General features: G+C 38.7%; 1 protein-coding gene and 1 pseudogene across 1 annotated transcript; both read left to right on the top strand.

Moving 5' to 3' along the window:
• The first annotated feature begins 14,131 nt into the window (after positions 1-14,131).
• On the top strand, positions 14,132-17,371 carry LOC149230946 (uncharacterized). The gene is made up of 2 exons (XM_089376169.1): positions 14,132-16,569; positions 16,686-17,371. Exons 1-2 carry the CDS (start codon positions 14,500-14,502, stop codon positions 17,133-17,135), a joined length of 2,520 nt encoding a protein of 839 aa, XP_089232295.1. The 5' UTR covers positions 14,132-14,499; the 3' UTR covers positions 17,136-17,371.
• Positions 17,372-50,389: 33,018 nt separating this feature from the next.
• On the top strand, positions 50,390-108,328 carry LOC149230945 (aconitate hydratase, cytoplasmic pseudogene; annotated as a pseudogene).
• Positions 108,329-144,179: the final 35,851 nt, after the last annotated feature.

Raw genomic sequence — 144,179 nt, 5'->3', positions numbered from 1 at the left:
TATGATAAAGAGATGTATTCCATTATGCAGGCCTACCGACAATGGAAGCATTACATTTTGAGGAAGGAAACGGTCATCCACACATACCAACGGCCCCTGTAGTTCATACAGACCCAAGGGAAATTGCAGAATGATTACCATTAGAAGTGGTCCACATAACTGCAACAGTTCCATATGAATATCAAGTATAAGAAGGGCAGCACCAATAATGTTGCAGATTGCCTCAGTCGACCACTGATCATGGCGTTAACCACCATGCTCTACTCTTGTCGGCACGAGACTTCTGATTGGCCACTGCTCTACAAAAGCGACCCGAAATTCGGCCAGACATACTAGACCCTCTTGAAGGGTCAGCATGTTCCAGATTTTCAACTCCAGGATGGCCTGTTATGCCACCTAGGTCACCTTTGTGTTCCTTCAAGCGAGCATGCCAAGATGATTTGGAAAGCACACTACAGTCAGGTTGTTGGGCATTTTGGGGTCGAAAAAATAGTGGCAGTATTGCAGAAGTATTTCTATTGGCCGAATCTTTGACAGGATATCGGGAAATACATCAGACCATGCACTGCCGGCCCCATTGCCAAACTGACCATCAAGAAGCAAGGCCTCTATACCCCGCTGCCTACCCCTAGTCGACCTTGGGAATCCATCTCCATGGATTACATGTCAGGCCTTCCTTCCACTAAGCATGGAAATGACTGTGTTTTTGTGGTCACCGACAGGTTCTCAAAGATGGCTATTATGGCAGCATGCAAGAAGAATATCACAGCAGAAGCCACTACTAAACTCTTCTTTGAACGAGTGTGGGTACACTTTGGAATCCCATAGTCTATCTTCTCAGATCAGGACAACAGGTTCCTGAGTACATTTTGGTCCAGTCTCTGGTCGATGCTGGACACCAAACTCACTAAGTCCACAGCCTTCCATCCTCAAACTGATGGCCAGACAGAGGTTGTCAACATGATGATCGTACACATTCTACACATGTACAACTCAAAGCATCCATGCACATGGGACGAGAGCCTCCCCTATGTTCAGCACAACTACAACCGGGCTCTCCACAGCTCGACTGGCCACAGCACTTTTCAGGTGGGCTTGGGATTCCAGCCACTATGTCCCATCGATGTGGCCATGCAATTTGCAACTACTCACATAGATTCTGCTCATGTCCAATCCAAAACAGATAAGGCAAACAACTTCATTGAGCACACCCAACGTATTCGCCAGCAGGTCCATGACATTCTGGAGAAATCAAATGCTAAGTACAAGCAGCGACATGCTCAACATTGGGTGCCACACAAGTTTCAGGTGGGTGACAAAGTCTTTTTGCATTTGCAAAAGGAACACCTTACCAGAGCCTGTCAGAAACTCAAACCACTCTGATATGGTTCTTACACCATTACCAAGGTTGTGGGAGACAATGCATTTGAGCTCAACATTCCCCCATTCCTTGGCTTGCACCCAGTGTTCAATGTGGACTGCCTTCGGCCATACTTTCCACCATTAGTAGACACGTCTGACATTGCAGAACAACTCACACCCACAGAGTTAAATCCAGATTGCATGGAACAAGATGAAACTGATCGGATCATGGACACACAGATCAAGCACACTCGCCAGCTGAATATCCAACTGTATCGAGTTGTCAAAGTAGGCCAACTCCTTCACCAGGGTAAGTGGCTCACCAGGGACCAAGTTCAGCAGAAGTTCCCTCATCTCACGGAGGAACTCAACGCAATGGGGACCATTGCTTCCTAAGGGGGGAGGAATGATCCAGGTGGATATTGGTGGCCACCTGCTAATTCCACTTGGAGCCCTACCAGTGCTTCTTTCAGTTTTTCAGTTTCCTTAATTATAGCATAGTTTACTATTTTTAGCAGTTTTTCAGGTCCTAAACTTCCGGAGCCGTTTTGAGGCCCTAAACGATGTTTTTTGAGAAATCTACCATCAGCTATTTTTCTATCAAAAAATCGTATTTTTTGTCGTAGTCCTCGGAGAGATATTTCCAATGGGCTCTCATGCACGTCAAATGAAGATAATATGACCAATTCGCGACCCCGGGAAGTTGGTTGTCCAACTCACCTCAACAGGGCCCACAAACTCTTGGTGTTACATCTCCTCAGATTAGGGTTTTGGTTGTTTAGGGTTTTCTCTTATTTTTCAATAATAAAAAGGCCCTTGAGCCTCATTGTAAGACAGTTTAGAGGCATGTAGCCACCACATCTCTGCTCAGAGATAAGCTGCCATCGCCGTAGCTGGTTTATTTCCATTACTGTTTGTAAGCATATTTCAGTATTTTACATTAATGAAATGAAGTATTGTTTCCACTACATATCTGTGTTTATGGTTATCTCTGTAATTTGTTGCGTTCCTATTTAATTTTCGATTAGTGGTATCAGAGCGGTCTGCGTTTTCATTGTTTTTCTTTGCATGTCCCCAACAAGGTCGGGATATAAGGAGTTAGGGCTTGAACTGGTCGAACCTTTGCAAGACCAGCCTCGCAAATCGCAACGGCCTCCCATCGCAGATGAGAAGAAAGACGGGGGGGCAGGAGATCCTATCAAAATCTTGCTCGAAGAAGCCCTCGAGTGACAATGGAATGCGATGATGGACAACTTTGCCCAAATCCTTCAGCGGCTACCCAGAAGCGAAGCATCGGCTTCCAGTAGCTACTATGGAAACACCACGCCCTTTAAGGTACAAGTTAATTTTGAAATCCCCATATTCGAGGGTCAAATAGACACAGATGCCGTAGATAAATGGTTAAATATACTAGAGGGTTATTTTTCTATTCATGAATTTTCGAGTCGGGAAAAGATTGTGTTCGCTCTTCTCAAAGTAGCCCCCCACGTCAAGGACTGGTAGGAAACCTACTGCGAGCAGAAGGATGAAAATACTAGGTCACTATCTTCAGCCGCACCCACCTGGAATTCATTCCAAGATGCCATTAAGGAGCAGTTTTACCCTGTTGCAAGCTATGAGGATGAATACATAAAGTGGACCACGCTGAGGCAGGGAAGGGACCAAGATGTGCAGGAATTCACCAATATTTTCCATACCCTTCGCATGAAGTTGGGTATCAAGGATTCGGAGTAACATTTGATACTCAAATACCATGGCTGCCTACACAAGTACGTCCAGGAAGAAATAGAATTCCTGAACATCTCCTCGCTCGGCATAGCATACCGATATGCCATCAAGGTCGAGCAGAAGTTTAAACAAAAGAAGTGAGACTTTGGATTTGCGAATCCGACGCAAGGGAAAGGTGTCCCTAAACCACAAAAAAAAGGACAAAGCCAAGGTGGGGTAGCCCAAGATAACCCGCCAAAGCTGCAAGCAAAAAACAATCTCGCGAAGCTGAAAAAGGACATAGGAAAATGGAGTGAGTTCCATAAGAGCTCCACTCACAACACAAGTGAGTGTCAGGCCAAGAAGTCATTGTTGCCTGAGCTAAATGTTTCAGAATCAGATGCATGTTCCGACTCTGAGTCAGAACCCGACAAGGGGAATGACAAAGGGAAGTAGATCATTGATGTGGATCCCAATGCCACTGTTGCTACTGCCAAGATCCAAAAAAATGAACCCGAAGATCCAGAGGAGGAGGAGCATCTCTTCGAATCCCAGATGTGGGTAAAGGGCTCCCCCCTACAGTTCATTGTCAATCGCAAGAGCCAAAATAACCTCATTTTGGCAAAGGTCGTGAAGTGGTTGGGCTTACCAACCACAGCACATCCACAACCGTACACCATCGGGTGGCTACACCAAGGATGGGATCTTCGCGTGAGCCAGCAGTGTCGCCTTCCATAAAAAATCAAGCCCTTCACGGATGAGGTATTGTGTGACATTGCTCCCCTTGAAGTTTGTGATGTATTATTAGGACAACCATACTTGTGGAAGCGACATGCTGTGTATGAATCAAGTCCCCGTGCTGTTATTATTACATTGGGAAATAAGTTGTACAGGATACCAGAGGTAGCACCACCTACCGCCATCTCTTTGATTACTGCAAAACAATGAAGTAAGCTCATTTCCAAAACTGGGAAATTTGTTTTCCTGATGATACGCCCTCAAGGAAAGAAGAAGACGATGGCCACAGTCTCCAGACAGGGCCCCTCCGCACAACAACTACAGATGGACAAGGTTGTGGAGGAGTACGAGGACATCTCCACCTCCCCCACAGGGGTTCCTCTGCACTGTCAGGTCAAGCACTCCATCAATATGACCCCAGGTGTGCCGCTACCCAATTTACCAATTTATTGGCACTCTGTTTTGGAGAACGATGAAATCAAGAGGCAGATTCAGGTGCTGCTGCAGAAAGGTCACATCCGTCCAAGTTCATCGCCTTGTGGGAGCCCAATTGTGTTGGTACAGAAGAAGGATGGGACTTGGAGACTCTGTATTGACTAACGGGCGCTGAACAAGATCACTGTCCATAATAGGTACCTGATCTCGCGGATCGATGATCTCCTGGACCAACTAAAGGGGGAAAAATATTTCAGCAAGATCGATCTAAAGTGAGGATATAACCAGGTACCAATCAAACCCTCTGATGTGTGGAAGACTGCCTACAAAGCCAAGGAGGGCCTTTTCGAATGGTTGGTTATGCCTTTTGGATTGATGAATTCTCCTGCAACCTTCATGACGCTAATGGATGACATCTTGTGGCCATTCACCAACTCATTTGTAGTGGTATACTTGGATGACATTCTGATCTTCAGCCAGAGTTGGGAAGAGCACCTCCACCACATTCGATAGGTTCTCCAAACACTGCAGCAACACAAGCTATGTGCCAATTTGGAGAAATGCACCTTTGGCATGACCCAGGTTCAGTATCTAGGATACATTATTGATGAACAGGGGGTGCATGTGGATCCAGCCAAGATCCAAGTCATTCAGGATTGGCCATCTCCAACCACTCTGACAGAGCTCCGCAGCTTTCTAGGTCTTGCCAATTTCTACTGCACGTTCGTGTTGGGGTTTTCTCATATCACTTGGCCTTTGAGTCAAGTCACCAAGGGAGGAGTGAAAGCGAAATTTTTTTGGTCTGAATCTCAATAGAATGCATTCATAGAGTTGAAAGATCGCCTCTGCACAGCACCAGTGCTCGCGTTACCAGTTTTACAACAACCGTTTGAGGTCGAGGCAGATGCCTCTGACTATGCTATTGGGGCAATCCTTACTCAACACGGGCATCCAGTGGCATATCACAGGGAAACCCTTTCAGACACAGTCTGAAAGTATCCGACTTATGATAAAGAGATGTATTCCATTTTGCAGGCCTGCCGACAATGGAAGCATTACATTTTAGGGAAGGAAACAGTCATCCACACAGACCACCAGCCCTTGCAGTTCATACAGACCCAAGGGAAATTGCAGAATGAACGCAATTAGAAGTGGTCCACATACCTGCAACAGTTCCATTTGAATATCAAGTATAAGAAGGGCAGCACCAATAATGTTGCAGGTTTCCTCAGTCAACCACCGATCATGGCGTTAACCACCGTGCTCAACTCTTGTGGGCACGAGACTTCTGATTGGCCATTGCTCTACAAAAGCGACCCGGAATTTGGCTACACATACCAGACCCTCTTAAAGGGTCAGCATGTTCTAGATTTTCACCTCCAGGATGGCCTGTTATGTCACCTGGGTCACCTATGTGTTCCTTCAAGCGAGCGTGCCAAGATGATTTTGGAAGCGCACTATAGTCGGGTTGTTGGGCATTTTGTGGTCGAAAAAATGGTGGCAGTACTGCAGAAGTATTTCTATTGGCCGAATCTTCGACAGGATGTCGGGAAATACATTAGATCATGCACTGCCTACGCCATTGCCAAACCAACCATCAAGAAGCAAGGCCTCTATACCCCGCTGCCTACCCCTAGTCGACCTTGGGAATCCATCTCCATGGATTACATGTCAGGCCTTCCTTCCACTAAGCATGGAAATGACTGTGTTTTTGTGGTCATCGACAGGTTCTCAAAGATGGCTATAATGGCAGCCTGCAAGAAGAATGTCACAGCAGAAGCCACTGCTAAACTCTTCTTTGAACAATTGTGGGTACACTTTGGGATCCCATAGTCTATCATCTCAGATCAGGACAGCAGGTTCCTCAGTACATTTTGGTCCAGTCTCTGGTCGATGCTGGACATCAAACTCACTAAGTCCATAGCCTTCCATCCTCAAACTGGTGGCCAGATAGAGGTTGTCAACAGGATGATCGTACATATTCTGCGCATGTACAACTCAAAGCATCCACACACATGGGACGAGAGCCTCCCCTATGTTCAACACAGCTACAACCGGGCTCTCCATAGCTTGACTTGCCACAACCCTTTTCAGGTGGGCTTGGGATTCCAGCCACTATGTCCCATCGATGTGGCCATGCCATTTGCAGCTACTCACACAGATTCTGCTCGTGTCCAGTCCAAAACAGATAAGGCAAACAGCTTCATTGAGCACATCCAACATATTTGCCAGCAGGTCCATGACATTATGGAGAAATCAAATGCTAAGTACAAGCAGCGACATGATCAACATCGGGTGCCACACAAGTTTCAGGTGGGCGACAAAGTCTGGTTGCATTTGCAAAAGGAACGCCTTACCGGAGCCTATCAAAAACTCAGACCACTCCGATATGGTCCTTACACCATTACCAAGGATGTGGGAGACAATGCATTTGAGCTCAGCATTCCCCCATTCCTTGGCCTGCACCCAGTGTTCAATGTGGACCGCCTTTGGCCATACTTTCCACCATTACTAGACACGTCTGACATTACAGAACAACTCACACCCACAGAGTTAAATCCAGATTGCATGGAACAAGCTACAACTGATCAGATCATGGACACACAGATCAAGCACACTCACCAGCAGAATATCCAACTGTATTGAGTTGTCAAAGTAGGCCAACTCCTTCACCAGGGCAAGTGGCTCACCAAGGACCAAGTTTAGCTGAAGTTCCCTCATCTCACGGAGGAACTCAATGCAGTGGGGACCATTGCTTCCTAAGAGGGGAGGAATGATCCAGGTGGATATTGGTGGCCACCCACTAATTCGACTTGGAGCCCTATGAGTTATTCTTTCATTTTTTTAGTTTCCTTAATTATACAATAGTTTACTATTTTTAGCAGTTTTTCGGGTCCTAAACTTCCAGAGCGGTTTTGAGGCCCTAAACGATGTTTTTTGGGAAATCTACCGCTAGCAATTTTTTTTGTTAAGAAATCGTCTTTTCCATCGTAGTCCTTGGAGAGATCTTTCTAATGGGCTATCATGTGTGTCAAACAGAGATAATATGACCAATTCGCGGCCCCGGGAAGTTGGCTGTCCAACTCACCCCAACGGGGCCCACAAACTCTTGGTGTTAAATCTCCTTGGGTTAGGGTTTTCTCTTATTGTTCAATAATAAAAAGGCCCTTGAGCCTCATTGTAAGACAATTCAGAGGCATGTAGCCACCACATCTCTGCTTAGAGATAAGCTGCCATCGCCCTAGCTGGTTTATTTCCATTACTGTTTGTAAGCATATTTCAGTATTTTACATTAATGAAATGAAATATTATTTCCACTTCATATCTGTGTTTATGGTTATCTCTGTAATTTTTTGCGTTCCGATTTAATTTTGGATTAGTGGTATTAGAGTGGTCTGCTTTTTTTTTGTTTTTCTTTGCATGTCCCCAACAAGGTCGAGATATAAGGAGTTAGGGCTTGAACTGGTCGAACCTTTGCAAGACCAGCCTCACAAATCGTGACGGCCTCCCATGCCAGATGAGAAGAAAGACGAGGGGGCAGGAGATCCTATCAAAATCTTTCTCGAAGAAGCCCTCGAGCGACAACGGAACGCGATGATGGACAGCTTTGCCCAAATCCTTCAGCGGCTACCCAGAAGTGAAGCATCGGCTTCCAGTAGCTACTCTGGAAACACCATGCCCTTTAAGGTACAAGTTAATTTTGAAATCCCCATATTCGAGGGTCAAATAGACACAGATGCCATAGATAAATGGTTAAATATACTAGAGGGTTAATTTTCTATTCATGAATTTTCGAGTCGGGAAAAGATTGTTTTCGCTCTTCTTAATGTAGCCCCCCACGTCAAGGACTGGTGGCAAACCTACTGCGAGCATAAGGATGAAAATACTAGGTCACTATTTTCAGCCGCACCCACCTGGAATTCATTCGAGGATGCCATTAAGGAGCAGTACTACCTTGTTGCAAGCTGTGAGGATGAATACATAAAGTGGACCACGCTGAGGTAGGGAAGGGACCAAGATGTGCAGGAATTCACCAATATTTTCCATACCCTTCGCACGAAGTTGGGTATCAAGGATTCGGAGCAGCATTTGATACTCAAATACCATGGCCGCCTGCACAAGTACGTCCAGGAAGAAATAGAATTCCTGAACATCTCCTCGCTCGACACAGCATATCGATATGCCATCAAGGTCGAGCAGAAGTTTAAACAAAAGAAGCAAGACTTTGGATTTGCGAATCTGAAGCAAGGGAAAGGTGTCCCTAAACCACAAAAAAAGGACAAAGCCAAGGCGGGGTAGCCCAAGACAACCCGCCAAAGCTGCAAGCAAAGAACAATGTCGCGAAGCCAAAAAAGGACACAGGAAAATGGAGTGAGTTCCATAAGAGCTCCACTCACAACACAAGTGAGTGTCGGGCCAAGAAGTCACTGGTGGCTGAGCTAAAGGTTTCAGAATCAGATGCATGTTCCGACTCTGAGTCAGAACCCGACAAGGGGAATGACAAAGGGAAGCAGATCATTGATGTGGATCCCAATGCGACTGTTGCTACTGCCAAGATCCAGAAAAATGAACCCGAAGATCTAGAGGAGGAGGAGCGTCTCTTCCAATCCCAGATGTGGGTAAAGGGCTCCCCACTACAGTTCATTGTCAATAGCGGGAGGCAAAAGAACCTCATTTTGGTAGAGGTCGTGAAGTGGTTGGGCTTACCAACCACAATACATCCACAACCGTACACCATCAGGTGGCTTCACCAAGGACGGGATCTTCGCGTGAGCCTCAAGCCCTTCACGGATGAGGTATTGTGTGACATTTCTCCCCTTGAAGTTTGTGTTGTATTATTAGGACAACCATACTTGTGGAAGCGACATGCTGTGTATGAATCAAGGCCCTATGCTGTTATTATTACATTGGGAAATAAGTTGTACAGGATACCAGAGGTAGCACCACCTACCGCCATCTCTTTGATTACTGCAAAACAATGTAGTAAGCTCATTTCCAAAACTGGGAAATTTGTTTTCCTGATGATACGCCCTCAAGGAAAGAAGAAGACGGTGGCCACAGTCTCTAGACAGGGCCCCTCCGCACAACAACTATAGATGGACAAGGTCATGGAGGAGTACGAGGACATCTTCACCTCCCCCGTAGGGGTTCCTTTGCACTGTCAGGTCAAGCAATCCATTGATCTAACCCCAGGTGCACCACTACCCAATGGACCAATTTATTGGCACTCCGTTTTGGAGAATAATGAAATCAAGAGGAAAATTCAGGAGCTACTGCAAAAACATCACATTCGTCCAAGTTCATCGCCTTGTGGGAGCCCAACTGTGTTGGTACAGAAGAAGGATGAGACTTGGAGACTCTGTATTAACTATCGGGCGCTGAAAAAGATCACTATCCGTAATAGGTACCCGATCCCGCGGATTGATGACCTCCTGGACCAACTAAAGGGGGCAAAATATTTCAGCAAGTTCGATCTGAAGTCAGGATATCACTAGGTACTAATCGAACCCTCTGATGTGTGGAAGACTACCTTCAAAGCCAAGGAGGGCCTTTTCGAATGGTTGGTTATGCCTTTCGGATTGACAAATTCTCCTGCAACCTTCATGACGCTAATGGATGACATCTTGTGGCCATTCACCAACTCATTTGTAGTGGTATACTTGGATGACATTCTGATATTCAGCCAGAGTTGGGAAGAGCACCTCCACCACATCCGATAGGTTCTCTAAACACTGCAGCAACACAAGCTATGTGCCAATTTGGAGAAATGCACTTTTGGCATGACCCAGGTTTAGTATCTAGGATACATTATTGATGAACAGGGGGTGCATGTGGATCCAACCAAGATCCAAGTCATTCAGGATTGGCCATCTCCAACCACTCTGATAGAGCTCCACAGCTTTCTAGGTCTTGCCAATTTCTACCGCACGTTCGTGTTGGGGTTTTCTCATATCACTTGGCCTTTGAGTCAAGTCACCAAGGGAGGAGCGAAAGTGAAATTGTTTTGGTCTGAATCTCAATAGAAGGCATTCATAGAGTTGAAAGATCGCCTCTGCACAACACCGGTGCTTGCGTTACCAGTTTTACAACAACCATTTTGAGGTCGAGACAGATGCCTCTGACTATGCTATTGGGGCAATCCTTATTCAACACGGGCATCCAGTGGCATATCACAGTGAAACAATTTCAGACACAGTTCGAAAGTATCCCACTTATGATAAAGAGATGTATTCCATTGTGGAGGCCTGTCGACAATGGAAGCATTACATTTTGGGGAAGGAAACAGTCATCCACACATACCACCGGCCCCTTTAGTTCATACAGACCCAAGGGAAATTGCAGAATGATCGCCATTAGAAGTGGTCCACATACCTGCAACAGTTCCATTTGAATATCAATTATAAGAAGGGCAGCACCAATAATGTTGCAAATTGCCTCAGTCGACCACCGATCATGGCGTTAACCACCTTGCTCAACTCTTGTGGGCACGAGACTTCTGATTGGCCACTGCTCTACAAAAGCAACCCAGAATTCGGCCACACATACCAGACCCTCTTGAAGGGTCAGCATGTTCCAAATTTTCACCTCCAGGATGGCCTTTTATGCCACCTGGGTCACCTTTGTGTTCCTTCAAGCGAGCATGCCAAGATGATTTGGGAAGCGCACTATAGTCGGGCTGTTGGGCATTTTGGGGTCGAAAAAATGGTAGCAGTACTGAAGAAGTATTTCTATTGGTCGAATCTTCGACAGGATGTTGGGAAATACATCAGATCATGCACTGCCGGCCCCATTGCCAAACCAACCATCAAGAAGCAAGGCCTCTATACCCCGTTGCCTACCCCTAGTGGACATTGGGAATCCATCTCCATGGATTACATGTCAGGCCTTCCTTCCACTAAGCATTGAAATGATTGTGTTTTTGTGGTCGTCGACAGGTTCTCAAAGATGGCTATTATGGCATCCTGCAAGAAGAATGTCACAACAGAAGCCACTGCTAAACTCTTCTTTGAACGAGTGTGGGTACACTTTCGGATCCCATAGTCTATCTTCTCAGATCAGGACAGCAGGTTCCTCAGTACATTTTGGTCCAGTCTCTGGTCGATGCTGGACACCAAACTCACTAAGTCCACAGCCTTCCATCCTCAAACTGATGGCCAGACAGAGGTTGTTAACAGGATGATCGTACACATTTTGCGCATGTACAACTCAAAGCATCCACGCACATGGGACGAGAGCCTCCCCTATGTTCAGCACAGCTACAACCGGGTTCTCCACAACTCGACTGACCACAACCCTTTTCAGGTGGGCTTGGGATTCCAGCCACTATGTCCCATTGATGTGGCCATGCCATTTGCAGCTACTCACACAGATTCGACTCGTGTCCAGTCCGAAACAGATAAGGCAAACAGCTTCATTGAGCACATCCAACATATTCGCCAGCAGGTCCATGACATTATGGAGAAATCAAATGCTAAGTACAAGCAGCGACATGATCAACATCGGGTGCCACACAAGTTTCAGGTGGGCGACAAAGTCTAGTTGCGCAAATGAGTTCTACAAGATCTAGAATTTATGTTTGCCCAAGTCCCATGTGACCACACTACTCATAATTTCTCATGCCAATGTTTCAAAAAATCCACCCCCTTTTGCAGAATTCGCATTAATATTTACTAAACAAAACCGTAGCTCTGACAATCCTCAAATAAACCAATTTTTAATGTATGGAGTCCTAGGAATGGGGTGTTCATATTTTTCACTTGGTGCCAAGAGTTCAATATCAATGGTTTTCTTATCTAAGCCCTAGTTTGAATTTTATGGTCAGTTGCAACTCACTTCCAAGACCCATTCAAAGACACATTTTGAATTTGGTCTAGGGGTATGAAAATCAAATTGAGGAGTAGAAACAAATTTCGTAAACTCTAGCATTTTTTCTTGGCCAAGGTTCATGCAAGCATGTTACCCGCAATCACTCATGATAATTCTTTTGAAAATGCACCCCCTATGTAAAATTTTCATTGATATTTATTAAACAAAATCCTAGCTCCGAGTATCCTTATATAAACCATTTTTTGTCCTATGGGGGGGGTTACTTTACCTCTAACCAAGTGGTTGGAGTCCAATGAAATAAACTTTTTTCCCATTTGATACTCAGTTTTAATTTTATGGTGAGTTCAACTTGCTTCTTGGATCCATTTAGGGACATATTGTGAATTTGGTTGAAGAGTATCAAAACAAAAAACAAAAAACAATAAAGAGAGAATTAATCAAAATTAAAGGACATAATTTTAGATTCTACAAGGACATTAATTTAGATGTTAAATGACTAGTGAAGACACTAATAAATCAAAGATCCATCAGCTAAAATGGTACATAAGAAATCTAAAGAATGACTACTAATCGAAACCAAGATACATCATTTCTCTTCAAGCCTCTCTTGTTTATTTGTTTTCTAACCAATTGTTTGTATTATTTATTTGGATTCTAACATCCATTTCTTGATTCCAAAAGAGATAAAAGAGAAACTAAAATAGTAAGAGAAAAACTGTGTATGTATATATAACGTTCAATCAACATTTTTGTACTTATATTTTTGAATTCTACATTGCAAGGGGCTAGTTTTGAGAATCGAAATTAAAATAAATGTGGGAATTTTCCACAGAAGTAGATAAATTCATTTGTGTAGGACTTGTATAATGCATATGGATGGAATGGTTGTTTAGACAACTTTTTCATAGTTAATTCAAATTTGAGCACACAATTATAAAATGTAAGTAAACATACTATAATGACCTTGCATCACAAGTTGGAAATGTTTGTTGATGTATATATCAGTGGAATTTGCAGAAACATAGCTCTATGCAATTTGAAAACCCTAGTTTTATGGAATGTGAAAACCTTAGCGATATGGAATTTGATAACCCTATCTTTGTGGAATTTACAAATCCAAGTGTCTGGCTAAGGCTTCTTATTTTGTTGGATTCCCTATTAAGCATTCAAAGAGTCTCACTTGTTCCATCTTGTACAATAGTATGATGGTTAAGGCTAAGTGTGAAAAACCTTGTCAATGACTAAAGAGAAGTGTGGATAATGTCATTTTGTTCTAAGAGGCCAACACAAGTTTTCTCTTTATGAACTTTTCTTAGGATGTTATCTTTGTTCATTAAATTTATGAATTTTATGAGCTAATAAAACATTATATAGATGGAATTGTTGTTTGGACCCTTGTGACTAATTTATACCCAACACACCATAAAAGACTCCCTTAAATGACAAACTTAAGCATCACAATTAAGTAACATAATTAAGTGACGCCCATAAGCAATATACATACGTGTTACACTTAAAAGTGAGACAAAGGGTCAACTTTCCATTAGGTAACTAAAGAAATACATACTCTCCCTGATACATAAATCCAAAGTCACATATTTATATTCAATTTCGTCCAACTAAATATTTTCATACAACTTGAAATCTAGTTCCACGTTACCTAATGGGAGCTCGTGCCCAACCATGAGAGAATGATAACTAATGCCCTAGGTACAAAATGACATATCATTTTGCAACTGCCACGTCATGGCTAATGTACACGATGGCTCTCTCAATCACCGTCTCAGTGTCGTTTAGGGCTGAATGAAATGCATGAGAAGATTCAATTCTCAGTACCCAATCAGATAAATACAAAAGCAGATAAATATAAGATTAAATACGGTGATCAGGCTTCCACGTTGCTTCAGTATCTGTCCAAGTCTGCGCCATACCGCCGTAGCACGCAATGGACCAGCAGGAACGAGCGACTCTTACCGCGGCCCCCTTCTCAGAGTTTACATTCCGCCTTTGAAGAAGGAGATAGGATGAGTTTAAACGTGCAACAATCAGGGATTTTTGGATAATTTTATTGGAACTGAGTTATTAAAAAATTTGGAATTGCAATGTTCTGTATTTGGAAAATAGGTTTAACACATTTAAAAATTCAATATCGGCGTATTTACAGTTCCACGCATTCAAAGTTATAATTTGTCAAAAAAATATTAGAAAAATAAATCACCGGAGTCGAAATCGTTGAATATTTAGAATACTCTGGAGGCGATAGAGTGCCGTGTCACGCAAGAACACACCGGAAATATTTTATATGGATGATTCATTATATATCAATTGTAACAGAGGGATAGAATAGATTAGCATAATTTCAGTTTGCTCAAACAAGATTTTGCAGACGTTTACGATTGCTCAATAAAAGTCCGACCGCTAGCTTGCCCAATGAAATCACCGGTTAGAGATCCTGGTCTTGTTACAGACAGGAATGACGAAGCAGAATCACCGAGCGTCCGACTAGATATATCGGCTACATCACTGCGCGGGCGTAGAGGTCGCAAACTGGTCTCTCCATTCGAACCACACAGTGAGATAATTGAAGCTCGAGAGTCCCGGCGTCGCAGTGATAAGGTCACAGCTCCCGAGAAGAAAATTACTCTTTTTGCCCTCAGGCTTGCAATTCTGGAGAAGGCCGCCAGCGGGCTTGGAACCTTGGCCTTCATCTGGGCCACCGTCGTCCTCCTGGGAGGGTTCGCAGTAACCTTAAAAAAGGTAGACTTCTGGTTCGTGAGCATAATATTGTTGACAGAAGGCGCTCGCATCTTCAGCCGAAGCCACGAGCTGGAATGGCAACATGAGACAACAATAATATCTTTGGCCACGCTCAGAAACGACGCCAAACGGCTGAGTCGCAGGTTCTCTATTAATGGGAACAACTTTATCTTAAGACGAATCTGCGGGTGCTTTAAACACAAGAAAAACCAGAACCGGAAGATCAACATCCGGGAAGTAAATTCTGCTGTCGAGAATCATGATTTATTGAAGAGAACTTGGTCCTGGTCTAAGATTCAATTGGTGCCTTATACCGGGTGGTTCTCCATATCCAGAAATGCCAGTCAGATGCTTTTCTGGCTTCAATTGGTGTCGGCTTTGACATGTGTTGCCTTGTCCCTCTCTCGGCTAGCCATGCAAGACTTCGGAGTAGATTCAGGTATCGACACCACGAATCGGAAAGCGTCTCTCATTATTTTCTATGGCCTGTCCGTAGCCGAAGCGCTTCTGTTCCTGCTAGAGAAGGCCTACTGGCAATGGACGATCATTGTACGAAAGTTGCTGTTACAGGTGAACACAGAATATGGCTTCAGTGATTCAGAGCTCCCCACCGTTCGACGATTTTTCTATGACACATATTCGCAGTGCGTCAATGGAAGCGTTTTCGATGGTTTGAAGATGGAATTTGTGTCATACAGCATGGAGCTGCTGCAGTCCTGCGGTATAAGTGATCGACAGCTGACAGGGGCTCGAGTTCTGTCGGCGCTTGTGAATAAAGATGAGTTTGCCGATGACACTTTGAGGGCGATCATAAGCATGCGAGATGTGGTGGAGAGGCTAATCGAGATGCTGAATTGGAAGAACCATCAGGAGCAGGGGATTCGAAGAGCGGCTGCAGAGATCATCTCCAAATTGGTTAAGAAAGACAGGAATCGCGTTCGGGTCACGGCCATCGCTGGGTCCATGGAATCTATAGCGTCTTTGCTTTACGATAGCAAACAGATTGAAATCCATTCGAGGCAGTACGGAGATGCATACAATTACACGGTTTTCAGTATGCTGGGACTGCGGATACTGAAAAGCTTGGCCATCGAGCACGAAAACTGTTCTAAAATCGGAAGCAGCAGAGGGCTGCTTCCCAAAATCATAGGACTCACAGAACTAAATTCCAAAGCGCCCGAATCCCAAATCAAGACCGCAGAGCTCGCTCTGGAGCTCATGAGAATGCTGGCAAGCAGTACAGGCTTGACAGGAACGGCCTTAAGGAGAGGCATGTCGGAAATAGTCTTCGCCATAAGTAATCTAAGAGAAGTTCTTCATTACAGAGAAGTAACGACGCATGGTTTGCAAATCCTGGCCATCGACACATTGACGAGTCTGGCTCTCGAAGAAGAGGGCCGAGAGAGCATCGGCGGCACTGGCGGTGTTTTGCGTTGTCTCTTCTCTGCGTTTCAGATGGAGATGATTAATATTACAAGAGGACCGGACGACGATGAAACGAGGGAGCTGGTGAGGAAGGCAGGAGAAGCCCTGGCTCTGCTTTCACTGGAGAATAAACAAAACTGCAGAAGAATGATGAGCCTTAAGCTGCGGAAAAATCGCCCGAATTTGATCCCGAGCCTCATCTCTGTGCTGGACGACCCAATCCGGGGTTTTCATGCTGCGAGAATTCTTCGGAATCTGTGCTCATATTCAGAGGCAGATTACGTTGAATTGAGGAAAATCACTGCAACGGCAGCGAAGGTAGCAGAATGTATTCAATTAATAGCATTTCTTTTTTAAATTACAACTCTGCACTGGGGTTCGATCTCACAACAGTTTCATCCGATGGATTAATTTATTGTGATGTCTTTTTTCAGGTCTTGAAGTTTGTGATGGAGAAACGAGGTGAGCATCAGGAAGTAGCAATAGCACTTGCTGCTCAGATCTTCAAGTTCATAACCAAATCGGATTTCGATCGTCTGTTCGAAGAATCCGGCGGTATAACAAGAAGATCGCTGATGTTGGAACTTGTAAGGGTTCTCGGGAGGCACCCGCGTCCGTCAAAGGAGTTTCCGAGTATTAGAAGATTTAGTATCGAGCTTCTGATCGCTGTTATGGAGATGGACAGGGTTGCAATATTAAGCAGTTTGAGCATGGAAATGAGATCGGAATTGGAGGCGGCGATGGAGGCGGCGATGGAGGCGGCGATGGAGACGACGTCGGAGTTGGAGAGTTACAGTACATTTTCCGGCAGTGTGGGATTGAGTAGGCATCGTCTACCGATTTCATCCCTGGTAGAGTCTGCCATGGACTTGCTTCGTGATTAATCGCTCTGTCAGGATTCGATGGAAAAAGCAGATGTGACCGACAGCACAATCAGATATTTGTAAAAGATAAAATATTGAGGAGAAAATATCTGGGAAAAGACAAAATATTTGGGAGAAAATATCTGTAAAAAACAAAACATTTACTGAGATATACTTCCGAACGCTGGCCATGGCTACATGTACTCGGGAGATGAGTCATTGAAATTTTGTAAGCGGGTAACCGTAACTTTAGATCAACTCAAAACATGTTTTATTTCATTTCATTTTAATATTTTTATACAATAATAATTTTGAATCAACTTAGGTATGTTTATATGATCCGTATATATCTATTCTAATTTTTATTTATATCAAAGTTTATACAAGGTATGTTTATATGATCCGTATATATTTGTTTTAATTTTTGATTTATCTAAAGTTTATAGAAATTAAATTTTTTAATATGTAATTTTTTATCATAATATTTGGAACAAATATTTGTATGATTAAAAATTTGAATTTTATTAACTTTTAATAGATTTTAAGTTAAAAGAATTAGGATGGTTTTGAGCAATACATTAATAAAATATTTTAAATATGATATATTTTTTATTTTCACTTAATTTATATAATATATACATAATTAACATATATATTAATGTATTTTAAAAAGTTAAATGTGGAGACCATATTAAAAGAATGCAAATTTATATTATATCTTTAATTAGAAAACAACTCACTTATAAATGAAAAAACACTGTCTAACTCTCTCTCTATATATATATTGGTTAAATTCATTTACTGGTTAAATTCATTTACTCAATCTGTATATTGAAATATTTAATTTAGAACTCTCATTAAACTTTTTTTTGGGGCAATAATATTTTTGAAATGTCATATATCAATTTCATATTAAAAATGGAATACATTATACATTTCATTGGAAATGGAAGATCAACATATAAGGAAAACTTTAATTGTAATTATTTTAATTTTCTCTACACAAAATTTATATAAAATTATCTTATTTAATATGAATATCTAAATATTTTATTTATGATTATTATTATTTGATTGATATATATTTTTAAAAATATTACATGTCAATTGAACATGGAATGAGTGTACATCATGTACAATCAATAATTTTATTTTCACATGCCATCTCCAAATATATATTAAGTAGTGAAGGAATTAAATATCTTTCTTATACTAAAATGTAATTTTTTATTTTTTTACTTTGAGACTCTTTATATCTCTATATAAATTGATGTAAAATTAAAGTGGAAGTTAAAGTATTTTATTTGTAGACAATATTGATTTTTTTTTTATCATTGCTATATTATAATTCATTAATGTAAGTATTATTCTAGTATTTTAAAATGTAATTTTATGCGACAATATCTCTCTCATACAAGTTTGTAAAGCAGCTATTTTATTTTAAAAATTTATTGCTCATTTTCTTAATTTAATTTGAGAGAGTATATATTTATTATTTCCACAATTATTCATATCGAGAGAAATTTTAGAATGAAACTATGTGAAGGATGTTTTATCTTGTCCAACATTTCAAGTGAAAATTTCATCTATCATTCTCTGAAACTTATAAATAATTTAATTTATTATTATTATTTAAAAAATATGTAATTTAAAATAATATTTAAATTTATATAAAAAAATTATGGGATAAAAATATATGAGTTGGTTGAAAATGACTTTTAGTGATTATATATATATATATATATATATATATATAATGATTTGGATAAGAAGTCATTTTTATGGGACATAAAGAAACAAGTTAGTTGTAAGTTAAGGTTTAGAAATAGTTTTATGAATAGAATTTATTTTTTCAAGAATTGTTAATGAGTTATTTCAAGTATGGTTTTTTAGAAATAATATTGATGAATTTACTATTGTTTTTTATCTTTGAGAGAGAGATAACGATTTCCTCCTAGTAAAAGTACTTTGACTTTGGATTTTTTTTTTAATTTTAAGTTGGTGATTAAGTTTTAATAGATTTTGTCTCTTTTAAAAAAATCAAAAAATAAATAAATAAACAAGAATTTTTTTTTCTTACAATTTGTCAACTTATATATTGTAATCAATTAAAAATAAAAAACTTCATAATCATATTATTTAAAATAAAATTGTTTAACTTGGTATTAATTATTGTTGGCCGATGGTAGTATCATTGGCCAAAAGCCTAAATCTTTGTGTATCAAGTGATTGGATATTCAATCCCAACATATCTCACTAACCTAATTAAAAAAAAAGTGGTATTAATTATTAATCATTGTTGATTTAATTTCATTTCCAATTGTAGTAAGTTAATACTTCTTAATTTTTTAAATAATAGTATTTGTTTAGTATAATATGAAATTATATAACATTAATAACATGTTATAAAAATAAAAATAAAAGTATCAAAAAATATTATTAAAATAAAATTAATTATTTTTTTCGTATCCATATTAAAATCTTAATTATTATAATATTAATATATATTTATTGTATTAAAATTTTAATATATTTCAATTAAAATTTATAAAAAGGGATGGCAAGTGTGGGTGGGGAAGAGGGTAATATTTAGTTTTGATGGATATATTGAAATGACTTATCCCTAGAGTCTAGATACAATTTTGAATAACCAAATAAAGTTATATACATTACTATAGGGAATCAATCTTACTAAAAAGATCTCTAATTCACAAGTTAATTATTATGAGTAATCTCAATAATATCAAAAAGAAAACCTTGGACACTACTTTTTTAAATCTAAAACTCAAATCCATCATTAAGAAGATTGTATCAATCTTGTGCTCAATCCCAGGAAAACCTTGGACACTACTTCTTTAGATCTAAAACTCAAATCCATCATTAAAAAGATTTACAATCAATCCTGTTTTCCATCCCAAAGTATCAATTCATCCATGTACTATAAGATCAAAATACACAGGAAAAGTCATGTTCCAACAAAATAATTTTTTGTCCTTTTGGAACATTGTGTGAATGGTTCCACCCAAATCCATTTGATTCCTTAACTCATATTCCATTACTAATGAAGTGAAATGTAATAGCTATGTGATTGAATGACGGGTCATGTTAGGGAAATTGATGACACGTGGCCCAAGACCGTGGCATTCTGAAACTATTATGAATAATGCAAGGAAGATTTCCTCCACTTGATAAGACATCCATTGGGAAATGCGCTAGTGAGATCACATAGGTTTGGACTCAATTTAGGTTTGCGAGATGAGGGATAGAGCACTCAACATGTGGAGAGGCTTAAATTCATGATTATGAGATTAGTTGGGTCACCTATTTGCACCTGTATAAACTCCATGGTCAATCTATCTAGTTCAGTTGGCTTGATGTGGAATGTAACAAATGTGACGAGTCAGAACTCTTTTACGCGGAGTCCTCTTGTTTTATGGCCATCATTTGTTTCAATTTTGACTATTGGATAGTAGTTGAAGTATTTCAATATATTTCAATAGATTTTATTATAGAGAGTTGGATCAAGCTTGCAACAAGAGGAAGTATGCATAGTGTAACCTGAAACATCCTTAGTGAACTCTTTGTTTTCCCTCTATGGTCATGCCCGATTTGAATTTTGGTTATCTCTTAATACCACATAGCTACACTTGATGTATTTAATTAAATTCATATAATGTAAATCCTAATACACTAATAAAATGTCATAAATACTTTGGATGTTTATTATAAAGAGGATGCTTATAAATCTCTCTATTATTTTGGATAATTTTTTTACCAAATACAATACCTTTATAAAAATTGCAGAAATGATTATAAATTGAAGATGTATTTGTAATAGGTTGTTATAAACACTTTGTTTATATATATATATATTCAAAATTCTAAGATATTTGTTGATGTTTCAGAATGTAAGTCTTGCTTAAGCACTGCACCCATTTCAATGTCTCAGCCACTTCAGTGGCTATCGAGTAGTAATGAGAACATTTTGAAATAATGAATCCATATAGTTTGATTATATTTGAAAGAGATTTGGAAAAACCAGTAAAAAGTATTTTTTTTAAACCCAACATTTAAAACTTCAAAGTGAGTCCAACTTCAGGGGATCACAATTCACAATGAGATGTTTTTTATGTGATGTAGAGCTAAGTCACTCGAGTAAGAATTGAGTCCACACTAATAATAACACAACTCAACCTACTTGGTTGTCAAGGAAAAGAAGAATTAAAAAACTAACACAATAACCCTAAACACGAAACTATTTACAAAATTAGCGAACCAATCAGTTCTCTAAGGTTGGGACCTTAGAACACTATAGGGCCTAAGCTACTTGTAGCTTATAAAATGAAGAAAATAAATTGACTACAAATACTTTATGCATGAACAATTAAATAGACAATAACCCTCTTAATAATGTCAAACATTGAACATATAAGTGAAAAAATAATAATTGAAGGCATATTGTGAACTTAATGTTCCACATTACTAATGTTTTGGTTGTTCTTTGATATATTTATATTTTAATACGAAAACTTTAATTAATATGTGTTGTTAATTCATAATGAATAAAATTACTAGATGTCATGAAAGAGCATTAATTAACCCCATTATTATAAAGTTTATTTAAACAAAAAGACTTTGTTTGGGATTTGAACTCATAATCTCTTGTTTGGGATTTGAACTCATAATCTCCAATTTGTATAGTGAGTGACTTTACCATCAAATCATACACACGACTTCTATAATAATGCTCTTTTATTATATACTTCAATTATTGTATATATACTCACTTTAGGAAAAATTAACCTTACTTCATTATGTAAGAGTGTGATTAAAATTATTAAAGAACAAGATTAATTTACAACAACAACAACTAATGTTAAAAAAATCATAGCAAATGAAAAATTTAGTGAAATTAAAGAAAATTATAGTATTTACGAAAACAAAACAAATTTAAAAAGATGCCTAACTAAAACAAATACTAAATAAATTAAAGGCCAAGATATTAGCGAACACATTATATACATAAATTAAGGTTAATGTGATATACAATAAAACATGGTAGAAAGAGGAAAATTTATAGAATATGAAAGAAAGCAGATAAATTCTATAACTTTAGAATTTTACCACTATAAGAACATAAATTAAAACATTTATATAAAGGACAAATTGTAAAGTTTGAAAATTAATGTGAAAATGTAAGTCTAGATGCCAAAGACCATCATTTTATTGCATTCTCGGCAAGTACACTTTTAGGGGTAGAATAAGTGGGGAAATAGAAAGTGTTATATAGTCAATTTAACCCAATTGACAACGAATAATAAGATTTTTCTTGTATAATAGTCACAGAGTTAGTACCAATTTAGCTAATAAAACAATGAAACAGATGCAATAACAATTCTTACCTTTACTCAATTGTAAACAAGTAGAGCTATGCAGTCACTTCTCATAAGGCAATCAAAAGAGCCATACTTGCAGACCTAGCAATGACATCACACAAATAGAATGTAGATGCACAAGGAGGGAAACCAAGGAATAAAACAAAGAAAACCTTACTATTGGTCTCCCTCACTCACACATGGGAAACATCCTAGTGTGCAAAAAGGGAATCCCTTGTTTGATGTCACTGTTTGCTCATTTAATTATGATCATTGTTTTCATTCATAAGTTTAATATTATCCTTTAATACATATTCAAGATTTGTATTTATTTCATTTCTCTTTTCTTTTTCTTTTTTATCAATAACATAAAATAAAATAAAATATTGATTTTACTGTTAGAACTAAAATAACATTCACATATAATTCCCAAGTTGTACTGCATGCAAAAATACAATCCCTCTCACCAAGCTTCTAGAAGCTCATATGTTTACTAGAGGAGGTTACAGAACCTACACACTTCATGTGGAATGCCTATGGCCTTTTCACTATCATAATGTAATGAATAAACATTTCCTACATAAATGATTACTATTCTAGGTCGAAATATTCTAGTAGCTCATCTTTAGTTACCCAAAAATAATCATTACAATTGTTGAGTTTATAACCCTGAACTGCAACCACTTTTGATCTGAGAAACAATTTTTTGAAGTATGGAGGATATTTATCCCCTGATTGCTTAGATTGCACAATAATACAAGTACAAGGAGCGTTGTCGACAAAGTAACAATTGAAAAACCTAGAATTACATATTTGTATTAGAAATCTAAAGAGAACGAGAGAGATTGAACACACAACACAAATCACACTATGATGTTTTTTATTGATCACAATTGTTACATGTATATAGGACATAAATCTCTAACTTCAACACATCTAGATTATGACTCCAACTCATAACATAGGAATCAACAACTTCTAAATTGACTCCTCGTAACTCATAATTACAACTATACATGACATGGAAGAATTACTTCCAAGACCCTCCCTTAATGCTTACATGAAAAACATTGGAAGTACATATTGTAACATAAATAAATATTTGTTAGATTTGTCTGATATGGTCATCACTAGCACTCATATCCACTCTGAAATCTCATGGTTTCTTCTCTTTTCTTCACCACACTTTCAAGCTTCCCACTTGATCCATTTAAGACATAATTGCTTCAGACCATCATTGACATGCTTTGCAGAATTGTCACTTCTCAACCTCCCGAAGCACAACGGGTCAGTCTCAATTCTGAACCATCCTATGGAAATGCCACCATATGTTTTATATATGGCCTTCTGCTATATTCACCGGTTATCTATAATAACATTATGGGTACAAAATGTCTTCAACAAACAATTCTACGACTTGATATTGTATAAAATAACATGTATTGACGCTCCTGCAGCACGACGGGTCACACCGGCTTGACCTTATTAAAAACTACCAGTAACTAATGCTCCCTAAGCATGACGTATCACATTACTCTGTTAAATAGTTGGTCTATTCTTTATGATTCTGTATCATTTGATTTTTGCAAAATATAATAACCTATTAAAACTTCACCATTCATATTTCTACCAACAGCTTCCTTTTTTTTTAAACACACAACTTTAACTCACACTACAAACATCAACACGATTTTACACACTATTTTCTCAACAAACTTTGTTGTTGAAACAATTAAAGATCTACCATGCAACCTATAAAGTAGTCCTACCAAGCCCTATGTATGTCGTGGTGTGAATATTAAAACATGTGATAAGAATTCATGTCCAATTAAATGAATAAATTCAACCTTTTCAATCAAAGGCTTGACTTTACAAAATGAAGACTTTCTTCACGTGACCTTTCAAAAGAAAAAAATAACTTTTAAATTAATTGTGAGTGAAATAGTGAGTAGCTCATGACGCATATTTGGAGGTGGGCTCTTCTCTCTATTCAATAAGCCATGCATTACCACGATCAACCATTTCATGATCTTTAAAGCGCTGCCACTCTCGGTCACAAAGCTAATGGAATTCAATCACAGCAACACACAACTGCATATATTTTTAGACTAGGGTTCCAAGTGAACCGTGATGTCCTATTGCATGTTGGCATTGCGGATGGCCTAGTTTCGATTATCCTCAGCGATCATGGTGGCCCCAATTTCTGCGTTGAGGTGCTACAGGTTGTGGCCCCAATTTCTACGTTGAGTTTCTACGGTCATGGTGGCCCCAATTTCACGGGAAAAATGACCTCCTACAGGCCTAACATGCCCCATGTGAGACATATTTCAACTTGACTTCTGCATGTCCAAAAATGACTTCTAAGATTCAATGGAAACATCTTATTCTTGGTTTTTTCAACCTTTGATATCGGTGTTCTATTGGGAGGTTTGTCATATATATAACATGTGTTCCCTTGAAATATTACATCATAACCATGTTCCATTAGTTTTCCTACACTAATGAGGTTATGCTTCATATGTGGAACATTATAAACATCACGAATGTATTTATGTTGATTCTTATTAGTAAGAATAGGGAGAATACCTTTACCTTCAACTTTAAAGCAAGAACAATCTCGAAGAGTAATTTATAATGTTATGGAAGCATCAATAGAAGAAAGCATATTTTTGTTACCTGTCATATGATTGTTGCAACCACTGTCTAGCAACCAAAGATCCTTGTTGTGAATGTCTTCAAAAAGATGGCATGAAAGAAACATTGTTTTAGAGGATTATCCTTCATTGTTGGAGAGATGGACATTGCCTCTTTGCTGATCTGACTGTTTCTTTCTGCATTCATGTTCATACTGGCCAAATTTCTTGGAATAATAACATTAGACATTAGATTTTCTCCATGGTTTGCTTCTCTGAGATTGGTTTTGTGGAGGTATACATTGCTATTGCATGATGCTGTTCTGATCTTTCTCTACTTCGACCTCTACCTAGCTTGCAGCCGCCTCTATATCCTCTGCCTCTATGTCTGTCAAAAGAAAGTTTTGCTTTGAGTTTGTTCCATAGAATATTCTACCAGGTTGAGTCTTGTTTCATGTGCGAGAAGTGATCCAGTCAACCGTTCTACTAAGAAAGTTGTAAAATCTTTGGATTCCAGAATGGCTATTACAATCATATCACATTTTTTGGGCAGACTTCAAAGGACTTTTTGAACATTTTTATGATCTGAAATGGTTTCACCAATGAGTTTGATCTGGTTAATTATTCGCATGACTCTAGTCATGAACTGATCCACATTTTATATGTCAATCATCTTTAGGGTTTCAAATTGTGATCTCAATGTCTATAATTTAACAGCCTTAATTGTATCATTACCTTGATACACAACTTTCAGGATTTCCCAAGCTTCATGTGTTGTAGATGCGCTAGTTATCTTGTCAAAAATAGAGTCATCAGCTGAGTTTTGTATCCGACATTTGGCTCTGTGTTCTTTCTTTCTAAGTACAGTAGTTTCATTCCTCTTATTATTGGACATGGCCTCCCATGCTTTTTGGGTCAGCTCTATATAGGCAGTCTGAAGTGTATCCTAACACTCTTGGGCTTGCAGGAATGTCTTCATTCTCAAAGTGCAAAACTTGCCAAGCAAAATCAGAATCTGTGGCAAGGCACTAGAGAAAGTCATTTCTCCAAATACAAATATACACGACTTTTTTTAAATCTTATTTCCAAGATTAAAAAAAATATCTTTAAAAAAAAATGCCTCTTCATTTTTGAATCAAACAATACCCTTTTATTTTAAAATTCCTTTTTATTTGTAACCCATTTAAGTTTTTATTAAAAAAATAAAAATAAAACTCAAATAAACACCCTTTAATAATGGCACCATATTATATAATATTTTTTTTTTTTGAATTACTCCTTTGAAAGAAGGAAAATTTCAAATCGGATCTTTAAATGTTATCATGTACTTTTTAAATGGGATAAAATGATATCTCACGTGCACCTTTGACTCAGCTTGGCTCTTCTCCTCGACCTTGGACAAATGAAACCTCCGCTCCTTCGAATTGGTTTGACCGTCGAAAACAAAATGAACATCTGAAACGTCTATGGAGCCTTCTCGTTTGCACAACCTGTCGACTTCGTGGAGCTCTCTTATCGTTTGCGCAACGATATTTTTTTATGGAGAATACGTGCCAAGAGCCTTTAACAATCAACGTTTGACTTACGAATCCGACGCTCTTATCGTCACTTTACTTATGCGGTGAGCCACTTTTTTTGGATTTTCGAAAGTGTGTATAAACGCATGTGTTCAAAGGAGCATGGATGCATTGGGCACAAAAAAGTAAAAACTTTAATGACCAACTTTGAACCAGTTTCAAAACCACCAAGTTTCTTCGTCTTCTTCGCCTAATAACCATATTCGTTCTCTGTGCTTTTTCAAATATTGGGTATTTGTTATTTTTTTGAGTTTTATGCGATCGGTAGCTCATGATAAAGAATGAAAATCAAAATGTGGAATAGATATTGTTTTTTTTAACATTCAAAATGTCTAAATAAATTATATTGTAAATATCAATAATAAATGATTGAAATAAAACTAGACATCTATAAAGCAGAACTGAAATAAACTACACTGACACTTAATAAACAACAAAATAAACAACAAAATGTGATGTGATGATATCTTACTGATAATAAAATTAATATCTCTCAACAAAATAATGTGTGGTGTCATCTTCCAATCTTCAAAGTAGTTGGTGAAGAGCTATTTTTCTTTCAAAGCGAGTCCTCTTATGTATGTTGTCATCTTCCAATCTTCAAAGTAGTTGGTGAAGAGCTATTTTTCTTTCAAAGCGAGTCCTCTTGACGCAACATCTTCAAATCATTCAAACAATTCTTCACTTTCCATGTAAGCGCTCTTTGATGAGGTGCGTTTGATGCAATTCATCATATAATATTTTTTTATTATATAAAAACAAGATGATATATCCCACAAATAAGGTGGGGAGGAGAGTTATGTTATATATACAATACTCCTTGTAAGTATACCTTGACAGTGATTGAGGCTCGGAGATGCAAATTCAGGAACTGGAAATTGAATTGTACATATGGGTGCATCACATCGATGGTGGGAGCATATTATGCCATATGTATATATTGTGTTCGTTGGCATCAAAGTTCGATGAAATGGAGTCCTCCGGTGGGGGCGGGCTGCAAAATGATGTTTGTATATCATGTGACTCATGTTGTAACACTAATAGTGTCATTAGGCACGTGCTCCTGGTGTATTCATTTTCTTGACAGAATATTCGATGTAATAAGAAAGTTACATATTCATGTTAAGAAAATTCTAAAGTTACATAGGAACATGGTCCCCCAACTTTCCATTTCTGCTTTCTTTTCTCCTTATTCTTTCTTGCAGTGGGTTGGGATGATCCCCCAACTTATGGACTTCCATTCTTTCCTCTAGCTTCTAGATGAGTAGCATGTACATATACCTCATCTATACGAGTGGGATTAAACATGAGGATGGTGTGCCTCATGTAGCTGTGTAGACCACCAATGTACTTCAATAGAGTCTTAGGTGAGTCTAATGATATTCCTAGAATCAATGCTCTCTTTCTAAATTCTTGAGTGTACCCTTGCACACTTTTCCCTTTCAACTATCGAAGATTTTTCCAACTCAACATGGCTTGCTACATGTAGGCCAATCGATAGAAATGTTTTTTGATTGCAGAAACAAATTCACTCCAGACAAAGATAGTCTTACCATGTCTTTTCATGTCAGCTTGCGTCCTACCTTCCCACCAAACCAAGGCAATGCCTCCAAGCCGTAGGCTTGCCAGCTGAATCTTACTCTTGTCTCAATCGATATTCTGCACTCTGCAATAAACATCAATTTGTCTAATCCAATTGTCCAGCTTTTCTACATTCAACTCTCCATCATATATAGGTAGATCAAATTTGACATCTAGTTTGATCAAAGATGATTTCTTTTTGTGTTCAAGGTTGTTAGGAGGTGTGAGAAAGCTTTCCTCTTTCCCTTTTCCTTTTGAGTGGTCATGGGATTGAGACTCATCTTCTCCTTTGTCTTGTTTAGAGCCTGATGAATCTTCATCCTTGTGTTTTCTAAAGTCCCTATACATTTCTTCTACCATGGACTTTATGGCTAAGCAACTATCTATGAATTGAGGTTCTGGCCCCATAGAACCTTCCTCTGACATTTTCTTTCGAGGATAGACTCTCCCAATTTTAGGATTAGTTTCGACCAACTCTCCTTCTCCTAATTTGAGCTTTGATCTAGTTAGCATTCAACAGCTAAACCAACACAAGCTTGCCTAACCTTACAGCCTAAAGCTCTGATACAACTTGATCTAAAAATCACTCATGAGTGACCTTAGTTAATTAATTAATGAATGAAGTTATTATAGACTCATGTGCTGGTGTGTGTCTATGTTACTTTAGGCAACAGATCGATCAGATTGCAAAATACACAGATGCTGGAAAATGGAAAACAGTAAGAGAAACACAGTGAGAAAATACAAGAACACAACAATTAATAAGGAGTTCACCCTATCCTCCAGGGCTATGTCTCTAGTCCAGCTTTCAGTGGTGGCCTTCTTTTATTGTTTCTTTAAAGCAGAGATTTATAGTGAGGATCTCAATCTGAGTCTCCTGAAACAGATAATGGTTGGTAGGGTGGTTCTTGTATTCCCCAAGCCACTAGAGTGCACAGAATTTTTCCTTACCAAATCTTGATCTCTTTGATCTTTAATGGGAGGAGCCCAATGTGGTGCTCAATTCCCGACAGATCCTCTCAGGGATTGCTTGAACCTCTCAAGCTTTCTGTCTGCATGATGCTGCCTTAGGTTAGCTTGGCTCTCTGTCTTCTGATTCTTGCTTCACTATCTTTACTTTGCTCTCGCTCTCTCTGTCCTCGTCTCTAGTTCTTTCTTCCATTTTGTTCTCTGCCTGTTCATGGCTTAAAGCCAATATATCCCTAAATATTCACTTCCTCTTCCACCCCTTCGAATCGCCTACTATTGTTCGCTTGGAGTTCCCTGCTTCTGCGTCATCGCCAACGTCTCACAGGGAGTGGTCACATGTCCTCTCACGAACTGCGCCAACTCTTCCTCGATGGTTCGATTTTTCAGTTACATTGTGGAATGACTCATCCGCCAACTCAGCGGTCAAATCAGACTTCAAACTCTTATGTGTCGCGGCTTAATCCCCTGTCAAATCCGGTTCCTTCGTCGAGGGCAATCTCCGCCGTCAGATCTGGAGCCTCCAGATCCTACAGTGTTCACTCATTTCATGTGTTGACTTGCTCGACTGTTAGCGCGTGATGAGAGGCGGTTTTCACTCTCATCCGTCGGACACGCGTCGTGCAATGAATGGAATCGCTCATTTTCTGCCAAATCCGCTTACCGCCCAAGCATGCCCCTGATACATCGCTAGTTTTGAAGCGTAGGGCCCGTCTTTCGCCTTAGAACTTTCCCTACGGTTTCCCGGCTTCCATGCGACTGAGCGCTTCGGGGCTTTTCCTTCTCAAGGGGTTTTGCCCAGCAATGCGCGAAGCACTAATCATGCATCAGAAATGGCCTCTGTTTCCCGATCCAGGCTTCCCAACTGCCAGTTTTTCCTCCTGCGTGGTCTCAATGGGCCTCAGTCAGCACGCTTTGACCGAGGTCCTCGTCGTTCCTTGCTAGATGCAAACTGCCACTGTCCATTGGTCTTCCTGATCGCTTTGTGTTCATAAATTCAAAGTCTGTCATATTTTGATACAGTCATGGCACTTTGATTATTTTTCATGGATCCAATTTGGACCACAAATCGTAAGCGCATTCGTCCACTGCCAGTTTCCACTATTCTTCGGGTGTGTATTCCACCATAGTGCGGGTGCCACACGCACCGCCCATTCCACCGCACCATACCACTATTGTTCCAGTACGGTGCTTTCCAATTTCTCTAAGAATTCATCCATGCCTATTACACCATCATATGTTGGAAGTTCCCTTGCTTCGTTCATCACTCACCATAATGATTTAATCATCATGTTGAAATTCATCATTGTTACTTCATGCAACCAGTTCTGCCAGGGTTCTATCTCTTCATCTGAATTCGAAGTACAATAACTATCACACTCCCATGAGATTCTCCCATTTGCAGTCGGGTTTACCCAATCCTGGTCTTGTGCTGTTATCTGGTAAATGCAATCTAGCTCATCGTCGTTGTCCTCATCGCACACTGGTTCAATGTAGCACGCACCTTCGGTTGAATATAGCGGAACGACTACACGAAGGGACTTTTTCTCAAATATCATCTTCTGCTTCCTCAGGTTGATGAATCCATTCATCTCAGTGGCCCGGTCTATTCCTAGCAACACGGGGTAAGGGTTGTTGTCATCAACAATCTCTATCACCTCAAAGTCCGTCTGCGTGCTCATGCCTTCGATATCAATTGTTACCCCTTGCAACCTCCCCATGGGAAAGATCTTTTGTTGGTTCGCCATCTGTAATTGAATAGGGGAACACTGCAATGCGGGCCTGCCCATGCATTCCCATATCTGCTTTGGTAACACATTTGCGTCTAAACCCAGGTCTGGAATTACCTGATCCATTTCATATTCACCAATCTGCGTCGTTAATCTCATCTCCCTCCTGGTGCGCAATGCATGCTATCCTATTTTCTGGACTATGCACGGTTCCCCTGACCCTGTGCACCTAGTTATCAATTCCTATAGTCAATTAACTGCCTTGTTGTCGTGCAGCAATCTCATGCATGTCTCTAGAAGCGTAGTTAGCATAGAAGGATCCATCCCTATCTCTGGTTGATACTTACTACCTGAAGTAGAGGCCTCCACGAAGCTCTTCTTAGATTCCATAAACGTCTCCTTTTCGCGTTCCAAGTCAAACTCAGGTTACTTCATAGGAGCCTTGCGAACCCATGTATCTTCCTCGGGTTGCTTCCCCTGTGGTCGCGCCGCTTCTAAGAACCATGTTTACGTTGGGGTCTTCTTCGCGCGGTTCAGACCTCATCATTTGCATATTCTGCGTCAGATTATGCTGAAGTACCCCTTTCTCACGCATCTTCTTGATCAACGTAGGACAATCTACTGCTTCATGATCGAATTGAGCACAGTATGAACAAGATAGTCTCGTCAGGGTGGTACAGTCACGGGCGTAGTGCCCTGGTCCTCCACAATTGTAACATATTAATTGTCTGCGGCCCCTTCCTGGTCCCATTCCTCCTCATCCTCGACCTCGCCCTTGGAATCCAACGCGTGCCATCCCCACGGCTGGGTCAAGGCCTCGCATTTCCATCTGCATTCTATATGCTGGGGTCCGCTCCATCATTAACTTGTAGCTGCGAAAAGTATACTCGTCGTGGCCCACCGATCTACAAAAATTTCAAAACAGTTTCTAGGGAGTCTGTGTATACTTCTGCAGCAAATGACAGTTGACCATCGTGTCCTTTCCTCCCACCTGACAGATTGTGCACTAGAGCACGGGTGTCGTACTTGGCCCTACCTGTGCCTCTGGTCTCAATAGCATCGGCCCCCCTCCTGCCAAGTAGTTCGCGAATACTGGACAGTGATCCTTATCGTGGCCCTGGCCTTTACATTTTATGCACCACACTTCTTCATGTGCCTCTGGCCGAGGAGCCCTATCCTGCTTCAAGATCTGCAATTCCAGGCAGAGATTCTGAAGCTACACCTGGATCCGTTGAACTCCCAATCCTGGATCTTGTATCAGTGTTTCATGCAACCTTATTTCCATTTCCAATGCTTTTGCGTGGGTTGAAAACTTCTACTGTGACAACGTCATCCTTAGGTGTGGTGTCAAAGACGCCACAAACCACACGCGGTGTTGCGCATCCGTTAGCATCATATTAGCCTCGCGGATCATAGTATTCAGTGTCTGATCCAGATCCCAGGGGGTCTCGCCTGGAAGCATTGCAATCTTTTTAAATCCGATGATTGATTGTGTCTCTGATTTCATCCGGCTAAATTCTTTGTTCAACGCATCCTGGATCTCCGCTATTCCTACATTCGGGTGATCATTCGAGTGCTTGATATACCATGTTAGCACGCGATCCTGTAGTGCACTTACCAATGTGGCCTTCTTAATGTTGCCATCTATGACCCCTTGTGCTTCCCATACTGTCTTTACCACGAACCAGAACTGGTTCGGATCCTCACTCCCTACTCCTCTAAATACGAGTAGCTTGATCATGCTCGCCATGCTGAACCATGGGGTTGGTGGAGGTGGGGTGGGTGAAGATGGAGGTGAAGTAGGTGAAGCGGGTGATGACATGAGTGGAGGTGATAACTGTGGAATGCGCTGCCTTATCAAACTGACCGCACTTCTTGGAGAAACCCGAGCGCACTCTTCCTGGCTCTCTCACGAAGGTGAGATTAAGAGACTATTTCCTAATCCTTCAGTACCTTTGTAGATCTTCATGCTCCGCTTTGTTCCAATCATTGATGTATTCGCATAACTTGCTTTTCACATAACAACATCTTAATCCAGGTATTCAGGGATTTAATGTACCTACCTCACCGTCCATTGAGAAAACATCGTTCTGCTTCACTATAGCTCACGGTTGTGTCTATCACGAACTCAGTGATAAATCCCCCTATTATCTGGTCGAGCCAGTGGTCCACTACCCACGCGATCTCATCTTTTGATGCCTCTAGTTTGCGCACTAAGTCTAGAGTCCACACTATCGGTTGACCAAACTTATACCTTCCCTGGTTGTCGACTAACCTCGAGATCCAATGATACAGCTCTGAAGAGAAGGACATGAAGAAGATCTCATGGATTTCCGTATATACGTAGCGATCCAGCCACCTCTTCTCAGATATCTGTGGAGTTCTATTTTCCTGTGTCACGAACTCGTGAAGCTTCTGATCTAACCAATCTTCAATTTCCTTCTTCATAGGGTTCCAGTGTTCTAACATCAGACATCCCTTAGGCAGATCCCGGTCCCGGCAATGGAACCATTTGTTGGCTTGTTCGGGCCTGGCCTAGGTTTAGAAGTGATTTAGCCAAATAAATTCCGAAATTATCAGCCCTTTCGGCAATAGTCCGCAGTGCGCGGACAGAGGTCTCACCCGAGGTAGTATGGGAGGGTGTTGGAACTAGGTTTCTGCACCCTAGGGATGTCTTGGTGAAGTCAGGGAAGTTCACGAACTGATCCTGCAAGCTCGCACTGCTTCGCGCAGCTGTCTGGCCTTCGCGTATCTCGCGAAGAGGCACGTTCTAGATCCTTTAACCTTACTGTGTTATTATTATAGATCTTAACTTAATTTTGTGGGCCCAATATTCTTATCAATCATTCAACATTCATAACAAGTGCGCGCAATCATAAACTGTAAGGAGATGCCTAAACATATAATAGAAGAATAAACACACAGATCTACGAATAGATGCAAAAATATTTTAGAATCAACTTAGCTTTTATTAAACTTTTGTCCGTTACAATCCCAACTCCACCCCGCGCACTCAGCTGCAAGGGTCTGCGCACACGGCTGCAGACTCTACCAGGCCTCTACCCAAACAGCTGCAGAACCTCTTCCTCTTCCTACAACCCAAGACTCAAACTTACAGAATCAGAGTGAATATCTCATTCAAAATCCCATAATACTTAGATCAAGACTAACTGACTACTAAAAACTTACTTCTACACTTAGAGCCTTGCTCTATTTATACATTCCCATGGTCCGTGGACCATTGTTAGCCAACACATTCTATATTAAATTGCAATATTTTAGGGTGGACAACACTAGACTCTCACACTCCGCACCCGCATTTCATGGGGTCTTACATTACTTTTGACCAAAATTAGGGCTACAAGCCCCAAAAACCTGCTATGGGGGGATCCACTGCCCAACAACCATGTACTGCACACACATTCATGCCAGTCTGGTTGACATCAGTGCCAACATTCATGCACAATACTAGCACAAAAACCATCAATTTGTCCAACATTCACTCATGAAAACTCACTCATGATCCCTTGGGGACCTTACTATTCAAATCAAGACTAGTGAACCTCTTTTGACACACATATTTTCAATGGCTTGACCAATTTGAGACGTTAATACAAAAATAATTGAGACTATAATACCTAGTGAATTTATAGGCTAAAATTCACCAACAAATTCTCAAAATAAATAAGTGGATAGACATAATTTGATTACCTATATTATAGGACCATAATACTGTGATGGGGTTCTGATGTTTTGGTTGAGCTGGATTGTTGAATGGATTCGAAGTTGAGTGCAGTGGATCTCTGAATGATAGAACACATGACCTAGTAACACTTGAAGTGGATTGTGGGTTGTGGTAAAGCCAAATTTTGTGTTGGCTTAGTGGGCCTAGGAATCCTCGCCTGGTTAATGTTGGGATATATAGTAAAGCCTAGAGGTGGGTGCTCTCCATCAAGCCTAGTAATCCTAGGATGGGATATGCGGTAAAGCTTGGAGAGTGGGTCTTAGTTTAGGGCCTAGTGATATGATGTGGATTGCAATAAATCCTAAGAGACTAGGAGACAGGGAAATTCCTCATGGTGTTGGTGGAGAAATCAATTGGCATCTATTCTTGTTTGGCCTAGTGATATGGTGGAGATCATGGTAAATCCTATTATTACATGTTTATTATGTTGGCCTAGTGATCCAGTATGGATTATGGTAAAGACTAGTTTCTATTGATGAGGTTGAGGTGGTTTGGCCTCGATATGCCCTGGTTGGTTGTTTTGGTTTGAGTCCCACAATCATGCTTGGAATATGGCACGGGGGTGAATCGCTGAGGAGAGATTTGGCTCAACCATCTTATGCTTGGGTGGAATGTGGTATTCCCATCTCAGGTTTGGATTTTGCATCATCAATATGAGGTTATTTATCCTTGTATTTCTATGAGTATTATAATGGTTTATATGTTGATCATATGGCCATGATTTCCTTAGCATTTTTGTTACTATTATGTTGGTTATGTATATGTTTTATGACAATGGCTATGTATGGCTCTTGTAGGTTTTAACCCCGTACAAAAATTACCTGCATACAAATTCTAAAACACAGAAAATAAACAATGCGAGAGCATAACACATAAAACACATATACACAAAGATTTCCCATGGATCCCAAAACTGGGACTACCAGCTTGATTTTTCATTATGTTCCTTTCATTGTTATAATACATATTTATACATGACGAAGCATACAATACCATGGACCGAAAACCATTGCGTCCAAAAAACCATGTGCGAAAATCATGCACAAAACCATAGGTGGGTCCGCCTATCCTAACATAGAGTCCAAAACCAAAATTTTCCGAGGCGTTGCCCTAGACCCCATAAAGTGGGGTTACGGGTATGCCTCAAACCCCCTGTGACCTCCCCCCCTCTAACCCCCGGTTAACTACGTGAGCTAGTTGTGGAAAGAATATAACACAACCGAACAACTCTCATCATGTTTTTACTTGTAAATGAATGAACAATGTATCTATGACCTAATAGATGATAATGCAGCTAATTATATATGGGAACAATGCTTCTTAGCAATTCTCATATAAATATGAAAACCCTATGCATAAATTTGTTTTCTATACTTGTAGATTGCGTTTATGCCAAGTGTTTGACAGAATGTCAGTCCCAGTTGGGGATGGTCAGGCCTAGTCTTGGAGTTATTTTTTATTTATTAGTCTTGTCATCATGTTTTTAATGGATTCTAGAAGTTACAACAAGTTCTAGGTTGTGGTCAGAATTCTGGGCTTTAAAAGTGCCTTAAATCTTGTAGACGCCAGTTCAGGTCTGCTGGAAATAGTCCCTGCACACAAGCATGTAGGCTTTTGGGAGCGTCTATAGCTCTCTATACACTGGCATGCCCATATCATGGGAGCGTCAAGAAGTTTAATAGCTTTGGGACCGAGGGGCATGATACCTGTGTGGTTTGGATGGCTCCTGGGAGTGTTGTTGTTGATGTGGGAGTTATGTTTTATGTGTTTCCATCGATTCCACTTCCTTAAGGCCACCTATGAGGTTGAGTCATATCATAGTAGCGTCTTGTCACATGTTTACCCTGGTTATCCAGTTACTTGGGTAGATGTGGGAGGAGGGTGTTACATAGTGGTATCAGAGCACATTACACTCTCTTTGGGTCATATCTAATACCACATAGTGGTATCAGAGCATGGTTCACCCCTTAGACTGGATGGGATGTGTGTTGGCCATGCATTCATGTCAATTTCACATATGTTTCTTATGATTGTAGTCCATGTGTTTGTTGCATTTTCATGGTGTTGATCATGGTGGTAGTGATGATTCCATGTGAAGGCTGATACTGTAGTTATGGAAAGTGTCATCATGATTGTATGGTTGTATATGCAATTGTTATGCATGTCAGTGTCTATATGTTGTTATGCATGCATTATGATGGTGAAGGTTGTTGTTCATGATGTCATTGTATGAAATTAGGTCATCATGATGTTGTTGGTATGTTATGATTCTAATGTGTTGGCTGAGATAGAGTAGGAGATGAAGATCGTCAAAGTGAAGTTGGAGCATTGAACCTCGAGGTAAGAGCATGACATCATACAAATTTGTATGTTTGTCATGCAATAATGTTATTTAATGGATTGTTATATTAATTAAGTTTATATACATTAGGTTTACGTGCATGTCTATTGATGTTATGGTTACATACATGATAGATGCTAGTTGATTAGTGTAGTCATATTCACACGTGTCAGATAGTCATGAATGATAGTAACCTGTGGTTGCATGCATGGCTATTGTTGTTATGTTAGATAACTTGATGATTAGGTTATATGTTGTTGATGAGCATGATATATAACTTGTTGTTGTTATATGCCAGTAAATTGATGATTAGGGTTATTACAATAAGATCTTGATGTTATATGTATCATACTAATTGGATTGGTCTATGCAAATGGTTAGGGTTATGAAATTTAGGTATGGGTTAATATGTTGTGATATTATGTCATACTAATCTAGACTAACTATGGAAATGTGATTATTATTTATGAATGAAGTTTTTTTATGAGCTTATGATGTGAACATGTTAGCTAGTTACTGTTGTGGATATCATGACCTTATTTATGTTTGAGTTGATATGTTGTGAATTTATATCGTGCAACTTGATTGTACAAACAAGATAGCCTCCCCTGAGAGACATTAAGGTATGATATTTCTTATATCATCTTCTTTGTGACTGAATGTTTGATTATGCCATCTGTTTGGTGTTTAAGTGTTTGGTGTCTATTATGTTGTCTAGTTGATTTATCTAACACGGTACATTTATAGTTGTTTGAATGTTTGATTAATTGTATGATATGAGTATGTGACTCTAAGATTGCATGAAGAAATGATCTTGTTTTAATATGGTTTTACTAACACATATGTGTTGAGATAGTTGATATGTACTTGAGTGTAATAGGTGACATTTTTAGTATTACGTCTAATGATTATGAGTTGACTATGAATTATGACATGAATTCTAGTCTTGGTAAAGGCCGATTTCAAATTTACAGATATGATTGTCTTGATATTTGGAACATGTGTTTGACATGTATAAATAGTGCAGGAAACATGCTTGGTATTAGCATGACAAGGTAATAGTTGATGTATTATATAGCTAATAGTTGGTTGATGTGATAGTGCATAGTAAGCCTCGATTGCAACAAGGTGAAAATGTAAAAGAAATGAACTGGAAAAGAATTCATTTGGTTATGTTTGAAAACCCTAATTCCAAATGAATGAGTGATTTGCATATAGGAAGTCTAATTAACCCTAATTTGTCTAAAATTATGTGGATATGTTATATATGCATGGACATGTATTTGATAGGTATAACAATTGGTGTTTAGTTATAGTGAGATCTATCAATGGAATTGGAGTCCCTTGAGACATGTCACAGATGTGTTCAATTACAAGGAAACATGCTTGGCACAACAAGATAAGGTAATTGGCGTATTGTTATGTTTATTTATGTATTGAAAACTAGGTGTTTATGGTGATATGATACATGGAATTTCATGGCAAGAGACTGACATGAAAGTTTGAATAAGGCTCAGGTTGAACTTTCCTTTGGAAGCCTTGGGAACTCATGGGGATTTATTCATGGTGTTGTTGCTAGTATTGTGCTTTTGGTGTTTTTTGAGTTGATTTCGCTTGATTTTCAATTATGTTTGTGTTGTGTGCATGGCCATGCCACTTTGTTTGTGGTGTCGTATTGTTGTTGGTTTTCCATGGTTTTATTCTTGTTTTCTTCTCGATATTTCCTTTATTGTTTTGAGAGTCTTGGGAATTGATTAGGGAAGGAGGAAGTTAATGGAGCTCAGGGAGAGCTAAGTGGTACCCAACAAGAAATGAAAGACTCAAATGAAGTTGGTGCATGTGTAAGGGTAGCTAAGGGTAATAGTATGATAGTCGACTAAATTGGTTTGGACCACTGGTGTAAATGGGCAGTGCCAGTACAATCATGAGAAAGGTAACAGGAAAGGTGAAGTAAATTGATCTAAGGCATCCGGTTCCTTAGCTATGTTGGGAATGCTTTTTCTCAATGTTCTGCATGGTGTGCACAGATAAATGGAGTTATATTAATCGTGACCTTGTTCTATCTGGTAATTATATTATAATCATGATTATGATGATGTTTATATATGTATACATGTATGTATGTATGTATGTCGTGTTTGAAAGAGTCGCCATGGATCATGGTTATTTAACGCTAATGTTTATATGTATATATGTGTGTATGTATGTCGTTGTAGAGACATGATCATGATTGTTTTATGCTAATGTTTATGTATATGTATGTATGTATACATGTATCTATGTCACTGTGTAACAGGGTTGTCAGGGATCATTCTTGTGGAGGAATGATTGCTTACGCATGTGAATGACATGAAAAGGTTCCTGGTTTATGAGGAATCAAGTGGTAGAGTAGTCATGACAAATATATGAGGTTAGTATCATGTGGATAAGAATTGGTATTATATGCTTGTATTATGCCTATGTTTATGTTATGAAAGGTAACACTGAAGGATACATCAACGGAATTAAAACAATGTGATTTGTGGCATGCTAGAATAAGCATGGATGGAAGAGAGACACTAGAAAAAATGTTTCTTGGTAGAGACAATGTGTTTTGGATGTGTGGTACTATTGTTGAGCATATGTTGCATATGTTGTACATTTTTCATCTCTGATGTTGTGCGCATGCAGTGTTGTGTATATATAGTGTGTGTACGTGTTGTTTATGCAATGTTATGTACAAGGTGGTATAGATAGTGTTGTGCAAATGTTGCATATGTAGTGTTGGGTATAGATGTTGCTATTTACATGTTGGACATGTGGTGTTGTGTACATATTGTACTGTGTGCATGGGATATGCGGTGTTGTGTGTATATGGTGTTGTGTGCATATTGGATGTGCAATGTTGTGTACATAGGGTGCTATGTACATGTCGTATATAAAATGCTACATAAATATGGTGTTCTGTGCATGTTGTACATGTGGTGCTATGTAAGTATGGTGTTGTGTGTGTTAGTGCCTAAATCTACCTCGGGTTGAGAAAGGTAGGATCTAGGACAATATAAAACCACACTTAACCTGGTAGCTAGCCCTACCAGGTCGAGAGAGGGCTCTCTCCGGGTCAATCTCAGCAAAATATGATCGATGAGGGCTTGAGATGACTAATATGCTGACTGATTTTAGGCTAGGTATGTGTGTAAAAGAGTTTGATTGAATGAGATGATGTTTTCGTTGGCTCAAATGGAAAGGCAGATTGTGGGTGCGGGGAATGAGGCTCAGTTTTGCAGAGATCTCAATGGGGAAAGGTAGGCAACTGATTTGGCACTTCAAGTTAAAAGAGATGGAGAGATTAGATAGGTGAGGAGTTGAAGAGGGTAAGAAAACTTAGGGACCCTCTTCAAACAGCTAAAAACATCAAAAGCTAAAGCAAACCCTAGGTAGAGCATTGCAATTTCAATGGATTCTACCTTTTCCCTTGTTTGTTTTAATTAAGAAGAAACAAGATAGATAATGGCATACATAACACATAAATAAATTCACAATTACAGAAGAAAGCACTATATCAAAAAAAACTTCCACATGAATCCTAAAGAGTGCTGCAAACCCTGATCTCAATTCCTTAGCCAAAATGCTGATATGAGTATACAATGAAGCTCCTTGCTTTCTCAAAAGTCCAACCATGCTAATGACTGAAAGATAACAAGATATAGACAAACCATAACTCATCCTAGCCTCTAGGGGTCGAGCTCACAAGTTTAGGAGTTGTTCCAACTAATTCTAAACTGAGAACTAGAAATCAGGCAGTGGAACAGCTTGCCTCTAGAAACTAGGGAACTGATTCATTCAGTTTCAAACAACTTTTTGATAGATGAATCTACCTCCATAAGGGAAAATTAGACATCATGTCATCAAGATCCATCAATTTACATTAAATTACGTCAGAAGTTTGACATTGAGAAGAATAAAAAGTCAAATTGTCAAAAGCAAGGCGAAAAATAGAGTATTCTTGGTCAAACTGAGCAAAATTTACCCAATGTGTCACGTCGATTTCCCTATGCGCAGCCACTTTTGGAGGCCTTCCCGGTGTCCAAATTTGCTCCAAGTGTGCTTGTTGGAAAGGACTACCTGTCTACTTTCCAACCCAAGTGGAATTTGTGAATTTGGCCTCCATTTTCCACTCTAAAATTCAGTTCTCCCAAGATTGCTTCCTGTGTGTCAAAATAGGGGCAGTAAGGTCATTGTTTGATTGTTCTTGACCTTTTTGAGGGCTCAAAACATGTCAAAATTTCTTGGCCATTGGTAGGAAAGCATATTTTTTCATGCCAAATCCAAAAATGCTGAGTTTTTGTCATTTGGGGGCTCCCATCAAAAGCGAGCGCCAGGTGGCGCAGCCCATAGGGAAGAAAATTCTGTTTTTTGAGCCAAAAATTCCAAAAATGCAAAAAGTGCCCCAAAATTTTTGAAATTTGGGCTAAGTCTTCTCCATCAAGTGCTGTGTTGGGCCAAGGAAGCCTTAGCCAATATCTAAATTCTATATTTCTCCTTTCACCTCCTCGATGCCCTCTTCAACTTTGCCTTCAAGCTCTTGATTCTTGCCTTGCAAACTTTGTTTCTCGCCATGTAATGATAAGCCATATGCCTCAACAATGTCTTCTCCTTGTTGGCCTTCTCTAACAACCTCTCTAAGTGGATATTAGCTCTTTCAAGCCAAGATTCCCGATCGGAATTGATCTCTTGTTCAAGCAATGTGAGCTTGACCTTCCTCCTTTTGGCAGCTTGGCGGTTTTCCCGAATGTTCTGCAACTCCATAATCACTTGTCGATCCTCAAGATGCTTATTTATTTGCTCCAGGTACTTTATTATCCACTTCGCTCTTGCCAAGTTGAGGGACAAAGCATTGATGTCTGCCTGATGCTCTTGGATGACTTCTTTGAGATTTGAGCTTTGTGGGCCCAAATCAGTATCATCACCCTCAATGAGAATGAACTCAGTCTCTTGCTCAACTAATGGTCCCTCATCCTATAATGGCCTCTTGCCTTTGTCCTGAGCCTACTGTGTCGATGAAGGAAACGAGACCCCTTCCACCGCGGGTGGAGATAATACTCGCTTGGCTGCTGCAAACAACTGTCTAGTGCCCTTTTGATAAGTGATAAACACCGAGCGATCCGTGTCTCATGACCCTCATGTTGATGTGAAGGACCACCTGTCTCATGCAAAGCATTTGGAGGTCCCTGAGGATCTGTGAAGAGCTCACGAGAAATGAAATCCTCGCAAGTGATGCCCTGCAAACCAAGCTGATGGATGACCACAATCTTAATGAGAGCAAAATGGTAAATACTCTTGAACTGCTGCTGAGGAGTCTTTTGTTTTACTAGGGTGGTCATCTTCTCAATATTTCAGCACATGAAGTAGGGGAGATTCATCATCTTCACCCTGGTAAAATGCATCAACAACCTGATATGATAGGAATATAAACGCGAAAACTGACCCTCACAACTGAAATACTTCATTATCAGTTTCATCAAAGGAGCATAGGAATCTTTCAGGTACCAAAAAGGAAAAACTCTGCTGAGTTGTCTCAAATAACCGAGCTTGATGTATGGTTCATAATGTTGCTTGTCAATTTGCTGCCTTTTGTTCCATTGCTCTCCAATATTAGGAATACTGGTTGCTAGAGAAATAGATTCTGGTGTTAAAGTGAATGTTACACTAGCTAGAGCGGCTTGACCATCATGTAAATGAAGCACAAACAACCGGGCCAACTCATGGTGAAACTGGACTCTAGCAACCATCTCACAAAACTCATAGTAGGATTGGTGTTGGAAGCATGTGATGGCAAGAGGGCATGCCTGTAGCTTAGAAAGGGTAGTTGGTTCCTCTCGTATATGTTTTCCACCCTTATGAGGCCTCCTTGGTGCATTTACCTCTGTAGGAGAGTCACCGTGTGTCTCTTCTTCACGATCATATGAAGGATCAGACTCCATGCTTGCTAGTAAGTGAGTTTTCTTGATGAGGAGTAGGAAATTTATGGTTTCTTTAATTTTCTGCCACTAAGGGAAAAGTATATGAGGGACTGTGGAGGGAGAGAGTATGAGAGATTTTGGGACTATTAGGACAGGGTTTGGTTTGGGAAACAGGGGATTAGGGAGTGATATGTAAGCTTTAGGGACAACAATTAGGGTTTGGGGATTTATATTTAGGATTTGGGAACATGGGATTTGGGGACAGGGGTAGATGATTTTTTGGAATATGGGAGTTAGGGAATGGGGAAATAAACTGGGAAAATAAATGAAGGAGTGAAAAAGTGAGGGAATGGCATAATGAACTTGGCAGCCAAATGATAAGTGCAAACCCTAAGCAATGTTTTCTTGAGAAATGGCAAGGAAGTAGGGTTTGATTTTTCTTTTACATGACCACCATAAATTTTATGAAAAACTCCTTCACTAGCAATGAAGAGATCGTGACTTACTTGCATAATGGAAGATTTGAGTGATTTTGGTGATTTGAGGGAGTTGTTGAAGAAATCGGGCTTGGCTCTATGCGCCGCACCACTAACCCAGTGTGCTGCACCACTTCAATGCGCCACGCCAGTGTAATTTTAACACTGCAAAGGGCGGCCTAATGCACCGCGCCCACGACCCAATGCGCCGCGCCCCTGAAACTTGCCCAAATTGCTGCAATTTTGCTCTTTGCTTTCAACCCGACTGTTCTCTTGTTCACTCCTTCTCCTTTGGATGCAAATGAGCTCTTTAAACATGACAAATGGTTTATATACAAAATATTTTAATTTTTCACTTATCAAAAACCCACTTTGTAATGTTTGCATTTGACTTGTTTTTCAAACTTTGTTTTTGGGCAGTTTGCTTTATTTTTTCCTGTGATGAACTGAATGCTTTGATTTTTTGTTTGCCTTGTAGGTGATGGAGATGTTGAAGCTTGGAAAGGTGACCAGGGTTGCCACTGAAGTTATTACATATGGAAAAACTGAAATTACATCAAATTTATACATAAAAACATAAAAAACTCTGTTTTTCCTCAAAACAGGGTTTTGAGGAAAAATCAATCACTGAGCATGTGATTATAGAAATTATTGTTGTTGAAACTTTATTTGTCCTCCTCATGCACCTGCTAACCTTTATTGAGCATTTTGAAGAACTTTTTGATGAAACCCTAGACCTAATGAGACGTAAAACCTAAAAATAACTTTTGCGGATTTAAAGACAAAAAAAGACTGTAGATGATCTAGATGAATGAAAATGGGCTAGCAGGTAAAGGAAATGAGCGAAAATGTATAATAAGCCACCACCGTTAGATGATCCATGATCCTAATGGAATGCAGCTGACCGAGCGAGACACCTAAAATGCAATGCAACAAGAGAATTTGATCACTGACGGAGGGATGAAGATACCGACACTAACATTGGCTCCAATGGGGAAGGTAGCTCCTTGGAGGTGCCAAGAACTATAGATCTCTCAGAAAGTAGGTAGTGCCTCTTGCATTGGGCTACATGGAGTCAATAACTTCAACAAACTAAAATTAATATCTTGACAACAAAACATCAAAACTCAAGACTCACGACTCATAACTGAAATGAGTAAGACTAGCTCAAACTGAAAAAAAGACACTCAAAAGCTGAAACTAGACATTCAGTAGCTGGAACTAGACATTCAACAGCTGGAACTAGACATTCAGTAGTTGGAACTAGACATTCAACCACTGAAACTAGACACTCAAAACTGACTCAAGACTTACTTAACTGAAACAAGTACTTACAAATCTTTTTAATGGCAGCAGACCATCGAGATTTGAGGGCTTCAAATCATGACAACAACCACCTACCTACTGATGAAATATGTACAATCATGTGTAGTGAGCCTTCTGATGTAACCAATCCAGTAGATGGCTACATACTGAAATTCTGCTCTCACTTTTCCTGAGCAGGTAGAATGATGTAAATGTAGGCAACTCACAATAACCACTGAAACCAAGGCTTATAATAACGAACCAGGAAACATCCATATTCTCTAATGCTTACAAAAGAATGCCGAAGGGATCTTGAAAATCCTGAAGAACTAGCTTGTCTTGAGATCCAGTAGCAAAAATACAAGTACTCCCTTTATTCTAATCTGAAAGAACAGTTGGTTTATGATTGATAGTAACTGACTTGAATTTTGGCATACTGTGTCTCTTAGATTCACATTCCTCGATTTCATGGTCTAGGTCATTCTTAAACAGAAAAAAAATCTTCAAGATTATCAAGCATTACAGCCTTATCATCTTCATGAAAGAAAATATTATCTGTTCGTTGATCTATAAATCTAATTTCAAGTCTGTCATCATTTTCAAAAGAAGAAGAAGTTTCATCAAAACCTTCTTGACCATGTGCACACTGTAGACTTGCATTAGCTTGGGCTGGAACCTGAATTTTATCTTCAGACAGAGAAGATAATGCTTTTTGATTTTTTTTGCTCAAGTGATTATTGTCTTCTTGAAATAACATGAAAAACATGAAAAACTTGAATGACAGTCCTTAATTCCCTGATCTTCTAAAATTTGAAAACATTGTTGATCATCTTCATATGACATAGCAATCAAATTATCACTAACCACTGAGTTATTGAAAGAAGATTTTTCACGTACTTGAACAAAGATCTCATCTTTTTTTTTCATAAAATGACTGGATTACCTCCTCGTGAAAACTTTGTTATAATGAAATGAGAACACTTGGATCAATAACTATGTTTTCTTCATTCTAGATGATTTCAACAGTAGAGCTCTCCTCCATGGGATTCAGAACAAGGTTGTCTTCATCATCACGATCTGAATCTAGATCTGAAATAACCAACTTGACTTTATCACATTCTAAAATTGAAACTTGAATTTCATGCATGTTGTGCTCTTCTATGGACAGATCTGAAATAAAACCTTCTCTTTCATTATTTTCAGTTGTACTAAGATCTTGATCCTGCTACAAAGTTTCATGAGCATCTTGATGAGTATCCTCTAAGTTCTCTTTATGCTACTGAAATGGACTTTCCTACAGAGCCTCCATGATCTCATCATCCATGAATTCATCATCTTCATAAACCTTTTCAAGATTTTCAATAAAACTATAAACATGCTTACAACAGTCCTGAACGAAGGTTAAGGATGGATAAGATTTTTTATACCTCTCAAAGAACATGGTATGAAAATCCTTCAAACAGTAAATACAAGCAGGCGGAAAACTTTCGTACCAAGATCGAGCTTCACCTTCTAGAGTGGCCATGAATATCTTCATCAAACAATCTTCAGAAAAATCAACCTTCAACTTGCGAATATGTATGTGAAATCTAACCAAATGTAAAGCAACATCCTTCCTATCATCATCTTTAAACGTAGGCAAATTCCTTTGCCAATCTACCTTAGGAATTTTATTTGGGAAACCTGGAATGTGATCTCGGCTCATGGGAGCATACCTTCGATCCAGCAAAACCATTTTGATAACAATGAATTCACCAAGAAATTCTTCAGGCTACTGGTTCTTGAAGAGTGGAGTTGCCATAAAAATTCTGAAGCTTGGGATTCTTCGACACTGGAGTCACCAGGAGAATGATTTCAGCCTTCATATGTGTCTGACTGTTGTCCACCATCAACAATCAGATCTAACTTGATTCATGTACTGGGGCAATTTGCAAGTCAGATGTTCAACTTATAAGACTAGACCGGAGATTGACTGAAGCTACTTTTATCTACTTATGCACTCGCAAAGCAATGTGCAGTTGGAAGGCTTCCTGGCATAACTTCAAGCTCCGTCTATAGTTTATAAAGCAAGAACACTAACAAACAAATAATCTTTTCTTCCTCAGAATGGTCGCCACTATGTTAGTGCCTAAATCTACCTCAGGTTGAGAAAGGTAGGATCTAGGACAACATTAAACCACGCTTAACCTGGTAGCTAGCCCTACTAGGTCAGGAGAGGGCTCTCTCCGGGTCAATCTCAACAAAATACGATCAATGAGGGCTTGAGATGACTAATGTGCTGGCTGATTTTAGGCTAGGTACGTGTGTAAAAGAGTTTGATTGAATGAAATGATGTTTTTGTTGGCTCAAATGGAAAGGCAGATTTTGGGTGCGGGGAATGAGGCTCAGTTTTACAGAGATCTCAATGGGGCAAGGTAGGCAACTGATTTGGCACTTCAAGTTAAATGAGATGGAGAGATTATACAGGTGAGGAGTTGAAGAGGGCAAGAAAACTTAGGGATCCTCTTCAAACAGCTGAAAACATCAAAAGCTAAAGCAAACCCTAGGTAGAGCACTACAATTTCAATGGATTCTACCTTTTCCCTTGTTTGTTTTAATTAAGAAGAAACAAGATAGATAATGGCATACATAACACATAAATAAATTAACAATTATAGAAGAAAGCACTATACCAAAACAAAGTCCCACATGAATCCCAAAGAGTGCTGCAAACCCTGATCTCAATTCCTTAGCCAAAATGCTGATATGAGTATACAATGAAGCTCCTTGCTTTCTCAAAAGTCCAACCATGCTAATGACTGAAAGATCACAAGATATATACAAACCATAACTCATCCTGGCCTCTAGGGGTCGAGCTCACAAGTTTAGGAGCTGTTCCTACTAATTCTAAACTGAGAACTAGAAATCAGGGAGTGGAACAGCTTGCCTCTAGAAACTAGGGAATTGATTCATTCAGTTTCAAACAACTTTTTGAGAGATGAATCTACCTCCATAAGTGAGAAATAGACATAATGACATCAAGATCCATCAATTTACATTAAATTACATCAAAAGTTTGACATTGAGAAGGAGAAAAAGTCAAACTATCAAAAGCTAGGTGAAAAACAGAGTATTCTTGGTCAAACTTAGCAAAATTTACCCAATGGGCCGCACTGATTTCCCTATGCGTAGTGCCTGTTTGCAGCCACTTTTGGAGGCCTTACCGGTGTCCAAATTTTCTCCAAGTGTGCTTGTTGGAAAGCCCTACCCGTCTACTTTCTAACCCAAGTTGAATTTTTGAATTGTGCCTCCATTTTCCCCTACAAAATTCAGTTCTCCGAATACTGCTTTGTATGTGTCAAAATAGGGGCAGTAAGGTCATTTTTTGAGTGTTTTTGACCTTTTTGAGGGCTCAAAACCTATCAAAACTACTTGGGCATTGGTAGGAAAGAATATTTTTCCATGCCAAATCCAAAAATTCTATTTTTTTTCATTTTTAGGCTCCCATGAAAAGCGAGCGCCAGGTGGCGCGACCCATAGGGCAGAAAATTATGTTTTTTGAGCCAAAAATTCCAAAAATGCAAAAAGTGCCCCAAATTTTTTGAAATTTGGGCTGAGTCTTCTCCATCAAGTGTTGTGTTGGTTCAAGGAAGCCTCAACCAATATCTAAAGTCTATCTTGATCCTTTCGCTTCCTCGATGCCCTCTTCAACTTTGCCTTCAAGCTCCTAATTCTTGCCTTGCAGACTTTGTTTCTTGCCATGTAATGATAAGCCATATACCTCAACAATGCCTTCTCTTTGTTGGCCTTCTCTAAAACCCTCTCTAAGTGGACATTAGCTCTTTCAAGCCAAGATTCCCGATCGGCATTGATCTCTTGCTCAAGCGATGTGAGCTTCACCTTCCTCCTTTTGGCAGCTTGGCGGTTTTCCCGAATGTTTTGCAACTCCATAATCGCTTGCTGATCCTCAAGATGCTTATTTCTTTGCTCCAGGTACTTTATTATCCACTTAGCTCTTTCTAAGTTGAGGGACAAAGCATTGATGTCCACCTGATGCTCTTGGATGACTTCTTTGAGATTTGAACTTTGTGGGATCAAATCAGTATCATCACCCTCAATGATAATGAACTCAATCACCTGCTCACCTGATGGTCGCTCATCCTATAATGTCCTCTTGCCTTTGTCCTCAACCTACTGTGCCGATGAAGGAAACGAGACCCCTTCCACTGTGGGTGGAGATAATACTCGCTTGGCTGCTGCAAACAACTGTATAGTGCCCTTTTGATAAGTGATAAACACCGGCATACTAGCGGTCTGTGTCTCATGACCCTCATGCTGATGTGAAGGTCCACTTGTCTCATGCAAAGCCTCTGGAGGTCCCTGAGGAGCTATGAAAAACTCACGAGAAATGAAATCCTCCCAAGTGATGCCCTGCACACCAACCTGATGGATGAACACAATCTTAATGAGAGAAAAATGGTAAATACTGTTGAACTGCTGCTGAGGAGTCTTTTGTTGTACTAGGGTGGTCATCTTCTCAATATTTTGGCACATGAAGTAGGGGAGATTCATCATCCTCACCCTGGTAAAATGCATCAACAACCTGATATGATAGGCATATAAATGAGAAAACCAGCCCTCACAGCTGAAATACTTCATTATCAGTTTCATCAAAGGAGCATAGGAATCTTTCAGGTACCGAAAAGGAAAAACTCTGCTGAGTTGTCTCAAATAACCGGGCTTGATGTATGGTTCATAATGTTGCCTATCAATTTTCTGCCTTTTGTTCCATTTCTCTCTAATATTAGGAATACCAGTTGCTAGAGAAATAGATTCTGGTGTTAAAGTGAATGTTACACCAGCTAGAGTGGCTTGACCATCATGTAAATGAAGCACAAACAACCGGGCCAACTCATGGTGAAATTGGACTCTAGCAACCATCTCACAGAACTCATATCAGGATTGGTGTTGGAAGAATGTGATGGTGAGAGGGCAGGCCTGTAGCTCAGAAAGGGTAGTTAGTTCCTCTCATATATGTTTGCCACCCTTATGAGGCCTCCTTGGTGCATGTACCTTTGTAGGAGAGTCATTGTGTGTCTCTTCTTCACGATCATATGAAGGATCAGACTCCATGCTTGCTAGTAAGTGAGTTTTCTTAATGAGGAGTAGGAAATTTATGGTGTCTTTAACTTTCTGCCACCAAGGGAAAAATATATGAGGGAATGTGGAGGGAGAGAGCATGAGAGATTTTGGGACTATTAGGACAAGGTTTGGTTTGGGAAACAGGGGATTAGGGGGTGATATGTAAGATTTAGGGATAGCAATTAGGGTTTGGGGATTTATATTTAGGATTTGGGAAAATGGGATTTGGGGATAGGGGTAGATGATTTTTTGGAATATGGGAGTTAGGGAATGGGGAAATAAACTGGGAAAATAAATGAAGGAGTGAAAAGGTGAGGGAATGGCAGAATGAACTTGGCAACCAAATGATAAGTGCAAACCCTAAGCAATGTTTTCTTGAGAAATGGCAAGGAAGTAGGGTGTTATTTTTCTTTTACATAACCACCATAAATTTTATGAAAAACTCCTTCACTAGCAATGAAGAGATCATGACTTACTTGCACAATGGAAGATTTGAGTGATTTTGGCGATTTGAGGGAGTTATTGAAGAAATCGGGCTTGGCTCTATGCGTCGTGCCACTTCAATGCACTGCACCAGTGTAAGTTTAACATAGTAGAGGGCGGCCCAATGTGCCACGCTAGCCCTATGCGTCGCGCCCACGACCCAATGCGCCGCACTCCTGAAACTTGCCCAAATTGCTACAGTTTTTCTCTTCGCTTTCAACCCGACTGTTCTCTTGTTCACTCATTCTCCTTTGGATGCAAATGAGCTCTTTAAACATGAAAATTGGTTTGTATACAAAAGATTTTAATTTTTCACTTATCAAAAACCCACTTTGTAATGTTTGCATTTGACTTGCTTTTCTAATTCTGTTTTTGGGCAGTTTTCTTTATTTTTGCCTGTGATGAACTGAATTCTTTGATTTTTTTTTTGCCTTGTAGGTGATGGAGATGTTGAAGCTTGGCAAGGTGACCAGGGTTGCCACTGAAATTATTACATATGGAAAAACTGAAATTACATCAAATTTATACATAAAAACATAAAAAACTTTGTTTTTCCTCAAAACAAGGTGTTTAGTCAATTTAGTGTTTCTAAATTGATGTCATTAATTGTCAACCTAGGGCTCGTAAGCTGATGAAGTGAAGGTGTACTATATGTACTTAAGCAACCTCTTAGATCTTTTTGTCGTTTTGGGGGTGTTGTTTGTGGTCAATTTATCTTCCTAAGATGGAATGGAGTTTTTATAAACAGATGAGTGAGTGTGTGTGTAAGGTGATTTCTAGATGAGTGAGTGTGTGTTACAGGTGATTTCTAACTACCTTCTAAACTTGCAAAGAAAAAGCTTGAAAGAAATAAATAACTTGAAATGAACTGAAAGCAAAGAACCACTTTCTAATGGCACTAGACACCATTCATGCTGCTGCAAATAAAAAGGTAAGAAAATCACTTTAAAAAAAACCAATGATAATGTTTATCTCTTCCTAACTCTCTGCTTCCAACATATGGTACTATGTAAAACACAATTAGGAAGTAGTTAGAGATGAGTTTAAAAAGTGATCAAAAATAAGAAAAATCTACTTTAAAGACTAGTTATAATGTTCAACTCTTCCTAACTCTCTGCTTCCAACATATGGTACTATGTAAAGCACGATTAGAAAGTAGTTAAAGATTAGTCTAAAAAGTACTCAAAGCCAGCTGTAATTTATTAGTATTCTGATCTCTAAAAGATGAACAATTTATGATAAAGAGACCATCAATATGTTAACATACAACTTTGAGAAACTAAACTAGAAATCAGCTATGAAAATAGAGTAAAGGCAGCAACTTTGAATCTGTCAACTGAAAATACCATCAGATATAAAGCAAATACACAAAGACAAAAACAATCCCGGGTTAAAAACCTGCAAAAGAACAATACTGATCAGTTTAAAATAAAGGCTGGAAATGAAATGACATAAGATCAAATGGTACACTATGATACATGATGAAAGAAATAGAAATTGCTGAAAGCATGAAAATGAAACCAAACACTATGTACACAGGCTATCATAGATGGGGGCCCTCCATCCACGCAACCAACTTAAAAGATCAGCTACGAAAAGGTGAACAGAACAGTCTTCTTTTTATAAAACCAGCATGTCAAAATACAGTGAAAAGTGCTGTAGGAACAGCCTTCTAAAACAGAGTTTTTACAACAGAATCAGCGCAGCAATTACAATAATCAAAAGCTAATCTATAAGCGTTGGCACACGCTTTATTTATAAGCACAGAGGCAACTACTCTCTGCGTGAACTAAGCAACTACAGCCTAACTGATTAACTGCGCAGCAACACGCAGTCTTAGCTAATTAACTTGTGCAGCAAACACGTAGGCAACTCCGTGCACTTTTGAGGGAAACGGTCATCATGGGAGACAAATCTATGCTTGGATTCTGTCTTTAGCTGTCCTCGTGGCATGGAGGAGGTGCCAGCTACAGTTCCGTGTCCCAACTGCTCACGGCTCCCGTGCCACCGTTTAGAACTTGACCGTTTGACCGAGGGAATACCTGCGTTGACCAAAGGCATACGTGACTGGTTTGGCTCAACCAATAGCATACGATCCATGTGTACATCCAACCCAACATGCCCATGTGGCTCGTTCCTTGAGAAGACACGTGGAGCATATCAAACAACAAAAAGGCTGCGGAATCTCTGAACAGCTGCGGAATTGCTGAACAGCTGCGGAATTGCTGAACAGCTGCGGAAACTCTATTTATATGTCAAAAATCTAAACCAACAGTAAAACATAAGCAAAGTTAACTAATTATGATTAGAGACATCAAATGTAATGATCTGGGGGGAAAATAGAGCAAAAGAGAGGGATAAGTGAAGAAGAGCTGTAGGTAATGATGGATAATCAAGTGCAAGTTTGAGGCTCTACATACCCCCACTACGAGGGTGTTGCATGTCCTCATGCAACGAAAGCATTGTTCAATCCACCTGCTGAGATGCCTCTGCTAAGACATCTAGTCTTCTCTTCTTCCTCTGTGTGGCCACATTGACTCTTGGTCTTTTCATCAAACACCTGAATTTTAAATTGATCAAAGCTCTGTTTAACTTCCTGCATCTCTTCTTGAGCTTTTTGTTTTCCTTTTGCCAAAGGCCCATATGAAGCATAGTATTATCTTGGACCATCTTGTCCACATTGCTCTGTTCCTTCAGTCTTTCATTTTCTTGTTTGATGTGGCGATTTAGTACCTCTAGCTCAAATACTTCTTGCTTCAGTGATTGAACTTGCTGTTCAAGAGGTAGAACAGTGCTTGGACCAGCAACAGCTTGTTCTAATGTTTCTAAGTAGTTATATACTCTCTGCTGGTCTGGGTCAATCTCTGGTGACCTCTTTGGACTAGGCTCATGCTCAAATTCAGGTTCATGTTCAAATTCAGGCTCATGCTCAAAAGGACTTTCCTCACGTGGAGGGCTAGTCTCAACCTGCTCAATACGTGGAGAGCTTTTCTCAAAGTCAAGTCTTGTAGCAACCTTTGTAGGTGTGCTCAAGTCAATAAAGAATGACTCTTTGTTCCCCATTTTGCTTTGTAACCTGCTGCTCCTTCTCACGGTGGTGATGCTCTGTTTTTCTTTTTGTTGCTTCTGTTTTTGTTTTTGCATCTTCTTGGAAAGGGCAGCCTCATGAAGTTGGGCCAACCTATGTGCCAATGGCTGAGTGTCCTCTTCACTGGAATTCTCAGGAGTAAGGTAGGTTTCTTGGGCTATGGTTTTTCCTTTATCTTTCTTTTGTTTCTTCCTACTCTCCTTTTTCTTTTGAGCAGCTTCTTGTACAATTTCTTGCAGGGTTTCTGTAATGATTCCTTGGGCTGTTTGATCAATGTCTACAGCAAGTTCAGGGTCAATTTCATGTTCAGAATGATGGACAACATTTTCTTCTTCAACAAGGTCTTGGACAGTTTCTTCTTGGACAGCAGTTTCTGGGGTAACCTCTTCTCTTTTTCTTCTACTCTTTCTAGGCACAGAGGCTTCTCCTGCCTCTTCGAAGTGGTTTCTCACAAGAAATCTTTCCCAGGTATCCCTTTTGGCCTTTAACTGTTCTTCAACTAGTATTTTGACAAGCCCATGATGGTATAAATGTGGCTCAATGTTTCTTGGGTTTCTTTGGACTATTGAGCACATTTTTCTAAGGCTTGAGAGTAAAAAGTATGGAAGGTTAATGTCATGCTCTCCTAAGAAATGCATCATAATTTTGGCATGATAAACATATAGAACTCCAAACCTTCCCTCACATGTAAAGAATTTTTGTACTAGTAGAAGCAGAGCTGTCCATTCTTCTTTGACAAGATTAACAGGGATTCCTTTTGTAAAGATGCTAGTGTCCATACCTGGATTCTTCAGAATTTGCTTCCATTGCTGGTCTTGTACTGATCGGTTTTTGAACCATCTCTCCCCAGTTTGTGGTAGTGAAGTGGCCTGTGCCAAACTGCTCTCGGTGACTGTGAATTTCAGATCTCCTGTCTCCACTTGGTTGTCTTTCTCTTTGAAAGAACGTGCAAAAGTCTTTGTGACCTCTTTATGATAACCCTTGAATTTTTGAATGCACTGGAGCCAATTTTCCTTTTGCAAAGGGTCTTTGACTTGGGGATATCCTTCCAAAAATTTGGAGCCCTCTGGCTCTGCCCTCAGAAGTTTACCCATTGATTCTCTGGCTCTGTTTTAATACTCTTGAGGAAGGGTTATACGGTTTCAACAGTGGCTTTAACTCAACAGCTTTACAGCTTCAACAGTGGTTTCCACACAATAGACTTACGGCTTCAACACAACAGCCGTAATACATTCACAACAGTGGTCAAAATTTAGCAGAGGAGATAAACGAAACAAAGTATGGTTACGATGACAGAATGGTGAATAAGGCAGAGCAGTGGAAAGCAAGGAAAATGCGGAAGTGAAACAACTGCGTGAATGGGATAATACATGCGTAGGAGGGTTATGAATGATGGGAAGAAACGGTTAAGTCCTTAGACTTCGGTCATGAGTGTACATTTGGCTGCGGAATCATAACGCAGAGAGTCATAGTACAATTGTCTACGTCACTTAGGTACGAAAATTTAAATGGAAACGCAGCCGTGTGTGGGCTTTTAAATCGTGATGAATGGTGGCTGTTAAGGTTGAGAGATACGGGGATTCTGGTCGAGTAATGGAGAGGAATTGGCAATCATTACATTGAATGGCAAAAAACACAACCCGTAAACTATGCAAAATGTTATAACCATAGGTTTAGAAATTAGATCATACCTTAGGTGTCCGCGTTTTGATTCCTTTCGCTGATCTGACATTAACCTCTCATTGTTTGTTGCTGCTACATGACCTTTCAATTTTTGCTGATGACCTTTGGACTGCAGATTCCTTCTTTAAACAAACTGTGTTTTTTATGCAGGTGCAGAAAGTGTATTGGCTGCGGAATTGCTCCTCAGCTGCAGAAACTGCAGAAATACCCTTCTGACTGCACAAAACAACTTTAGCTGTGTAAAAATAAATCTGACAATGACTTTATTGGTGGAATGGAATGTAATGGATGGATGAATGGAAAGAAATGAGGTGGAGTGAGAGTGGTTGAATGAATAAGATGGTGAATGAAGTGAATGAAATGGCGAAATGAGATGGAAGAGAGAGAGAGAGATTTTTTTTTTTTTTTGGAAAACATGAGGTGTCAGGTGACCCTGATTTTCACCTCAGGTTTTCTGCATAAGACTGCCAATCAGAGATTGGTTTTCAGGCTTATACATTTATTCTTTTTTTTCTTTTTTCTTTTTTTCAAAAACCTAAGATTAGGCTCATGGAGGAGAAGAATCCTTCTCCACCAACCTGATTGCAGAATCTTCTTTAAACAACTTGACAAATTCCTCTTTTGAGAGTGGCCTCTGGTAGATTTTCAATCTATGGCCATTCACAATAAGAGGAGTATGAAATTCATCAATAGTTTTCACTCGAACTGCTCCATTACTAAAGACTTCATCAACCTCATATGGCCCAAGCCAATGAGTTTGAAATTTTCCTTTGAAGTCCTTAAATTTTGAATCAAACAATAGAGCCCAATCTCCTTTCTGAAACTTCCTTTCTTTGATGTGTCGATCATGCCATTTAGATCTTTGGTGCTGAACTAGATCGGTCCTTAGAATTGCATCTTGTCTTATTTCATCTAGCTCATTATTTGGTCCATTCTGTGTCTTTGGGCTTCTGAGAGGCTCATTCCCAATTGGACTGCCATCTTGAAGGTCTTGATTTGGAACTCAATGGGGAGCAGGACTTCCTTCCCATAAACAAGTTCATAGGGAGAATGTCCTGTTGTGTTCCTCCATGTAGTTCTATAGGCCCATAAGGCTTCAGGAAGCCTTTCCACCCAATCTCTTCTATGAAGATGAACAGTCTTGGTGATAATGCCTTCAAGAACTTTATTGGTAGATTCCACTTGGCCATTGGATTGCGGATGGTAGGGAGTAGATGTTCTGTGCTTGATCTTATATTCCTCCATCAGCTTCTCCATCAATTTAGATGTAAATTGGCTGCCCTGATCTGTTACAATTTCCCTTGGGACACCAAAACGAGTGAAAATATCCTCAAAAAGAAATTGAACAACTGAATTTTCAGTGGCAGAAGGCAATGCCTTGGCTTCTACCCACTTAGTAACATAATCAGTACAAACCAGTATATACTTCTTTTGCTTTGATGGTGGATTAATTGGTCCAACGAAATCTAGAGCCCATTTCTTAAAGGGTTCGATGCATACCTGAGGCTGGAGTGGCATTTCATTTGAAGGAGTTGGTCTCCCAACTCTTTGGCAGTTGTCACACCTTCTAACATACTGCTTTGCATCTTTAAAGAGAGAAGGCCAATAATATCCTAGAGAAAGGATTTTATAGGCTGTCCTCTTGTCAGCAAAGTGCCTGCCGCATGGTTCATCATGACATGCCTTAAGGATGTCAGGCATTTCATCTTCCCGAAGACACCTTCTGATTATACAATCTGGCCCTGTTTTGAACAATTCATTAGAAATCCAAGAATAATGTGAACTCTCCTGAATGATTTTCCTTTTCTCATTAGGAAATAAGTGTAGAGGTAGCTTCCCTGTAACTAGATAATTAGCCATATCTGCATACCAAGGAGTCTTGGTAGTTACTGCAAACAAGTATTCATCTGGAAACTTATCTTCTACTGGAGAATCCTCATTAGTGTTTTGGATTCTAGACAAGAAATCAGCTACTGTGTTTTGTTTTCCAGGTCTATCTAACACAGTGATGTTGAATTCTTGTAAGAGTAAAAGCCATCTTGTAACTCTACCATTGGTAACAGGTTTGTTCATTAAATATCTTATGGCAGAGTGATCAGTATGGACAAAGGTTTCATAGCCGGTTATGTAGTGTCTAAACTTATTGATCGCATGTACCACAGCTAAGAACTCTTTTTCTGTAACAGTATAATTTAACTCAGTGGGAGTCAAATTCTTACTTGTGTAATAAATGGCATAAGGGATCAAATCCTTTTGTCCCAAAACAACTCCTAGAGCTGTATCTGAAGCATCAGTAGAAATGTGGAAAGGGAGTTTCCAATTTGGCCCCCTTAAGATGGGTGCTTCAGATATTCTAGTCTTTAAAGCTTCAAAGGCAGATTGACACTCAGGATCCCATTTGAACTCACAGTCTTTGGTAAGCAATTTGAAAAGAGGAGATGCTATCTTAGTGAAGTTTTCAATAAATCTTCTGTAATATCCAGTAAACCCAAGAAAACTTCTAACATCTTTCTGGCAATTTGGAACAGGTAACTTAGAGATGACTTCAACTTTAGATCTATCAACCTTAATCCCACCTCCTGAAATATGATGTCCTAAAACAATCCCTTCAGTAAACATCATAAAACACTTTTCATGACTTAAAGAAAGATTTGTTTCCTTACATCTTATCAGTACTTTTTCCAAATTTTCCAAAGCTTCTTCAAAATGTATTACCATAAACTGTGAAATCGTCCATGTATACCTCTACACAATCATGAATCAGATCTGAAAAGATTCCTAGTACAGCCCTTTGAAATGTAGCGGGTGCATTGCACAATCCAAAAGGAAGTACTCGGTAGGCAAAAGTTCCCTAAGGACAAGTAAATGTGGTTTTGTCTTGATCTTCAGGTGCTACCTGAATTTGATTATACCCACTAAAACCATCCAAGAATGAGAAATACTTTTTACCTGCTAAAGTGTCTAATACCTGATCAATAAAAGGTAGAGGGAAATTATCCTTTAAGGTTGCCTTGTTCAATTCTCGATAATCAATGCAAACTCTCCATTTACCATTCTTTTTGGGCACTATAACCAAGGGAGAAACCCATTGGCTATCTGAAATGGGGTAAATGAAGTTTACCTTGAGCAATTTCTGGAGTTCTTCTTTCACGATTTCCCTAAGGTTTGGATTCATCCTTCTTTGTGGTTGCCTAATAGGTCTGCTGTTTTCTTCAATATAGATGTGATGAATACAAGTCTTAGGATCGATTCCTTTCATGTCAGTGTATTCCCATGCAAATGCAGTGGAATGTTTTTGCAAAAGTTTAGTTAATTCTTCTTGTTGTGGTCTTTCCAAGTTTTTGTTAATGTTCAATGTTTTTCCTGGAAGGATTTCAACTGTAGAACTACCAAACTCTTCCATTGAGAAGAGAGACATCTGTCTAGAGGAGAGATATTCAATGTCTGCATCTAACTGAAACTGTGTAGAGTCATATTCTAAAGGTATTTCAAAATTTTCTAATGTATTTAGAATTTGACTATCCTCACTGATCTCAGAGATGGTTAGAATAGGTTGAATAGTATCCTCATCATCAACCCACTCATCTTCTCCTATTTCTGTTATTGCCTTTGCTGGAGGATACAAGTTGAATTTCTTGGTGGAATTACCATCTGATATATACATGTCCCCAGACCTACAACTGATAAAAGCATTAGCTGTTGCTAACCAAGGTCTTCCTAAGATAAGAGGATGTCCTCCTAGATTGTTCTTGGGAGTTAAAATCATAAAATCAACTGGATATTCCCAAGAGTCTAGGGAGACTGGAATGTCTTCCAATACACCATCAGGTTTAATGATTGATCTATCTGCAAGCTGCAGTAAAGTAGGTGTAAAGAGAAGGTTAGGAAGCTTTAACTGATCCATGGTCTATCTACTCATGATGTTGATCGCGGCTCCTAAGTCAATCAAAGTATTTGGGATTTCAACCCCATTAATATGAGTTTTGACAATAGGGCTACCGGGATCCACATACTTTTGCATGGTAATCTTACCCATCATAATGTCTGCAATTTTTCCAACTAGATGTATCCTTTTGGTATCTCTGGTTCTCTTTCCTGTTTTCTTCAAACTCAACTCCTTTATTGTCTTCGCTAGAATGGGAATTTCCTTAATGGCTTGTAACAAGGGTATCTTGATACAGACATTCTTCAATTCATCTAGAAAACTATAGTCATGCACCCATATTTGCTTTTCCACTCCTTTGTCAATTTGTAATCTTTCAGGAAAAGGAGGTGTAGCTAAAGGTGTAGGTTGCTCAACTATGGGAGTTGTAGAGGTTGATTCTTTTTCTTTTTCTTTTTGGATATTTTGGTTTTGAAGTGATACTTCAGAACCCTTATTGACTTTGAGAGATTCTTCCTCAGAAATGCTTGGTTGTTGAACACTTGTAGAAGGTTGATCTAAGATTCTACCTGATCTGAGTTGTACTTCATTGAGAGGAACAACCATATAGGTAGGGAATGGTTGACCTTCCATCATGTAAGCATTTTGAGGGTTCCTATTATTTGGATTTGGTAATGGCTGAGAGGGAAGTTGATTTGATTTCTGTTGGGATTGAAGCGATAGTTGAGAATTTTGATTTTGTGGAGGAGGTTGTTGTTGTTGAGGGTATGGTAATGATAATTGTTGACCTTGATTTGGAAGTTGTGGAGCCTGCTGATTCTGAAATGATGGAGGATATTGATAGAATTGAGCAAATCTCCCATAAGGATTTTGCATGCTTTGCATCCATGCTTGAAAAGCATTTTGAGGTTGAGGCCAAGGTTGTTGCCAAGGATTCCAATTTGGTTGGGATTGAGAATTCATAGAGTTGTTAAACCCTTGATTCTGTTGCCCTTGCCAAGGTCTCCTTGCAATAAAACATAGAGATTCAAGTGTATCTGGATCCTCTTGAAAGACTGCTTTGAGGCCAGGTATTGAAGGACAATCCTTAGTCTCATGAGTTTCTGAGCAAATTACACATGTTTCTACAACGTGTGTGTCCAAGGGACATTCCCTTAAAGCATGTTTCTTTCTACATTTCGGGCAAAAAATGGCCAAAGCCTCAGCTTCTGCTTTTTGTTTATTGTGAATCTTAAGGGTATCTAGTTGTTCACTAAGACTCCCTAAGATGTCAGTTTTGAATTCATCAAGCATATTGCCGATTTCAGCCCTACTTACTGATCCTGTTGCAGATTTATTTGCTCTAAGGAGAGAAGGATCTCTAGGCCCTTTTTGAGTTTTTGATTTGCCTCTTGAGAGATGGATACAAAGTTCTGCTATATCATTGAGTGAAAGTTGAGAAATATCCCCTTTCCCCATCATGTTTAAGATGTCTATCCATTCATCCCTAATGGCTTTTAATAAGAGGGATTTTAAGGTCTCTTCATCCAAGCTACTCATTTTTGCTCTTTTCAAGTTATATTGAAATCTTTCAAGTAAATATTCTAAGCTCTCATCTTCTCTTTGTATCATTTTAAAAACCTCGTCCTTGTGATTAGTAGGCATACAATAGTCCAAATACCTATCCAAAAATGTCTGTTTCATTTCATCCCAAGACCTAATGGATTGAGTGAATAACCCCATGAACCATTTCAAGGCTTGATCCTTCAGTGTTGAAGGGAACAATTTGAGTTTCTGAGAGTCATCCAGGTAGTCATAAGTTCGACACACCACTTCAAACTCAAATAAAAATGTTTCAGGGTCCTCAGTCCTTAACCCATGGAAATTTGGGAGGACAGATGGTGATATGTTTTTCATATTGGCTCGGGAATCCTCATTAACAATGGGAAACCCAAATGAATTATCCCCATCTCTATTTCCTCCTCCAAGGGGACCTCTACCTCCATTATTGTTGTTGTTTCCTCCTCCTCCTCTACCTCTACCTCTACCTCTACCACCTCCTTCTTCCTCTGCCATGATGGTTCTCCTAGGGATTTCAAAATCTTCTGGTTCCTCTACAAAAGGTGAATGAGAAGAGATTTCTCCTTCTTCTTCAGATGATTCCACTTCCTCAATTACAATTGGTCTTTCTGTAGGAGAAAGAGAAGAATCTCTTCCTGGTTCAAATTCAATAGAAGGTGTAGGAGAGTCAACTCTTGGCTCTTGAATTCCAGGAATTCTAGGACTAGGAGTGTCGGTTGGAGATAAGGGAGGTGTCTCTTGTCTATCCCTTGAAGCAGACGGACTTGTAAAAATTGAACTTCGAGCTCTAGCTAAAAACCTTCCCCTAGAATCTCTAGCTCTATGCATGTCATTTTTTATTATTTTTCTTCAAGTCAAGTTAATAGTTCTTTTTCTGATCTTCCAGTTCACTCTAGGTGCAAGAAGAGAGCATACTCAAGAAACCACCAAATCAATAACTTTCTCTTTTCTGATCCTCCAGATCACCTTGAAGTGCAAGAGGAGAGCATACTTTGATAGGTTATCAACTTCTTTCCTTGAAATTTTATGTTTTTTTTTCTAAGAATATGGCTACTTAATTTCACTTCCCCGGCAACGGTGCCAAAATGTTTAGTCAATTTAGTGTTTCTAAATTGATGTCATTAATTGTCAACCCGGGGCTCGTAAGCTGATGAAGTGAAGGTGTACTATATGTACTTAAGCAACCTCTTAGATCTTTTTGTCGTTTTGGGGGTGTTGTTTGTGGTCAATTTATCTTCCTAAGATGGAATGGGGTTTTTATAAACAGATGAGTGAGTGTGTGTGTAAGGTGATTTCTAGATGAGTGAGTGTGTGTTACAGGTGATTTCTAACTACCTTCTAAACTTGCAAAGAAAAAGCTTGAAAGAAATAAATAACTTGAAATGAACTGAAAGCAAAGAACCACTTTCTAATGGCACTAGACACCATTCATGCTGCTGCAAATAAAAAGGTAAGAAAATCACTTTAAAAACCAATGATAATGTTTATCTCTTCCTAACTCTCTGCTTCCAACATATGGTACTATGTAAAACACGATTAGGAAGTAGTTAGAGATGAGTTTAAAAAGTGATCAAAAATAAGAAAAATCTACTTTAAAGACTAGTTATAATGTTCAACTCTTCCTAACTCTCTGCTTCCAACATATGGTACTATGTAAAGCACGATTAGAAAGTAGTTAAAGATTAGTCTAAAAAGTACTCAAAGCCAGCTGTAATTTATTAGTATTCTGATCTCTAAAAGATGAACAATTTATGATAAAGAGACCATCAATATGTTAACATACAACTTTGAGAAACTAAACTAGAAATCAGCTATGAAAATAGAGTAAAGGCAGCAACTTTGAATCTGTCAACTGAAAATACCATCAGATATAAAGCAAATACACAAAGACAAAAACAATCCCGGGTTAAAAACCTGCAAAAGAACAATACTGATCAGTTTAAAATAAAGGCTGGAAATGAAATGACATAAGATCAAATGGTACACTATGATACATGATGAAAGAAATAGAAATTGCTGAAAGCATGAAAATGAAACCAAACACTATGTACACGGGCTGTCATAGATGGGGGCCCTCCATCCACGGAACCAACTTAAAAGATCAGCTACGAAAAGGTGAACAGAACAGTCTTCTTTTTATAAAACCAGCATGTCAAAATACAGTGAAAAGTTCTATAGGAACAGCCTTCTAAAACAGAGTTTTTACAACAGAATCAGCGCAGCAATTACAATAATCAAAAAGCTAATCTATAAGCGTTGGAACACGCTTTATTTATAAGCACAGAGGTAACTACTCTCTGCGTGAACTAAGCAACTACAGCCTAACTGATTAACTGCGCAGCAACACGCAGTCTTAGCTAATTAACTTGTGCAGCAAACACGTAGGCAACTCCGTGCACTTTTGAGGGAAACGGTCATCATGGGAGACAAATCTATGCTTGGATTCTATCTTTAGCTGTCCTCGTGGCATGGAGGAGGTGCCAGCTACAGTTTCGTGTCCCAACTGCTCACGGCTCCCGTGCCACCGTTTAGAACTTGACCGTTTGACCGAGGGAATACCTGCGTTGACCAAAGGCATACGTGACTGGTTTGGCTCAACCAATAGCATACGATCCATGTGTACATCCAACCCAACATGCCCATGTGGCTCATTCCTTGAGAAGACACGTGGAGCATATCAAACAACAAAAAGGCTGCGGAATCTCTGAACAGCTGCGGAATTGCTGAACAGCTGCGGAAACTCTGTTTATATGTCAAAAATCTAAACCAACAGTAAAACATAAGCAAAGTTAACTAATTATGCTTAGAGACATCAAATGTAATGATCTGGGCGGAAAATAGAGCAAAAGAGAGGGATAAGTGAAGAAAAGCTGTAGGTAATGATGGATATTCAAGTGCAAGTTTGAGGCTCTACACAGGGTTTTGAGGAAAAATCAATCACTGAGGATGTGATTATAGAAATTATTGTTGTTGAAACTTTATTTGTCCTACTCATGCGCCTACTGACCTTTATTGAGAATTTTGAAGACCTTTTTGATGAAACCCTAGACCTAATGAGACCTAAAACCCTAAAAATAACTTTTGCGGATTTAAAGACAAAAAATGACTGCAGATGATCTAGATGAATGAAAATGGGCCAGCAGGTAAAGGACATGAGGGAAAATGTATAATAAGACACGATCATTAGATTATCCATGATCCTAATGGAATGCAGCTGACCAAGCGAGACACCTAAAATGCAATGCAACAAGATAATTTGATCACTGACGGAGGGATGAAGATACCAACACTAACAGTGTGCATGATTGTATAAGTGGTTTTGTAACCATGTGGTGTCATGTACATGTTTTACATATGTTTTTGTTTGTAGGTGATGTTGTGTACATGTGGTGTCGTGTACATGTCGTGCATGTGGTGTTGTGTATGTTTGGCATTGTGTACACATTATATAATTGGTATGATGTACATGTTGGGTTGTGTACACGTTGTGAAAGTGGTGTCATGTACATGTGATGTTGTGCACATGTTGTGTAGGTGGTGCTTTGTATAGGTGGTACTGTGTACATGTTGTGCATGTGGTACTGGTGTACATGTGGTATTATGTGCATGTCGTACATATTGTGTTGTTTACATGCAGTACTATGTATGTGCATTTTGTAGTTGTGGTATTGTGACATGTGTATTCGTTGTGTTGTACTTTTTGTACGTATATGTATTGTGTTCTACATCAGGTGTAGGTGTATGTATTATGTGGTGGTGTACATCAGATGTAGGAAAATGTTTGTGTTGTGTTGTACACTGGGTGTAGGTGTATGCATGGTATGTCAAGTGTAGGTGCATGTATTGCATGGTGTTGTATGTTGTATGTGGTTGTATGTGTTTGATGTAGACAATTTGTATGTGCACATGGTTGAGGAGAAGGTTTTGGGTGTTTTTCGGGTGTGGAAATCAATTCGGAGTGCGTATGGAATAAAGACAAAGGTAGAAGATAATGATTGATTAAAGGATACATATCAGTACTTTATTTTAGTCTTATTATGAATGTGATTTATGATTCTGGTATATGGTGATTACATGTGATCTATGATTTTGGTTTATGATGGTTACGTGTGATTTATGATTTTGATTTACGATGGTCAATTTTGAGCTAAGTGGATGTGATACATTTACTCATGATGATTTGATAAAACAATTAATTTGAATTGTTGTGATAGGAAGTAAACATGATTGCAAGTGTACCTTATTAATGAGATACCAATGAGGTATGATGTGAATTTATTTCAATTTATTTTAAATCTAATGGAATTTATGTGCTTGGTACAGGAAGCATGGAAATACCTGGTTGGGTGGTTGAAATCGACTACAAGAACTAGTAGCAACGACAAAAGGAATAGGAACATGCAACAATATGCTATTAAAGTATTTAGGAGTAGGGCCATTATGGGACAGTGGTACCCAATAGTGTCCATTGATTACCATGAGCATGCTATGACCGATATGATGGTTTGAGACAGATATATGCCTTGGTTGTTTGAATTTTTGATGTGAGGAAGCCTTGCAAAGAGATGGATCACCCGAGATAAGGGATGTCAGGGAACTTGGAAGGTGAGTGAGTGCATTGAAGGGGTTAACAGATTTCCCGAGGTACTGTGTAGAAGAGAAGGGAAGGCTCGAGATATATTTTTTTTGGTCATGAGCATTACAAGATGGGATCAGATGCACATTAGGAGTCCACCCTGGAACAATGAGTCAATAATTGTTCACTAAGAGGACAAGTGGCACATGATTATAGCAATGGACATTAGATGCAATTTAACTATGGTAGTGGATTCTGGACTTCCTGGGAAGAAGGTGAATCCAGGTATTACTTTGAGGGTGAAGGTGTGAGCCTCTAGATTCCCTTGTTGTGGATGTAGGCATCATATCCTTTTATTTGTTGGTTTAGAAAATATGCATATATGTATATTTATGTATTATTGTAAATATTGTATCGAGATGGATTTATAAACCTCCATAGACAATATGATTATTTCCTAAGTGAAGAAAATATGTATGTGTATATGTGGTATTTGTAAATACAGTAATGAGTTGTATATAAATCTCTAGTAAACAGTATGTTTGTGATGTTTCAGTAGTGTTCATTGTAAATACCGCAATCAGCTATGTTATAAATCTCCATGGGTAGTATATTTTGTTTTTAGTAGTCTTGTTGGTTATAGGTGTCATTGAACATTGAGGACGGCATTCCCCCAAGGGGGAGGGTTCTGTAACAACCCTCGTTAAAAATTCACGTAAAAAAAATATAAGATCACAGTTGATGGGACACGTATTCCAAGCTGAATGGTGGGCAAGACATCCTAGTGGGTGTTCATTTCGATTATTATGGCTAAAGGAAATAGAAAAGGTGATGGAAAAGGCTTTCAAAAGGAAAAATGGATTTTTTCGCACAATTATTTATGAAAATAAAGGAGATTAAAAGAAAAGGAAGGTGAAAGATCATAGGTTGCATGTGAGGAGGAAATTGAAGGAAAATAATGGAAAGTGAAGAAAATAAAGGCCTCATTGATAAAAATTCCTATGAGGATTAATTGGAAATCTTTTTCTCTGGTTTTGCATTGGATCAAGAAAGGAAAAAAAGACAAGAGGAAGGAAGGAGCAAGCAAGGAAGAGCAGGATCAAGCAACTACAACATGGTTCTTTACAAGTATCGATTTGTGTGTGTTTGTTTTCCTTATTACATTTGGCATGCATGGTATTGCATGTGGTTCTTTGTTGTTATGGCATGGGTTTTTCCAAGTGTGACAGTGTTTTTCAGCCTATCCTTTCCATTTTCGAATAGCCATCGTGTGATGGGGTTCTCATGTTTTGGTTGAGCTAGATTGTTGGATGAATTCGAAGCTAAGTGGGGTGGAGCTACAAATGATAGAACACATGGCTTAGTAACCCCAGATTTTGTGTTGCCTCGGTGGGCCTAGGAATCCTTGACTGGTTAATGGTAGGATATGTAACTGTAAAGCCTAGAGGTGGGTGCTCTCCGTCAGACCTAGTAATCCTAAAATAGGATATGTGTTAAATCTTGGAGAGTGGATCTCGGTTTAGGGCCTAGTGATCCAGTTTGGATTGTGGTAAAGCCTAAGAGACTAGGAGATGGGGAAATTCCTTATGGTGTAGGTGGAGAAATCCGATGGTATACATGCTTTTTTGGCCTAACAATTTGGAGGAGATTATGGTAAAGCATGTTATTACATGTTTATTGTGTTGGCCTAGTGATCCAAGATGGATTACGGTAAAGCTTGGTTTCTATTGATGAGGGTGAGGTGGTTTAGCCTCAGTATGTTCTGGTTGGTTCTTTTGGTTTGAGTCCCACATTCATGCTTGTAATATGGCACGAGGGTGAATGGCTGAAGAGATACTTGGCTCAGCCATTTTATAGTCGGGTGGAATGTGGTAGTCCCATCGCGGGTTTGGATTTTTCGTCATCAATATGAGCTTATTTCTCCTTGTATTTCTATGAGTAATATGCTGGTTTATATGTGGATCATATGGCTATGATTTCCTTGGTATTTTTGTTGCTATTGTGTTGGTTATGTATATGTTTTATGACAGTGGCTATGTATGGATCTCATCATGTTTTTACTTGTAAATGAGTGAACAATGTATCTATGACCTAATAGATGATAATGCATCTGATGATATAAGGGAATAATGCTTCTTAGTGATTCTCAGATAAGTATGAGACCCCTATGCTTAAGTTTGTTGTTTATACATGTAGATTGCATTGATGTGATGTGTTTGATGTTAGAAAATTATATATTATAGAGCAATGGAACACATAAAATATTGTAAAAATATAAACACAGAAAATGCATAAAACAAGAGAGACATGGATATACGTGGTTCACTCAGTTTGGGCTACGTCTACGGAGAAACATCGAGTCCTTCCTTTTATATTATCCAGCAAACTAAAGAGATACAACCTACAACAGATCCATCGTAATTCCATCTTCGCTCTCAATCTCCTCTCTCTTCCTCACTCAGAATACAGATATAGATAGATGCAATACAATTCCCTCATATATGCCGAGGGTTTGCCTTGTAGGGTAAGAATCCCTAAATTAAACATAACTTCTGCTGTCAGATCTCTACCTAATGAATGGCGCAGATTGACTACGAAATTACAAAATTTTACAAGGCAATTTTATATCTAGTTGCCCCCCCTGGACCCCCCCTACAACGTATATTTTACGGGCGGTGTTGCCACCCCATTATGAATTGGGGTCCAATGCGATGATACCTTTGAATATTAAGATAATTAGGCTTCACACCTAACATTTGACAGAATCTCAGTCCCGGTTGGGGATGGTCAGGCCTAGTCCTAGAGTCAGTTTTGGTTTATTAGTATTGTCATCATGTGTTTAATGGATTCTGGAAGTGAGAACAAGTTCTGGGCAGTGGCCAAAATTCTGGGCTTGAAAAGTGCCTCAATTCCCGTAGACTCTGGCATAGGTCTGTTGGAAATAGTCCCTGGACACATGCATGCAAGCTTATGGGAGCATCTAGAGATCTCTGGATGCTGACATGCCTATAGCATGGGAGAATCCAAAGGTTTGATAGATTTTGGACCCAGGGGCATGATACCTGTGTGGTTGGGATGGATTCTAGGAGTGTTGTTGTTGATGTGGGAGGTATCCACTTCCTTAAGGTCACCTAGGAGGTTGAATCATATCATAGTAGCCTCTCGTCACATGTTTACCCCGGTTTTTAGGTTACTTGGGTAGATGTGGGAGGAGGGTGTTACAATAGGCGACCCCGATGATCACCATATCTCATTTCTTTTCCCTTTTGTTTCTTGCATTTAAATTGTTGTTTTGATAGAAATGAGATTTCTTTCTAAAAGGAAAAATATGTTTTGCAATTCTTCCTTGGTTGAATGAAAATTTTGTTAGGTCACTGTGAAATATTGCAACATGTGGTGAAAGGGCTTTGTGTTGATAGCCTACTTAGCACACACCTACTAGATTTACCTTCTTTATGAATGAATTTCTATTTATGTTTTGTGGAAATAGATTATAAATCCTATTGATTCCCTAAAATTTGTACATATTGTGTAGCGTATCAAAGTATAAAAATCCTATTTGATAATTTATGTTGGAATTATTAAGCAACTAAATTCACCCAACATTTTGGCACCGTTGCTCGGGAGCTGCTAAAAGGGTTTGGGAATTAGTAGGCTAGTTCTTCTTTCAAATGATTTTTCTTGACTACCCCAACACTTAATACTTGGAAGAGTGAGAAGGTAATATTAGAGGTAAGAACACATGTGACAACGTTGGTGAGTGTTTACGATCTCTTATCATGTTGGTATTGTGTTTCTTTCATGAAAGTGTCTTTTGTTTTAGTTTGATTAATGGTAAGGAAGAAGATTAGTCATATCAACATATGAATTGGTGACAATAGGGTATTAATATTGTGAAAGCATCCAAGTACATGATATATATTTCTCTGGAATTGTTTTATTTTATCATATTTTATTCATTTGTTTAAGAGTTTTTTATTTTTAAGGTGTTGTAAGGACCCCCATACACTAATCCATGTACTAGACAAGGATCAACAACAAACAAGGAAATATATAAGAATGTTCAAGAATCTATTGGAGAATCTTACTCCAAGAACTTTCTCAAATCCTAACAAGTGTGAGTGTCTCTACTTCATAGGAAGAGAAAATCTTGACAGTGGTTAAGAACATATCTACATCTCCATAAGTGATAAAATAAAAAAAGATACATGAGCCATCTCTACAAGAAGATTCAAAATCCTTCCCTAATCACCTTTTGCAATCTGCTAAGGAGACTGAAGAATCATGGATTAAATTCAATGAAGAGTAGCCATTGGAACCTAAGATCAAGGAGTTCTTAACATTCCTATCACCATATCTAGCATGTACTCAATAGACCAATCATGTGATAGAAGAATATTTGCATGGAATGGAAATGGAGGACGTGAAGAGTGGACTATATGAGCAAGAGAGCTAGGAACATCATGACTATATTGAATGCTAGTTCCAGAAAATCATTAGTTTGGAGTACTACTCTCTTTCAACGATTCTTGACACTAAACCACTTGACCTGAGTATGAATATATTTTTTATCTTATTACACATATGGCTTCATTTGCAATATCCATAAACTTGTGAAAATCATTTATTTTCAAGTAAAGTAGGATAGTGTAGGAGAATAAATAAATATAATAGTAAAGATAAAAATAAGTCTAATTATGAAAACCAGGATACTAGCATAGTTAGACAAGGAATTTGCTTGAAAACTAGGTTACTGGCGAGGAATGTTCTCAATAATATTTGCATTATGTCGTTGGTTACAAATTATTCAAAATCATGTATATCCTTGTGTTAACTGATGTGGGATGCATTAAGGCCCTCATGCTAATGAGTCTTGACCCATTGACATCAACACATTATCTAGGTTCAAGGCTAGAGACTTCTTTTAGTACCTTGAGGCTTGCATGCATCAATGGTAGGATCTCTTGCTGATGACAAGGGGAATTCATCTATGTCCCTTGATTGTTAGATCTTGTAGGTGACTCAACTTCAACACCTTCATTCATCCCTGGTAAGACGTACTAGGGTTCCTTAATACTGATTAATGTCAATGGTGAGTTGTCTCATAATGGTTAACAACATATATTAATGGTCGATAATCCAATAATCTCTTCTCATGCTCGAGTCTAGCATATCCATTCAAGAATTCCACCACATGTTTAGTATTTGATGAAATTTTTTTGAGTATTCAATATAATTTGCAGCCTTGTAGTTTGGAAATAAGGGAGGTATATTGATTATTGGTTCACCAGGGAAACAACATAATTCAGCCTTCATCTTTTCAAAAGTGTTAGAAAACTCTATCATTCTTGGTCTCAAACACAATGAAAAATTCATCCTCACACCATCAATAGTCATCAGTAGTAGCATTTTAAACAACATTCAATATGTATCAACATTACCCTATTTTGGATTAGCATATTGGCACATAGGTATTAAAACCAACCTCGTCGTCAATGTATTTGGGAACTTCAAAGTATTGAGGTAAAAATTGAGGAAAAAGTTACCTTGAGACTTTTTTATTTGTTAAGAATTTATGGAATGATGATGGGAAAAATATTTCAAGCAATCATTTTCCTCTATCCCTCTTATTTTGGTATTTTCAATATGCTTCACCCCCCAACATCCATTCCATCATCCATTATTTGTTCCATTCTGTTTCATTTAGGAATTTGACTAGAATTGCAAACACTTCTTATTGACCTGTGATTCATGCATTTTTTGTGACTTCCATATTTGATGAAGTTATTTGTTGTAATATTTGTGGTAAAGGTTGGACTGTTTTCCTTCAAGGTTTGGAAAATACTATTTCATACTTGTCTCATGTAACAAAAAACATGGTGATTTTGTTATAGTGGTTGTCACTAATTGAAAAAACACATAAAATCCTAATGTCATGCTTGAGGCAGCCCTTATTGCAAGTAAATCTTATGAATTAGACCTATGGAGGTAAGACATGGATTATGACTAGCCTTTCCCCACAATTTAGAGTTGTTACTAAATAATTGAAGTAGGGTAGTGTGCATAACTAACTATATCGACAAGGCTTTATGCTTCTTGGGTATGAATGTACATGTATCGGGAGCTCAATAGATATTCATGAATTTGTGAGATCTACTATTGATGAAAATGACTTAATTGTGTTATTTGTGTTGTCCCACAACAATTTTTTTTAAGGCCATCCTCATCCTTTGACTCGAGAAAACTACCTTGCTCCTCCTCCATTTATACTTGCATATGATCTTATTAGTATTGCTGACATTGATTTTGGGATGAAGACTATTGGTACTTGGAAGGATGGGAATAAGGCTTACATTAGAGATGTCTAGCCTTCATCCTGAAGAAAATAGAGGTTGTATAATCTATTTTCCTACCAGACATGTTTAAGAAAACATATGAAGCAATAACAAAGGGAAACCCTATGTGGAACCAACTCCCTGTTCTAACTAGAGCTTTCTATATATGAGATACAACATCCACTTACATACATGATCCTCCATATTTTAAAGAGATGACAATGATTCATCCTGGTCCACATGGTGTAAAGGATGCATATTGTTTTCTTAACTTGGCAGACAACATAACAAAATATCAAAGTTATTTTGTAGGAAACATTTGAAAAGATAGTCCAACAACAAAGTACCTTATAGAGTGTGGTGTTTATGGAAAATACTTCTCTTCCTGTGCAAGCCATCAAGGACATGTTGAAATCATGGCTAGGGGAACATCTGAAAATATCTTGTTGGTGAATAAGCTCTTGAATGGTGAATTTGGGTAGAAAACCATACATATTTCCATTGGATAAAATTTATATGTGTATGATGCAACTATGAGGTAAAAAAGTGTAGGGCATGGTACAATTGTTGTTGCTAGAGCTAAATATGGTAATGGAAGTTCTCACGATTGGACTACAAAGGGTCTAATTTTGTAGGGTGTGAATGTCGTTATTTCAAAATGTTTGAATGCATTCATCACAACAATTTGGTTGGCATGGTCATTATTCCAATGTGTTACAAATTTAGTGAGGAAGTTGAGTCACTAATTTGAAGATCAAAATTTTTCTCAAAAGATGAAAGTGCCCAAAAATCATTCAAAACTGGTTTCAAGTCGTAGTGTTCATCGTTCTGATTCCAAAAATGCTTGAATCACCTCAATCCAATGTCGTATGACAAAGTTATGATTTTTTAATCATTTGAATCAACAGCTAAAAAATTTGCAGGTGTGTTGACTAGACCGTTGACAGGGAATTCCGTACTACTGACGTCAGCATGCCTACTCGGCATATGTTCAACCAATCACAGAGTTCCAAGTTTCAGGTTTGTGCAGGTCCATTTGGTCAATTTTGATTGGTTCATTTTGTTTTGGTCGTCCAATGGGAGGCTTCCATGTGGCCCAACTAGAAGTCGCCAAGTGGCACCTCCACGCTAGTAAAAAAAAAATTAATGGTCAGAAGCCATCAGTGGGGATTGAACTAATGACCTACTGAAACACAACTCCAACTTCTACTATCTCGCCTACATCATGTTTCTTAACCTACGGTGCCACCACATATATTTAAGTTTTGTAGTTGGGCGCATTGGGAGGAGGGCCGAGTAGTGAGCCCTAACCACCCGTCGTATCGCACCCATAGAACCATGGCAAAGACTGAAGTGGAGCGGGGATTATCCCCTGGTCATCACACTAGTCCATGGGACCATAGATGGATAGGGAGAGGGCTCAGCGGAGAGGGCCAGACATTATGCGCCAACCCTCAGTCATGACCATTGTTGGGTAATTTAATTGACAGTTAAATTACTTGCATTTATATGTCAATCCGGGTATGTCAGCTTGCGAAGTACAATGCATTGTATGTGTTAGGAGATTAACTTTCAATATTTATGCATAACTAAAATGAATTGGAAACTTCAAAAGGAAATTAGATTCTTTAATATAGATTCTAAAAGTACTAAGTTTTTAGAAATGAAATTAATGTTAAGCTATAAAAGAAAACATAAAGATTATTGATCTAAGAAAACATGATATTTTACCCTATGAAAGCATGGAGATTTTGTTCTCAAACTTGTAAACTTTAATCTATGGAATCATGAACATTTTAATCTAAGAAAGCATAAACATTTAATCTATGATAAGCATAAACAATTAATCTATTTAAAACAACTCATTCATGAGAATATAAAATAAATTGAAGGAATCTATACTATTCTCACGAATCTCTAGGGGGGCCTACTGAGTACTACAAGGTGTCGAAAACTCATATCAAGAGAAAAGATTTAAATCACCAATTTCATTCAGAGCTGCGCCATATTAAAAAAATAGAGTTCTTCTCCTTCAATAAGTAGCAACAATTACAAATTAAGATCATCCTTGACATCTCTGATCATCCCCCTATCATCAAAGAGACTGCAATTTATAAAATTTTGAGACAATTAACAAACTCAGAATTTTCTTGCTTGAGTTTTGGTCATGAGATCAAATCAGATAAAATTTCTTGGATTTTTGGATCAAATATCAACTTATATCTAATCAAACTTATCTATATGCCAGCAATTTTCTAAAGAACAACTTGTTTTGGCCTTTTTGTTGACTGCGCATTAAATGAAAAATTGAAAAACCATATATCCACGCAATCTACAAAATAAGGCTCCAAATAACTTCGAAAATATATAAAATGGTAATGAATTTGAGAAAACTACAAATTGAGAACATAATTGGGCTCGTGCTAAATAAAACTCATATTTTTGTTTTCCGAAATTCGCTTTCATGTGCTCAGAAAATGCGTTTAAAGTTGACTGGTCAAAACTGCTGTGTTTTTCCCTTGACTTGATGTTAGAGGTCTACACGTGTGCGCTAGGTGGAATTTTATCAATACAAATTTATATTGGAGCTTCTAGAAACCAAGTCCAAGTATCATATTTCCTTATAGGGTGGTGATACTACCTCAACCATGGAGATAGCTACGGTAACTTGACAAAACTGCAATAACTTGAACTTGCTAAACTGTCACTAGTAAACCATGAAAAATTATTCTTAATTCATTAAAAATAATGGAAACAATAGTAATAATAATAAACTATGTAAAAATATATGCGGGAATTCGATGCATTTATGAAAAAATGTGGTTAAAAATGATGACAATGGGTGAATGGAATGATGCGAAAATGGATGGTTTCATCAACAAAATCATGACAAGTTGGAGGTCCAACATTCCCCCACACTGGATATTTTGCATGTCCTCATGCAAACAAATCATTGCAAAGTTTCATAATCCAACTAGTTCCTTGTGTTCCTTTATTCTGTCATTTCAACTAAATCCTTGACCAAAGCTCCAAGAGAGCAATATTGACCCTCTATCTCAATCAGATGCACTTTTCTCTCTCTATTTTTCAACACTAATCTGGTAGCATAACTCTTTGTTTCTACACTTTATTGTTGTGTCATTAGAGTAAGAAATAAGAGTTACCCATCCTCCTTTGAAATTCAAACAACTTGAAGTCTTCACATACTAGGCTGCTCATGGATGCTATAAAGGTAGAAGTGATGCCTATTGATTTGTTCTTCTCTAATAAAACAAACATCCATACATTACTTATTAGCCCCTTGCACATTATCATATACAACTTGTGTGAAGGGAAAGGGTGCCCACAAAGTAGCACATCTAAGTAATTTTTCATTGTTGTCAAAGCCTTTGCAAATTCATGGCTTTTTTAAAAATATAGCTCTTTCAATAACTTGGAAACTATTTATGAGGTTCTTGTCACTACTTAATTATGCACAATTTGTTCAATCCTTGGTAGAATGCCATATTGTGAAGAACACATCAAGACTCTTACTCCATCTATAGAATGTGCTTTCCATCCTTGTGAAGTTCACCCCATTAGTATGGCTGGAAATGATCATAGATTGCAGCCCATAATGATTGTCTTCTTATCATCCATGCATAGCAACCAATCCTATTTCAACAATGTTATCAAACAGTTTCTTCAAGAACTCACAAAATAATGAATGAAGAAGACTTCCCAATGTGAATATTTGACAATATGAGTTGCACATAACAAAAAATAAGAGTTGTCGGTGAGGGTTATACAACTTATCAAAGCCTAAAATATGCTTCCAAGTGATTTCAAGAGTGTGTGAACAAAGCCTTGTTGCAACCTTATTCTTCTTGTGGCTTTGTACTCATGATTTCTGGGCTTCCATTAAAAATTTGAAGATGAAAAATATGAAACATATTTTAAGTGCTCCATGTACCTTTTGATAATGTGCTACAAACATGTACCATGAAATCAAGTTTTTCTATTTCTCAAGAACATCATGTTGATGGACCATTAAGAAAGGCATGGATTAACAAGAAGAGAAAGTTTAAACAAGAGAGTGGTGAAAGCATAGAAGAACATCATTATGACCATGGAAAACAATGAGATGATTGCATGGGTGGCAAGACTTTGTTGATAAAGAATCAATCATAGCTTGTGGGATTGGTTGTTAAAGGGTATGACAAAACATAATGGGAGATAAATTGGAACTACATGTTTACAATAGCTTTTCATCAAAATTTCTAGAATTTTTAACAAATTAAAAAGTTTAAGGCTAGTTTTACCTCAAGTTTACCTTTTGGAATTGGAGAAGAGAACATGATCTGATGGTTGATTTGGTGTTGACTTGGCTCAGGTACTCTACTCCATGATGCGTTGACCACCACTTTGACCTTGCTCCACAAAATGTATCTTTTTCATGTAGCAGACTTGTTTTTCCAATTTCTCTCAAATGGTAAATCAGATTCTCCTAAAATTTTCTAATATTGTTACCATTACTATTATGCATCTTCCCACAAAAAATCTCCACCAATGGGTGCACGGATCTCAAGACAAATGAAAAATGGTTGTATGTGAAAGCGGTCAATTTCTTGAAAAATACACACTATAATTTCTTGAAATTTTGTGTATTTATTTACTCTACCTCAATGCATTTACCATAAAAATTTCAAGACCAACGGATGCACGGTTTGCAAGATATGGTCAAATCAATTTCTGCCCTGTTTCACCCTTCACATTGCCCAATGTTGCAAAAAAACATATGCCACAAACTCGTTTTAAGGCCAAATTGAATGATTTGAAAGGGGAAAATTATATTTTTACCTTGTCTTACCACTATATGCCTTCATAACCCACTTTTGACAATGAAAAGGATTTTTTATGCAAAAATACAAAGTTCTCTCCTAATTTGTGCACAGTGATAGAAATTTAAATTCTGCCTTAAAAACCTGTTGACACGTCTTGGAAAATTACACTTTTTATTTTTTTTATTTTTTCCACGTTATACTCAATTTACCATATTTTGGGGAAACCCAGAAGCTAGGAATTTTTTATTTCTGCTCCAATCTCTTGAAATATTTGTGCCAAAATTTCCTCTAGAACAAGCTCCTAGAGTAAAAAAAAGGTTGTTACAGCAATAGCTGCAGAAACTGCAACTTCCATAGTTGTTGCAAAAAAAATTCAATTTTTGCATAAAGTTGTTTTCTCCATGTTCGGACTTTTGATTTGGATTGTGTATTGCATGTTGAAGTAGAAACCATGAAACATAATGCATATTGACTGAAATAGACCCATTTTTTTTTGTTTTTCTTGAAAATGGAATGAATGAAAAAGCATTGTAATGGTTCCATCATGCTACTGTTGAATGACAAAAAGATGAACATGATGCTACAAGAAACCAATAAAATATACTGATATACTGCTGCAAGTTGTTGGTGATTCCATAAAACCATATAGTCTTCATCAAAACCAAAATTCATGGTACAATTATTACCATGCGAATGAGTTTGTCAAATTCAAGCATGGAAAGAAATCATTGGATTACTGATCAATGATGAAAATCGTTAACCAATGTGAGACAACTCACCGATAATGTAAATGAGTGTCAAGGTACCTATGTGCATCTTAACAGGGACGAATGAATGTCTTGAATTAGAGTCACTTGCAAGATTTGGCAATGAAAAGACATTGTTGTATTCCCATTGTTTCCAACGAGGAGGATTTCCATTGATGTATGCAAGTTCCAAGGCACTCCAAATAATCTCTAATATTGATCCCAGATAAGGTGTTGAGGTCAATGGGACAAGATCTATTGGAAGGTGGGACTTAAGGAATCCTGCATCATCCAACTCGAGCATAGAACCAAAAATGATTTGAAGAACTATAATAAAATATTGAAACCATCATAAAATTGAAGAACTTATTGTGATCTTTGCTTGCTAGTTGTTTGGTTTTCAAGAAAAGCTCATGTCCAATTGCGCCAACAACCTGGTTTTCACAATAGGACTTATTTTTCTCTTTACTTTTTTCTCTTTTATTTTTTTATATGTCCTACTCTACTTGAAAAAGAAATCTTGTTGAAGTATATGAATACTTACAATGGAACCATGTGTGTAACATGATGATATATAAGTTCATATGCAAGTTTGAAATATACTCTTTGACATGTACGAGTATATGAGAGACCAACTGCCTTGATTGAGATGATGTTAGAAGATACTGAAGAATGGAGTATTGGGATCCAATGATTGTCTTGAACCAAGATTTAATGTAATCTTCTCCTCCTTAGCGTCCTACTATCATGCCATGCAAGTATTCAGAGATTTGATCTCCATTCATAGAGTATGGTGATAGGCATGCATGAAATTTTCAATCTCAAGTTCCAACAACTGCTCTTTATCGACAGGCATCCATGATTCTTGGACCTTATCTGAATCTTCTTCTTCTGGTTGTTGTTCTTCAATGGAAGCTAGAGAATCATTTTGCAATACCTCAAAATTGTAAGTGGATTGAGGTGTTTTATTGTTGGGGATTCGAAATGGTTGTGCAGGTAGTGGAGTGGGAATGGATCTTTGGGGTGTTTGTGTGGTTGGTAATGAGAAAGGTTGGATTGAGGTCAACTGATGGTGAAATTGGTGTTGTGGTGGAGGTGAATGGTATGGATAACATTGATATTGGTATTGAGGATAGTGAGGGAAAGATTGAGGATATGGTGGATTTCCTCTGTAAGGCCCTTGCCAACCTTGTTGCCAAGATTGGTTTTGAGATTGGGATTGAGATGGCCAAGGTTTCCAAGGCAAGGGTGTTTGCCAATTACTTTGTGATTGTTGTGCATAACGTGAATTAAGATCTTGCATCATACCAGATTGATGAGTCTGCCATGGTCTTCTTGGAGCTACATAACAGGATTGTTCTGGTGTTTGATTTTCTCCTTGGTAAATTGCCTTTAACCTTGGTAATGATGGAAAAATTTAGTAGTATGTGATCCTGCACAAATTTCACAAATTTTAATGTTATCAAGTGGACATTCATGCAAAGCATGTTTCTTTCTACATTTAGGGAAAAATATAAATGAAGCAATATTATCAACCTTTGGCTTGTTTTTCATTCTTAGCATATCAATTTTCTCATTTAAATTACCAAGAATGTCTAGAAAATTGTTAACTGTAGAAAATTTGTGATAGGTTAACTTGATAATGCAATATAAATCAAAGCAGAATACTATAACCTACTTCTACTATCAATTTGTGGAAGCTTAAAGATCGAGCTGAACAATATAACCAGAAGAAGAAGAATCAATGGCACAATACACATGAAAATACTTTGGGGAAAGCCTCAGCTAAAAACCCCACACTATTGTATTATCATACATGGTGGAAATACATAGGAATTATACAAATCCTTAGCTCTCATAGCTAGCCAGCTCTCAGTACAATCCTCACAGATGCTCACATGCAATCATGGCTTCTCTCCAGCCTTCCTCTCTACCCTCCAAGCTCCTATTTCCTTGCGTTGTTCCTTGTGGATGATTTTCCTTCAACCAAGTGGAAAACCTTACCTTCAAAACTGCGCAATCCTCAAGGATAAATCCTTGACTGCATGCATGAGTTTTCTCCATGAGAAAACACATGCAACTGATAGTACACTATCCTTTAACATTAATCTCAACTGGGCCATTCTCCGAATAGATATGAATGAGTTTCTGATGAGGGAATCTTCAGTTAACTGGAGTAGCACTAGTTGAGTGCATTAATGCATCACCTGACTGTTAACTCACTATTAGTTCCTCAAACAGTTTGGAACTAATTCAACTAGAATTAACTCAGTAAACTGAGTTAACTAATTACAACTCAATTATAACTCAATCTTATCTCCTTAATTTAAGGGATAACTCTTACATGACTTCAGAAAGACTTCTAACTTGAATTTCTCCAACTAATTAATTTAAAATTAATTAATTAATTATTTCCAAGTAGCTATTAAGACTAAATTCAATTTTAATTCACAATTTAATTCAAGGACAAAATAAATTGGAATATTCTTGTTGCCATATTTCAATGCTCCCTCTCAACAAGAAAGGGATTATCTACCACCCCGATCCTGTCTCTATGGAACTCGAATTTACACTTTGATAATGCCTTTGTCAAAATGTCAACATCTTTCTCCTCTGTCGAAATATACTACAACAACATGATCCTCTTAGCCTGTGAAAAGCCACAGGCAATAAATCTTGCCTTATGCTTCTCCACACTACCATCAGCAGCTTGTTTTATCCTGTAAAGCCAACGGGAAATCACAATTGACTTGTTCTCTGGTCTCAGAACCACATCCCAAACATTTTTATGAACTAGGCAGTCATACTCCTCCACCATAGCATCAACCCAAATCATTTGTTGCATTGCTTCCTCAAAGGAAGATGGCTTAGTCTCAACACATTCCCAGCAAGGGCCATGTATCCAGTGTACCTCTCAGGTGACCTCCTCTGTTTGCGCTGAGAAGAAGGTGCTCCCACATTCTCTCTCACATCCTCCAACAATCTGTCAGCTTCTTTTGTGCGCTTTTGTCCATATCTGGAAGACTCTGCTTGAGTGGATGTCTCCACTCCTGGAACCTCTGCATGCAGCTGCTCCGCATCAGTCTGAGGCTCCTCCTCCTTAGGAACCAACAGTTCCTCCACAACCTGTAGTTGGAGATCCCTCTCAAGGGAAACTCACATGGCCTTCTGCTCATCAAACTTGAGATCTCTGCAAACCATTGTCCTCTGAATGGTAGGCAAGTACACCTGATAGTTGTGAGGTGTATTAGTGTACCCCACCAATATCCCCAACTCTACTATCGGCTCAAGCTTCTTCCGTGCATCCTTTGTCACATGGAAATATACTGATGAGCCAAAGATCTTGAAGTGACCCACATCAGGTTTATTACTGGAGAAAGATTCCTCTGGTGTCTTCATCCTAAGTATGCGATGTGGGCTTCTATTCTACAAATAGACCGTTGTGTTGCATGCTTCAGCCCACAAGTGAAGTGGTAGGCCTTGGTCATGCAGCATTGCCTATGCTGCCCCTACAATAGTTTTGTTCTTCCTCTCGGCCACCCCATTCTACTGTGGGTTATGAGGTGCCATCAACTCTCGTTTAATTCCATCCATTGCACAGAAGTCCTTAAACTCTTGAGAGACATATTCTCCACCATTGTTGCTTCTCAAGGCCTTGATCTTCTTCCCCAAATCTTTCTTGACCAAAGCTTTGAACTCACAAAACTTTGTGAAGGTTTGGTCCTCCTTCTACATGAAATAAATCGAGCATTTACGAGAATATTCATAAATGGAAATCACATAATACCTTTGCTTCCCTATGGATGCCATTGAGAATGGTCCACACAAATCAGCATGAACTCTCTCTATGATAGCCTCTGCTTGACCGTCTCGATCATGAAAGGAAGACTTGGTGTACTTTCCCAAGGTACAACCTTTACATGTGTCAACTTGCTTAAGTTTACCTTTGGGAAGTCCTGTAGATATCTGTTGCATTATCTTCGAAGCCCCATGATGAAAATGGCCCAACCACCTATGCCACAACTCGCCAATGTCTTGGCTTCTCACCAATTCTTCTTTTGTACTCAATGCTGCACAATCATCTACCTCTAGTCTATAGAGATTCTTCACCCGAATACCTATCCTCTTGGTCTGACCCGTGGCTATGTTTCTTAGGAACGCCTTTCCTTTACTGAAGACAACACCATAGCCTTTTTCCTCCAACATCGCGACTGATACAAAGTTCTTATTCAGTCCAGACACATACATCACATCTGTCAAGGTGAGAGGAGCTCCATGCTCCCTCTAAAAAACAATCATGCCCACTCCTGAAACACTATACTTGCCATCGTCACCCATCTCTATGCACATCTTGAGGTCTTTCTCCTCCAAGGTGTAGAGCTATAAAAAGGGTCTCTTTCACCTCTAATTACCTCACATTAATATGTCAATCCGGGAGCGTTTGGTTATTTCAAAGAGTGACTCAATCTGAGGCTATTTGTCAGAGTAATGCTAGTAGTACAGCATCCTACAAAAACACAAGAGTAAACTAATGCTTGTCTATGACTAAGTTCCTTCAAATGACTAAAGCACACACTCTTAAAGTTAAGCAACTTTATCAGTCAAGGGTTCGACAGCAGTAGTCCATCCCTTTGGAAACTGATGGAAAGGAAACTAGAGCATGGACCACGGGTCTGGGAGCAAGGCAGTAAATGCATAGGCTCACTACAGCCACAGGTCGTCTCTCACACCAAATGCGAGTAAATGAAACGACAGATAAAAATGGAACGGCAAACAGGAAATTGAACAGCAAATCTAGAATGGAACAACAATGCTTAAAATGGAACAGCAACTCTGAAATGGAACAGCAATCGCTATAACTGAACCTCACGAGTAATAATAAAACTTTATCTTATCAACTCAAATGCACTCATTGTAATCCAAAACTCCAACCTTTCATTCTCCAAGCAAATCAGGCAACCAACTAATGGAACAACATTAACTATTAATTATGGAACATCATGTGAAAATCATACACACATAACACTCTAAAGAAGTAATATGATTTAACACCAATCATCAACAGGAATTACAACTGTGTTTCAAAATGGAACAGCATGAACCCTGAATCATAAAGAACACACCTTTCAGATAATTTCCTTAACACACATACTCAGCATAGAAGCTCCATAACACAATGATAACAATGTTCGATTAAGTCTAATAAGATTGCATCCACTCTGAAAGTATTGATAATATAATGCGGAGTCAATAGAAAGAACATTAACGAACGAATCTTAACAGAGCATGTGATGTAACTTGTAAAGCATATCAGATTACCAACTAGCGATGATAAGCAAACCACGCAGAAATCAAATCGTAGTGATACAGAAGCAAGTGTCCTCTGGGGCCGGGCCCTTAGCCTCAAGGGTACACCGCTTTAAGTTAATCCAGACGCAAAGATAAGATAATCACCAAGTTTATATTAATGCATAAAACAGAAAATACAATGAGCCAAGTTCAACGAGACTCGATGAGAAAAGTTCAACCTTTAACAAGAAGTTACATAAAAAGCATCTCCCAGACTAACAGTGTCATCCCTTTATATAAGAGTAACGGCGGAGATGTCTAAGCGATAAGATAAATAAAGCAGCGATCCCTCAGGATCAAAGATCCTGAGGGATTCGCCAAACTGTTAATCCTTAATCACTTCTTTTCTCCTCCGCCGAGCTGGTGCCTTCTCCTCCTTTTCCGGACCAGTTTGCTTCAGCCTGCTTTGCCTCGTTTGCACTTGGTCCTTCGACAAAGGGACAGCAGTTACCCTGTTCTTATCTTCTTCTTTGGAACAGCAGCTCCTCGTTTTTACCCTTTCCTGCACAGGAGAATGACAACTATCAGCGGATAAGTCTTGCATACTAATTCCACATATTTTATCACAATTCTCTATTGTTTTCCATATTCATGATGTAAAAGATTCATAAGTCCTACTGAAAAGCCACTAAAATGATCATTAAAAACATACCTTTTTAGTACTCCACACACCCCCTGCTTACCCTGTTTCATGCCCTCATGAAAACGTTGTAGTTGACATGCAAAGCAGTGAGAGAATAGGCTGGAGAAGGAATCTCATGCGGAGGCCTACAGCCATGGTGAGCGACTAGGTAGTCAAAGAACTGGCATGTTTGACCCTCAGGCATCTCATATAGGGCTTGATATCCGGGTGCAGGGTGCCAGATAATTGGACTGCGGAATCTATATCCTAACCAGGATGGCCCTGCCCTGAAAATGCTTTCGCCATAGAGGTTCAAATGATTGGCAGCTAATTGAAAATTCTCATTCTTAAATGGCTCCCTGAGTTGGATGTTTGGATTAGAGGTTCGGTACCGGAATTTGGCTGCATCAATGGCGAGGTCTTTGATAGAAAGAAAATATTCTAAACTTTGTCGAATGAGTGCCTCGTGCATGGGTCCTAACGTTTCGATAACACCCGGAGTTCTCATAAGGTTTCTATGTGCTTTCCATAGCTGTACTGGGTCCCTAGGCTCAGCCCTTACCCACAAGTCTAGGCCATTTTCCTGTCTCTAGAAAGTGTTATAGGCTTTGAGCCATTTAATCTGATTAACCCCGAATGAGATGAATGCTTGCAATTGAATGTCCCCAACAAAAGGGCCAGGGTTCAACTCAGTCTCCTGGTCTAGTACGAGGTTATGCAAATAGAATTCACATAGCAATCTCTGGACCTTCACCCCATAATGTTTACAACAATCTATAAAGTCATTGACAATGTTAATTTGTATCGGGGCGCCTGCTTTAACAGCCTTTATCTTTAATTGTAAGTATCTTTCCAATAAAAACAAAGCATAGTTTTTGGCAGGGGCCCTACATGCTAAAACGTCATTGTATAAAGAACACAAGGTATCCATCTGTTTGATAACAATATCTAGCCTATGGGTTACCTTTGCAACTTTCTCCTGTTCCTTTTGCCACCCTTCAAAGGCCTAGCTTTTGGATTGATTGACGTTCCTTAGTTGTTGTTGGAGTTCTTCATACTTCTCACGAGGGACTGTTTGCTCTCTAAGCTTCTCCATTTCTTGCTGAGCCTGTTTCAATCCCTTGTGCAGGGTTCTCGTCTTTGGATCTCTTTTCGATGCATCAGTGGAGGCCGGGAGTTTTACCTGTAATTTTTTATTGCGTTGTTTCGAGTTCAGAACCCTTATCACCCCTAAGGGTGGTGCCTCTGTTTGAACCTCCTTGTTATCCTTTTCTTTTTTAACATGAATACTAGCTTGCAGCTGTTCCTTTTCAAATGGAACAATAGTCTGTCCCTTGGCATCCTTCGGAACAGCAATCGGACCTTTAGCTTCCTTCGGAACAGCAGCTGGGACTTCAGCTTCAATTGGAACAGCACCTGGGCCTTCAGCTTCATTTGGAATAGCAGCTGGGCCTTTAGCTTCATTTGGAATAGTAATTGGATTTTGAGCAGGGTTTTGATCAACAGAGCGATTTTTAGTCCTCCACCGTTTTATCCTACGGTTTCTTACTGCAGTGGTCATCTTTTTCTTCCCAGCGGTCTTCCTTGTCCTCTGCCTCGCTTTCAGGATCCTGATCTGCTGGTGGAGCTGGGCTATTATGCTCAATAACCTCCGTTGTTCCTTTCGTAATTCTCTAATTTCCAATGTTTTATTAGAAGGAACAGCAGGCTTTTTGCTGCGTTCTGGGCCACGACTAGTCCCTGGATCTTTCTCCTGGGGTATTTCTTCACTGTTTTGTGCTGGCTGTTCTAGGGTAAGAACCCTAATTGGTTCTGTGGCTTCACTTTCTATCCTCACTTCCTCTGGAATTTCTTCTGGTGCCATGGGAATAGATTCTTCCCTCTCAGTGTCTCCTATCTCTTTTTCATCATGAATGGGTAGATTTCCTTCCTCTGCCTCTTCTGCATGTGGTTTTTTAGGTGCATCTTCTTTCTGGGGTTTGTCACGGAGGTATGATGGAGTGGAAGGTTGGCCATACTCACCCATATTGGCCAATACTGCGGCCAATTCCTCTTCTCCCACTGGGTCCTGTGGCGGACTACCTACCTGTTGTCCCATTTCCTCCTCCTGCCTGGACTGTCCATCTTCTGCCTCAGGAAGCTCAATTTCCATTTCAGGATGCTCGGCTTATATCTCAGGATGCTCAACTTCTATCTCAGGGGGCTCGGCTTCTGTCTCAGGAGGCTCGGGTTCCGTTTCTTAATGCTCAGCTACTTCGTCATTTTCCTCTTTGGATTGCTCAGCCTCCTTGGCCTCTCCTTCCTTTTCTCCTTCAACTTGTTCATCTTCTATTTCTGGTTGTGAGGGTTGTTCGTCCTCAATTACCACTGGTTGGCTGGTGCTTTCCTGGAGTTTTTCCAGCCTTCCTCTTATCCGGGCCAACCGGACTGATTTTCTGCGTTTCTCTGGCTGTTCCGGTGTATCAGTATCATGCTTACGCTTTGCTGATTCCTGGCGTGTTTCTGGTCGTTCGGATGTGCTTGCAACATGTTTTTGTTTTCTTAATTCTCTGCGTTTTTCCGGACGTTCTGGTGTGCTTAGAGTATGTTTACGTTTTGGGGAAGGTGTTGTCACTCTCCCCTCGATTATTGTGATTAATTCTTTCCGGCTACTTTGCTGCTGGGTGAGGCTATGACTAACTATTAGTCGGATTAATCCATGGTGGCTGACACCTGACTCTACATGCTGTGCCCTTTTCAGGCTTCGTGTGGCATCATGGAGTAAAGAATTCAAAAGTGCAGGAAGGTTTACAGAGCATTTATGCTTTAAAACAGCTAAGAGTTTAAGGTGTCGTGGCCTTACCACGTCTTTTCTCCCCTCACAGGTGATGTAGCTTTGCACTGTTCTCGCTAATTCTGCGCAGGGTTCTCCTAGCGTTGCTGGCAGGACTCCCTTCCCTTTAATTGTTAAGCTCTGGCCTTCGTCCTGGAAAATTTCCATGATTTTCTGGAGTCTTTCCTTCTTTAATGTCCATACAGGTCCGATGGCTGGTAGTCCCGAGACTTCTGCAATTATATCGTCGGTGACTACTATCCGCTTTCCCCGCACCGTGGAGTGATCCTCGAGCAGGTTATGCAGAAATTCCATCGCCACTGTTTCATTGGACTCCTTCAGGCGACTGAGATAAGTCAGCCACCCTGCTCTTTCCAGGATCTCCCGAGCAGCAGCGGAGACTGTCAACTTCTGTGGTTCGCTTCAAACTGCCCTGCCTCCCATGGTTTCACTGTGGATTCTCAATGGAACAACAACTTCTTGTGTTGTTTGAAACACAGAGAGGGTAGTAACCGTCAGATTTAGAAAAAACACAGAGTATGCAACAGAAATGACTTATGAACAGCAACTTGTAAAAAAATTAGAAATGTCATGCCGTTAAACCATGCCATTTCCTGGTAGGCTATCTTTGCCGAATAGTGAGCTGACACATAACCCGGGGAATCATGAGGTGAACCTCCCCCCCCCACAATGCGATAGGCTGCCCCAGCCATCAAAGAAAGGAGCGGCCCCCGATCTATAACCAAGTCATAAAGGAACAGCGTATGAAAATATGCCATGTTTAGAAAAACAACCGATTGCCGAAATCGAGGCGTAAAGTTAGATCGCATATTACATAAGAGGCTGCTGTGATATGATGCGAGGGTGGGGGATAGGACGTCTGTCGTACTTGCCAAACCTCAAGTGGTCATTGTCACCTCCTTTGCCATGATTGGTGTAATAAATGTTCATGCGGTATATAAGTCGGGAGGTAATGCATGATTAGTGCCTAGGATATAAGAAACAAAAGAGTATTAGTATCCTACCTATTGGTGTAATTAATGTGACTTCGATACCATTAACAGTGCTCTGCTGCCGACAGGTGTCCATAACCTTGGCAGAGTTGTTTATTTCACCCCCAGAACCATGATCCTTTATGTGCATATTAAGGAATGTGATGTCAAAGTGTAGGCCATTATGCTGGCTTGGTAACCAGTTAGCCATAATGCCATTCACGAGGAGGGGGTGAAGAGTGGGCAGGTCGGCTCGTGATGAGACCTCCTGTTCCAAGGTTTGTTTATTTGCTATACCTTTTGGACCATATCCTTAGTGTGGTGGCCATAGTGGGAATGCCACTTCACTTCCATCCTCATGATCATGGTAGGCTGGCTCTTGATGAGACCCCCTATCCTGCATTTGAAAATTTATAATTCATTTGCTTTTTCTTTCTCTTTTTTTTCATAAATCACTTTTCCTTATATATCCACAAAGGGTGGTTCAACACTCCTTAAGAGTAGGAATGGTGGAAGAAGTCTTATCATCTCAATAGGAGGATATAAACCCTTTGCTCTTATTCCAAAACAAAAATCAAAATGGCATGATAAAGATAACCAATCAGGGAAAATTTAATAAGACAATGACAACAAAAGATAAGTATATCCTTCCTTCTGTCCTCTTACCAATACATAGCCTTATAAAGATAGCGATTTATAATTGCCTGATTTCAGTATGTTGTGATTTTGTATTCATTGCATAAGTGCATCGCTTGTCTCTAACAGACTTTGAAAGAATAGGGCCAAGAAGCATCCTCACTTGGACCAGCAAGAGGTTAACCAAAGAGAGAACAATAAAGGAGCATAGGTTTCAAAATTGCAAATGTCGTTCCTTTTGAAAAAGGAACAACAGAACACAGCAACGCCGTTCCTTTTGAAAAGGAACAGCAGAACATACAAATGGCGTTCCTTTTGGAAAAGGAACAACAAAAATCAAAATGCTATTCTTTTTAGAAAAGAAACAACAAGACAAGCGAACGTCATTCCTTTGGAAAAGGAACAGCAAAAATCAAAAGTGTTGTTCCTTTTGAAAAGGAATAGCAGAAAATCAACAAGTGCTGTTCCTTTTGAAAAGGAACAGCAGAAAATCAAAAAGTGTTGTTCCTTTTGAAAAGGAACAACAAAAAATCAAAAAGTGTTGTTCCTTTTGAAAAGGAACGACAGAAAATCATAAGTGTTGTTCCTTTTGAAAACGAACAGCAGACAATCAAAAGGTGTTGTTCCTTTTGAAAAGGAACAGCAGAAAATCAAAAGTGATGTTACTTTTGAAAAGGAACGGCAGAAAATCAAAAGTGTTGTTCCTTTTGAAAAGGAACAGCAGAAAATCAAAAGTGTTGTTCCTTTTGAAAATGAACAGCAGAAAATCAAAAGTGATGTTCCTTTTGAAAAGGAATAGCAGAAAATCAAAAAGTGTTGTTCCTTTTGAAAAGTAACAGCAGAAAATCAAAAAGTGTTGTTCCTTTTGAAAAGGAACAGCAAAAAATCAAAAAGTGTTGTTCCTTTTGAAAAGGAATAGCAGAAACATGCAAATGCCATTCGTTTCAGGAACAGCAGAAAAATTGAAATCTATGTATGCACAAACAAGTTTGAAGAAAAGAAATTATGTACAAATTGTGAAAAGAAATGAATTCCTTTAATGAATTACAGGTGAGGAAGATTTCTCTTCCTCTCCTAAAATCTCCATATCAGCGTCTCTGCGTAGCTGTTGGCAGAAGGATTCCCGAGTGAGTGGTTTACGATAGAGACGAACTCGGTGGCCATTCACTTTGAAGGTATATCCAGAACCGTCAATGGTGGTTAAAGTGATGGTCCCATTGTCATGTACCTTCTGGATTTCGTATGGTCCCAACCAACGAGTCTGGAGTTTCCCAGGGAAATCCTGAAACCGAGAGTCATATAATAGGGCCCAGTCTCCCTCATGGAAGACTTTGTTTTTGATGAGGGCATCATGCCATTTAGCTCGCTGTTGTTGAATCAATGCTGTATTTTGTAGTGCGGAGAGCCTAATTTCGTCCAATTCATTGATCTGTTGTAGTCGATTAATCTGTGCCTCAGTTAGATCTAAGCCAACTTCCTGTGTTGTTCGTAATGTTTGGATTTCAAACTCTATAGGGAAAATGGGTTGTTTTCCAAACACTAATTGATAAGGTGAGTAACCAGTGGTACTTCTCCATGTTGTTCGATAGGCCCAGAGTGCTTCAGGTAGTCGGGCAGCCCAATCACGCCTATGTGACGCAATGGTTTTTGTTAGGATCGATTCTATTATCTTATTGCTGCTTTCTACTTGTCCGTTCACCTGTGGGTGATATGGAGTAGTAATTTTGTGCTGGACATGATAATTATTAAGTGTTGCTGCTAATCTATTGCCAGCAAATTGTGGTCCTCCGTCTGTGATTATTTCCCTTGGAAGGCCATAACGTACAAATAGATGGAAGAGGAACTGTATAACGGAGTCCTCTGTGGCTCTTGGCAATGCTTCTGCTTCAACCCACTTGGTGACATATTATGTTGCCACCAAGATATATGTTCTCTAATTTGATGAGGGGTTGATGGGTCCAACGAAATCAAGAGCCCATCACTCGAATGGTTCGATGACTAACTGAGGTTTGAGAGGCATCTCGTCAGCTTGACTAGGACGTCCTGCTCGCTGGCAGTTGTCACAGGCTTGGACAAATTTCTTTGCATCTCTGAAAATCGTGGGCCGGTAATATCCTGTCTGTAATACTTTGTGTCCCGTTCTACGCTCAGCAAAGTGTCCCCCACATGGTCCATCGTGATAAGCTTTTAGGATGTCAAAGATTTCATCTTCTCGAACACATCTATTGATATGCATGTCTGCCCCTGTATGAAACAAATAGCCCCCAATCCAAGAGAATCGAGTACTCTTATGAACAATCTGTTTTCTCTCATTAGAGGTTAAGTGTTTTGGTAGTTTACCTACTGCAAGGTAATTGGCAACATCAGCATACCAGGGTGTTCGAACAGCAACAGCAAACAGATGTTCATTGGGAAATTGATCTTCAACTGCTGCTGCATCAATTGGCTTTGGCATTCTCGAGAGAAAATCGGCTACAGGGTTCTCTTTGCCAGGCCGGTCCTTGATTGTGATATCGAATTCCTGCAATAAAATCAACCATCTGGTCTTTCAGAGGATCTTCCTCTAATTCATTATCAAATGCTACTTCTATCATGTGACATTGTGTGCAGGATTCAGCTTCGGTTTGACTAATGAAATTGTTAATGGCATCATCTTCTGTTTGGTCTTTAAAATCAAGTGCCTCTTGCAAAGTCAACAGAGATCTAATGTTATCAGTAAGGTATGATATAGGATACTTGTTAGTTTTAATTATTGTGAGACTTGGCTGCGCTGGAGGGTATAGAACCAAATTCTTAATATCGGGTCCTTTAGTTATGGTCATATTTCCTTGCCGGCAACCAATGTAAGCATCGGCGGTGGCAAGCCAAGGCCTACCTAGGATTAGCGGGTGTCCATCAAGTCGGGTTTTTGGATTAATTATCAGGAAGTCGGTCGGATATTCCCAGGAATCTACAGAGACCATGACATCGTGTAGAGTACTTTCTGGTCTAATCACAGATCGGTCAGCCAATTCTAACAAAGTAGAGGTAGGTTCTACAGATGTAATGCCGAGTTTTTGATAGGTGGTGGTTGTTAAAATATTGATTGCAGCTCCTAGATCAACTAAGGCATTGGACAAGGTCTGACCGTAAATTTGAACAGTTACAATTGGATTTCCTGGGTCTTCATATTTGATGGGTGTTTCTTTCCCAGATAAGAGATCAGATAAAGTACCGACTACTTGGACTCTTGGATTAGTTGTTATATTCCTCCTTGGTTTCTTTATGCACAATTCTTTAATAGTTTTTGCATATATAGGAATATCTTGAATGGCTTGGAGGAACGAGATTTTTATGTACAAATTTTGTAATTCCCCCAGAATGTCAAAGTCAGGATATTGTAAAGGTCGAGGTATGACTAATCGTTCTGGGAACGGGGGAGAGGATGTGGTTGCTTGATTATGAGACTGCTGATTATTTGCATCCTCTCGTTGCAACTGATGTTCTCTTACTAACTGATCTTCATTATGAACTGTTTTATCTCCCTCATTTTTGATGATACGTCCAGATCGTAATTGAAGATCATTACACTCCCGCAGGTCAGGTCCTATTTCTGGTGATTCAATGATTTGAAGAGATTGGACTGGTCTGTTATTTGGATTGGGGTTGGGTTGGGCTGGGAGTTGCGGTCTCAAATTAGACTGGGGATTTTGTTGTAGAGCTGGCAGAGTAGGTTGAGGGAGCGGAATAGTTCCTACTGGCTGTTGCATCGGTCTTTGCCAGTTTGTCTGCCAGGATGAACCTTGTGAAGTAGGGGGAGTCCATTGCAGAGGATATGGGCTATTTTGCCAATATGGTGAATTATAAGGGAAATTCGGCCAACTAGATTGATTTGGATGATTCAGCCATGGGTTCGAAGAAGGAAACAGTGGTGGTGACCAATTTGAAAATGGGGGTGGGGGTTGATTTTGCCACATATTATATTGTTGAACATTATATTGTGGAGGCTGAAAAGAAGAGATTGGATCTGAAAACATACCAAATTGTCTTTGCTACCACTGGCGGCACTGGTTGATCAAGTACACTGATTCTGGTTCTTCCTCTGCTTCTTTGTATACTACTTTTAATCCAGGAAGTGAGGAGCAGCTTTCTGTAAGATGATCGTTTGTACAGATGGTGCATGTTTCGACTGTATCCAGTGGACACTCCTTGTGACTATGTTTTTTTCTGCATCGGGGGCAGAAGATTGCCAAATTCTGTTCTGCCTCCATCTGCTTCTGTTTGGCCTGCATAATATCAAGTTGTGTAGTTATTGTCCCTAGAATATCAGTTTTAAAATTTTCTAATAAATTTCCAATCTCCACACGCGTTACTCCTTCTGTTGCTATCTTATTGTCTCTTGCAAACCGATCATATTCTGCCGGTTTTATTCTTGTGCTGCCTCTCAAACTCCTGATGCATAAATCAATAATGTCAGCAAAATTCTCTTGATAAATATCCCCTTTTCCCATGATGTTTAATGTTTCGATCCACTGTTCCTTCATGCCCCTTATCAATGCAGTTTTTAATACATTATCAGGTAAAGGTAGTGATGCATAAGGAGATCTTTGTAAATTATATTGAAAACGTTCCACATATTCTTCTAATGTCTCGTTTGGTTTGGCTGTCATTTGAAATATTTCGTCTTTCAATTCTCTAGACCTACAATAATCCTGATATTTTTTTAAGAAGGATTCTTTCATCTGATCCCAATTGTTGATGACCCCACCACCTAGTCCCATAAACCATCTTAGAGCAGCCCCCTTTAATGTCGAGGGGAATAATTTCAATTTCTGGGGATCGGTGGTGTAATCATATCCCCTACACAACACATCAAATTCGAATAAAAATGCATCCAGATCTTCTGATGTGAGACCGTGAAAGGTTGGGATATGTTGAAGAGGGATAGCTTTCATGGGCGCATTTGCTGCAGAATCCACTATAGGATATTGTAATGTAGAGGTTTGAGTATTTGGTTGATTCTGAGCCATAGGGTCGAATATATGCCAATAACCTTCTGGGATATCTAGGAGGGTATTCCTAGGTTGAGAGGGAGCGATTTTAGTAGGGATAGTTTTAATGACACTTCCTTTATCTGGGATAAGAGGAATACCTAATGTCTGAGGAGATTGAATTCCCTCAAAAATGATTTTAGCAGCGCTCCCCTTATCTGGGCTGTTTAATGGATGATCTGTTCCAATGGGAGATTTTGTTTCCTCAGTTTCTCCTATTTCTCCTTCTCCTTCACAAAAGTTACTGAAATTCCCTTCCTGCAATAGTTCTGGAGTAGAATTTTCAATTTCCTGAAAGTCCTGCTCTTCAGTTTGACTATGCACCTCAGCAAAGGCTACAGATGGTGATCCTGTGGCCTGAAGGGAACTAGTAGGCTGCTTAGAAATGATTTTCCTAGGTCCTACTGATGGCTGCGATTCTGTGTTCTTATAGATTTGATCTATGAAAGTTGTTCGGCCAAGGGTCACCGGCCCCTTAGCTTTTTCAGGTTTGGATGGAAGCTTGATATTCTTTTCTGGTTTTTTCTGCTTAGTCATGCACTCAAATGAACTACTAAATTCTATTCAATTAAAGCAAGAGCAAATCTATTAGGAAAGTGGACAATGGAGCAGGGCTTTTACATGCTCCGCATGCAGGTTCTTACCTTTCATTTTTAAGATCCAACTCTTCCCTAGCAGGTTCGTACACTACTCTGAAAAATACAAATGGCTACACTCCTTCCCCGACAACGGCGCCAAAATGTAGAGCTATAAAAAGGGTCTCTTTCACCTCTAATTACCTCACATTAATATGTCAATCCAGGAGCGTTTGGTTATTTCAAAGAGTGACTCAATCTGAGGCTATTTGTCAGAGTAATGCTAGTAGTATAGCGTCCTACAAAAACACAAGAGTAAACTAATGCTTGTCTATGACTAAGTTCCTTCAAATGACTAAAGCACACACTCTTAAAGTTAAGCAACTTTATCAGTCAAGGGTTCGACAGCAGTAGTCCATCCCTTTGGAAACTGATGGAAAGGAAACTAGAGCATGGACCACGGGTCTGGGAGCAAGGCAGTAAATGCAGAGGCTCACTACAGCCACAGGTCGTCTCTCACACCAAATGCGAGTAAATGAAATGGCAGATAAAAATGGAACGACAAACAGGAAATTGAACAGCAAATCTAGAATGGAACAGCAATGCTTAAAATGGAACAGCAACTCTGAAATGGAACAACAATCGCTATAACTGAACCTCGCGAGTAATAATCAAACTTTATCTTATCAACTCAAATGCACTCATTGTAATCCAAAACTCCAATCTTTCATTCTCCAAGCAAATCACGCAACCAACTAATGGAACAACATTAACTACTAATTATGGAACAGCATGTGAAAATCATACACACATAACACTCTGAAGAAGTAATCTGATTTAACACCAATCATCAACAGGAATTACAACTGTGTTTCAAAATGGAACAGCATGAACCCTGAATCATAAAGAACACACCTTTCAGATAATTTCCTTAACACACATACTCAACATAGAAGCTCCATAACACAATGATAACAATGTTCGATTAAGTCTAATAAGATTGCATCCACTCTGAAAGTATTGATAATATAATGCGGAGTCAATAGAAAGAACATTAACGAACGAATCTTAACAGAGCATGTGATGTAACTTGTAAAGCATATGAGATTACCAACTTGCGATGATAAGCAAACCACGCAGAAATCAAATCATAGTGATAGAGAAGCAAGTGTCCTTCGGGGCCAGGCCCTTAGCCTCAAGGGTACACCACTTTAAGTTAATCCAGACGCAAAGATAAGATAATCACCAAGTTTATATTAATGCATAAAACAGAAAATACAATGAGCCAAGTTCAACGAGACTCGATGAGCAAAATTCAACCTTTAACAAGAAGTTACATAAAAGGCATCTCCCAGACTAACAGTGCCGTCCCTTTATATAAGAGTAACGGCGAAGATGTCTAAGCGATAAGATAAATAAAGCAGCGATCCCTCAGGATCAAATATCCTGAGGGATTCGACAAACTGTTAATCCTTAATCACTTCTTTTCTCCTCTGCCGAGCTAGTGCCTTCTCCTCCTTTTCCGGACCGGTTTGCTTCAACCTGCTTTGCCTCGTTTGCACTCGCTCCTTCGACAAAGGGATAGCAGTTGCCCTATTCTTATCTTCTTCTTTGAAACATCAGCTCCTCGTTTTTACCCTTTCTTGCACAGGAGAATGACAACTATCAGCGGATAAGTCTTGCATACTAATTCCACATATTTTATCACAATTCTCTATTGTTTTCCATATTCATGATGTAAAAGATTCATAAGTCCTACTAAAAAGCCATTGAAATGATCATTAAAAACATACCTTTTTAGTACTCCACACAAGGCATTGAATAAATTTTTATCATCGGTCATGTGGAATGAGGCTCCACTATCAAGATACCAGACACAACCCATCATCGATGACACCATGCATACGATGAGGGTAAAGTCCATTTCGAACTAAGAGGCTAATGCCTTACCTTTCGATCCTTCCAAGGATCCCTTCTTGGAATTATTCGATGGGAAATTAGTCTCATAATGTCTCATCTTGTGACACTTAAAGCATCTTACTTTAGATATGTAACCCTTCTTCCCTCCATGAGAAGATTCGATTTGAAATGGGAAGCCTTCCCCTTCCCTTTCCTTGCCTTACTTGCTAAGGCCATATTTTCTTCATCATCATTCTTGGATGAAGAACCATCTCATGTGCTCCTCCTGATCTCCTCCTGCATAAGATCTGACCACAGTCGTTCCTAATCCGAAAGTTTCTCCCTTCCATTAATAGAGTCCTGGTAGCTATTCCAACTCTTTGGAAGGCCAAGGATAGCGAGGCTCATCGTATCATCATCAGTAGTAGTTATTTCCACACTTCCAAGCTCATCTCTGCAGGTGGTGAGCTTGTTCAGATATGTGGAAATAGTATCGCCCTTCTCCATATTGAGTCTTCGAAGCTTATCCTTGAGCGCCAATTTCCTATGGTCAATATTGTTTTGGTAGAGGTCCTTCAATGTCTTCCACATTGAAAATGGAGTATCCTTCCCATGGAGACTTGAGACAATATGGTCTCGAACTCCCTCAAGGATGATCCATCTTGCCTTCACCACACACTTAGTCCACTCAGCCAACTCTTGTGCATTAGTTGAAGATGGCTTTGGGATTTCTTGATCAATGAATTCCTTCAAGACATTGTCTTCTAATATAGCCTCCGTTCTATCTTTCCATGCTATGTAATTTGAGCTACCTTCCAAGGCATACTCGAGTCTCGAGTCATAAAACGACATTGTCCAACCTTAAAGTATGATATGAATTTGATTTGCACCTACAACCAGAACTTCACTATTCACAGCTCTGATACCATGTAGAAAATTTCTACAAATCCAGCTCTAGTACCATGTAGAAATTTATACAAATATAGCTCTGATACCATGTAGAAAAGTTGTGATAGGTTAACCCGATAATGCAATATAAATCAAAGCAGAATAATATAACCTACTTCTACTATCAATTTGTGGAAGCTTAAAGATCAAGTTGAACAATATAACTAGAAGAAGAAGAATCAATGGCACAATACACATGAAAATACGTTGGGGAAAGCCTCAGCTAAAAACCCCACACTATTGTATTGTCATACATGGTGGAAATACATAGGAATTATACAAAGCCTTAGTTCTCACAGCTGTCCAGCTCTCAGTACAATCCTCACATATGCTCATAGGCAATCTTGGCTTCTCTCCAGCCTTTCTCTCTACCCTCCAAGATCCTATTTCCTTGCACTGTTACTTGTGGGTAATTTTCCTTCAACCAAGTGGAAAACCTTACCTTCAAAACTGCGCAATCCTCAAGGATAAATCCTTGAATGCATGCATGAGTTTTCTCCATGAGAAAACACATGCAACTGATAGTACACTATCCTTGAACATTAATCTCAACTAGGTCTTTCTTAGAATAGACATGCATGAGTTTCTGATGAGGGAATCTTCAGATAACTGGAGTAGCACTAATTGAGTGCATTAATGCATCAACTGACTATTAACTAACTATTAGTTCCTCAAACAATTTGGAACTAATTCAACTGGAATTAACTCAGTAAATTGAGTTAACTAATTACAACTCAAATATAACGCAATATTATCTCCTTAATTTAAGGGATAACTCTTGGATGACTTCAGAAAGACTTCTAACTTGAATTTCTCCAACTAATTAATTTATAATAAATAAATTAATTATCTCCAAGTAGCTTTTAAGATTAAATTCGATTTTAATTCACAATTTAATTCAAGGACAAATTAAATTGGAATATTCTTGTTGCCATGTTTCAACATTAACTTTGGTTTGACTTACCAATCCTGATGTCGATTTACTTACTCTTTCCATTAATGGATTTTGAGGGGATATTACATGCTTTTATTTTCCTCTTGATATGTTCTTGCATAGTTCACAAATCTCTTGAAATGACAACTGAGAGACATCTCCTTTTCCCACCAAGTTAAGAAGATCAATCCATTAATCATTTATAGCATTTAGTAGGAGAGTTTTTAATTTGTCTAATCCTAAATTATTCAATTTAGTTCTTTTGAAATTATAAGTAAATCTATCCACTAAATCTTCGAGGCTTTCATCATATTTTTGGTTCACCTTAAAGACTTGATTTATAAGGTCATGGTGTATGCAATAATCTTTATATTTTTCCAAAAACACTCTTTCCATATCATCCTATGCCTTATAGAATTTGTTCCTAAAGTCATGAACCATTTAATAGCTCTATCCTTCAGTGTTGCCGGAAACAAATTCAATTTTTGAATGTGTAATCAGTATCCATAAGATCTACAAATTATTTCAAATTCAAAAAGAAAGCTTTTCAGGTCTTCTGATTTCATACCTTTGGAGTTAGGAAGTATAGATGAAGGGATGTTCTTCATATGAACATCGAAATTAGTTTCTTGAATGGGAAATCCAAAAGGATATTTATCATTTTCATCATCTCCATCCATTTCTTCAACGTCTTTTTTTCACCTCTTCTTCTACCTGCAAAAATAAGAATTCATGATGTGGAATATGGTGTGGCTCTTAGTGCACCACGTGATATAGTGTGGGGTGGTATGTGATTAAAGTTTTTTTTTAATGAATCTACTTCTAGGATGTACTAAAATGAAATTAGTCTTATGCAACTAAATGGATGCAAATAAGAATGAGATGCAATTGAAAGCTAACACCTATGTATACTTCCTCGACAACGACACCAAAATGTTGGGTAATTTAATTAATTGTTAAATTACTTGCATTTATATGTCAACCTGGCTACGTGCGTTTCTGAAGTAAATTACACCATATGTGTTAGGAGATTAGCTTTCAATATTTATGCATAACTGAAATGAATTGGAAACTTCAAAAGGAAATTAGATTTTTTAATATAAATTATGAAAGTACTAATTTTTTAGAAAGGAAATTAATGTTAAACTAGAAAAGAAAACATAAATATTATTGATCTAAGAAAATGTGATATTTTACCCTATGAAAGCATGGATATTTTGTTCTAAAACATACTAGCTTTAATCTATGGAATCATGAACATTTTGTAGAATTTTGTAGAATTTTTCTACAAATCAGCTAGCTCTGATACCATGTAGAACTTTTTCTACAAATCAGCTAGCTCTGATACCATGTAGAAATTTCTCACCTGTAGATCACTTGGTAATGCAATGTACTAAAGCAAAACACTTGATCTACTTCTACAAACAATTTAGCAGAAGCTTAATCAACCATGAGCAACATCAATATGAACACATATAACTAATAAGAAGGAATCAATCACACATAACACAGAAGAATTTACCCAGGGAAAGCACTTGCTTAAAACCCCATCTCTGTATTATCATACAAGTGGAAATATAGTCCGGATTACACAAAACCTTAGCTCGGAAGCTATCCATCTCTCAGTACAATCCATTTTCTGCTCATAGACAGTCAAAGGCTTCTCACAAACCTTCTCCTCTACCCTCCAAGCCTCCTATTTCTATGCACAATTTTTCCTAGGTCCTCTAGCTGCAACCTGTGTGATTCTCACCTCACACACAACACTGACCTCTCAAATAACTGCACAAACGTGAAGGAGATAAATCCTCATCATGGATGAGCTTCCTTTATAGGAAAAATATTCATCCAACTAATAGTACAATGTCCCTTCTCTGATCTCAACTGGGTCTCTGATAGAACTGACATGCATCAGTTATCCATGAGTGAATACACAGTTATCTAAAAATAATATTTGTCACATGCATGCAAGCATCAAAAAACTATATCTCATTAATTTAACAACTTGTTAAATTAATCTAACTAAACTTGACTAAGTTAAACTAAGTCAATTGATCCTCTCAATATAGAACTCATCCTTAATTCCTCAATCAGTGGAGCAAATCAAGGACACATTCCCCAATTAGTGGAGAAATAATTGCATGTTCTCACAAAGACTTCAAGTTTAATTTTCCATAACTAATTAACTCATGGAGATTAATTAATTAATATTTTAAACTGCTGGTAAGACTAAATTCGTGTTTACTTCCTATAGTTAGATGAGGGACTGCTAAAAATAGGAAGGGTCCTCGAAATGCTATTTTTAGAAGTTTCTATTTTTAGTAGTTTCACCTCTCACCCAAGGTGGCAAAAATGCTCATTGGCCAAACTGTTATTTTTAGACATGCTATTTTTAGCAAATCTATTTTTAGCACTTTCTAAATTTAACATTTCTTGTTGCACATTTTTCAATACTCCCTCTCAACAAGAAAGGCTTCCTCTCGAACCTGATCCTGTAACTCTGGAATGTTCTGCATGCAACACATCTACTAGGTGTGGTTGCTCCAGCAACACTCCGAACAAAAAGACTCCGAACTGACCACTCTGTTGGGCTAGAAACATACTCTGATGCTAAAGCTCTACCTACTACTAACAAGTGCTCCCTCTCTGACCTCTGCGCTACTGCAACATCTCCATGCATCTTGCATCGTTGCACCCTTCTCTGTGCTACCTTGCACTGTGCAATATACTTGTGCCTCTTGCATTGCTACAGCCTGCATGCTCTGCGCTATCTTGGGATTCCCTGCACTGTAGCTCTCTCTGCCACTCTATCCGCATATGTCTCTACCCAATCAGTCAGTTCCTGCTACTCCACATTGGGGCTCCCGTAGCAAGGTATCATCCAAGAGGTTGGGTACCTCAAGGATCTTGCCCCTCCTCCTTAGGATGATCACTCCACATCGCCCCACCTCCTACCTAGAGCTATGGCTGCATGTGATCCCTCTGCCCACTTGGCTCTAAGTTCCCCCCTATTTGAGGTCGCTACATGAGTAGACGTCTCTACTCGATCTCCTCTCAACTTCCCGTGTTGTGGCTACTCCACAACCTCCTAAAGCTGCTGCACCAATCGTGGCTCCTCCACAATTGTCTGATACTTCTTCTGGCTCTGCATGTTGAGAGGTAATTTACTCTCCCTCTCAACCACCAAGTCTCTAACCTTTGCCTTTCTCCTCAAGGCTTTGCATGCATCTTGTACCTCAAGTTCATACAAGTTCTTGGCTATCACACCAATCTATTTCCACTTTCCCGCTGTCACGAAATTTTCTAAAAGAAGAGTTGATTGGAAATCAACGATATCTCCCTCATCCAAACTCCGATTCAGCCATTTTTTTTTTTGGGTATTTCTCTGCAAGGAATCCAAATCTACTCTTTATTTCTAAAAATTTTGTACAAAAATTTTTAGTCTGCTCTGCAAACTCTCGACCCAAAACTCAAAACTTTGAAATCTCCTCTCAGTATATTGTTCTCTCCTTGATCACCTGTGCTCTGATACCATGTAGAATTTTGTAGACTTTTTCTACAAATCAACTAGCTTTGATACCATGTAGAACTTTTTCTACAAATTAGCTAGCTCCGATACCATGTAGAAATTTCCCACCTGTAGATCACCTGGTAATGCAATGTACTAAAGCAAAACACTTGATCTACTTCTACAAACAATTTAGCGGAATCTTAATCAACCATGAGAAACATCAATATGAACACATATACTTGACAAGAAGGAATCAATCACACATAACACAGAATAATTTACCCGGGGAAAGCACTTGCCTAAAACCCCATCTCTGTATTATCATACAAGTGGAAATATAGTCTGGATTACACAAAGCCTTAGCTCGGAAGCTATCCAGCTCTCAGTACAATTCCTCTACTACTCATAGACAGTCGAAGGCTTCTCACAAACCTTCTCCTCTGCCCTCCAAGCCTCCTGTTTCTATGCACAATTTTTCCTAGGTTCTCCAGCTGCAACCTATGTGATTCTCACCTCACACACAACACTGACCTCTCAAATAACTGCACAAACCTGAAGGAGATAAATCCTCATCATGGATGAGCTTCTTTTATAGGAAAAATATTCATCCAACTGACAGTATGTTGTCCCTTCTCTGATCTCAACTGGGTCTATGACAGAACTGACATGCATCAGTTATCCATGAGTGAATACATAGTTATCTGAAAATAATAGTTGTCACATGCATGCAAGCATCAACAAACTATATCTCATTAATTTAACAACGTGTTAAATTAATCTAACTGAACTTGACTAAGTTAAACTAAGTCAACTGATCCTCTCAATATAGAACTCATACTTAATTCCTCAATCAGTGGAGCAAATCAAGGACACATTCCCCAATTAGTGGAGAAGTAATTGCATGTTCTCACAAAGACTTCAAGTTTAATTTTCCATAACTAATTAACTCATGGAGATTAATTAATTAATATTTTAAACTGCTGGTAAGACCAAATTTGTTTTTACTTCCTATAGTTAGTCCAAGGGCTGCTAAAAATAGGAAGGGACCTAGAAATGCTATTTTTAGAAGTTTCTATTTTTAGCAGTTTCACCTCTCACCCAAGGTGGCCAAAATTTTCATTGGCCAAACTGTTATTTTTAGACATGTTATTTTTAGCAGATCTATTTTTAGCACTTTCTAAATTTAACATTTCTTGTTGCACATTTTTCAACACATTTTAATCTAAGAAACATTTAATCTACAGAAAGCATGAGTTTTTAATCTATGATAAGAATAAATAATTAATATATGTAAAACAAACCATTCATGAGAATATGAAAAAAATGGAAAGAATATATAATATTCTCACATATCTCCAAGGAGCCCTCTTAAGGACTGCAAGGTGTTGAAAACTCATGCCAATAGAAGAGATTTAAATCATCAATTTCATTAAGGGTTACGCCATATAAAAAAAAAAAATTACATTCAATGAACAAAAATAGAGTTATTCTACTTCAATAAGCAATAACAATTACAAATTAAGATAATCCTTGATATATCTGATCATCCCCCTCTCCTCAAAGAGACTACAATTTATAGAATTTTGAGACAATTAAAAAACTCAGAGTTTTCTTGCTTGAGTTTTGGTCATGACATCAAATCAAATAAAATTTCATGGAATTTTGGATCAAAGATTCATCCAGATTTTATCAAACTTATCTCTATTCCACAAATTTTCTAAAGAACAACTCGTTCAGGCCTTTTTGTTGGTTATGCATTAAATGAAAAATTGAAAAACTATATATCCACGTAATCTGCAAAATAAGGCTCCAAAGAACTTTGGAAATCTCTCAAAGGGTAACAAATTTGAGAAAAATTATAATTGAAAATCTAATTAGGCCCATTCTAAACAAAACCCATGTTTGTGTTTTCCAAAATTTGCTTTCATTTGCTCAGAAAATGCGTTTGAAGTTGACTGGTCACAACTGCTATGCTTTTCCCTTGATTTGATGTTGGAGGTTCACACGTGTAAGCTGGGTGGAATTTGATAAATACAAATCCATATTGGGGCCTCTAGAAGCCAATTCCAAGTGTCGTATTTCCTTCTAGAGTAGTGCTATTATCTCAACCATGGAGATAGCTACGAAAACTTGACAAAACTGCAACAGCTTGAACTAGCTAAAATGTCATTAGTAAAACCATGCAAAATTCTTCTTAATTCATTAAAAATAATGGAAATACTAATAATAAACCATGTACACATGTATGCAGGAATTTGATGTGTTTATGAAGAAATGTGGTTAAAAATGATGACAATGGTTGAATGGAATGATGCAAAAATTGATGGTTTCATCAGCAAAATTGTGACAAGTTGGAGGCCCAAAAACCACTGTGCATAAAACCCTAGCGCGGGCGTAACAAAGGAGTATTGGCGAGGACCAACGTCTACCCTTGATCGCAAAAATTCCCACAAGACCCTTTGTACAATTGGAAGGGAGCTACCGGAGCGGTGTGGGGTTTGAGCCCCAGCCCCTAGTGTTGTGGTGCACCATATGACCGGCGTGGAGCGAGTCCGATGGGGTCAATATTTAAGGCCCGACCCTGAGTCACATGGCCAATGCCTAAATGATGTCTAAAGCTTGGGTTCCTAGCCTGTTAACGGTGGGCGATGAGCCTTGGCTCGCAGCCACATTGACCTCAACGTGACCTTGCTTGATGGAAAGGGTGCCAAAGCTGGTGGGGGTGGACCGTTGGCCCCAACCCCCAGCCTTATGCTGCATCATGTGGCCCTATTTTTGTGCTTAAGGCGTTATTGGTAAATTAAAATAAGCGACAAAATGCACCTGTTTTAGGTGAAATGATTACTTCCTGAATGGTTTAAAGGGCGGATTTGTTGCTCAATTTGCAGGTTCATCCAATTTGGAGGACGAATAACAGAAGAAAATTGGGAGCACCATAACTTGATGATTTTTTGGTCTTTTTGAGCCCAAGAAGAGCCTAGATAGAGGTTTTTGGGCATTATAAATCCAATGGAGGCCTTTTTAAACTGATTGGAGCACTTATGGAAGGAATTTTTGTAGCTTTGAGTCTTTGAGTGCCAGGTACAATCAACGGTTTGAAGCATTTTTTAAGGCTATTTTAGAATGGAGAAAATATTCTAGGGGTTTTCCAATCTTCATATTTTATCTGCAACAATTGTGACTTCTATGGTGCAACTCTTATTTATCATTTTCAGATGGAGTACAGGGTCTTGATGTGAGAGCCCTTTTCATGTTCATTGTTTTATGATTGATTGTAGGAGGTCATGATTTTTAGAGTGAAATTTATTTGGAGGAGAATGTTTCCTTGAAGGGGAAACAAGCCACTCATTTGTTAACACATTTCGTTTACTCTTTTATCACTGAAATCTATGGAGTAGAATAGCTTTGTTAGTAGGCTCAGATATTTAGCCCAAGAGGGGTGAACTCTGTCATCAAATTTGTTTTTCCTCTCTTCATGTTTTCCTTTTGAGTTACATGTGGATATGTTTCTTGTTCAAATTTCATATGAAAACTAACTCATCATCCTTGAAGAGAACATAAAACTTGTTTAGATAAGACCCATCTTTTTACTTGCAAACTATTAGAGGATGGTCAATTTTAAGGAAGGATAAGTTCTCCTCCAATTTTAGATCATTTGGTATCAGAGTTGGTTCCAACCAAGTTTCAAGTATGGGAAAGAAGCTTCAATTCCAAGACCTATAGGAGATTAACTTGTCTATTCGAATGGAGAATGTTGAGCTGAGGAGAGTGCTTGAATTTGTTAAGGAGGAGAAGAGTAACATGCACCTTCATTTGCAGCATGTGCTTGAGCAATAAGTCGGTGAGAGTTCCAATCCAGAAAAAAAAATAAAAAAAATAAAAAAAAATAAAAATAAAAATAAAAAATAAAAATAAAAAAATAAAAAATAAAAAAATAAAAAATAAAAAATAAAAAAAAATCCTCCAAGATGAAGCCAATATGTGGCCATTGTCCAAGCACAAGATATGGACCCTATGTGGAGAATGATGATTGTGTGTTTTGTCAGCATCTTAAAGATTCTCTTTATGTGCCTATTGGTAAAGGTGGGTGTCTTGATTCATCTTCAAATTCATCATCAGCATCTAAAGTAGAAAATATGGGTGCCGAATCCAAGGAGGTAATCAACACTTTAGTTCTAATCCTTCAGTTTATGCTAATAACACATCTTTTTCATCCTTTGAAAAGCATACTAAAGGCATTGGTATGAAGCTACTAGCTTGGATAGGTTATGAAAGAGGATGCCTCATAATCAATGGCCAAGTTATCAATAATCCTATGGAGGTGAAGGAGAGATCAAGATATGAAGGATTGGGTTATGGCCATGGAGAGATTCGAGAGTGTTTCTAAACTTTTTGAGGAAAAGAAATCATCATATGATAATATGTCACACCAATATGGTAATGATAATGGAAATTTGTCTCCCAAGAGAGATGAATGTTTTAAAGGACTTTGCATGTCATCGTCCAATCCTCATTGTCAAAATTACAACCCAAGGGACACGCATAAGTGTCATGGGAATGTTGAAAATGCTGGTAATTTTGATTATTTGTGGGACTTGTATCCTTTGCATATTTTGTGATGCAGTTGACCATTATGTGGTTGATTGTGAGAAATGAAAAGTGATGGTCAAAAGAATGGACCAAATTCTTGGAACCAAGCATGAAGAACATCCCTCAAGTTTGAAGACTTCCTTGTTGATGGGCAAGCGAAAGTATTTTTGTACCCATTGTAACATGAATGGGTATGGGAATGGAAGATGTTGGAAACTTCATCCAGAACTTAGTCCCAAGAAGGATAAAGAGGTCATGCAATCCAATTCATGGAAAATGGTGAGTGGCAAAGAGGATATTGGAATATTTCTTAAAGTAGCCTTCAAAGTAGAATATATGCAGAAAGAGAACCCATAAGCCTATGAGAGGAAAATATTGGGTAGACTATTTTGTATCGATTATTTCTTTGTAAATTGTAAATACCTGTTGTTCACTACCTATTTTGGGTACTTTGTAAAGTGAAATGAGAATAATCACTTATTTGCAACAAGTATGTTTTTATTTGACATGAATGTTATGTTGGCTTGTTAATGAGTCCAATTGTTTGAGGGCTTTTTGGATGAACATTGTATGTCATCTAGTATGTCTACAGTTGTGTCATGTACTCAGTAATACAAATGTTTCAAGATGAAGCTTGTTGTGAATGAAATATTAGATAAAGATTATACATAAAATGACTATGTTTTTGTGGGCAAAGCCAAATGTGTCATTGAATTATGGCAGCGAGAGTACCTTGTGTACAAGTGCAATTTGAGGATAGTAAAAGCAAAGTTTGAATCAATGCATGGAAAGCACTAAGTTTCTTCTAATTTCCAAGATGGAAAGTTAAGTTTGTCTTACGCAAAGAGGAATTCTAGATGAAGTTTGTTTGAGCCAAGAAATATGGTTTTGGAAGAGAATTTTCGGATTCCATCCATCGAATATTTTGTTCCTACGTGGTTATAAGAATTGTGTCTCAATTATTGACAGGAAGGTAAGGACTCCACACAGAGGATAGGTGGAGTAACTTTATTGGAGCTTGAATACACCAATTGAAACATAAAATAAAGTATTGAGATTCGGAAAGTTTATGAGAATTTTCCCCATTTTGTTTGTTATTAGAAGATAAAATTTGGGAGTCCGAAAGTTCCTAGTGGGGAGGTATGATCTGGAAATAATTTATTTTACTTCAACAAATGAAAGTGCTTAGAATTTTTTGAAACTAGTGCCAAGTCATAGTGTTCTTCATTATGATTCTAGGGACACTTGATTTGCCTCAATCCAATGTTGTATAAAAAATTTATGATGTTCTAATCATTTGGATCAAAAACTAAAAAAATTGCAGTTATGCTGATTGGATGTTGGCTCGACATTCCATATTGTTGATGTCAACATGTCTACTAGGCGTACGATCGACCAATCATAGAGTGCCAAGTTTCAAGTTTGTACAGGTTCACTTGGTCAATTTTGATTGGTTCGTTTTGTTTTGGTGGTCTAATGGGAGACTGCCACGTGGCACAACTGAAGGCCACCATGTGGTGCCTCCACACTAGTCACAAATTTGTAATGGTCAAAAGGCCTCAATGGGGATTGAACCAACGAACTGCTGCAACAAAAATATAACCTATACCATCTCTCTTATGCCATGTTTATTAGCCTATGGTGGCACCACATATATTTAAGTTTTGTGGTTGGGAACATTGGGAGGAGGGGTCAGGCAGTAAGCCCCAACCCTCGGTCATATCACACCCACAAAACCATGGCAAATAATGTAGTGGAGTGGGGACTAGACCTAGTCATCACACTAGTCCACGAGACCGTAAGAAGATAGAGAGAGGGCTCGACAGAGATGAATAGGCATTAGGCCCTGACCCTCAGTCAGGACCATCATGCATGGAAACGTGGCATGAAAGCAGCAGAGGAGAAAGGCATGGACTAGCCCCAACCCTTAGTCACAAAACCTCCTAGATGACCCTACTCATAATTGGAAGGGAGATAATAGAGAGGGGTGAGGTTTCATCCCTAGCCCCAGGTGCTATGGCGCACCGTATGACAGGCATGGAGTCGAGTTCAACGGGGGTGGTATTTAAGGCTCGGCCCCCAGTCACATGGTCGATGCGTAACTGAAAACTAACTATTGGGTACCTTACCGAGGAGGGGTGGGTGGTTTGCCTCAACTCCTAGCCACATTAACCTCAACGTGACCTTTCCCGACAGAAAGGGTGCCAATGCTAGCTGGGGTGGACCATTGGCCCTAGCCCCTGACCTTATGACACACCATGTGGCCCTATTTTTGCACTTAAGAGGTTATTGGGAAATTAAACTAGGTGACAAAAAGCACCTATTGTGGGAATTTTTTTTTCCTCTTAAATGGTTTGAATGGTAGATTTGTCACTCAGTTTTCAGGTTCAACCAATTTGGACGATGAATAACAAAAGAAACTTGGGCAAGCCATAACTTGATGCATTTCTGGTATTTTTGAGGCCAAGAAAAGCCTATATAAGTGTTTTTGGGTATTTTGAATCCAGTGGAATCCTCTATTTACTAATTGGAGCACTTATGGAAGAACCTTTGGTAGGTTTGAGCCTTTGAGTCCCAGGTACAATCAGTGGTTTGAAGCGGTTTTGAAGGATTTTTTAGCATGGAGAGAACCTTGTAAGGGCTTTCCAACCTTCATATTTTATCCATAGCAGCTATGAACTCTATGGTGCCACTCCTCTTTATCTTTTCTCATTATGTCTTTTTGAGGAAATATCTTATAGTACTTCATTGTGGAGTTGTGTTACATGTTATGCTCATTTTCAGATGGAGTACAAGGTCTCGATGTGTGAGCCCTTTTCATGTTGAATCTTTTATGACTGATTATAGGCGGTCATAATTTTAAGATTGAGAGATCTTTGGAGGATAATTTTTCCTTGAAGGGGAAACAAATCACTCATTTTTCAACACATTTCATGTACTCTTTTATCACTGAAATCTATGGAGTGGCTTAGCTATGTTAGTAGGTCCAGAGATGTATCCCAGGAGGGGTGAACTTTGTCATCAAAATATGTTTTTCCTCTCTTCATTTTTTCATTTTGAGTTACATGTGGATATGTTTCTTGTTTAAATTTCATATGAAAACTAACTCATCATCCTTGAAGAGAACATAAAACTTCTTTACATAAGACCCATTTTTGTTTACTTGCAAAGCATTAGAAGACGTTCAATTTTTAGGAAGGATAAGTTCTCCAATTTAAGATCAGTCACTTGGCTTGATAGAGAATGAGAGATACAAAATAGATATTCCTAATGATATCACCCAAATGAAGGAGGGTCAAGATATTATTGCTATAAAAAACACTAGAAAATTGTTTACTTTTTTTTAAATTAGTAAAGCCTGAATATTCATCACACTGTGAAGTTGTTGGCTTATCCTTTGGTGAGGAAAATTTTATGCTCTCCAAAGAGAAATTGTGTGTTTCAAACTTATGCCAATCCAAAAAAAGTGTGGGTTTCCTCGAAATGTTTATGTATTTTCTTTGTATTGAATTTTTTGATTTGGGGTGAGAAATCGTCTGGTGTTGTAATATTTGGGACTATGTTTTCTTTGGTTCTTTTATGATTTGGAATTTTCATGCCATTGATCTTAGTGGGATACTACCTTGCTACAAGAAAAATTGCAATTGAATATCTAGTGAAGAAAGGACAACCCATAACCTTGATTACACTTATAAATTTGTGGAAAATCAATTGTGACATACATGATGATAAAAAATTTCAAATATTATTAAAGGTTATTGTTGGAATGTAGGTTTTAACCCCATATAGAAATTACCTGCATATGAATTCTAAAACACAGAAAATAAATAATGCAAGAGAAAAACACATAAAACACATATACATAGAGATTTTCCCCTGGATCCCGAAACCGGGACTACCAGCTTGATTTTTCATTATTTTCCTTTCAATGTTACAATACATATTTATACATGCCGAAGCATCCAATACCATGGACCAAAAACCATCGCGTCCAATACCATGGACCGAAAACCATCGCATCCAATACCATGGACAGAAAACCATCACATCCAAAAAAACATGTGCGAAAATCATGCACAAAACCATAGGTGGGTCTGCCCAACCTAACATAAGGTCCAAAACCAAAATTTTCTGGGGTGCTGCCCCGGACCCTATAAAGTGGGGTTACGAGTGCCCTTCAAACCCCCTGTTAACTACGTGGAAAGAATATAACTCCCACTTGTTGTTTTCTTTCCACAGGGGGCCACAAAAGAGCTTAGTCGTTTTCCCAGCCCTGAAATGCCCATTGTATCTCTACACTAACAGAACTTCTCGGAGCTCACAGATTTTGTCAATGCATCTGCAATATTCTTCAAAGTGTCCACCTTTACCAGCAACACCTTTTTGTCTTCTATCATATCCCTCACAAAGTGATACTGAACATCAATGTGCTTTGTCTTTGAATGATATGCAGGGTTCTTTGCCAAGAAAATTGCACTTTGGCTGTCACACTCTATCCTTATAGCTTCCTGTACTAACCCCATACTTGAACACAATCTCTGCAACTAAACTGCTTCCTTGCTTGCATGAGTGGCCGCCATGTATTCTACCTCTGTAGTTGATAGTGCCACTACAGATTGTTTCTTACTCATCCAACTGACTGCAGCTCCAAATAGGTTAAACGCATACCCACTTGTAGATCTTCTCTGATCCAGATCGCCAGCCCAGTCTGCATCAACAAAGCCATGAATATCCAACACTCTGTCTAATCGTGGTCTTCCTTGATAGCCAAACCATAATCACTAGTGCCACGCAAATACCTGAAAACCCGCTTCACTATTGTCTAATGCTCCTTTCCTAGTTTTGACATAAACCTGCTCAATACTCCCACTGCATGTGCAATGTCTGGTCTAGTACAGACCATTGCATACATCAGGCTACCGACTGCATTTGCATATGGAACACGAGACATGTCCTCTTCCTCTTCTTGTGTCTTGGGACACTGTTCAATAAATAACCTCACACCTACAGGAATAGGAACCTTCACTGGTTTACTATCCTACATATTAAACCTCTGCAATATTGTCTCAACATACTTCCTCTGGTTTAACCAGAGCTTCCTCTTTGCTCGATATCTTTTATTTTCCATGCCCAAAATATATTTTGCGGCACCAAGAACTTTCATGTCAAATTTCGAGGACAATTGGGTTTTCAAATCCTAGATAACTTCTTTGTCATTTCCAACCAAAAACATATCATCCACTTACAAGACCAGATAAATAACAGGGTCACCAATTAATTTAAAATACACACAGTGATCTGCTTTGCTTCTGGTGAAGCCAAGTCTCCGTATAAATGTATCAAATTTCTGATACCACATCCTTGGTGACTGTTTTAACCCATATAGAGATTTCTTTAACTTACATACCAGTTCTTTCTTACCCTCCACCGCAAAGCCTTTAGGTTGCTTCATGTAGATCTCCTCTTCCAAATCCACGTGAAGAAATGTTGTCTTCACATCCATCTGTTCTACCTTAAAATCAAAAGCAGCAGCAACAGAAAAAAGTAATCTAATAGGAGTTAGCTTGGCAACAGGAGAAAAAATATCACTAAAATCAATTCCTGGCATCTGGGAATAACCTTTTGCTACCAACCGAGCTTTGTATTTCTCCACTTTTCCTTCTACATTTGTCTTCTTTTTTAACACCCATTTACTGCCAATGGGTTTCCTTCCAGCCGGCAACTCCACCAGATCCCAAGCCTCATTTTTGTGCAAAGATGCCATTTCATCAACCATGGCCTATTTCCAGAGTTTTCCATCCTCTGAATCCACTGCTTCCTTCACAGTTCTGGGATCATCATCAGTAACAGACAAAGAAAATTTTAAACAGAAAGCAGATGGACTATACCTTTCTGGCTGCCTTCTTTCTCGAACTGATCTTCTCACAGCCAGAGTTTGTGGCTCTTCATCTTCTAATTCCTCCTTTGTTGTAGAGTCTGATTCTTCCTCCTTTAGCTCAAACTCTATCTTCTCAGTTTCCTTTGGTTGGACTTCATGTTTAATAACATCTTTCACCTCTCTGAACACCACATCTCGGTTGTGCATAAGCTTCCTTGTTACTAGGTTCCAAAGCTTATAACCCTTTAAACCATCCTTATACCCAATAAAGATGTGTTAGGTTCCAATACCAATAGGTGTCATATTTCATGATTGACTGTGGAAATGCCAAATATGATCATCCTTTCCATGCTGCAAGGGTTCCATATTTTCAAAAAGTCAAAAAATTTAAAAAATGTAAGGAGGGTATGCCCTAAAAGAAAAATTAAAGGGCAAAAGAATGAATTGGTCAAACAAGAGAGAAAATGAACCCCAAAGAAAGACCAGGAAAGTGGCTAGTCAAAATGCCACTACTGTCCTATTTTTTCAAGTAAGTTCTTAATGTGAAATCACTGACTTCTGTCACACTTGATGGATGGCCCAACAGCTCAATCTTGGCCAGCCCATGTCTAAATTTCTTGTTTTAGCATTAGAGAATAAGGTCTGTTCAAGCAGTTCAAGTTTCGCAGATCACTAGCTAGGTAGAGAAACAAGGGTGCTCAACAGTTGAATTTGAGCCCCTGGAAGAGATAAGGGTAGACTTAGATAGGAGGATAGTCAAAAGAAAAAGAAACAAAGGGTTTGCTAGTTCAAATGCACCCAAACAAGATGAAGAAAAAATGTTAGGTGTAGCAGAATGGGTAGGTAATTCTGGTGTTGTAGAAGCAGGTTGGTGATCAGTTTTAATGTGATCTATCTCATGAGTATCACAAACATCATGGAAAAGTGGCTATAGTTCAGTGGAGCATGACTGATTTCCCCTCTCATTTCCCCAAGCAACACTTACTAACATCCCTTCAAGGACATTGAGATCTGCTTAGTGGTCCTAACTCATTTCATTTTATGAGAAATACTAAGTGAAACTTTGTGTTTACTTAGTGTTTGGTCAATGTAGTGTATTCTAAATTGCTATTTAAAATGTCAATCCGGGATTCGTAAACTGACGAAGTGAAGTGTACTATATGTACAAGATAACCATTTCCTTAGTCTTTTGTCGTTTTTGAGTTTTTTTAGTTCGTTTTTGAATTTATCTTTTCCTAATGTGTGATGGCGAAAATGAAATTTAAGTGTGGATGGTGATGGTGATTTCTACAGTGATTTCTCCAAACTTAAAAGTGATCAAAAATAAAGCTTTAAAACAACTGTAATGAAATCAATTCTTAAGAGGAAGTAAATGTATCAAACAGTGAACTAATGATAATGGCCCAGTATCCTTGTTGCTGAATAAAAAGAAAGTAAAAACTGAACTTAAAGCAACTCAAACTAAAAGCAAAGCAACTAATTCACACTACTTTAACTCTTCAGATCCTTTACCCTTCAGCTCAATCTACCTTGTGGGAAGCAATCATGAACAAGCCAAATAATATGATATCTAAATGGCAAGAAATTAAATTGCATAAAGAAAACTAATCACACTACTTCAACTCTTCAGATCCTTTACCCTTCAGCTCAATGTACCTTATGGGAAGTAATCATGAATAAGTTTAAGCAATATGATAACTAAATTGCAAGAAATTAAATTGCATAAAGGAAACTAATCACACTACTTCAACTCTTCTGATCCTTTACCCTTCAGCTCAATCTACCTTATGGGAAGCAATCATGAATAAGTTTAAGCAATATGATAACTAAATCACACTACAATAAGTAATATTATGATTCCTTACTAATAGAGTCACTTGACTATAGAAAGAAACCATAAACAAATGAGTAGTATGATGTGTAAGTAGCAGAAAAAGAAATAAGCAAATCACAACTTGAAAAAGGACAGTGCTGGAATTAAACTTCAGAAAATGGAAATTAGCAGGAAGGACAAGATGATCTCATATGTCAATAGTTATCAAAAAGATGAAAATTTGCCTGGGCTGCCTAAGAAAACCTGCATAAAAACGTTGATCAGCTGACAGCTATAAGAAAACAGAAGTGAAAATGTAAACAACAGTGAATTAAAAACAGTAAAACAGCATGTTATATACAAGCTAGTAATTATAAAAACAGAAACATAATAAAATCAAATGACAACTATATAGGGCTTTAATGCGCAGGGGCCCTCTGCCACCTCAGCCAGTCAACGAACAGTCACAATAACGAGCTCAAGAAAGTAGTCTTCTCATGTATTAAAGTAGCAGCAACATATATAAAACAGAGTAAAGTGGGGTGATAATAGAAACAGTTCAAAAATTACATTCCAAAAAGCTTCTTTACAGCGTTCATCAACGCATTATTTATAATGAAAAAGTGTTGAAACTGACTAACTAAATCCTATGCTATTAACTGCGTTGCCAAAGACACGTAGATCTCCTCAGCCGAGATCTAGCGTAACTGTCATCATGCCTATTAAATCTTCAGAGTGGTAGTTGTTGGATTCAGGTTACGGGGATGATCTGCAGGTGTGTCGATGTCTCTGTGGGCTGAGGACTGTGCCACGTAAACTTTCACGTGCTCCAAATAGAGACGTGCCACCGCTAAATTCCTTGGTTGGCTTTGCCTTTGACCCTTGTTGACCGTGACCTTCTATGGATGATTTGGCAGATTTGAAGGGACACGTTCCATGTACCTATCACCTGTAGCTTGCCCATGTGGCTCGTTTCTTCATAGGACACCTGTAGCATAGCCTTTAACAAAATAGGTGTAGAATCCTGTGCTGGCTGCGGAAACTGACAAGTTTCCGCAGCTGCCTGAACAAAAATCTAAACCAAACAATAGTCATAAGCATAGTTAGAAAACCATGTCAGAAGCTCTTTTTAGACTATAATGCAATGATTTAATAGCTTGATGGATGAAGTAAGTGGGAAAAAGAATGCTGAGAGGGTGTATAGGAAGATGCAGGTTTGAGGCTCAACATACCCCCACATCTAGCCCTCTTTTCTTCTTCTTTGATGCTAACATCATCCTTGGTTCCCTGACTAGACATTTGAACTTGAGATTAATCAATGCTCTGCTTAACGTTTTGCACTTCTTCTTCAGTTTCCTGTTTTTCTTTTGCCACAGTCCTAAATGGAGCATAGTGTTATCATGGACAATCTTGTCTACCTTACTCTGCTCTTTGAATGCTTCATTTTCCTATTTGATATGCCTATTTTGGACTTCTAATTCAAAGACTGAACTTGTGCATCTAGTGACAGAGTGGTACTTGGTCCTGCAGCTAATTGTTCTAAGGATTCTAGGTAGTTATATGCCTCTTGCTGATTAGGATCTACCTCAGGTGTCTTTCTCGGACTAGGCTCAAAATTTGGTGGAGGAGGAGCACTGCTCTCTCTTTCCAGCCGAAAAGGGCTTTCATCATGTGGCGGACTTGATTCAATGCTTGGCTGGGCTGGAGATTTCTCAAGTGTCTCTTCACCTAAATCAATAAAGTGAGACTGTTTTTCTTGGGTTTTATTCACTTTTCCTTTTAGCCTAGTGCTCCTCCTTAAGTATGGACTAGTACTCTTCTCTTGCGCACTCTGTTTTCCTTTTTGCTTTTTCTTTGCTATAACAGCAGCTTGAAGATGTACTAATCTTTCTGACAGAGGTTGATAATCCTCCTCTATGGATTGCTTAGGGGATGGATAGACTTCTTGAATGGTTCTTTTGCCTTTTTCTTTCTTTTGTTTCTTATTTTTAGCTCTATCTTCTTCTTCTTTTTGGACAGTTTCTTGAATTTCTATTGTAGGGGAGTCTTGGACTGTAATGTTCTTTTCTTTCCTCCTACTTTTCCTTGGAATCTTTGGTGGACTTCTTCCAGAGGCCTCAGACGGCTCCTGGAAGTAGTTCCTTGTCAAAAATTGCTCCCAAGTATCCTTAGTTTTCTTTAACTGGTCCTCAATAAGAATTTTTATGAATCCATAATGGTAGAGATGAGATTCAATGTTGCCTATGTGTTTTTGAACTGTAAAACTCATCTTTTTCAAACTCAATAATAGAAAATGAGGCAAATTAAGAGTGTGACCCTCTAGGAAATTCATCATAAGTCTTGCACGATACATATACATAGAACCAAAACGACCTTTACACGTGATAAATTTCTGGATGACTAACAGTAGACTAGACCATTCCTCTTTTAGTGCATGAACAGGGATACCTCTTGTAAATACGGTGGTATCCATACCTTGGTTTTGTAGCATGATTCTCCATATTTGATCGTCCACACTTCTATTTTTAAACCACCTTTCACCTTCTTGAGGTAGGCCTGTGGCAGTTGCTACTGTGGTCTCAGTCACTGTAAACTTTAAGTCTCCAATCTCCACTGTTTGTCCATCAAAAGACCGTGCAAAATCTTTGGTCACCTCCTTGTTATGGCCTTTAAAATTTTGGATAAATCGTAGCCATCTGGCTTTCTTCAGCAATTCCTTAGTTTGAGGATAAACCTCCAAGTATTTCGGTCCTTCTGGCTCGGCTCTCAGTAATTTTCCCATCCGTTGTTTTAAATTCCAACTGAGAGTTCTTCTGCGTGTGAGGGTTCAAAAAAAAAAAAAAAAAAAAAAAAAAAAAAACAGCTCTGTTACATGGTTTAGGATAGACTGTAGTGACTGCAGTCGGGGTTTAGGATGACTGTAGTGACTGCAGTCGGAAATGGAGAACAAACTGTAGTGGCTACAGTCGGAAATGGAGAACAGGGAATGGAAGTACCCGAATTACCGGAGGAACAGAGGGGGCAGCAGTGAACAAGTTCAAAATAAAATGCGGATGCATGCGAGGAGTATGGTATTAGTGGAGTAGTAAACGAATGGAATCGGATGACTGTGTATGAAATTTTTACACGTCTCAATAGACGGCTGCGGAAATAATGGCTAAGAAGAACCATAACACAATAGGTCACGTCTCAAGAGTACGAGTAATAAATGGAAGTGCAGTCAGTCTTGAGTTTAAACTCGGAATAATCATGAGACCATTGGAGAAATGAATGCAAGGTGTGTGGAGTGATATCGTGGAATAGGAGTGGTAGTGGAGATATCGTATCAAATCATTGCACATAGTAGAAATTGTTATGGTTTGATAACTATGCGTAATTATGACTTGAATTGTTATTTGATAAAGATTTTTGATCATACCTTTGGAAACTTTGTCATTTTTTGCTCAAGGCTTCTAACCAATTGCTCTTCCTTGATGTCTTGGAGATGTCCCATGTCTTTAGCTCAATTACACCTGCATTTCATGATTATGGCACTAACAGTTAACTGTAAATTTGAAAACAGAGTGATGCTGGCTGCGGAAACTGCTTCTGGCTGCAGAAACGGTTTCCAGTTGTGGAAACTGAGACAACACCCCCTTAACTGCACAAAGATAGTTAGAGAAGAACTAGCTGAATGAAAATAGTCCTCAAAGGGACTTTTATTGATGAAGTGAAATGGAATGAGTGGAATGAAATGAAAATGAAGTGGAGTGAAGTGAAATGGTAATGAGAGTGGGATGGAGGTGAAGTGAGATGGAAAATGAAATGGAGTGAAGATGGAAAGAGAAGGAGAGGAGATTTTTTTTTTTTTGAAAATATAGAGTGTCAGGTGTCCCTGATTTTCACTCTACATTTTCTGTATAAGACTGCCAATCTATGATTGGTTTTCAGTCTTATACGATTTTTTTTCTTTCTTTCTTTCTTTTTTTTTTTTTTTTACTGAAAGAAACAAAGACTAAGCTGATGGGGGAGAAGGATTCTTCTCCACCAGCCTTATTGCAGAATTCTCCTGGAACATTTTGACAAATTCCTCTTTTTAGAGTAGCTTATGATAAATTTTCAATCGGTGGCCATTCACAATGAGAGGAGTTTGAAATTCATCAATAGTCTTGATTCTTACCGCTCCATTGTTAAAGACTTTGTCAATCTCATATAGCCCAAGCCAATGAGTCTGAAATTTTCCTTTGAAGTCTTTAAACTTGGAATCCAACAGTAATGCCCAATCTCCCTCTTGAAACTTTCTCTCTTTGATGTATCTGTCATGCCACTTAGCTCTTTGATGTTGAACTAGATCAGTCCTTAAAATTGCATCTTGTCTAATCTCATCTCGCTCATTCAGCTGCTCCATTCTGTGCTTTTGGGCTTCTGATAGATTCATCCCCAACAGGACTGCCATCTTGAAAGTCTTGATTTGAAACTCAATGGGGAGCAGGACCTCTTTCCCATAAACAAGTTCATAGGGAGAATGTCTTGTTGTATTCCTCCATGTAGTTCTGTAGGCCCATAAGGCTTCAAGAATCCTTTCTGCCCAATCTTTTCTGTGTAGATGAATAGTTTTGGTGATGATGCTTTCAAGAACTTTGTTTGTAGATTCCACTTAGCCATTTGCTTGCAGATGGTAAGGAGTAGATTTTCTGTGCTTGATTTTATATTCTTCCATCAGCTTCTCCATCAAGTTAGATGTAAATTGACTTCCCTGATCTGTCACAAATGCTCTTGGGACACCAAAACGAGTAAAAATATCCTCAAAAAGAAATTGAACAACTGAATTTTTAGTGGCAGAAGGCAATGCTTTGGCTTCTACCCATTTAGTGACATAGTCAGTGCATACCAATATATACTTCTTTTGTTTAGATGGTGGATTAATGGGTCCAATGAAATCTAAAGCCCATTTTTCAAAGGGTTCGATGAGTACCTGTGGTTGTAATGGCATTTCATTCGAAAGAGTCGGTCTCCCAACTCTTTGGCAGCTGTCACACCTTCTGACATATTTTTTTGCATCTTTGAAAAGGGAAGGCCAATAATATCCTAAAGAAACGATTTTATAGGCCGTCCTTTTGTCAGCAAAGTGTCCACCGCATGGTTCATCATGACATGTGTAGTGTCCTATCTAGGGTGCTAGACTAGGCTATATTTATTATCGACCAGGATGCGTAGACTTAGAGGCATGCGTCTACAATATATAGACATAAAGGATTATTAGCTAAGTGGTTATGATGGTAGGTTACAGGACTTCTTTACGGAAGATTGAGGTATGTTACCTATCACCCAAACACTTAGGTCACTCAGTTAATCTACCTAATTACAACACTGTCATTCAATTCATTTACCAAATTAAAACACTGTGTATCACTTTAAACCAAGATTTCAATCTCCTTACGGAGACACTATGCATAAAACCCCTGTTCAGCAAATACTCAACATTCAACTAATATTCATGAAAGATAAAGACATACTGAAATCATAAGCATACTTTAAAATGATAACAGAGTTCATGACATTGCTTTAAAAGACAACAAAGGATCGAATCCCTTACAGGATACGATTCACGATCTCAGTGATGAACTATTCAAGCACTATCATAAGCATCACTCATACGCATTCTATTGAAATCAAAAACCAATTCTGATTGTTGTGCATATCATTTAATACCCTAAGTTGCGAAATAAAAAGAAGTGACAGTATACCAGTTTAACGCAGGGCCCGTCCGCGTTTCAGAGGTATACTGGACTGTGATCAACCAATTATAGAATCAACGCAACAAGGAAAATCGTGACTGCAACCATGTTCTTGGTATTAAGTTCAAAACTCTGTTTTCAAAACGATACAATGATAACCCACTGACTATTACTACTCAGAACTGTGTTTTCATATGTTTTTTTACAATCCTTACATTTCGAAACGAATGTACATTCATGATGCGGCTGTTGCCACTTTTATCATGTCATGACTTTTAAAACGTTTCTATTCTGAACTGATTTCAAAAAGGAACAAAACTAAATCAGTTTAGAATGCTATGCTGTTGCTGCCTTTGTCGCCAACATGCTGTACTTTGACCATCGTTGACCGCGCATGTAGGAGGGTCGGTTCTGTTGTAGGATAGGTATTCGTCCATGCTTGGACATTCTACTTTTCATCCCTACCCTTCACTCTAGCCTAGCTGTCATGCCACATGTCAAACAATAAACCAATTACAGGATGTTGTAACTTCCTGTAGTCATTTTACCAAAAATTCCTAATTCTTTAACATAAAACTCCTAAATCAATTTTAATGCATTTTAATAACTATAGTACTATTAACTAATCAATTTCAAGGGATCTAAGAGATGTATGACGGAAAGAGGTAAGCAAATGATATGTTTTAGGAGGAAAAATGAGGTCATGGGATGGTACCAACATCTCTCCCCGACTTAATGAATTAGCATGACCTCATGCTAACCCCAAAGTGCTTCCCTTGAACTCTGTCCCTGCCTGTACCTCTGCTGCCTTCAGCAATGTATCCACATTCTTTTTCACCTGGGCATCTTTCTGACCATGGAGCTCCTGCTTTAATCTTTTGTATTTGTCTTTGAGGGTCTTCTTCTGGTTGTACCACTTAGTGGGCCATTTACAGATATCTGTTTGCTCAGCCTCAAGTTCATTGATTCGCTCCCTTAACTTTTCATTCTTCTATTGAGTCTCTTTACTCTGTGCTCGGAGCATTTCATTTTCTTTCTTGATAACTTTTTCCAGCATATTAGCCTCCATGAGTTCTTCCTTTAATTTCTCAATTTGTTTCTCCAGTTTCTTCTGTTTCTTAATGGGAGGTGGTGAACCTTTTTCTTTCCTGTTATTGCTTTCAACCTCTATATCAGCTCCTGGTCCTGGTTGTGAGTGGGCACTACTCTCAATATCCATCGGTATAGGTGCATTGGATTCAAGCTGGTCTTCTTGTAACTGGGCTTTTGATGCTCTCCTCGTTCTTCTTGAATAGGTGGTGAAAATTTTATCTTGCTCTGCTTTCTGAGCATCCTCTTTTCTCATTTTCCTAGTCCTTATGCTGCTCACAGGTGGAGGTACCTTGCTTGCTTTGGGTACTGGGATCTCTTCATCGATATCCTTCATGAATCCTGAGTTTTCCTGTGGTTCTTCCTTGTCCTCTTCGTCTTTAATTTGGTTAGCAGCTAAGAACTCCTTCCACGTTTTCCCTCTTCTCTGCAATTCATGCTCAATAAGAATTTTAATTAACCCAAAGTGATATAAGCTCTTGTCTTCATTTCCCTTCTGCTTTTGGATGGTCTTCGACATCTTGGTTAGGCTTTGCAATAGGAAATATGGTAGACTGATAACACACTGCCTTTTCAAGTGTAGCAGTAGTTTAATATGGTATAGATAAACAATACTGTAACGGCCTTCACAAGTTACGAATTTTTGGAGGATATAGACCATCTCGTCCCAGGGATGCATTAGCCAACTCCTTGGGACGCCTTTCTTCCAATTAACTGATGAGACTCTGGATCTAGACATAAATTGAGTCCATGACTTCTCTTTAAATTGCTTTGTCTTGAAGTACTTCTCCCCTTCTGGGCTGATCCCTATTGACTGGGCTATGGTGTCTTCCGAAACCCTGAATGAAAAATTACCTATCAGGGCTTTCTCTCCATTGAATGTGAAAGCGAATTGTTTGGTAACCTCTTCATTACTTCCACGAAATTTCTCTAAAAAGGGCAGCCACTGTATCTCTTTGAGAATTGAAATGCAATCTTTGTGATACTGAGAACTGTCGAACATGCTCGGCTCGACCCTATTGGTCATTTTGGCAGAGAGTTGTGCTCTAACTCTTCTCTGTTTATGTTTTGCGATTTCAACAAAGAAGTTTCAATTTGTTACCTTTGTGTCTTCCGCCCCAACACTGATGACCTGGTGGTGTCGCTCCCTTAGTATCCCATATGATGCTCGGTTGACTGTCTTGTGATTATGGTGGAAGTCGAACCCGAATGGCTATATTTCCCTTTTTGTGGCGCTCACTGCTTTCAATCCTTACTGTGGAAGTCACTGGAGTCGAATGCCGACGTGAAATAACTGAGAATGATGGTGAAATAACCACTGCACTTACTTCATAGCGTATTCATCTTTTGGAACAGAGGAATGGCTGTACTGCTTGTATGGATGCCATCATAGAAGCGCTGGAAGCGTATATGCAGTACTGGGGTATGATTTCAGGGAGTCCTCTGTATCATTTGGTTACGTCGAGTGGTGGAATCATAATTCGGCCGTGTGGGATACAATGAATAAGCCCGCTTAACATTTGTTTCTTTCTTGTTTAAAGAACAATTCACCACGTGTCACTCGGCCAAATGGAAGATGTTGGTATGGCTGTAAGATCCGATTGACATAACAAGGTTGATATGAAAAGGGGTAACGAATTTAAAGGTATGAAATAGGTTGGAGTATGAAAGATGATAAGAATTAACAGTAAGATAAGGGATGATGGAAAATGTAGTGTCTTTGAAATTGATCATAACAGTCACAGTCATTAAATTCAACATTAAAAATTAATCTAAGAAATTAAATGTTAAGAATAAGGAACACATTACACTTTTGTTGGTTGTTGTTGCATTGGCATGCTGAGTAGGACTAGTCTCTTTTGACTATTCTTTGTTGTTCATAACAGGTCCCCTGAAATAGATTCGAATGCAACAGGTCCCTCTGAGATCTTGAAGATGTTCATGCAGCTCCTTTGAAATCCGGAGAAAAACTTATATGTATACAGGTTCCTTGATCTTTGGTAGTTGATGAAGTCTTGGTGCCCAGCAACTTGTGGATCCCTGTAGAAACTTGATGAATCTTTGTTGAAGTAATCCTGAAGTAACAGTCTCTTAACAGGTCCCTTTTATGTGTCTTAAACAGGTCCCATTACTACTGGTGTTGGTAACATGGTCTTCTGGACAGAACAGGTCCCCCTGCATAATGTTTATAACCAGGTCCCTCTGAGATAAAACAATGACAAAACAACTTCTTTATTGGAATTTGGAATGCTGAAACAAACTGCTTTGGAAATTTACAGTGAGGAGATGAGATAAGAAATCTTTAATAATTTACAATGGAGAGATAAAAGAACAAAATGTTGATGCTTCTCTCCCCCACTAAAGTTTTGACTTGTCCTCAAGTCATTATTGAGTTGATAAATCAAACAGTGAACAAAAGAAAAGAAATTCTTACCCGCCAACGAATTGGTTTTCAAGTAAGAATTCGGGGTTAGAGTGTGCCAGAGTCTGGTTTTCACATCTAACCCATTGTTATTATTATTTTTATTTTTTTTATATTTTTTTTTTAGATTTTGTTTTGTTTTGTTTTTTTTTTTAATTTCTTTTTGAATTTCTAAATTGAAATGAAATGAACTAAGGCAGGGATACTGCAGCTGAAGGCTGCAGTATCTCAACCTCTCTTTGTTGAGATACTGTTTGGAGAAAATTTTGCTTGCTGATGGGCTTAGTGTATAGTTTCAGGCGATGACCATTGACAGTAAAGGAATGACCTTCTCCATCAATAGTTTTGAGCTTGACTGAACCATTGTCGTAAGCCTGAATAATTTGGTATGGGCCCATCCAATGGGTGGTAAACTTGGCTTTATGATCTCTGAATTTAGAGTCAAAAAGTAAAGCCCAGTCACCTTCCTTGAACTGCATCTTCTTGATATGTGCATCATGCCACTGCTTCCTTTGTTTTTGCATGAGGATTGTGGTTTCCTCTGCTTGCTGCCTCATTTCATCCAGCTGGTTCAACTGCTGAATTCTTTCTTGTTGTGCTTGGTCCAGATCAATTTGCAAATTTGCAGCCAATTTAAAAGTATGTATTTGAAACTCAATATGAAGCATTACCTCTTTGCCATACACCAACTGATATGGTGTAAATCCTGTAGTATTCTTCCACGTAATTCTGTAAGCCCAGAGTGCATCTTTGAGCTTCTCTTCCCAATTCTTCCTGTTCATTGCCACAGTTTTAGTAATGATCCCTTCCAAAGTTTTGTTTGTGGATTCCACTTGCCCATTGGCCTGTGGATGGTAAGGTGTACTTCTTCTGTGCTTGATTTGGTATTTGTCTGTGATGTCCTTCACTAACTTTGAAGTGAATTGAGTACCTTGATCAGTCACTATCTCCCTTGGTACTCCATACCTTACAAAAATCTCTTCAAAAAGGAAATTTACCATTGTTTGTTCGGTGGCTCTAACTAGTGCTTTTGCTTCAGCCCACTTTGTGACGTAATCAGTACATACTAAGATGTACTTCTTACCATTGGAGGTTGGGTTAATGGGTCCTATAAAGTCTAGAGCCCATTTTTCAAATGGCTCTAGGTGAACTTGGGGCTGAAGGGGCATCTCGTCTGTAGCTGTTGGCCTGCCCATTCTTTGGCAGCTGTCACAACTCTTCATATACTTCTTGGCATCCTTAAAAATGGATGGCCAGTAGTATCCAAGAGTAAGAACTTTCAATGCTATCCGCTTAGCTGCAAAATGCCCACCACACGGTTCATCATGGCAAGATTTTAAAATATCAATTATCTCATCATTTCTTACACATCTTCTAATAATCATATCATAACCAGTGTAAAATAAATCGCCATTAAGCCATGAATATCTAGCACTTTGTTTGACTAGTCTCTTTTTTTCCTCTGCAGTAAAGTGTGGAGGTGTCCTTCCTGTAGACAAATAATTGTCCAAATCAGCATACCAAGGATTTACTATGGAAATTGCAAATAAATTTTCATCTGGAAAAGAATCTTCAACCGGAACAACCTCACCTGGATTTTGCAGTCTAGAAAGAAAATCTGCCACCTGATTCTCTTTACCCAGTCTATCTAACACTGTGATGTTAAATTCCTGTAACAATAATAACCATTTGGTAACTCTGCCACTAGTTATTGGTTTATTCATTAAATGTCTAGTGGGAGAACGATCAGTATGTACAAAGACTTCATAACCAGTTATATAATGTCGGAATTTATTCACAGCATATATGATGGCAAGTGTTTCCTTTTCTATGACTGTGTAGTTTGACTCTGCAGGTGTTAGATTTTTGCTAATGAAATAAATGGCATAATTACAAGATTCCTCTTTTTGGCCTAATGAGGCACCCACTGCAGTGTCAGATGCATCTGTAAAGATATGAAATGGTAGGCTCCAGTTAGGCCCTCTTAAGACTGATGCGGTCGATAATTTCTTTTTGAGTGCTTCAAATGCTTGTTGGCAGTTCTCATTCCAGTTGAAAAGTACATCTTTTGTTAGAAGCTTAAACAAAGGTAAAGCTATTTTACTAAAATGTTCAATAAACCTTCTGTAATAGCTTGCATACCCAAGGAAACTTCTTACCTCTCTTTGATTCTTTGGAATTGGCAAATCAGCAATGATCTGGATTTTTGCTGGGTCAACTTTGATGCCTTGAAAAGAAATATAGTGGCCTAATACTATCCCTTCGTTTAACATCATAAAGCACTTTTCGTTGCTCAGGGACAGATTAGCTTCAATACATATTTTCACAACTCTTTCAAGGTTCTCTAATGCATGTTCAAATGAATTGTCATACACTGAAAAATCATCCATGTAAACTTCAACACAATCATGAACTAAATCAACGAAAATAGCTAATACAGCTCTCTGAAATGTAGCTAGAGCATTGAAAAGTCCAAATGGCAAAAAATTATAAGCATAAGTGCCCCAAGGACAGGTGAATGTGGTTTTGTCCTGGTCCTCTGAGGCTATCCTGATCTGGTTGTAGCCACTGAAACCATCAAGAAAAGAAAATGATGATTTCCCAGCTAGGGTGTCTAACACTTGGTCAATAAATGGTAGTGGGAAATAATCTTTGAGCGTTGCTTTGTTCAGTTGTCTGTAATCAACACAGATGCACCACTTACCATTTTTCTTGGGCACTATAACCAATGGGGATAACCACTGACTGTCAGAAATAGGATATATAAAATTAACTCTCAACAGTTTTTGCAATTCTTCTTTGACAATATCCTGGAGCATGGAGTTCATTCTCCTCTGTGGTTGCCTCACTGGTTTGATAGTACTATCTGTATAAATATGGTGAGTGCATGTGTCAGGGTGAATCCCATGCATATCGGTGTAGTCCCAAGCAAATGCTTTCTGGTATTTTCTCAATAGTCGAATCAATTTCTCTTGCTGAGATGAGTCTAGGTGATTGCCTATGTTCAGAGTTTTCCCCAGACTAATCTCTATGATCTGACTCTGTGTGTTTGTGATGGATTGAACTAGAAAAATATCGTGAAATGTGGTTTGCAAAGATTGAATGGTGCATGTTTCCTGAAAATTTTGGGCTAAAAGTACATCTGTAGCATGATATTGGTCGTTTCTCAAATTTTCGGAAATATCAGGTTGAGAAAGGAACAATTCTACCAAATCATTATTATTTTGTTCTTGGAAATCATAGATTTGGTCAATGCTAAAAACAGATTGTACTTCTTCTTTATCATTGTATTTATCATCAAGCCACAAATTGTGTGTTACTGCTGGTGATTGTGCCGATGGATAAAGAGTGAGTTGTTTTCTTTCGGTCCCTCTTGAAATGATCATGTTGCCCGATCGACATCCTATGAATGCATCAGCAGTTGCTAACCATGGTCTACCAAGGATGATAGGGTGCCCTCCTAAATTGGATTTGGGTTGAAGAACTAAGAAATCCACTGGATACTCCCAAGAGTCCAGTGAGACAATTATGTCCTCCAAAATCCCTTCAGGAATCACTTTAGACCTATCAGCTAGTTCTAGAACAATTGTTGTATGTTGCAAATTTATGAGCTGGAGTGTTCTCATGGTTTCAAGAGTCATGACATTTATTGCGGCCCCAAGATCTATCAAAGTGTTTGGAATCTGTATGTTGTTAATGATGGTGGTCACTTTGGGAATGCCAGGATCAACATACTTTTCCATGGAGATGGTATTGGTCATAAGGCCAGCTAAATGTCCTATAACATGAATGGTTTGAGGATCAATCCTTTTCCTAGTAGGCTTCTTGAGGCACATGTCTTTGATGGCTTTAGTATATATGGGAATGTCTTTTATAGCTTGCAGCAGCGGAATTTTTATGTAGACATTCTTGAGTTCATCTAAGACATCAAACTGTGGTATAGACATTGGAAGTTTCATTTGGACCAATCGGTCTGGAAAAGGTGGATGCAATGGTTGCATCTGCTTGTCTTTGGTATCATCGTTTGGTTTTCTTTGATTTGTCATTTCATTTTCATTTTCTGTGTTTTCTTCTTGCTTATCTGTTATTGGAGAATCTTTGTGGAGTACCCTACCAGACCTCAAGTTGATATTTTGCAAGGGTAGTGTGGGATATGAAGTTCCCTCTTCTACATTGTAGGCTGGCCTCTTTGCTCTGTTATTTGGATTTGGGATAGTTTGAGCAGGAATTTGAGTAGGTCTGGGAGGTTGTGAGTTAGATGGAAATTGCAGTTGTGGTGGATTTATTGGTGGAGGAGCAGGCAGTGCTTGTTGAGTCGGTTGAGGTTGGTAAACAACTTGCTGAGGATACTGCTGATATGGTTGAGAATGTGATGAATACTGCTGATATGGTTGTGAATATGGCTGGTATGATTGAGGATATGTATGATAGGACTGAGAGTATTGTTGAGATGGTCTCCACTGTTGCTGTGGGTGATTCTGGTGCTGCCATGGCATGGGTACATTCCATGAATTCTGAGCATACATTTGATCATTTACAGGAAATTGCAAATTTTGATTTGGAAACATACCTTGAGGTGCTAGCCTTGGCTGCCATGGTCTCTTTGTGCCCATGTAATACACGTTTTCCATCTCTGCATTAGCTGCCATATTACAGTTCTGCAAAACCTTAACTTTAGGACAATTAAATATATCATGATGTTCAGTACAGAAAGCACAAACTTGGATGTTTTCTAGTGGGCAGTCTTTTAAGGCATGTTTCTTCCGGCATTTTGGGCAGAAGATAGCCATTATCTGATCTTCATCTTCTTGTTTCTTCTTGGCTTTTAGAGTGTCAATTTGGTTCCCTAGGGTGCTTAACAGATCTGTTTTAAACTCTTCTAACAGATTCCCTATTTCAGCCCTTGTGACACTTGCTGAAGCAGATTTTGTGACTTTGGATGACAGGGTTCTTTTTCCCATTTTAGCTTTGCTCCTTGAATACTTTTCGCATAACTCAGCGATTTCTTCAAAGGGTAAGGCAGAAATGTCACCTTTGCCCATCAAGTTAAGATCATCCATGTATTCCTCTCGGATGCCTTTCAAGAATATTGTGCGGATCAGATCAAGAGGCATAGTTCGGTGTTTGGATTTTTGTAAGTTGTAGACAAACCGTTCTAAGTATTCCTCTAAGGTTTCGTCCTCTTGTTGGCTCATTCTAAATATATCATCTTTGGAATCTTTGGATCTACAATAAGGTTGATATTTCCTTAGAAATATTCTTCTCATGCCATCCCAATCAACTATCGCATGCTCACCAAGCCTCATGAACCATCTTAAGGCTGATGCCTTTAATGTCGCTGGGAAGAGTCTAAGCCTATGGGAATCATCTGTATAGCCATATGTTCGACATACAATGTCAAACTCGAACAAGAATGAGTCTGGATCTTCCGAAGCCATACCATAAAAGTTCGGTAGCACGGATGGAGGTATGTTTTTCATTTTGATCTCATCATCTTCTTGTGGTTCATGTATAGGAAACTTAAATGTTGACTCTTCTTCGTCTCTCTGTCCTTGATTTGGTACTGATCCATCTCCTTCCTCAACCATTCTAATGGGTTTCTCTATGTCAGTGTCACTTGTTTTAAAGAGGAGATTAAAGAAAGATTGTTCGGTCACTGTGCTACTTTCTCCTTGTGTGGAGGATCTAGGAAAGTGCTTCTTCTGCGATTTATGTGCTAATAAAGTTTGCATTTCGATGAGAGTAAGTCTTTGTCCTGACTTTTGTTTATCCTCTAATGCTTGTATGGTGACTTCCTCAGCTGGTGTTGTATTCCCTAAAGAGTCTGCTCCTGATGATGGGTTAGTTTTTGGATGGTGGGGGGTTTTTATGAATCTACCTTGATTGTCTCTAAACCTAGGCATAAATGAACATGATTTCTAAATCTATGTTTTTGCTCGTTTTTGTTTATTGCAATTCTTTTTTTTAATCCTTTAAGTACGCGTCCCCGGCAACGGCGCCAAAATGTAGTGTCCTATCTAGGGTGCTAGACTAGGCTATATTTATTATCGACCAGGATGCGTAGACTTAGAGGCATGCGTCTACAATATATAGACATAAAGGATTATTAGCTAAGTGGTTATGATGGTAGGTTACAAGACTTCTTTACGGAAGATTGAGGTATGTTACCTATCACCCAAACACTTAGGTCACTCAGTTAATCTACCTAATTACAACACTGTCATTCAATTCATTTACCAAATTAAAACACTGTGTATCACTTTAAACCAAGATTTCAATCTCCTTACGGAGACACTATGCATAAAACCCCTGTTCAGCAAATAGTCAGCATTCAACTACTATTCATGAAAGATAAAGACATACTGAAATCTTAAGCATACTTTAAAATGATAACAGAGTTCATGACATTGCTTTAAAAGACAACAAAGGATCGAATCCCTTACAAGATACGATTCACGATCTCAGTGATGAACTGTTCAAGCACTATCATAAACATCACTCATACGCATTCTATTGAAATCAGAAACCAATTCTTATTGTTGTGCATATCATCTAATACCCTAAGTTGCGAAATAAAAAGAAATGACAGTATACCAGTTTAACGCAGGGCCCATCCGCGTTTCAGAGGTATACTGGACTGTGATCAACCAATTATAGAATCAACGCAACAAGGAAAATCGTGACTACAACCGTGTTCTTGGTATTAAGTTCAAAACTCTGTTTTCAAAATGATACAATGATAACCCACTGACTACTACTACTCAAAACTGTGTTTTCATATGTTTTTTTACAATCTTTACATTTCGAAACGAATGTACATTCATGATGCGGCTGTTGCCGCTTTTATCATGTCATGACTTTTAAAATGTTTCTATTCTGAACTGATTTCAAAAAGGAACAAAACTAAATCAGTTTAGAATGCTATGATGTTGTTGCCTTTGTCGCCAACATGCTATACTTTGACCACCGTTGATCGCGCATGTAGGAGGGTCGGTTCTGTTGTAGGATAGGTATTCGTCCATGCTTGGACATTCTACTTTTCATCCCTACCCTTCGCTCTAGCCTAGCTGTCATGCCACATGTCAAAGTATAAACCAATTACAGGATGTTGTAACTTCCTGTAGTCATTTTACCAAAAATTCCTAATTCTTTAACATAATACTCCTAAATCAATTTTAATGCATTTTAATAAATATAGTACTATTAACTAATCAATTTCAAGGGATCTAAGAGATGTATGACGGAAAGAGGTAAGCAAATGATATGTTTTAGGAGGAAAAAGGAGCTCATGGGATGGTACCAACAACATGCCTTGAGGATGTCAGGCATTTCATCTTCCCGAACACATCTTCTGATCACACAATCTAGCCCCGTTTTAAACAATTCATTAGAAATCCATGAATAACTTGAGCTCTCCTGAATAATTTTTCTTTTTTCACCAGGAAATAGATGTGGAGGTAGCTTCCCTGTAACCAAGTAGTTAGCAATATCTGCATACCAAGGAGTCTTAGTAGTTACTGCAAACAAATATTCATCTGGAAACTTATCCTCTATAGGAGAATCTTCGTTAGTATTTTGGATTCTAGACAAGAAATCAGCTACTGTATTTTGTTTCCTTGGTCTATCCAACACAATAATATTGAATTCTTGTAAAAGTAAGAGCCATCTTGTAACTCTGCCATTAGTAACAGGTTTATTCATAAGATATCTAATTGCAGAATGATCACTATGGACAAAAGTTTCATAACCGGTTATATAGTGTCTAAACATATTGATTGCATGAACAACAGCTAAGAACTCTTTCTCAGTCACAGTATAGTTTAACTCAGTGGGAGTCAAATTTTTACTAGTGTAGTAAATGGCATAAGGAACTAAATCCTTTTGTCTTAACACAGCTCCTAGAGCTGTATCTGAAGCATCTGTGGAAATATGGAAAGGAAGTTTCCAATTTGGACCTCTCAAAATGGGTGCTTCAGATATTCTTGTTTTCAAAGTTTCAAATGCAGATTGACAATCAGGATCCCATTTGAATTCACAATCTTTTGTAAGTAATTTGAAGAGTGGAGATGCTATTTTGGTGAAGTTTTCAATAAATCTTCTATAGTATCCAGTAAATCCAAGAAAACTTCTATCATCTTTTTGACAATTTGGAATAGGCAATTTGGAGATGACTTCAACTTTTGATCTATCAACTTTAATCCCATCTCTTGAAATATGATGTCCTAAAACAATCCCTTCAGTAAACATCATAAAGCATTTTTCATGACTTAATGATAGGTTTGTTTCTTTACATCTTACAAGGACTTTTTCCAAATTCTCTAATGCCTCTTCAAACGAATTACCATAAACTGTAAAATCATCCATATAAACCTCTACATAATCATGGATTAGATCGGAAAAGATTCCTAGTACTGCCCTTTGAAATGTTGCGGGTGCATTACATAATCCAAAAGGAAGTACTCGATAAGCAAAAGCTCCCCATGGACAGGTAAATGTGGTCTTGTCCTGATCTTCAGGTGCTACCTGAATCTGATTGTAACCACTAAAACCATCCAAAAATGAAAAATACTTTTTGCCTGCTAAAGTATCTAATACCTGATCGATAAAGGGTAAAGGAAAGTGATCCTTGAAAGTTGCTTTGTTCAATTCCCTGTAATCAATGCATACCCTCCATTTACCATTCTTTTTAGGTACTATAACCAAAGGAGAAACCCATCGGCTATTTGAAATTGGATAAATGAAGTTCACATTAAGTAACTTTTGGAGCTCTTCTTTCACTATCTCCCTAAGGTTTGGATTCATCCTTCTCTGAGGTTGTCTGATTGGTCTATTGTTTTCCTCAATATAGATGTGATGAATGCAAGTCTTAGGGTCAATACCTTTCATATCGGTATACTCCCATGCAAATGCAGTAGAATGTTTTTGCAAGATTTTGGTTAGTTCTTCCTGTTGTGATCTTTCCAAATTTTTGTTGATATTCAATGTTTTTCCTGGAAAGATCTCAATGGCGGAACTACCAAATTCTTCCATAGAGAAAAGAGACATTTGTCTAGATGATAGATACTCAATGTCAGAATCTAACTGAAATTGTGTGTGGTCATATTCTGAAGATGTTTCAAAATTTTCTAATGTGTTCAGAATTTGACTATCTTCACTAACTTCAGAAATGGTAAAGACAGGTTGTATAGTATCTTCATCATCAATCCATTCATTATCTCCTATTTCTGTGATTGCTTTTGCTGGAGGATACAGATTGAATTTCTTTGTCGAATTACCATCAGAAATATACATATCCCCAGACCTACAACTGATGAAAGCATCGGCTGTGGCTAGCCAAGGTCTTCCTAAAATGAGAGGATGTCCTCCTAAATTACTCTTGGGAGTTAAAATCATGAAATCCACTGGATATTCCCAAGAGTCTAAGGAGACTGAAATGTCTTCTAATACACCATCTGGTTTAATAATTGATCGATCTGCAAGTTGCAGTAAAGTAGGTGTAAAGAGAAGATTAGGAAGTTTCAACCCCATTGATATGTGTTTTTACAATTGGACTACCGGGATCTACATACTTCTGCATAGTAATTTTTCCCATCATGATGTCTGCAATTTTTCCTACCAGGTGGATTCTTTTTGTGTCTCTAGATTTCCTTCCTGGTCTTTTAAGACTCAACTCTTTTATTGTTTTTGCTAGAATAGGAATCTCTTTAATGGCTTGTAACAAGGGAATCTTGATACAAACATTCTTCAATTCATCTAGAAAATCATAGTCACGCAACAAGATTTGTTTTTCCACTCCTTTGTCAATTTGTAATCTTTCAGGAAAAGGAGGTGTGGATGAAGATATAGGTTGCTCAACTATAGGAGTTGTAGGGGTTAGTTCTTCTTTTTCTTTATGAGTGTTTGGGTTTTGAAGAGATGCTTCAGAACCGTTATTGGCTTCAAGAGATTCTTCCTCAGAAATGCTTTGATTTTGGGCATCTATAGAAGGTTTATCTAGAATTCTACCATATCTGAGTTGTACATCATTGAGAGGAACAATCATATAGGCGGGAAATTGTTGACCTTCTATCATGTAAGCATTTTGAGGGTTTTTATTATTGGGGTTTGGCAATGGCTGAGAAGGAAGTTGATTTGACTTCTGTTGGAATGGAAGCAAGAGTTGAGAATTTGGGTTTTGTTGAGAAGTTTGTTGTTGTTGAAATGGCAATGATAGTTGTGGGTTTTGATTTGGAAGTTGTGGAGCCTGTTGGTTTTGAAAAGATGGAGGATATTGATAAAATTGAGCAAATCTCCCATAAGGATTTTGCATACCTTGTACCCATGATTGAAAAGGATTTTGAGGTTGGGACCAAGGTTGTTGCCAAGGATTCCAATTTGGTGGGGGTTGAAAGTTCATAGAGTTGTTAAACCCTTGATTTTTTTGCCCCTGCCAAGGTCTCCTTGCAACAAAACAGAGAGACTCAATTGTATTTGGGTCTTCTTGAAAGATAGCTTTGAGCCCAGGAATTGAAGGACAATCATTGGTCTCATGATTCTTTGAACAGATCACACATGTTTCTACCACTTTTGCATCCAAGGGACATTCCCTGAGAGCATGTTTTTTTCTACATTTTGGGCAAAAGATGGCTAAAGCTTCAGCTTCTGCTTTCTGCTTATTGTGGATCTTAAGAATGTCTAGTTGCTCACTAAGACTCCCTAAGATATCAGTTTTGAATTCATCAAGCATATTGCCAATCTCAGCCCTACTTACTGATCCAGTTGCAGATTTGTTTGCTCTGATGAGAGAAGGATCTCTAGGCCCTTTTCCAATTTTAGATTTTCCTCTTGAGAGATGGACAGACAGTTTTGCTATGTCATGAAGTGGAAGTTGAGATACGTCTCCTTTTCCCATCATGTTCAAAATATCTATCCATTCATCTCTAATGGCCTTTAATAGAAGGGCTTTCAAGGTCTCCTCATCTAAGTTACTCATCTTTGCTCTTTTCAGATTGTATTGGAATCTTTCAAGTAAATCCTCCAAGTTTTCATCTTCTTTTTGTACCATTTTAAATACTTCATCCTTGTGGTTGGTAGGCATACAATAATCCATGTATCTATCCAAGAATGCTTGTTTCATATCATTCCAAGTCCTAATGGATTGAGTGAGTAATCCCATGAACCATTTCAAAGCAGCTCCTTTCAATGTTGAAGGAAACAATTTGAGTTTTTGAGAGTCTTCCAGGTTATCATAGGTTCGACACACGACCTCAAACTCAAATAGAAATGTTTCAGGATCTTCATTTCTTAACCATGAAAGTTTGGGAGGACAGATGGTGAAATATTTTTCATTGTTGCTCGAGAATCCTCATCGACTATAGGAAATCCAAATGAGTTATCTCCATCCCTATTTCCCCCATTGTTACCTCTACCTCCTCCATTATTTCCTCCTCCTCCTCCTCTACCTCTACCTCTACCTCTACCAAATCCGTTAACTCCATCTTCTGTCATGGTAGTTTTCTCAGAGATTTCAGAGTCCTCTGGTTCTTCTACTAATGGCGAACGAGGAGGAATTTCTCCCTCTTCTTCCTTACGTGATTCTACTTCTTCAATTACAATGTGTCTCCCTGTAGAAGAAAAGAAAGAATCTTTTCCTAATTCAAATTCAATGGATGGTGAGGAAGAGTCTCCTAACTCAACTACTGTCTCTTGAATTCCAGGAATCCTAGGGCTAGGAGTGTAGGTTGGAGATGATGGAGCTGTCTCTTGTCTATTCCTTGAGGTAGAAGGAGTTGTAAAAATCGAACTCTTGGCTCTAGCTAAAAACCTTCCCCTAGAATCTCTTGCTCTATGCATGTCATTTTTTTATTTTTCTTCAAGTCGGGCTAATAATTCTCTTTCTGATCTTCCAGATCACTCTAGGTGCAAGAAGAGAGCATACTCAAGAAACTATTAAACCAATAAATTTCTCTTTTATGATCCTCCAGATCACACTAAGTGCAAGAGGAGAGCATACTTTGAGAGGTTAACAATTTTCCTTCCTTGAAATTTTCTTGTTGTTTTTTTTTTAAGAAATTGGCTACCTAATTTCACTTCCCCGGCAACGGCGCCAAAATGTTTGGTCAATTTAGTGTATTCTAAATTGCTATTTAAAATGTCAATCCGGGATTCGTAAACTGACGAAGTGAAGTGTACTATATGTACAAGATAACCATTTCCTTAGTCTTTTGTTGTTTTTGAGTTTTTTTTAGTTTGTTTTTGAATTTATCTTTTCCTAATGTGTGATGGCGAAAATGAAAGTTAAGTGTGGATCGTGATGGTGATTTCTACAGTGATTTCTCCAAACTTAAAAGTGATAAAAAAGAAAGCTTTAAAACAACTGTAATGAAATCAATTCTTAAGAGGAAGTAAATGTATCAAACAGTGAACTAATGACAATGGCCCAGTATCCTTGCTGCTGAATGAAAAGAAAGTAAAATATGAACTTAAAGCAACTCAAACTAAAATCAAAGCAACTAATTCACACTACTTTAACTCTTCAGATCCTTTACCCTTCAGCTCAATCTACCTTGTGGGAAGCCATCATGAACAAGTCAAGTAATATGATATCTAAATGGCAAGAAATTAAATTGCATAAAGGAAACTATTCACACTACTTCAACTCTTCAAATCCTTTACCCTTCAGCTCAATCTACCTTATGGGAAGCAATCGTGAATAAGTTTAAGCAATATGATAACTAAATTGCAAGAAATTAAATTGCATAAAGGAAACTAATCACACTACTTCAACTCTTCTGATCCTTTACCCTTCAGCTCAATCTAATTTATGGGAAGCAATCATGAATAAGTTTAAGCAATATGATAACTAAATCACACTACAATAAGTAATATTCTGATTCCTTACTAATAGAGTCACTTGACTATAGAAAGAAACCATAAACAAATGAGTAGTATGATGTCTAAGTAGCAGAAAAAGAAATAAGCAAATCACAACTTGAAAAAGGACAGTGCTGGAATTAAACTTCAGAAAATGGAAATTAGCAGGAAGGACAAGATGATCTCATATGTCAATAGTTATCAAAAAGATGAAAATTTTCCCGGGCTGCCTAAGAAAACCTGTAGAAAAACGTTGATCAGCTGACAGCTATAAGAAAACAGAAGTGAAAATGTAAACAGCAGTGAATTAAAAACATCAAAACAGCATGTTATATACAAGCTAGTAATTATAAAAACAGAAACATAATAAAATCAAATGACAACTATACAGGGCTTTAGTGCGCAGGGGCCCTCTGCCACCTCAGCCAGTCAACGAACAGTCACAAGAACGAGCTCAAGAAAGTAGTCTTCTCATGTATTAAAGCAGCAACAACATATATAAAACAGAGTACAGTGGGGTGATAATAGAAACAGTTCAAAAATTACATTCCAAAAAGATTCTTTACAGCGTTCATCAACGCGTTATTTATAATGAAAAAGTGCTGAAACTGACTAACTGAATCCTATGCTATTAACTGCGTTGCCAAAGACACGTAGATCTCCTTAGCCGAGATCTAACGTAACTGTCATCATGCCTATTAAATCTTCGGAGTGGTAGCTGTTGGATTCAAGTTACGGGGATGATCTCCAGGTTTGCCGATGTCTCCGTGAGCTGAGGACTGTGCCACGTAAACTTTCACGTGCTCCAAACAGAGACGTGCCACCACTAAATTCCTTGGTTGGCTTTGCCTTTGACCCTTGTTGACCGTGACCTTCTATGGATGATTTGGCAGATTTGAAGGGACACGTTTCATGTACCCATCACCTGTAGCTTGCCCATGTGGCTCGTTTCTTCATAGGACACCTGTAGCATAGCCTTTAACAAAATAGCTGCGGAATCCTATGTTGGCTGCGAAAACCTGTGCTGGCTGCGGAAACTGACAAGTTTCCGCAGCTGCCTAAACAAAAATCTAAACCAAACAACAGTCATAAGCATAGTTAGAAAACCATGTCAGAGGCTCTCTTTAGACTATAATGCAATGATTTAATAGCTTGATGGATGAAGTAAGTGGGAAAAAGAAGGCTGAGAGGGTGTATAGGAAGATGCAGGTTTGAGGCTCAACACTTAGTCAAAACAAGCCACATTTCTTGTGTAAAAATAATCATTCCATTTCCCTTTCATTTCCCTAAAGATCTAATTTTTACCTTATAAACTTAGCATTCTTCATCCACAAAACCATATTAACATTTTAACTTTATTATATAACTCCTATCTATATTTCCCCGCCCCTATTATACATAAAAACTAGATAAAAAACCTCAAAATACTTAAATATCCCCACCCCGGCAATTATAGCCATAACCATGTTATTTCGGGATTATTGGTCCACCCAGGGCCAATAAGAACCCTCCACATGCCCCACTGAGATTTGTTTAACGTTTGGCTAAACAAATAACCAAAGCTGCCTGCATAAACCATATAAAACCCTGTTAACCAAGGTTTATACCCCGCAACATTTAAAAAAAATTAAAATAATGCGCGGGTTTTAAATTATAAACCACCGCCAACTCAGAGCTCCGTCAACCGTCAGATTGGGCCCTCCCCATCCAACGACTCTTGTCCATATCGGAGCCGCTCTGATGTACGAAGATTAGCGCTCGATAAAAAGCGGTTTTCCCGCCGTACCCTGAGACGCGTGTTGCCACCCTATTGCATTGCGTCCATTCTGCCAGAAACCACCATCATACAAAGGCCAGTGCGATAGAAACCACAAATCGCTCCAGCCTCCCGCTGACCATGTCATCTGCCCACGTCAGTGCCCACGCCACTATTTCGTCTGTCGTGTCTGCCATGTCCTCCGCCCACGTCATCCGCCATGTCACCTTCCGTACCCCGCTACACGACAAAATTTACGTCACGATGATGCCATCTCAAAAAGCGCCAAAAAGCCCAAAAAAGCCCAAATTTTGTTAAAAAGTCGTGAAAGTGATGCTTTTTGTTTATTTCTATTCGTTGGTTTGCGGAGACTGTGCATGCAAATTACGACGAATTTTCCACCAAAGCTCCAGTCCGCCACCCAGGGGAATTCACTCTGCAAACTCGGCCCCCTCAGCTTAGTCTTGTACCCACAGTTCGTGCCAGACGCCTGTAAAACAGGTATTTACCCGATATTCGCTCGTAAACCCTGTTTTTTCCGAAGTTTCTTTGTTAAAATCACCCGAACAACTAAAATTCGAGTTAAAATGCGTTGTTTCCTACAAACCTCTACATTTTAAGTCACTTTTTGACCCATTTTTCCAAAGAAAACCTGCAAATTCTATTCTCCTCTACAAATTTCCCATTAAACTGCAATTCAAGCCCATTTCCGCTGGCAAAATCTCCAAAAATGTCCAAATATTGAGTTAAATTTGTCAAACTCACTTGCAAAAGAGCACCATTTCCTCTGTTTTATCTAGCTTCCCAATTAAACTCTGCAAACTTTGTCTTTTCTTTGAATTTTACCTAGTGAGGTCATTTCTATATAAAACTCAGTTTGCAAATTTCCTAAGAAAAAACCCCAAAGCCAATACTTTGTGTTCTGTTGTTACACAGACCCAAATTCCAATTATAAACACAGACAATTGAAGCATGGAAGCTCGAGTGGCCTTGAATGTTGCCCCCTTGAATGCACCACATAAGGAATTGGAATGGATACCCCTTGCTGACAGGGATTTCCAGATTAAAGATATGATGGGTGAGAAGCCTCACCTGCAAGCCTTTTGTGAAGTTAGAAATAGCTACAGAAGCAATACTGATGTCTTGGGAATTTGGGAATCCAACATGCCTATCTATTACCTCCCTTCAGTAAATTTGCTCCCTAATTTCATCCATTTATGCTGTGCAAATTATGAACCCACACAAAGAGAAGTTATGGCTCCATCTGGGACTGTACTCTTCTATATTACGTTCCTTAATCCATAAATGAGATGTTGAACTTTAAGCGCACTTAGCCTCTGGCTCCTCTCACCATGAAATTCTTGCTTGACCAAGTTGCCAAACTGCATAGTTCAAAGATTACCAGAATAGCTCAATTATTCATGAGACCAGAGAGCTAGCCCATGCATCCACCTCCTTTTAATCAAGTCTGGTTCAGTGAGGCTGGGATACTCATTACTGATATGATTTCCTACATTTTGGGTTTCAAAACCAGTGAGCATATTGATGAAACTGTTTTAGCATTGATGTCCATATTCACTCCAGGACAGCCCCCTGCTATCAAGTATGATTATGCCACCTTCATAGTAAATAAAATCCATGAGAAATTCATGAATTTGGAGAGAGAAAGAGTGTTCAAATACACATCCTACATATATCATTCGCTGTTGTATTATCAACCTGATAGTTTCCAAATTCCTCTTAAAATATTGGACCTCAAAGGAGAAAGGAGGTCTGTGATTTTCTAGACCTCAGTATTCCATGAAGTCCACAACTCCCCATATACATATTGTGAGTTCATTGACCTGTTCATATATCCAGCCACTTCTTTGTTGATAACAACTCCTCCAGCCAGGCTCTTTGCTAAAATACAAAAAATTTTACATCTCTTAAAGGAATACAGTATTGGTCACTGGTATTTTTACCAAAACCACACAGTGATCAAGATTTATGGCTGTTAATTGACTCCCTACAAGCTGCCAAAATATGTCCCTATGAGACTCTTTGCCCTGGAATACTACCGGAAATTTAGTAGTTTAGACTTAACTCATTTCTATGGTGCTAGGAAAAAGGCACAGCTCAAGATAAGACATCAATTGGGCCCTTTTATCTTCAATAAAAGGGAAGAAGCCTGGGAAGAAGCAGATAAAATATTAAGAGATCAACTTATGCTGAAACAAAGTTTTCATTGGTCACTCTATGACCCTGAACATTTCATAGGTTTTAGAAGAGTCAAAAACAAGCTTACAGGATATGTGCACCACAAAATCCCTGAAATTGAACAATATGCTAATCAACAGGATTGGATAGAAGGCACACTAGTTGAAGAGCTTACTAAAGAAGAGAAATTAGAAAAAGCAATGAAAGAGCTTGAAAAAACATTTGACCTAGACTCTTTTGGACAGGTCCCTTTCACATTGCCTCAACACATTGGAGCAGGCACATCATCTGCTACAACTTCTCAACAACCTGCCCAAGAGAGTACTCCACCTGCAGGGACATCCAAAGGCAAGGAAGTACTGCATTCAGAGCAAGAAACAATGGCAGATCAGCCAGATGCATCAAAGGGGCAAGGCCCTTCAACACAAACAAAGGTACCTGAAATCCCTGTGTTACAAACTCCTCTCAATGAGGAAAGAGCCAAGAAAAGGGACAGGTAGGAAGACACACCTACAGGTGGATCGGCAGAACAGCAAGGGGAAAAGAGGCAAAGGTTAAATCCTTACTCTGAAGAAGAACTAGTGGAAGAGACAGCAAGCAACCTAAGGGGTGAGGAAACAACTGAACAGCAGGCTCCTCCAATTTTGGAAACATCAACTAGCTCATATCAGCAAGAGCAAGAGAGGCAGCATGGTGTGGAGGTTACATCCACCAAGCAACAGAGCAAGCAAGGCTCGGATATCAAGAAAGCATTCACTGAAATAAAGGCCAGAAATGAGCCAGTAAGGTTCCAGCTTTATAATCAATTACTGAGAATGGCTCCCACCAATCAACAAAGGCTAATGGCAACCTATGATATCCAAGAAGGGAAAATGACCCTTAGTCACTTCAGGCCTACAATGCAGCAGCCACAGTCAGCTGCTGATTATATCAGGACCAATCTGGAAGTTCTCTCTAAAGACATCCACCCAATGGACCAGATTGAGTTACATAAACAAACCGGAGAAATGGTGTACTCTACCTTGGCAGACAAAGCGTTATTGGCTCACAAACTGCAAAATTCACTACATAATACTTCTGCCCAATTGGAATTGGAAAAGGCCTCCTCATTAGCCAAGGATAACAGGATTAAATCCTTGGAGGAAATTATCATTGAGCTGGGACATGATCCCAAGGATCCCAAGGGCATTCAGGCCTTGATAAAAAAGAAAGAAGAAGATATCACAGCTCCCAGGAAGCAGCGCAAGCTGCCAATTACAATGCACCCTCAGACCACAGAAGTTTCATAGCAGAAAGAAGAGGAGGATGTGTTGAGTTTGATAATGAGGATGAATGAAAGGCTGGCAGAAACAGAGAAGGCATTGGAGATAGCATTACAACGAAAACAAGGAGAATTGGCCTCCAAGCCACCAGAAACAACTCTAATAAGCACAACAGTTCCTCCTACAACTACAGCAGCAGTCCCTCCCATTGTCCTAGAATCAACATCAGGTACCTCAGCTACTGCAACAACTACAACAGTACCAGATACCAGCCCGAGTATGGAAGAGATGATGAAAGAAATAAAGGCTTTAGAACTCCAAATGGCAGAGTTAAAGGAAGCCAAAGAAAAACTGGCCAAGATAGAGGTGAATTATGATAAATCAAAAATAATTGTGGCTGAGAAAACAAGAGAAGTAAAGGCCCTGGAAAATAAGGTAAAATCCTTGGAGAAGGACCTTACTCTTCACAAAACTCTGGCAGAAATCAAAACAATTTTGTGGACTAAAATTGGCCAGTCCATCACTGATCAATGGACATCAATACAGACTATCCATGACCAAATCGAATTGATAGAGATAGCTCAATTTGAGACTCAAAAAGCCAGAGCATTATTGGCAAACAAGCCCGAACAGGCCAATAAACTAATTCATTTTTTGAATACTCATACCAGAGAGCAGCTAGCAGCTCTAGATATTCAGGACAGAACAGGTACAATTTTGACAGTGAAAAAGGTGCTGACCATGAGGAATTTCGTACAAACTTTAGAAAGAAAGTGCCAAGAAATGCAGACAGAAATAAATGCCTTCAGAGAAAAGTTTGCAGTGTTGCAGAGCAAAGGATTACCCAGCTTATTGACCAGCAATCGGAGACTATTGACACATGAACAGTATGCTCACAGGGTAAATACCTATGTTACCAATCAAATTACAGCATCATCAAGCATTTCAGAAGACACAGTACCTCCCTCTGGACAAAGTTTATATGACAAATTAGAAAATTTGTTCTACATTGAACATGAGATGACACATCTTTTTGAAGTCCAACCCAATTACTACAGGTATACTGAAGCTGATGAAACATTAATAAAACTACAAAGACACCAGTTGCCAACAGACCAATGGTGGCAGGGCATGTTGGAGATTTTACCAAGGTAGTGTTGGCACTAATTCTTTTTGTTTGTCTGCATTTAATCAAATTTAATGCACGTGCCACCTATCATAAATATGAAAATAGCAAGGGAGGCGTTCATGCCAAAACGCATTAAAGAGAAATCAGGCACAAATGGAAGGGCCAGGACAACAACGCAGAAACGCGAGATAAAGAGATAGCTACCAGCCGACTGGCTGAGTCAAAAAGTCAAAGATATCAGACCACCTAAGGTAGCCAGCACAACACAAGTTACTCCTGCATTCATTGTGCTCTGTTTCCAATGCCATTTACTGCCTTTAAAGAAGTAGATGGATGAAGTTAATGCTTGATATTTTGTCTATGAGATATTTTGTAACTCTTTTTTATAAATACCTCCTCAAGAGATGTATTGTTGTTGGCTGGTGAATATCATTCTGGACCTGCGCTGTAATTTTGAGAAACTTTCTGAATAAAGATTGCTGGAATGCTTTGCTGGTGAATTCGCTGGTTATGGAATTAATGACAGAAGAATATGCTACAGAATTCTCGTGTTACCTCATGGATCAATAAGTCTTCTTTACTCTTGTTTTACTGTATCTGTGTTTTGTTTATCATCCATATATCATGTTCTAGTTGCAGGAAAAAAGAATAACCCAGAATTTACTTTGCTGTACTCTATGTTCAATCCCTGTCAATTTTCATGTTTTCTACAGGACTAGCATAGGCAAGAATTCTTGACTGTTCTTGTCTCCCTAGTTTTTACACTCTAAATATAATTAAGGAATTCTTAACTGCTCCCTGGTAATATTTACTCATTTTTCCCTTTGTTAGCATAATGAAAGATTCTTGATTACCTTTCATTCCCTGAGTTCATTTCATCTTATTCCAACTTGAAAATTGTTCTATGTCTAATCATGTTAGGCCCCTATACTACTAGTGTAACCCCTCATTGTTATTAGTATAACCCATTTATTATATTGATGTACCCATGTAGTGCCCATATTGTTACTATTGTGCCCCATAGAAGCCCACTATTGTTATTATTGTGGCTTTATATTATTATTGTTAGGTCGGCTGGATTATATTGTGACTCCTTAGACTCCTGTATATAGAAAGGAGGTTTTGTCATTTGAATCATCCAAGAATTGTTCATTTATGTAATGTAAAGGAGGTTGCCCCCTCGAAGAGGCTGAATTCTAAGGCATTGATCTATCTTTTCTATCTTTTCTTGAGCTGGTTTCATAACATTTGGTATCAGAGCTTTGGATTCTAGGGTTTCGCTGCTCCAAACAGGTCATCGTGGCATTTTCGCTATAACTTGTTTTTTGTGACGTTTTAGAAGTCGCAAAAAAAACCCATTTGAGAAGAAATCGCGTTGAACGTTGGGTCCAAATTTCAGAGCTTTTCACGCGATATTTGCGGAGATATGATCTGCGGAAGTTGGTCTTTTTGCAGACCCCTGAATTACATTCAAAACAGGTGACCTGGGGAAAATCGTCATAACTTTCTCTTTGGGGATCGGATTGAAATTTTGTAAGAAGTTACAGAAAGAGGACGGACTGTAGTTTCTCGGGTGTGTGTTTCAGATTCAAAGGTTGAAACAGTGACTCGTGGCACGTCGTACAAGTTCGCTCTACTAAACCAATCTAAAAGCAAGTCACTGTGGGAGATTTCACATAACTCTTCCTTGGAGAATCCAATTTGGCTCAGACTTGTGGCATTGGAAAGAGGACGTAGAAGGCTACTACAGATAGCAATTTTAGAACTGGATGATCCGAAATTACAGAGATACATCAAATTCAATATCAGGCTTCTATAAAGTGAAAAAAAGGTGTGTAGTTTTTTTTAAATTTTTGTGTAAGCTTGGTTTAACGGAATTCAAAGGGCATAGTAAAGCATTATTATCGGTAACTAATGCCCCGAGGAAAGAAAATGCAAACACCTAGTAAGGAACCTGAAAGCTCTAGCATGACTCATGAAGAAGAGGAAGAAATGCTACATGATATATCAAAATTACAAGAACAAGTGCAACAAATGTCACGCTCACAAAAGCTAACAGAAGCTAAGATAAGTGGCGTGGAATCTAAGATAAAGGGCATGGAAGCTAAGATGGAGGATTCGATGGCAGATTTGAAGATAGACTTGAAGACAGACATGGAAGAATTGAAGAAGTTGCTACAAGAAAGGGTCACTAATGGTGAAAAGGTAGTAAAGGAAACTCATGATGAGAACAAAAGAAATGTTAATCATGATTCCATAGATGCTAATGTTGGATCGAAGAATCACCATATTCCAAAAATCGATATGAGGAAGTTTGATGGCAAGGATCCCGCCACATGGATATTACAGATGGAGCAATTCTTCGATCTCAATAATGTGCAAAATACACAAAAGGTACGTATGGCAACTGTATATTTGGAACCAAATCAGTTTGTATGGTATCAATGGCTTTGCTCTCGTAAGAAATTTATCACTTGGACAATTTTTACGGAAGAATTGATAGCACATTATGAACATACAAAAAGCAACACTTTTGATAAGTCTCAAACAAAAGGGTTCAGTAATGGAGCACATTGAGGAGTTCCAAAAATTGAACATAAGGGTAAAAGATATTCCAGAGGAGCATAGGATTGATGTGTTCATAGAGTCTTTAAAGGATAATATCCAATATGATGTTCGCCTTTGGGAACCTGATTCATTAGAGAAGGCATTCAGGTTAGCAAGAAAAATGGAAAGCAAAATTATGGCAACCAGGAAGCATACCACTCACAACTATAAAGATGGAAGTGTTGTTGCCCCTAGTCTTCCACAACCTATAAGGTTGACACCACAACAATTGGAAGAAAAAAGGGCAAAAGGGCTTTGTTATAGTTGTGATAGTAAATGCACTAAAGGTCATAAGTGTGCTGAGAATAAATTATTTTACATAGAATATGAAGATGAGGAAGAAAAGGATCAAGAAACATCAAAAGAAGAAGATATACGCCAGGACCCCACCCCAGAGAAAGAAGAAATAAATCAGACGATATCTTGTAAAGCATTGGCAAGAATTACCACTCCTGAAACTCTCAAGATAGAAGG

The sequence above is a fragment of the Pinus tabuliformis genome, chromosome J, assembly GCF_031772625.1.
Source record: "Pinus tabuliformis cultivar Carrire ecotype Pingquan chromosome J, CPIR1, whole genome shotgun sequence".
Classification (NCBI taxonomy): Eukaryota; Viridiplantae; Streptophyta; class Pinopsida; order Pinales; family Pinaceae; genus Pinus; species Pinus tabuliformis.
This window is presented reverse-complemented; position numbering and strand designations above follow the sequence as displayed.

Excerpts from the sequence above, each read along its gene's own strand:
- LOC149230946 (XM_089376169.1), top strand. The coding sequence starts at position 14,500 with ATGAAATCACCGGTTAGAGATCCTGGTCTTGTTACAGACAGGAATGAC. Across the intron at positions 16,570-16,685 it reads TCACTGCAACGGCAGCGAAG|GTCTTGAAGTTTGTGATGGA; the intron begins GTAGCAGAATGT and ends GTCTTTTTTCAG.